Source organism: Coptis chinensis, chromosome 1, assembly GCF_015680905.1.
Source record: "Coptis chinensis isolate HL-2020 chromosome 1, ASM1568090v1, whole genome shotgun sequence".
NCBI lineage: Eukaryota > Viridiplantae > Streptophyta > Magnoliopsida > Ranunculales > Ranunculaceae > Coptis > Coptis chinensis.
Genome location: NC_141456.1, coordinates 2,718,970 through 2,857,503, shown reverse-complemented (window position 1 = coordinate 2,857,503; position 138,534 = coordinate 2,718,970). Strand labels below are relative to the sequence as shown.

At 35.6% G+C, this 138,534-nt stretch overlaps 21 protein-coding genes and 1 non-coding gene across 44 annotated transcripts in view; 10 read left to right on the top strand and 12 right to left on the bottom strand.

The window, feature by feature from the left end:
* Positions 1 to 967, bottom strand: part of ARF8 (auxin response factor 8) — a 7,159-nt gene extending 6,192 nt beyond the window's left edge. For both annotated transcript variants that reach the window (XM_086606560.1, XM_086606627.1), the window contains exons 1-3: positions 661 to 967; positions 280 to 495; positions 55 to 167 (exon numbers count right to left, since the gene is read on the bottom strand). In XM_086606560.1, the coding sequence (XP_086462686.1) occupies positions 55 to 167; positions 280 to 325 (159 nt within the window). In that variant the 5' untranslated portion in view covers positions 326 to 495; positions 661 to 967. The remainder of the gene's footprint in view (positions 1 to 54; positions 168 to 279; positions 496 to 660) is intronic.
* Positions 968 to 3,375: 2,408 nt separating this feature from the next.
* On the bottom strand, positions 3,376 to 7,618 carry LOC147521304 (Remorin family protein). 2 transcript variants are annotated; one of them, XM_086605842.1, is made up of 6 exons: positions 7,423 to 7,618; positions 7,099 to 7,228; positions 6,411 to 7,019; positions 4,803 to 5,298; positions 4,533 to 4,614; positions 3,376 to 3,757 (listed from the first exon to the last, which is right to left on the bottom strand). In XM_086605842.1, exons 1-6 carry the CDS (start codon positions 7,471 to 7,473, stop codon positions 3,557 to 3,559), a joined length of 1,569 nt encoding a protein of 522 aa, XP_086461968.1. In that variant the 5' UTR covers positions 7,474 to 7,618; the 3' UTR covers positions 3,376 to 3,556. The 2 variants fall into 2 exon arrangements, with proteins under 2 accessions (XP_086461968.1, XP_086462026.1); XM_086605900.1 differs by having other exon boundaries at positions 7,512 to 7,609.
* A 2,206-nt stretch (positions 7,619 to 9,824) lies between these two features.
* LOC147521303 (U12 minor spliceosomal RNA) lies at positions 9,825 to 9,977 on the bottom strand. The gene has a single exon (XR_015206559.1). It is a non-coding gene; the product is annotated as a U12 minor spliceosomal RNA (small nuclear RNA).
* A 329-nt stretch (positions 9,978 to 10,306) lies between these two features.
* Positions 10,307 to 13,811, bottom strand: LOC147521302 (tobamovirus multiplication protein 3-like). The gene is made up of 11 exons (XM_086606128.1): positions 13,390 to 13,811; positions 13,212 to 13,302; positions 13,069 to 13,121; positions 12,894 to 12,986; positions 12,749 to 12,820; positions 12,144 to 12,216; positions 11,999 to 12,044; positions 11,604 to 11,667; positions 11,422 to 11,475; positions 11,063 to 11,140; positions 10,307 to 10,819 (listed from the first exon to the last, which is right to left on the bottom strand). The coding sequence occupies exons 1-11, from the start codon at positions 13,537 to 13,539 to the stop codon at positions 10,727 to 10,729; spliced, it is 867 nt and encodes a 288-aa protein (XP_086462254.1). The 5' UTR covers positions 13,540 to 13,811; the 3' UTR covers positions 10,307 to 10,726.
* A 7,619-nt stretch (positions 13,812 to 21,430) lies between these two features.
* Positions 21,431 to 22,569, top strand: LOC147521301 (UMP-CMP kinase 1-like). Of its 5 annotated transcripts, none has more exons than XM_086606236.1 (3): positions 21,431 to 21,719; positions 22,037 to 22,107; positions 22,294 to 22,569. In XM_086606236.1, exons 1-3 carry the CDS (start codon positions 21,564 to 21,566, stop codon positions 22,379 to 22,381), a joined length of 315 nt encoding a protein of 104 aa, XP_086462362.1. In that variant the 5' UTR covers positions 21,431 to 21,563; the 3' UTR covers positions 22,382 to 22,569. The 5 variants fall into 5 exon arrangements, 3 of the variants coding, with proteins under 3 accessions (XP_086462362.1, XP_086462494.1, XP_086462432.1); XM_086606368.1 differs by having other exon boundaries at positions 22,278 to 22,412; XR_015221376.1 differs by having other exon boundaries at positions 21,594 to 21,726; positions 22,278 to 22,412.
* Positions 22,570 to 25,924: 3,355 nt separating this feature from the next.
* LOC147521300 (phytosulfokine receptor 1-like) lies at positions 25,925 to 29,480 on the top strand. The gene is given in 3 exon segments (XM_086605786.1): positions 25,925 to 26,762; positions 26,764 to 27,858; positions 27,861 to 29,480. Coding segments are annotated over 3 exon segments (3,099 nt in total). The 5' UTR covers positions 25,925 to 26,063; the 3' UTR covers positions 29,166 to 29,480.
* Positions 29,481 to 31,476: 1,996 nt separating this feature from the next.
* LOC147521299 (zinc knuckle (CCHC-type) family protein) lies at positions 31,477 to 33,340 on the bottom strand. The gene is made up of 5 exons (XM_086606013.1): positions 32,919 to 33,340; positions 32,708 to 32,830; positions 32,419 to 32,518; positions 31,951 to 32,075; positions 31,477 to 31,850 (listed from the first exon to the last, which is right to left on the bottom strand). Exons 1-5 carry the CDS (start codon positions 33,234 to 33,236, stop codon positions 31,635 to 31,637), a joined length of 882 nt encoding a protein of 293 aa, XP_086462139.1. The 5' UTR covers positions 33,237 to 33,340; the 3' UTR covers positions 31,477 to 31,634.
* Positions 33,341 to 34,988: 1,648 nt separating this feature from the next.
* Positions 34,989 to 39,409, bottom strand: LOC147521298 (glutaredoxin-like protein). The gene is made up of 6 exons (XM_086605729.1): positions 38,353 to 39,409; positions 37,527 to 37,582; positions 37,169 to 37,399; positions 36,264 to 36,555; positions 35,946 to 36,142; positions 34,989 to 35,465 (listed from the first exon to the last, which is right to left on the bottom strand). The coding sequence occupies exons 1-6, from the start codon at positions 39,043 to 39,045 to the stop codon at positions 35,312 to 35,314; spliced, it is 1,623 nt and encodes a 540-aa protein (XP_086461855.1). The 5' UTR covers positions 39,046 to 39,409; the 3' UTR covers positions 34,989 to 35,311.
* A 4,426-nt stretch (positions 39,410 to 43,835) lies between these two features.
* LOC147521297 (nascent polypeptide-associated complex subunit beta-like) lies at positions 43,836 to 46,498 on the top strand. 2 transcript variants are annotated; one of them, XM_086605620.1, is made up of 6 exons: positions 43,836 to 43,975; positions 45,176 to 45,243; positions 45,419 to 45,567; positions 45,658 to 45,714; positions 45,869 to 45,907; positions 46,167 to 46,498. In XM_086605620.1, exons 2-6 carry the CDS (start codon positions 45,176 to 45,178, stop codon positions 46,328 to 46,330), a joined length of 477 nt encoding a protein of 158 aa, XP_086461746.1. In that variant the 5' UTR covers positions 43,836 to 43,975; the 3' UTR covers positions 46,331 to 46,498. The 2 variants fall into 2 exon arrangements, with proteins under 2 accessions (XP_086461746.1, XP_086461719.1); XM_086605593.1 differs by lacking the exon at positions 43,836 to 43,975 and having other exon boundaries at positions 45,170 to 45,243.
* A 1,075-nt stretch (positions 46,499 to 47,573) lies between these two features.
* LOC147521296 (nascent polypeptide-associated complex subunit beta-like) lies at positions 47,574 to 49,849 on the bottom strand. The gene is made up of 6 exons (XM_086605676.1): positions 49,732 to 49,849; positions 49,241 to 49,308; positions 48,975 to 49,123; positions 48,835 to 48,891; positions 48,302 to 48,340; positions 47,574 to 47,896 (listed from the first exon to the last, which is right to left on the bottom strand). Exons 2-6 carry the CDS (start codon positions 49,306 to 49,308, stop codon positions 47,727 to 47,729), a joined length of 483 nt encoding a protein of 160 aa, XP_086461802.1. The 5' UTR covers positions 49,732 to 49,849; the 3' UTR covers positions 47,574 to 47,726.
* Positions 49,850 to 52,448: 2,599 nt separating this feature from the next.
* On the top strand, positions 52,449 to 54,683 carry LOC147521295 (gibberellin 2-beta-dioxygenase 6-like). The gene is given in 4 exon segments (XM_086605543.1): positions 52,449 to 52,975; positions 53,246 to 53,331; positions 53,334 to 53,566; positions 54,350 to 54,683. Coding segments are annotated over 4 exon segments (1,029 nt in total). The 5' UTR covers positions 52,449 to 52,496; the 3' UTR covers positions 54,581 to 54,683.
* Positions 54,684 to 57,354: 2,671 nt separating this feature from the next.
* On the bottom strand, positions 57,355 to 58,802 carry LOC147521294 (protein SLOW GREEN 1, chloroplastic-like). The gene has a single exon (XM_086605500.1). The coding sequence runs from the start codon at positions 58,544 to 58,546 to the stop codon at positions 57,587 to 57,589; it is 960 nt and encodes a 319-aa protein (XP_086461626.1). The 5' UTR covers positions 58,547 to 58,802; the 3' UTR covers positions 57,355 to 57,586.
* Positions 58,803 to 60,001: 1,199 nt separating this feature from the next.
* On the top strand, positions 60,002 to 63,539 carry LOC147521293 (nucleoporin protein Ndc1-Nup protein). The gene is given in 5 exon segments (XM_086605449.1): positions 60,002 to 60,332; positions 60,334 to 60,552; positions 60,878 to 61,102; positions 61,673 to 62,056; positions 62,754 to 63,539. Coding segments are annotated over 5 exon segments (1,590 nt in total). The 5' UTR covers positions 60,002 to 60,044; the 3' UTR covers positions 63,228 to 63,539.
* Positions 63,540 to 64,425: 886 nt separating this feature from the next.
* On the bottom strand, positions 64,426 to 68,398 carry LOC147521292 (ARM repeat superfamily protein). The gene is made up of 8 exons (XM_086605388.1): positions 67,169 to 68,398; positions 66,986 to 67,070; positions 66,558 to 66,654; positions 66,291 to 66,354; positions 66,131 to 66,187; positions 65,370 to 65,407; positions 65,189 to 65,270; positions 64,426 to 64,804 (listed from the first exon to the last, which is right to left on the bottom strand). Exons 1-8 carry the CDS (start codon positions 68,210 to 68,212, stop codon positions 64,715 to 64,717), a joined length of 1,557 nt encoding a protein of 518 aa, XP_086461514.1. The 5' UTR covers positions 68,213 to 68,398; the 3' UTR covers positions 64,426 to 64,714.
* Positions 68,399 to 68,864: 466 nt separating this feature from the next.
* Positions 68,865 to 75,060, bottom strand: LOC147521291 (Spc97 / Spc98 family of spindle pole body (SBP) component). Its single transcript, XM_086605324.1, has 21 exons — positions 74,721 to 75,060; positions 74,589 to 74,647; positions 74,472 to 74,517; positions 74,259 to 74,393; positions 73,752 to 73,883; positions 73,284 to 73,367; positions 73,108 to 73,206; positions 72,852 to 72,943; positions 72,607 to 72,679; positions 72,378 to 72,530; positions 72,139 to 72,258; positions 71,974 to 72,027; positions 71,077 to 71,160; positions 70,890 to 70,964; positions 70,681 to 70,812; positions 70,355 to 70,480; positions 70,168 to 70,275; positions 69,836 to 69,898; positions 69,614 to 69,688; positions 69,164 to 69,279; positions 68,865 to 69,080 (listed from the first exon to the last, which is right to left on the bottom strand). The coding sequence occupies exons 1-21, from the start codon at positions 74,796 to 74,798 to the stop codon at positions 68,954 to 68,956; spliced, it is 2,031 nt and encodes a 676-aa protein (XP_086461450.1). The 5' UTR covers positions 74,799 to 75,060; the 3' UTR covers positions 68,865 to 68,953.
* A 1,070-nt stretch (positions 75,061 to 76,130) lies between these two features.
* On the top strand, positions 76,131 to 86,877 carry LOC147521290 (DAR GTPase 2, mitochondrial-like). Of its 16 annotated transcripts, none has more exons than XM_086604858.1 (8): positions 76,160 to 76,445; positions 76,481 to 76,582; positions 79,732 to 79,824; positions 80,131 to 80,326; positions 80,449 to 80,675; positions 82,625 to 83,066; positions 84,147 to 84,559; positions 84,698 to 86,877. In XM_086604858.1, exons 1-4 carry the CDS (start codon positions 76,302 to 76,304, stop codon positions 80,275 to 80,277), a joined length of 486 nt encoding a protein of 161 aa, XP_086460984.1. In that variant the 5' UTR covers positions 76,160 to 76,301; the 3' UTR covers positions 80,278 to 80,326; positions 80,449 to 80,675; positions 82,625 to 83,066; positions 84,147 to 84,559; positions 84,698 to 86,877. The 16 variants fall into 16 exon arrangements, 10 of the variants coding, with proteins under 10 accessions (XP_086461277.1, XP_086460984.1, XP_086461019.1 ...); XM_086604893.1 differs by adding an exon at positions 81,544 to 81,603 and having other exon boundaries at positions 82,625 to 84,559; XM_086605151.1 differs by having other exon boundaries at positions 76,131 to 76,445; positions 80,038 to 80,326; positions 82,625 to 84,559.
* Positions 86,878 to 92,527: 5,650 nt separating this feature from the next.
* Positions 92,528 to 95,295, top strand: DJ1D (Class I glutamine amidotransferase-like superfamily protein). The gene is given in 6 exon segments (XM_086604752.1): positions 92,528 to 92,685; positions 92,760 to 92,826; positions 92,829 to 92,875; positions 92,947 to 93,387; positions 94,431 to 94,793; positions 95,023 to 95,295. Coding segments are annotated over 6 exon segments (1,161 nt in total). The 5' UTR covers positions 92,528 to 92,631; the 3' UTR covers positions 95,212 to 95,295.
* A 1,537-nt stretch (positions 95,296 to 96,832) lies between these two features.
* On the top strand, positions 96,833 to 98,926 carry LOC147521288 (Pentatricopeptide repeat (PPR-like) superfamily protein). The gene has a single exon (XM_086604697.1). The coding sequence runs from the start codon at positions 96,963 to 96,965 to the stop codon at positions 98,829 to 98,831; it is 1,869 nt and encodes a 622-aa protein (XP_086460823.1). The 5' UTR covers positions 96,833 to 96,962; the 3' UTR covers positions 98,832 to 98,926.
* Positions 98,927 to 100,781: 1,855 nt separating this feature from the next.
* On the top strand, positions 100,782 to 103,366 carry LOC147521287 (uncharacterized). The gene is made up of 6 exons (XM_086604583.1): positions 100,782 to 100,929; positions 101,025 to 101,146; positions 101,226 to 101,346; positions 101,438 to 101,496; positions 101,572 to 101,770; positions 103,033 to 103,366. Exons 1-6 carry the CDS (start codon positions 100,869 to 100,871, stop codon positions 103,125 to 103,127), a joined length of 657 nt encoding a protein of 218 aa, XP_086460709.1. The 5' UTR covers positions 100,782 to 100,868; the 3' UTR covers positions 103,128 to 103,366.
* Positions 103,367 to 105,673: 2,307 nt separating this feature from the next.
* On the bottom strand, positions 105,674 to 106,887 carry LOC147521286 (uncharacterized). Its single transcript, XM_086604644.1, has 2 exons — positions 106,235 to 106,887; positions 105,674 to 106,109 (listed from the first exon to the last, which is right to left on the bottom strand). Exons 1-2 carry the CDS (start codon positions 106,486 to 106,488, stop codon positions 105,779 to 105,781), a joined length of 585 nt encoding a protein of 194 aa, XP_086460770.1. The 5' UTR covers positions 106,489 to 106,887; the 3' UTR covers positions 105,674 to 105,778.
* Positions 106,888 to 115,806: 8,919 nt separating this feature from the next.
* LOC147521285 (polyamine oxidase 5-like) lies at positions 115,807 to 119,981 on the top strand. The gene is made up of 10 exons (XM_086604522.1): positions 115,807 to 116,219; positions 116,932 to 117,047; positions 117,149 to 117,237; positions 117,442 to 117,555; positions 117,691 to 117,778; positions 117,853 to 117,938; positions 118,055 to 118,157; positions 118,269 to 118,366; positions 118,745 to 119,174; positions 119,536 to 119,981. Exons 1-10 carry the CDS (start codon positions 116,195 to 116,197, stop codon positions 119,848 to 119,850), a joined length of 1,464 nt encoding a protein of 487 aa, XP_086460648.1. The 5' UTR covers positions 115,807 to 116,194; the 3' UTR covers positions 119,851 to 119,981.
* A 440-nt stretch (positions 119,982 to 120,421) lies between these two features.
* Positions 120,422 to 123,231, bottom strand: OCT1 (organic cation/carnitine transporter1). The gene is made up of 2 exons (XM_086604463.1): positions 122,752 to 123,231; positions 120,422 to 121,873 (listed from the first exon to the last, which is right to left on the bottom strand). Exons 1-2 carry the CDS (start codon positions 123,173 to 123,175, stop codon positions 120,681 to 120,683), a joined length of 1,617 nt encoding a protein of 538 aa, XP_086460589.1. The 5' UTR covers positions 123,176 to 123,231; the 3' UTR covers positions 120,422 to 120,680.
* Between the last annotated feature and the right edge of the window lie 15,303 nt (positions 123,232 to 138,534).

Genomic DNA, 138,534 nt, shown 5'->3' with positions numbered 1-138,534 from the left:
AATCTACAATAGATTGAAAAAGAACAAGTAGACAAATGCAATGCCCCATCATACTTGCTCACTATGTCCCTGAGGAAAGTAGACAACACGGGTACCAACTGTCGGAAGGGACACGAGAGGACCAGCACAAGCGTGCCATAGCTCCGAATTCAAACATCTCTTCTCCCCTATTAGAAATTTCCACAGTACATAATCACCATTTAGCGGAATAATTCAATTAAACAACGATGTTTCATACACCAAACTAATCGGAAACACGAACCAAATACAATTGTTTACCTTCTTGACCTTGCTGCCCCAACCCTGAAGAAGTTGCAAGTTTCATCCTTTACAGAAACCCTAACTTCAAGAACCAAAATTTACTCAAAAAAGTTATAATAAGCTTCTTTCCCACTCTCCTCCACTCTCCCATTTCTCTCCCTCTTCACATCCAACAACCCTTTCCCATAGTTTGAACTACACATACTCCTCTCTAGTCTCTACACTTCCCTCCTTCTGCAAAAAAATTACCATAAATAGCAAATAAAAAACCTTCAACTTCACTTCCATGGCATTTCAGTATATCACAAACACAACCCAAATCTATAATTATCAAACCAAAACTTATCAAATTCAGCTCAAATTAACACTATTACTATAAAAGGAAACAAATTAACTTACAGTGAAGATCTCCACCAGCTCAATATCAATCCATCACACTCCAAAGATCACAAAAACCAAAACTTAAAAACTTCCCCGAACCAAAAACACAAACGTTTCAAAAAAGATCCTGCATTTCTACTACTACTCCATATACCAAACACTAAAACCCCCTCAAAACTTCATCATCCATCCTAAATCAAACCTTCAGGATCACCATGCCCACACACCATAGCTTTTTTACAATAGAGAAAAAAATGTTAAAAAAGAGTAAAGGTCTGCTTTTTGAACTCTATCTATTCTCTTCTCTTTCACTTACGGGTAATGTGAAGTGTGGTTAATGAGTTAACGCTTTTAAGACCCCGACACGAAACGAGGTGTTATTTTAATCTTAACCGTTGAATAATCCGTACTTGTTTTGAATCTTGACCGTTCGTGTGTTTTCTGACTGACAAGACGTGTAGCATGTGCACTGCATCCATTAGTGGTCGTTGTCAGGGTACGGAAGGTGAGAGAAATTAATTGAATATATTATGTAACTTAGGATCTTGTGGTCCTAAAACCACACTTTCAATATCTCTACACTTGCTGCCAAATTTGCCAAACATCTGAGATATCGATTGATGTCGAGAAAAATACCGACATAACATGTACGGGATTTTTATTTTATGAAGAATATTTTCGACTATGTACCAACAACTTGTAAACAATGTCCATCAATAATTCATGTAATCTCCTATTATTATCATTATCGCCTTCGTCCATGTGTACTTACCGATTTGTAATTTTTTTTTATGGGAAAAATTCTAGAGATATATTTTATCTTGACACGTAAACAAATTTAAAATCGTTTGGATATTAGGTTAATATTTTGTAGATATGATTTTCTAACTATTCTAAATATTGTTACAAATAATTTAAAAAAAAATTAAACTTGCCAAATATAGTATAAAAATGGTGAAAATGAACTGTCTACAATTAGCTAAATTTTGTAAATTGTTAACTATATTTGACAAGTTTGAAATTTTTTGATTTTTTTATTATTTGTGACAATATTTAGAATAGTTACGAAATTATATCTACAAAATATTAGACTAATCCGAAACTTATAAACGTCCTAACGTTTTTGAGTTTGTTTACGTGTCAAGATAAAATATTTTCCTAAAACCCCTATTTTTTTTTATTTGCAAATCGTTTTAAATGAGATCAACAACTCTTTGATGATGGCAGAATTTGAGTCTCGTCACCTAAAAGTTTTACTAACTTTGCTAATTTGTACACTTTTCTTTCAAATGTCGATGATTTATTGAAATTTCAATATAATGGGAAAATCGATATTTTGGAGGTTTGAAGTGAACAGAGAATGTAATTTTGGATTCGGTGGTGGTTATAGATTCACAGAAGCGTGTGCAACTGTGTGTGGAGTGTGGACATCAACCTGCTTTAAGGGAGTGTGCCAGTGAGATGTTTTCGCACGTCAGCTTTGACCCATAAAGACCAATAATTTAAAAAGATGGAAAACGACCATTCGGCCCATCAATGCTAGTACGATAGGGAGGAGTTTGTTCTAAAAGAAGCAAAGGTAGATCAACATTTTTCTTGGTCTATTGACTAAATTTCGCTTTTAATTTCACTTCTTCTAAAAAAAACACTTCGAGTGAGGGAGTTTCCCATTGTATTTACATTTTGGGCTAATTTTTTTTTTCCTTAATGCTTGTTTGATCATCTTTTTTTTTTTTTTTTTTTTTTTTTTTAGCTAGATACGTTCCAATTTAATTAAAAATAAAAAAATTACACGGGTTTTGGAAATAATCAGTGATGGCCCTAAGTTTGAACGCTCATATGTTCACTCCTATAAATCATCTTTACAATACAATTTCTAGCACCATCAACAGAGTTAACCAAGATTCAATGTCTAGAGTGCAAGAGTATATGCAATCCAGTAATTGAACTAGAGAGTGCGGTAATAGAATTTTTATATAAAATTTGGGAGGTGTAAATCTTTATAGCCTAACAAATTACTAATACATTATGGGACTTTTTGTGGGGTGCAACCACCCCACACGCACCTCCTAGATCTATCTATGCCCATCAAATTCTTTACACGTTTGAGGTTTCATAAACGGTTGGTTTTCGCCCATTCACAGTAAGACATTTGTTACTGATCTTCTAATCCTATTCCAATATGGTAATTCATAGTGGAGATAACTTCTATGATGTGCAGTTCTTGTCCACACAAATACACGCACAAATGGGGGAAACAAAAGATACTCCATCCATCCCAACGTGCTTATCTATGTATGCCAAACAAGTGGGAGTGCTTTTCGTCAAAAAGTCTATGCGTAGTATTTTTCTTAAGCAAATGTAAACAGCAACTCCTAAATTCCTAATTCATAAATCTCGCTTTTATATCATCATTCTAAATCAATCAAATAAGGTTGTTAGGTTACACACTGAGTTTGTTAGTGTGTTAGAGCCAAAACTAGTACACTACACACTGAGTCGTACGCCCACGTATATTTTTCACACTGATAATTTTCATCCACAAGTCAGTATGTGTAAAGAAAACAAGAGAAATGCGTATACAAGTCCAACTTTTTGTTTTTTTCCTAGAAAAACCAAGCAGGCTATATCAAATAAATTTAACCAGAATACTTTGGCCAACATCTATATATTATACATACGGAGAAATAGGTGGGACTCTGGGAGGAGAGAGAGAGGAGATGGACCATGAAATTATACAACAATATTCTGGCATTGATGCACTGTTTTGCCTCATTTTGGTAAAAATCTTGTGCAGAAAGTAACAAACAATGCTCACGGTTTAGGACAACAATTTCAACCAAGAAGATTGTGTTACATACACAACTCTGACCAAAACAATATATCATACATCAATGTAGAATACATCAATACTTCAGAAACACCAATTACAACAAGAAAATGATGGAAGGCGTCCAGTTCTTCGGATATATTCTGCTTGCTGCTCAGTTTTAGCAGCTTGACGATTTCTCTTGACTTCTGCTGCGGCCCGCTTCTCTTCAGCTTTGTGCCTTGCAGCTGCAAGTTTCTCCATCAACTTGTCGTGAGCCTTTCCCCTCATCCTCTCCACCTCCACCTGTAGTTCAACAATTAGATGGAAAGTTCACTTTCAAGAAGTCAATTTGGACAATTGCCTTGTGTTCATGGAGCACCCACATGAGCTGCTTATGCTCTATGACTGTGAAGCCACCATAAACACATATACTAGAGTCAAATGAAGATAGTTAACAAAACAAAACACATAGTGTGTAAGCAAAATAATCAAATAATAAAAATAGCAGTTTGTATGTTATCTACTTATCTGGAATAATATTTGATGTAATCATGTCGAGGTGAAAGTACGACTTGCACTAATTTACTTACAACAGACTACAATGTTTTCCCTAATTGCTTTAAACACAAAGCACAACGAGAAAGAATACTAGTATACTTCCAATTGTTTGAAAAACAAGACATTTCTATATCTTATTGAGTTGTTGATGTTAGACTGTAAAAGAAGCAGACCAGTTATAAGAGAAAAAAGGATATTTGTTAGCTGTAAAACAAATTATTGAACTCACATGTTAATACTTAGACAGATAATGTCCCGACATAAAAGGTGATATATGGACAGCTTCAATAGAAAAGCTGACGTTTTTGAAAGGTTGAGTTTCGAAAAGGGGCACCTTGTGGTCATTACAAACATGAAGTTTTTGATAAATGCATTAAAAGGTGAATTCACAATTATTGAAGATCTCCATATGATGAAAATGTGACGGATCCTTATCATGCAACTAAACTTTCGCAGTAAGATTGCAGATGTCAGGTAGTTAAGCAACAAGTTCCTAGAAACCATATCTTCAATGAAGTACCTCAGCTTTCCTCATCTCAGCTTCCATCTTCGCTTTTTGATGATTTTCCCAAGCCATTATTCTGATCTCTTCACGTTTATACCTATAAATAATAATCATCAATCTCCATATGCAACCACACAAAAACTACGATGTATAGATTTCAAACTTTTGAGTGCAGCAACAGAAGAAATATAGTTAAAGCAATTCAACAGTTTGGATGAGTAAAAAACAATAAAACTAGGGCATTAGCAGAAAGTACGTAACAAAATCAGCTTAGCCTGTATTAACCTGGCTGTATACTTTGCTTTCTCTGCCTCTTCCCATGCTGCTGCGCGAGACTCGATGACACTTTTAGTTGTTTGATCCACATCAACAGAGTTGAACGAAGTAGATGCGTCTTTGTCCTCGTCTTCCTTGCTTGCCCAGGCAGCAATGTTCATCTTACCAAGCTGTGTGCCAAGAGCCATTATTTCTCTCCTAGTTCTTTTTTGTATTTCTTTCTCAGACAACTCCTTTTTGTTAGGGGCCACCTGGTAATCAACTGTGTCCACAGGGGTTGAAGTAGGTGCAGCCTTTCCAGGAGTTGACGGCCTAGACGAAGTAGGACTACGTATTGGTGTGGTTGCTCTCACGGGAGTTCCAGTCCTAGAAGGCTCTTGGCTAGCAATCGGAGTCATTTCTGTACCCATATCTCTCATAGACACAGATCTGACCGTTGAAGGAGGTGGAACATACGTCGTAGCACTATGGACGGATATGGATGAGTCATGCTGACTAAGACTAACTGTGCAACAGTAAACATGCATACTTTCAGGTTGCAATATACTTAATTTCTTTTTATTGTTTTATCTTAATCAATTTCTCACCCCCCAAAACCCTTGATATTCACATTTTTATAGCTAAAGTAAAGAGCCCACTATATGACACTCAACAAAAGAAATATTGTCACTGAGCATACAAATTTGGATTTGACATTTCAACCGCAAGCAAATCACTGTACAAGACTTAAAGACTGATTAGAGTATAAATGTATCATGATTTCATCAGTATAGTCACATAGTTTATTATAATCCAATTGACATGATGCAGATCTTAAACTTGAAGTAACAACATTGACTAATGAGATTCAACCAGTCACGGAAGAAGAGAAAACCACTATGCTATAACAAATTCACTTTAGAAAATCTATTTTTTGCAAAGCAACAGAGAAAAGCAGCATGAAAACAAGGAAAAAGAAGATGTCGGAAGAAATAACTTCACTGTACCCCCGAGGTTGAAAGATTGTGGGAAAAGATTGGGAGGGTTTTAACTATCTAGTCATTCCTAATCTTTAGGACCAATCATTTCATTAAACGAGTCGGTATATATATACGCACTACTTGGGTTGTTCCTCCGCAAATAAGCCACACAAAGTTTCCAAGAATTCTTAACTCCCCATCCACAAATGTTGGATGCAATTGACTATTAAAAAGTTGAAAACATATTTACTTGAATGCCTACAACTATCATACCATTTAATATTCACATGGATCAGGATGAGTGCAATGCACGAATTAGCAATCTTTAGAACCGAATGTTCCTAACAATTATTCAACAGGATGGAGTAATAGGGGTATAAGAATTAACTTTACTCTTCTTTGGTTACTACATCAGACACCATTGATAATTGCTTCCTACATAAGACCCCAAAACTGTACTTAACTTCCAGTCTGAACCACTCACTAGTATTAAACAGATTTAACTTAATTTTAGAGGACAATTGTATACGAAAAGATCTACAATTCTACACTACAGGAATTTTGAGATGCAATCGTGTCGTCGTTTTTAATATTCCTTCTACCATTGAATACCAGATCAACTAATTAGATAAGTAATTGAGATAACATAAAAGCTTACTTGCGGTATCAGCAATGGAACTTTCGAAAATAACAGGCTTAGCATATGACTCTGGAATTGGGTATTCATCCGGCAACCAACTAACAAACTTCTGTCCGCCACCTTCTTTCTTAGCCACTTGACTTGAATCAATCCGTTTAGTATCAGGTTCTTCAAAAGCAACTGATTTTTGTTCTGGAACTTCAACCACAATCTTAGTCGATGACTGCCTTGTAAAGCCAGGGTTAGGAGGTTTCCTGGACGCAATGGGCTGTGCACCGTGCGCTTGAGATTGTCCAACCTTATTTCTAGTTGAAGTAGGACTTGCAATCCACTTCTGTGCATCATCCCACTTTGAAGGTGCATGTTTAGAGAATTGCTTGAACGGCGCTCTAGGTGGAGCACGATCATTCTTATGGAACTCAAAAACAGATGAAGACATACTAGCACTATCATAACCACTATCATAATCAAGAGAACCATCTTCCTGAGCTCTAATTCTCGAATTAACCACTCTACGATCACCAGACATATTGGACGTCATATTATCCACAACATTTGAAGAAGTCGAGCAATCGGGTAGTTCACTAACAATGTCTAAATCTTTGCAATTCTCTGACGTACTAACACCTAATCATATTTTCATCTTAATCATTTAACCTTAAATTTCAAATGCTAACCCAAATAAAGTAAAATAACACTCTTTTACCTTGATCATCAGTGGCAGGTACTTGAGACCTTAAAGAATCAGTTGATTCAAGCTGCTGTTCTTCTGCTCTTCTCTTCTTATCAATCCCTAAAAGCATATTCCTCAACTTCACTGGTGAAAATCCTCCTCCCTACAAACCAAAAAAAGACCCAAACAAACTCAAAAACCAAATTTCATGAAACATTATCCAAATCTCAACAAATTTGAACATACAATAGTAAACAAAAATCATGGAAACAATCTAAAGAACAGATCTTTAACATTTCACAGAAAATTAAACTAACAGATCGAAGGTAAAATGCAGGGGCCAGAAAGAAAGAAAACCTGACTGTTTTTTTCAATTCTTTCGTAATCCATTTCAACTGTTTCTTTCATCACAAGTTATATAAAATTGTTGCTTCTTCTTCACTCACTCTGTTTTCTTCTCGAGCTTCGTGCACAAACACTGGACACTGGAACTGGAAATGGATTTTTTTTTTTTACTTTCACTATTCAAAAATCATTTGGCACTACTTTTTATGACTTTATTGATTGAATATATTATTTTATTTCCCAACGATGTTCTTGACTTTGACTAGTCACTTACTAAATGTTTACCAACTTACATGCGTTTGTCTTTTGTGAATTTTTTCTTCTTATTCTTGTATGTATGTTCACGTTTGATCTGCAAAATGAGTCCACCTCAAATTGAGTAAGGCTGGCTGCAATGGAGGGAGTTGCTGTGGTAGTAATATTGAGAAATAGAGAATGTATTCCAAGCGAATTGAAATGGGTGTTATTTGTAAAAATCCAAACAACGTCACTTAAAATGGCGTGGAATGTATTTTTCAATTTCATACTGCGTCATTTGACGTGGTGTGGTTTGTAAAATTTCAAACGGCGCCATTTGAAGTGGTGTAGAATGTATTTTTTTTAATTCCGTGCCGGTCGAAGTGGCGTAGAATGGTCCGAACAATTGGACACTAAAATTGACTCCTTATCTTCAAAACACTATTTTTTGATAGAATATAAATGGGTTAACTAGTATTATTCCCCCACTAGATGAGCCAATTAGGATTCCCATTTAGATGGAAAAATTAGGGGTCTCTAAATAAACACAAAAAAAAAAAGTCAAAGTGGGTTAACGAAATTTTTTTGTGTGTATTTAAGGAAAAGACTCTAATTTCCCATCTAATAGGAGAGAAATCTAATTGGCTCATCTAGTGGGGGTAATACTAGTTCACCCGAATATAAATAGAGAATGATGCACCATTGGACTCAGGCTAAAAAATAACACCAACTGAAAGTTAGACTAGGCTCTAGATGGACAAAGAATTAGGTTTGAAAGGAAATTTTCAGTTATTAGTAATTGAAACTTGAATGTCTGCAAAGTTTTCAACACCAGTTAGTTATGTAGTTTAAAACAAAATTTAATTTGTTATTTAGTAATAAATAACCATAGACGGAATTTTATGAATTTTGCAAGAGTCAACATAGGTGAGGGATGGAATATGATTGGTAACATCATGTGGTGAATATAACACTAATAATTCTTTCTGCTCAACGACAGACTTGTCATTCTATGATCTTAAAGTTGTGAGACTTGAGGGAATATGAGGCGGACGTGTCAACCGGCAAAACCCACTTTTATTTTTTATTTCTTTTGTACATTTGGGCCCCCGTGTCAAGTAAAGATGGCAGTACCTCCATGTTGGTTTATGACACACATTTGGTAATTTAAGATCACAGAACTTAGACTCACGAGAGTACGAGACACCTGGTTTAAGAAGTGAGATATGATTGATTATCTAACGTTCAACCCTGTAAGTGACTGTTAGGCAGAAAGCCTCGTTCGCATCAAAGTATCAAACTAATAGGAACACCACCACATCCAAGCTCTCAACTCAATAGCTCATGGAGGTATGTCTTTAGAGCACTTGGTTTGAAAGAGCAGTCAGCATGCACCTGGTGTCAGGTATGTTTCTGAAAGAGCAGTCATGGAGGTATATAGTGTACTCTACAGTCTACACTATATAGTTTATATGCTCATGCACTTGTATGTAATTCAATGAAGTGGCATTTTCAATCTAGGAAAGGGTATACTTCTTCTACAACTTTATGGCACAAAATAATGCTAGGTTAATCACGCACGCACCTACGAACTTCGCATTTTTTTGGGTACCAAATTTACTTACTTGTGATGGTATACAATTAACTCTGTTAGAGCATTCCCAATGCAAGTCACACTGAGGAGACGAAAAAAAAGGGAAAATAGACACGAGACGAAATAAAAAAGTCCCGTCCGAAGTTCATAACTCAGCAGCTATCTCTGTAGCAAGTGCTACTCTCAGTGTAACTGAATTATAAACTACCGGCTTTGTCACTAAAAAATAGTTGGACGGAATGAAGCATCCCCGAAAAAAAAAATGAAAAAGTCCAAAGTTTTAAAGTCACCATTGGGCAACCCCTTGTAAATTTTCACCATAAAAATAGCACAGAGAGTCACCTACCTCTACATTGGACAACCCCTCTAAATTTTCACCATAAAGATAGCAGGGAAATTGGAGGTGGAAGTGAAAACTTGATGCTTGCACTAGGAGTGCTCTTACAATTAAGAAATACAGTGCTAACGTAAGTATTATTATGGTCAAAATTTTGAAAAAAAAACAATTTAAAGTGTCCGATGCTGTTTGAAAAAGAAACAGTTTTAAGTGTCCGATGCTTTGTTCTCTTGATTTGGTTGGTTAGGGAGGCCCGCACAAGAGAGTTCTGCAAAGTAAGCAGCGTCAACACTTGGCCAGCCTATAACCCCTCCAAAAATAATTGCGCAGAATTGCGTTTAGCGCGGCGAATGGCTCTCACCACTCGCTTTGTTTTCCTTACTCATTAGTTTAAGGCAACTTGCAATCTAGCTCTAGTACAACTTAAGTATAAGGTGAAGGCAAGCAACATTTGGTTTCATGACTGATGTGGGATTAATATATCTTAGAATGAGTAACATTTTGTGCAATGTTTGGTACTTGGAGGAGTAGTTGGAGGATATATTTTCAGTATCGTTGTGCTTGGTAATGCTTTGTAGAATGTCCCACCACCAAGTTCACTCCCACATCACTCAAAGATAATAGTCGGAACGTTTGTATCATTACCAAAATGGAATGGTATGATCACATTAATTGGCGTTTATATGATGCCATGGATTTTGATACAAGGACACTGGCCACCCCTTAAAGATTATAATATTCAGTCATTTTATAAAATAGATGTAATATTCCGGGAGTAACCCAAGTAACTTACATTGTGTTGAAAGTTGTACACCAATGAGAAACACAGAGGAGCATTATAATTTATGTACTGTAATCACACCCTAAACACAGACTAAAGTGAAGGGTCATCACACCCTAAACAAACTACTGAAAGCAAAACACAATCTTTAACAGGAGACTTTTTTTTTTTCCTTTTTTCTTTTACCCTAATAAATCTACAACACTTACAGGAACAAACACAACCTTTTCCAAACTCATTCACCAAGCTTTGCAGTTCGGATGATTGCCATTTCTTTCTTCTTATGATTGTGTAGTCACTAAGGTGAATGAGCTTCTAAAATACAAGATAGTCCACAATTGATTTCTCTGGCACATACATATTCCATTCAACGGATAGGATGATACTGTGTGATCCCGCGCTTGGGAGGCAACTTCCTCAAAATGAAAAGGACCAGACAAGAAGGAAGAATCTCCACCAACTGTACCACCAGGTAAAAGAACAAATTAACAATATTGCGACAGAAAGTTGTTTGTGTTATTCAATTATCCAAACCTATACACATTGGTAATATCTGATAGCACCAAATCTTCAAGATCAACTCGTAATATATACACATATAACAATCAACTAAAATTTTCTACAAGATAGTTGTATGGCTTCAAGAGCGTGGACTAGATACATATAAGTATATAACAGGTGTTCAAAGACAAAGTAATCTTACCAGATAGTATAGGAAGTTCAGAACAGGATGATTTAGAACATCAAGGTCAGCGGCTTTATCAAACGCATTGAAGAACATCTGTAGCATAGAATGCACAATAAATGCAAAGCTCAAATGGAATGATTTCTTAGTACAAAAGATAGTTATGAAGCTAAAACAATAACGATTCACTTTCACTAATCACTGATTCAAAACAGTCAACAAAACGTCTACAATCAGCACTGGCAGAAGCAGAGCAGAAAATTCAAGTTTTAAAGTACAGGTACAGACATACAGTTACATTTTACATTTGAGAAAGAAGGACTGTGATAATGTATATAAAAATATAGGCATTCTTGGAAACAGTAGTCATAACTTACCATGACACATCTCAAAAGAAAACAAGTGAAACATATAGTCGTCACATAGCCAACCTGCACAACCAAAAAGATGCATTATGTGGTATCATAAATCACAATCCCCCTCCCTTTTCTTCCCTCTACATGGAGAAATCTGAGGTATTATGAACTTTATATTGTATATTATTATTGGTTTAGTTTACCTCTTGTAACTTTTTGCGTCGTCCTTTTGACTCTACAGGGAAGCGTTGCAGCATCAGGAAGAGTCTGGAAAGGATACAGCAATCAACATTTAAGAATTGGAAAGGATATCAAGCACATTGCAGAATATGTAAGTATCTATCGGTGCAACATATGCAAAGCCAAAACATGCATGTCTTGTAGCAATCACATTGACAGTCCACTTAGAGTCTAAAAATAAATGGCCAAAAAAGTTTCACAGCGGATTCAAGAGGCGACATTAGAAACTAGGTTAAAACCAGGTAAAAATTATACGAACTGTACGTTTTTATAGCAAGTGGATGTGCAGAGGCAAGCTTACAATCAATGAAAAGTGAAAACTACTTCTTTCATAGAGGAAAATTGAAAAGTTACATACCTTCCTCCGTAGAGAAGAAACCCAAGTGCAGCAAACAATGAGACAGCTGTCGGGCATACATATAGTTGGGTTACAAAAGGTTTTTCATTTCAGTGTATAGTCAAAGAATTAAAAAAATATCTTCTTTATAAAGGCAATGTCAAACCTGCAAAGAATATCTTGGATAGGGTGAGAACAGCCGGGGTAGGCTTCCACCATAGAAACAACCACAAAGCTATCTGTGTACATTTAAAAACTGGATAAGTTAAACGACATATTATAAGGGTTCAGCTTAGAACGCTATGTTTATTATAGTCCATGCAACAAAAAAATCTGAACTTAATTCATTGTTTCCTATAAGGCATATTATGTGCATACACAACTCTAACATACCATATCATCCACTGATACACATCATAAGGACACAAACTCAATCTGACATAGTTTATTGCCGCCTATAGGACAAATCATGTCTTTACTTCTATATTCTTTATTCTTCCGTAGGCCATGTAGTCATACTTGTCCTCTTATTTCATCAAATGACTTGTCATTCTTAGATGAAATTCACACTATAGAACATAGATGAAATCATATGCAGTATTGATAATCAAACAAGACACATTCAACCCTTACTATCATAACGATATACCATTGTCGATGTCTGAGATTGTAATCTCATCATGTTGTACGTACCATTGAACCATTAAGCATTTCATTTGAAATTTTATTCTAGGAAATAACACATAAAGACATTTGAAACTACAAACTTACCTGTATTGCATACACCACTGCATTGATTGTAAAGAAACCTGGCCTCAGCCCATCAGTAGAAACAGCACGTGCCTGTTAAGGCAATATTTATGTTACATTCTACGAAATACCAAAAAAACATCAACAAAAGAATCCTAATTTGTACCTGATAGTATATTTCAGCCCAGAACAAAACCAAAAGTGCATACGTTGTGAAGAACACAAGACTAGGCATATCAAGCAATATATGTCGAACAATCTGAAAATATACCAATAAAAAGTTACAAATCATTTAAACCACAAAAAACTTACCTTTAATTTTGAGTAAAACCGATACAAACCTCGGGTTCAAGCCCTTGCACATTCCTACGAAACACGAAAACTAACGATCGAACTGACAGGCCCAAAGCAAAAACATTAATCATAATACTGTTCACATTTAATTGAATTTTGATAATTAAATCAAATACTTATACACACATACCAGCATTTACTACGAAATTCAGGAAATGGAAAACCTTCTGTGTCGTCCAACCATATTCAGGCACTCTAATTTCGATTCTAACAAGTTGTATCTACAAAAATAAAAACACAATCATTCAAACCCTAACCCTAATCATCATATTCTCAAAAAAAAATAAAAAAAAAAAAAAAAAAATTACCAGAGCAACGAGGGCAACGAAGCCGTAAAGAGCTGCAAGAGAATGGAAAATATGATTTTGCCAAATAGGAGAATTATTGACTTCGTTCCACCAATCAGAAGCGTTTGTTAATCCGTACGCCATCACTGATGACGACGACGGTGAATCCATTTATAAAAAAAAAACAAAAAAACTAAATTTTGAGATGAAGGAAAAGTTTTTTTAAATGGAATTAAAAGGGAAGGAGAAATTGGTAATGTTTTATTATTACCGAATTTGATTAAAAAGAGAAGAAGAAGAAGAAGAAGAGATAAATTGAGGGAATTGCCAGCTCGACCTTTTACCAGATTGGTTTGTCGCTGTGGATGACACGTTTACTACGTGAGTCGTCATTATGGACCCTTTATTATTATTTTTATGTTGCGTTCGAACTTGGGCCTAATACGAATACAATTTTTTTTTGTATCTATTTGATACCTAAGAGTATCTTTTAGGAGAGCTACTAAAAAAAAAAACACTAAAATTTTGAACCAAAAAACATCAAATTCAAAAAACACCAAACAATTTTAAGAGCAACATCAAATTTTTGAGATAAACTACGTGATTTTGGATAAACCGCGCCATATAGTCCACACGGTTTTGAGAAAACTTTTTTATTTTTTTTCTTTCCCAATCTCTGTCGCGGTTTTGTGAAAACCACATCATATAAGCCCAATTATAAGCCAAGCCCACGCGGCGTTGGTAAAACGCTCGTGAGTGATATGATACAACACCAAACCTGGAACCAAATATTGTCCGATTTTGTATTTGGTTTGGTGTTTTTTGGTGTTTTCATCAACATGTGACTCTTCTGAAGTTGAAAAAATACCAAATTTATTTGGTGTTAGATTGATATCACTCATAAAAATGCTATTAGGTGAGATACTATCCTAACATCAAATATTAAATTTTCATTTTCAGGAAAGACACATGTTGATAAAAACACTAAAAAAATATCAAACCAAACACTAAATTGGCCAAAATTTGGTTTCAGCTTTGGTGTTGTATCAAATCTCTCTCGCGATTTTGAAAACTCGCGGCGATTTTTGAACACCGCATGGGTTTGGGCTAGAGTGTATGCTTCAATCATGCGGTTTTGCAAAAACCGCACGAGAGATTTGGAAAGAGAAAAAAGAAAAAAGTTGATGTGTGATACATCGCGCGGTTTCTGGAAAACCGCGTAGGCTTGGGCTTTTAAGATGGGTTTCAATTACACGGTTTTGAGAAAGCCGCATGGACTATATGACGCGGTTTATCGAATGATGTCGAATATTTTATGTTTCTCTTGAAGTTGGTTGGTGTTTTTAGTTTGGTGTTTGATTTGGGTTCAAAATTTTAGTGTTTTTTTAGTTTCTCTCCTAAAGATGCTCTAAGAGAATGAAACACAACATCATTAGTGATCATGGATTCATGGCTAATACGGAGAACAACATACATCATTGTGTAATTTATAAGAAGTCATAGAATTATAAGTTTACGACAACATGAGTGACTTTAGGACACATGAAATTGGGCAAACACTTCTTTACATACATCACATATATCAGATTTGAGGAAAATAGTTGTAGGATCAGGATGATTTATCCACTTATACTACAATGTGTTGGAATCTCTTGTGTATTTCTAAATACTAGTGTGTGTGTGTGCAAAGTGGAGGAGATGAACAACTGGTGTTCTCTCCACTTTAGTGCATAGTAGATAGTCCCACATTGGTTATCCACCACATCGGGTAGGGTTCGGGCCTGGGCTTGGGCTTTCTTGTTGTGGGTAGTGGTTTGACCAATAGCCTAAACTTGTTTTGCCTTTTTCTTGAGCAGCAAGTTTCAGTGTTCTATTAGGAGTTGGTCTCTCTTCCTCCTAACCTCTATAAATAGGATTGTGAGTCCATAGAGAGATAGACTGGATCGAACTCAACTCGGAGAAAACGTAAAACTCAAACCAGTTTTTTTCTTCTTCTCTTATTCCCGCCCACCGTGAGAGAGTTATATTGTCGTTCTAGAGGGTAGTACGTTTTCTAAAGTGCAAAGTCAGTTTCTTTGTTAACCATTGAATCCTGTGAGGAAGACGTCATTATTGCCTTTTCGCACCATTGGAAGGGGCTTAAATCTTTCCTTAAGAACCCTTAATCCAGCGCCTTGGTTATTCCCGATTCACCGTGTCCTTGTCTCTTCATTGCTCATTTGTTCATCGTTTTTCTTCGTTTCTACTTTAGTTGCTATGTTCATACAACTATTCTAACAATCTTAAGGAAAGATTTTTGTAGTAGAACAAAGGAGAGTGTTTTAATACGACAATCAAAAGATAAGTCTTTTACTTTGAGTTATTGTTTGTGTTATTGGGTTATGACTTTAGAAATTTTATAATAATTTCGTTTTTGGTAGGGAAACCAATTAAATATTGAATATTTATTGATCTTTTGTGGTTTATCAAACCCTATATGGTTGTAGACCTTTCTCCTACGTTTGTGGGAGTCAAATATGAGATTTCTATCAAGAAAAACGTCAAAGTTTGTCTTTTTGACAGCTGCGTCACTCGTTACGGAAACTGCTATAACTTTCAGCTCAGAGCTCGGTTTTGTAATCCGCTTCTTGTGTTGGATAGCTGATTCAAAGAGCTTTCCAGTGGTATAAGGCTTGATACCCAATTCGTCTTGATCTGGTTCAGAATTACAGTTCTTTTGAACTATTTTTTCTAGAAGGAAGAAAATATGGTAATCCGGTTTTTCAATCGGTTAGGTATCGTATTCTTTCACTCTTTGCAATTCTTTTGGTTTAATTATATGGTGATATTCTTGCCTTGAGTTGCATGCTAGTTTTCTTAGGAGGGAAATCCCTAAGCTTAAACTTCTTTAATAACCTAGACAACAAATTATATGTGTTTATCACTGAGGAATTAATTGGTTTGACTAGAAGTAGTTTGATATTAATTTTCTTTGTACATATGTAGATGTATGTAGATGGTCTAAGAGAGACCTTAAGATAGTTAATGTCAACCACACTCAAATCTTGGATAGTAATTATAATGTATTCAATGCATAATTGCTTACATTTATTGAGTGAACGTATTGTTAGACGATGGTTATAATTGTACTGTTGTAAAAATACATGTTAGATGAAGTAACTTGTAGCGTATATCCAATATAACATATGTTAAAGTTGTGTAGCATGCTAGTTTTGGATATTAATCACCGTGGATTTACTTTAAACTTGATAATAGTTTATTGGTAATTTTTTCTAGTTGAAGACATTAATGGGTTGAGCCATTAGATGTTGTGGTAGTACTTGAAGTCTTGTTGATAGGGTATTCTATCTTACTTGAGCTCATGTAAAAAGAGGAGGTGGAGTCCTCAGTTGTTTTGCATATTCAGTGGCTAGATTTGCTTAAATATCGTATACTTTTTGTTGTGAGGGATACAGTTAAAGTTTACTTTTTCTGAACCTATGATATGATATTAACCATGTTTGGCATGAATGCATTATTTAATATAGGCATGAAGTTTAACCATGTCATATATTATTAAGTAATGAGCATCGTTGTCTATGAGAGAAAACAATATGAGAAACAATCATATCCTTCTAAACCTAATTTAGTCAAGGAGATGTAAGGTTATGGATTGTCTTCTTAGACAATATCCTCCAGTGACTATTTTAGACAAGGAGATGTAACACTTATAGATTGTCTTATTAGGCATTATCCTCCTATGACTATGGATAAATAGCCAAGGTGATGTACAAGTGCGTGGATTGTCTCCCTATGACAGTTGGAATGTTGAATGATGAAAAGAATGATGATAATGATATTATCTCGGGTAAAACCTTTTTCATCTAATTCTTCTATTCTTTAAAATTCATTTGAATCACTTGTGGATTTCCTTTCATATAGATAGCATGAACATAATATGACTATGTTTAATATGATCCGAAATCATAGACTTGAGTAAAGTATATTCTTGTCATAAGAGTGCATTTTATTGTTGTTGTTTCTTTTTAGTGTTTGTAGCGGTATAATGTGTTTTGCATGTAAGTTTGATTAGGTTGAGTAACCATTGAACTGTGGGAGGTGGTGACCCATATGCATAACATTTGTTTTTACCATAGTTCATCTCACAAGATAATTGGAAAGATTTGAACTACAAAGTATGAAAAGGTCTTGGGCCTATCCAAAATGCTTCAAAATGTGGGGGTGTCTTGCCAAGGCTATTGTGAATGAATCTAAAAGAAGTCTTTTTGAGACCTAGAATTATCTAGTAGATGTTCATTGGTGAAACTCATAATAGTGATGTTTGTTTTTAGTTGTCATGAGTGATAACAATTTTATAGATACTACACTATTATTGAATGTCTTATATGCTAATTTTATTTGAGGTTGTGCTTTCTGAGAAATTGTCATAGAGTGGTTGAATGTTCATAATGAACTACATAAGATAATCCCATTATTTCTGCACAAGAAATTTGGAAGACTATTAATGAGTATTTTCACCATTCACGGTGATGATGTTTATATGTTTCTTGAGGAATATTCATTAACCTATAAGGAAGTTGTCTGTTTATGAGAAGTGTCCTTTTTTTAAGGATACAACTCTTCTAAACTGGACTCTTGATTTATTGGGGGATCTATAGGTTGAATTGGATTTTCAAGAGAAAACTAAAACGTGATAGTTGTTTTGCAAAATACAATGCTAATAATAATAGCCAAGGGGTTTCAATCAGAGACAAGATTTATACTATTTTGAAACCTTGCTCATATAACTAGAATTTATTCTACAGAATTCTAAAGACTCTAGCTGAGTAGTTGTGCGGAACTACAATACCAAGTAGTACCAGGTGATGAGTTGAAGGTATACAATTTAGTTAAATCTTTGTATGAGTTGATTCAAGCGCCTATAAATGGCATGAGCAATTCAACAACATATTAGTGTCATATGGATGTCAAAGTACCGTTGTTGATAAAAAATGTGTACTTTCTTTAGAGCAAAACAAGACACATATGTTAATCTCTCTTTGTTTAGATGATTTAATATCATGAGTGCTAGCATTGAGAATGTGTATGAGACAGAGAAATTCCTATTTGAAACACATCATAAACCGTCATTGAAAATGATAGTTTATTATGTTGTTAAACTCATTTCAGAATCGCTATATTAGGTTGTCAAGATGTTGACGTTTGAATATGGTTGAGAGCCAATGGCGGCATACCTTAAACCAGACCGCCGGATGGTATAGGGAATTTCGGGCACTAGAGAATTGAATGACTGGTGAATATAGGAATTAAAACTCATGTTGGTCTCATTATATTGTTATATAACACTTAGTAGAAATATTTTTCATTGAAAAGTATGGGTATTATGATAGTAAGCATGTGTTAACACCTTTTGTGGCAAATATCCATCTTATGAAAAATAATCTCCTTGTGTTTTCTCATACTAAATATGTCAATATCAATGGTAGCCAATTGTACTTGATGGATAATGTATGTGAGACATGACATTGCCTACATTAATGGCATACTGAGTTGATAACCCATTGTGTCCTTATAAGAAACTTTGATGTATATTGTCAGATTATCCAAGTACTATAGCAGAGCCATTGATTATGGACTGATATTTAGTAGATTTCCATCATTGTTAGAAGGGTAATATGTTATAAACCTGGATCCAAAGAATGTTTATGTGTTTACCTTTGGTGGAAATTGAGTGTCTTGGATATCATCAAGCTAATCGCCTTTAGAAAAGGCATGTGATGATGCCGAGTGGGTTAGCAACCTCTTGGAAAATCTTCCCGTTGGCTCTAAAACACCTCGATGTGTATATGATTTGCAACTGTCTCATTGCAATAGCTAAGACATGTTATCTTATGCAATGGGAAAAGAATACATGTAAGTTGAGATATAACTTAATCAAGCGGTTGCTAGAGATTATGTTAGGTTGGACTTAGTTTGGCCACATGTCTAACCGCACCATTCTTTTTGGAGGCAAGTGGTTATCGTCGAGGGGATGGGACTTTTGCCTTAGATAGAGGGCTTACACGACGGCAACCCCACCTATGTGATTGGAGATCCCATTAATTAGGTTCAAAGGGAAAATCAAGTCACCTCGCCGCTCACGGTATGCTATTGTCTTTCTTTTGAGGCGCCCCACCCTATGACTAGATAGCATTTTTGTATACTTAGTATAACTTGAATTACAATGAGAAAGGATGAGTTATTTTACTCTTATTGGAATCCATAGTCCATTTTTTTTATAATGAGATAGTGTATTTTAACCGCAATGTACACTTGATGGATATCCACGCACGTGAATGTAGAACTGGGTCGGTTCTTATGAGTATTCATGCAAGTACTCTCTAGAGCATTCATGGAACACGTGCAGCCGAAGGGCCAAAAGCTTAAACACGAGAACATGCATATAATGAAAGAGCAATGTGGGTGCATGTCCTCTATTTTACTACAAGGGAATGTTGGTTCAAATTTTTTTTTAATCCACCACTTTCACGTATTATAAGATATGTTACCCTATGGTGGTTCAAGCCCGTAAAGCACCAAGATCTTATGCATTGTTTTTTCGATTCTCTCGGCATTTCGTTAACCAATTTCTTTTTGTAATATCCTATTCCAAAATAGTGGAGGACTATTAGTATTTTGAAATAGTGGGGATTGTTGGAATCTCTTGTGTATTTCTAAATCACGAGTGTGTGTGTGTGTGCAAAGTGGAGGAGATGAACAACGGGTGTTCTCTCCACTTTAGTGCATAGTAGATAGTCCCACATTGGTTATCCACCACATCGGGTAGGGTTCGGCCTGGGCTTGGGCTTCTTGTTGTGGGTAGTGGTTTGACCAATAGCTTTAAACTTGTTTTGCCTTTTTCTTGCAAAGAAGTTTCAAGTGTTCTATTAGGAGTTGGTCTCTCTTCCTCCTAACCTCTATAAATAGGATTTGTGAGTCCATAGAGATAGATTGGATCGAAACTCAACTCGAGAAAACGTAAAACTCAAACCAGGTCCTTTTCTTATTCTCTTCTTTCTGTCGGCCACCGAGGAGAGTTATATTGCCGTTCTAGAGGGTAGTCATTGCTCTAGTGCAAAGTCAGTCAGCTGTTAACCATTGAATCATGTGAGGAAGACGCTTTGTTGCTTTTCTCGCACCATTGGAAGGGGCTTAAATCTTTCCTTAAGCGATGACTAATCCAGCGCACTTGGTTATTCCCGCCATCATTGTCCTTGTCTCTTCATTGCTATCTTTGCCATCGCTTCCTTCATCATTTCTACTTTAGTTGCTATGTTCATACAACTATTCTAACACAATGCATACAATTAGGTAAATCTAATCATCTTCTAATGCAGGACAATAGTGAAGACTTTGCAAATAAGAAAGTCACCGTTATCTTTCTGTTGGGTGAGCTCATTGATTCCCTTTTCAGTTTGTAGGTATTTGATTTTGGATATATGTAAATATGTAATAGCCTTATGGAAGATTCTTGGGCAAATTCAGGTGCTTTGAGTAAATATTTTGACAGGTGGTCTAAGCACTAGAAAGGGCACCCAATCTGAACTATAGTACAAAATATCTCAATATATCGTGATATTTGGGGATATCTATCTAGATTTTAGAAAAAGATATATAAATATCACGATATGTTCGATATGTTCAGAGATATATACGATTACAAATATCAGTGATATTTCGGCAATATTTATGATATTTTGCGATATTTTGTGTATATAACAATTTTATTTAATATTTATCATTATATTTCAAATAAATATAAATAATGTATCATGATATATCAAGAAATATCCACAATATTTGCATGTGAAACAATGTCAAATATCTCCAAAAAGGAGGATATATCCACGATATATATCGATAAATGGGTATATCTTGATATTTTATACTACGATCTTAACTACTCGCCCAAACCTTTGGGTTTGATCATAATCATCATATAAGTACTGGCGAACTTTGCCGAACGCAGGTATTATTTGTTTGTCATTGGTATTTCAAAAAATATATATTACTATATAGACGAGCAAAACAATAGATCAGGTGGCCCCTGGATGTTGTGGCAATGCAGGGCAATGTTGCATATGGCTTGAGTAATGTACATTGGTATCTGTAAGGAATGTTTTACTTTTGAACATTATGAGTTCATTGGATTCTAAATGAAGTCGAGCAGTGCCATGATTAAGGAGTACATGGATAAGGGCGATTTTATGACAAGGCTTTTGAAACAAGCGATGCAAGAAAGTGGTAAGAAAAGGTTTCTACTTGACAGGTTTCCCCGTAGCTTGGACAATCTTGCTGCATACCAGAGTTTGGTAAGTGGTAAGTTTTCTGTGTAAATTTAACAACTTCAATTCAAACTTTCTGAGTCATGCAATGATAGGAATTGAGCCGGAACTTGTAATATATTTGGAATGTCTGGAGGAAGTGATGATTGAACGTGGTTTGAAGAGGAATCAGGTTGGATAGTGCAGCTTTTGGACTGTTAATGTTCTGATGTTCTAGTTTCTTGTTGTTTTCTATGCTGATGGTCATTTGTTTCTCTTATTCCTAATGATGGTTAATTTGTTGTTTTGCTTATTTTCTTGTTCACAAAGTTTGGTGAATTTACACAGTTTCGCTCTCTTCTCAGATTGATGCTAACAAATCTGTGGAAGAGACTTTCAAGGAAATTGAGCCTATTTTTCTCAAGGGGGACAGAAGGTGAGTTGCTTTCTATCAACTCCACATATCTAGTGCTACCTATGTTGAAATTACCGCTGGTAGGCATTCATATCCACAGATCCACTACACATTTGGATATCCATTAGGGGTACAGAGATCTATATACCATCTTTTAACTAGTTTAATTACATGGTTCTGACTTCTCACAGTTGAAACTCCATGAAGCTATCAGAACTCCGTGATCTGGATTACATATTATATATCTGTTTGGAGAGCTGCTAAGGATGCTGACATACAATTCATGCTGGCATGATGAAGAATTCAGTTTGATGATGAGAAATTACTTCTCAACATTTGTATCAGATAGTTAATTGCATTATGATTATACGAGGAACACTTACCACATGTCTGTTTTTAGTGCAAGTGTGCAACTAAGTTGGGATTTAGAAGTTAGAACTAGTGCTAACTGCTAAAGTTGAAATTGATTTTTTATTATGGGTCGATGGTCACTGACTTACAGTTTTGTACGTTAGTTAGTTCAATTTCCCCGCAGTCGGGCATAAACAGGGAGAATAGCATTCAAAGCCTTCAGCCTTGTGAGTTAATAAAAGAGAAACAATTCAAAAAAATAAAGGGTCCAAGTGTTGAACAATCACTTGGACAATTGGACAACAGGTATTGATTAAATTTGTTAATTTTGGTGAAGGATCGGGACTCTGCAAAGCTACAACTATGAACTAACCCTCAAAGAACATCCATACCAGATGACCAGTATACAACTTGGTAAATATGTTTCATGACCCAGTTTCCAAATAGAACTAGATCAGGGGTAATTTCAAGGGTACTCTTCTAGAAAGAAATGAGTCAAGGTTACTCTCTCTAGCTTATTGGATTGTCTGATTGACAAAATAATAAAAACGAAGATTATGTAGAGATGATAATTTTCAGACGTGACATCTCTAGCCATATGCTGCACGCCTGCACTTAAAAATGAAATATCAATCAGAATATGCCAAATAGAACATCACTAGTGAAATCAAATATAAAATGAGCATTATATATGAATCCTCCAATGGTACTTCTTATGTTCTAGTTATGAGCTGAAAAGCTATTGTGCACGTCATGCACTCATGCACATACCTATCTAGATGAGCTGAAGCACTGATATACATCTGCTTAAATTGGCATTACGATGAGGATTTGATAGCTACAACAAAACTTAATAATTTGTTGCTGTCAAACTTGTCATAGTTTTTCCAATTTCCCTTCTTCTAAAATCTAAAAATGGTTTCTACCAGTTGAATATTGAAGTTTGTTCAACCTTATTGATCAGTTACCAAAAAAAAACCATATTGATCAAATTAATGTGGAAAATAAATTACTTTTAATATTGTTTGTAAACTCCGAAAGGAATGTGCCGCATAAGGTCAATGATCGTTGTGAGTACTCACATTTCTCGAAGGTCGCCACTAGTCAATGAATGCTAAATCGGTGTACTACAAATTGAGAAGTCTTAAAAATCAATTAAAGGGTTGCAACTTTCAACAATGTCAACTTAGCTATATTGCTATTTAGTAACCAACTACCCAAACTAATCCCATAGTAGATTCTACCTTGTTGAACCCATAGTTCAAGATTTCAAATTTTTTGGAATTCAGACAAATCCGAAATGTTAAGTTTTATTTTGTTATATTTCAAGTGCCATTTGAAAATTTATCTTTTTTCAACTTTTGATCAGGAATTTCAAATTTCTTAAAAACCAAAATATTCTGACGGAGAATTCCGTCAGAATTATGAATTATAATTGAACCAACACATCAAATCTCTTTTATTTTTAATAACAAGTATAAAATAGTTAAATTCCTATACGTTGTATTCCACGAGGCTATGTTATTTGATTTATAGGCTATGTTAAGCTCCACTTTGTGAAAAAGGGTCCAAGAGAGCAAGTAGCAGTGTGGCGACTCCTACATAAATTGCTTACCAGCATTGGAAAGTCACTAGTAAGACTTTCGAAAGTGATTGCTCATTACTTCATTTGTAAAATTTATATTTCACTATCACAGCCACAGATGTGTCTGCAATGTCCACAGAGATTCCAAGGTCATATTTCGACCAATATTTTGTATTTTATTGTATGACTTTATACAATTTTATTAGAGAGTTCTAAGGTAACCCTTGTTAGCAATTCACATAATTATTCGCGAATAATTTGCAAATCGAATTTTTGAAGGACAAAATGTATAATATTTCCAAGAAAGCAAGTAGCAGTGTGGCGACTCTTACATAAATTGCTTACCAGCATTGGAAAGTCACTAGTAAGACTTTCGAAAGAGATTACTCATTACTTCATTTGTCAAATTTATATTTCACTATCACAGCCAGAGATGTGTCCGCAATGTCCACAGAGATTCCAAGGTCATATTTCGACCAATATTTTGTATTTTATTGTATGAATTTATACAAATTTATTAGAGAGTTCTAAGGTAACCCTTGTTAGCAATTCACATAATTATTCGCGAATAATTTGCGAATCTCATTTTGAAAGGCAAAATGTATAATATTTCCGAATGTTTGAAAGATTCGCAATAATTAATGATTTTTTTGCCTTGAAACGAATAATACAGATTTTGTCGAATTTTTCAAAAATCCTCGACTCAAAAATCCGGTTAAAAAATAAAATAAAAAAATGAATAAAAAAAAATTCAGTTGCGTTTTTTTATTTTTTATGTAATTTATGTCTTCACTTTTACTTTAAGTCCCTTGCTCTTATATTTTTAGTGATAAATTAATCCAAAAGTTTTGTTTTTATATTTTTTAGGCAATATTTAAATTGTCATGTCATGGTGTGTGTGTATTTTGAAATTTGAAATTTAATTTCAATCCAATAACAAATAAATGAAAGTACCTATGTTGACCATTCAATTAGTTTCAATTTTTTTGTAGCTAAATTGTTCATATATGTTTATTATGTTATAAAAACTATTTTGGCTAGAGTGACATCCTTATAATGACATCTTTATTGTACATCCTATTAAAAGTGCATTTCAATAATGAATTAGTGGCTGATTTTTTGTAGATATATTCTACCCACCATGGATTATATCTCTACAAAAAATTAGCTCAATTCGATATTTCTAGCATTGTCAAACTTAAAATTATTTTTAGACCGTTAGATAAAATTGCAAACTTAAAACACTATTTTTGACAAAGTTCAACATATTGGATTGAGCTAATTTTTAGTAGGGATATAATCCATGGTGGGTAGAATATATCAACAAAAAATCAGCCATTAATTCATTGTTGAAATGCATTTTTTGATAGGATGTACAATAAGTATGTCATTATAAGGATGTCACTCTAGCCAAGGCGTATAAAAAATAATAACTATTATTAATATTTACTAACATAATATCACGAATTTGAATTTTTGACTTCCAAATTTTTATAACCAAACATTTAAAACACGTATTAATTAAACACCACGTAATTATCGTATTGACCGTTCCGTTTTTTTAAATCACCAAATAATTCTCAAATTTTTCCCGTATCCCGAATTGCTAAGAAGATAATTTGCGCTTAAGTGTAAGTGTGTAAAATTTGTAACCTGTTATCTAGAAGACAGTCCATTTTTCTAGACTAAAACTTAAACAAGTTTCTTAAATTTTTTCTATTTGGCAAGTTTTGACTGACTTTAATGTAATACAATAAGCGTGTGTTACTCTATACAAAGGTATACTATTGCGTAGATTTGACAAGTTGCACGAGGTGAGACTCAGGATTCTGAGTTACCTGCTACAACCAGTCCAACGGTCACATTTGTACACCCCCAACACTCTTCTTTGCTTTCGCTCTCTTTACTGAACATCCCATAACAGCAGGTCAAAAAAGTCAAAAATCTGACAGTTTTTGTCCTTGCTTTATTTCTTAGCAATCAACTTTCACTTCTTCTTTACTTGTCATATGCTTGTTTAAGGAGAAACATCATATATTATATGGGTTTTGGTACAAGTAGAAAGATAAAGATCCATTCTTTTGATTTTTTTTTTGGTGAGTTTGGAGAGATGGGGTGGTTTGGAGATATTCTTGTTGTGATCATTCTCTTGGTGTTTAGTCAAGTACTGAATTCTCAAAACCAAACTTGCAATCCAAATGATTTGATTGCATTGGAAGGTTTTATCAACAGTTTGGAATCTAGTATTAATTCTTCTTCTTCAGACTGTTGTAATTGGTTTGGGGTAGTTTGTGAAAATTCGAGGGTTACTGGTATAAAGATTGTGAGGCAAAGATTAAGAGGGAACATATCTGAATCTTTAGCTGGTTTGGATCAGTTGAAAATATTGAATCTTTCTCAAAATTTTCTTAAGGGCCCTCTTCCATTGAAACTGTTTCAAATGCAGAAGTTAGAGGTTCTTGACTTGAGTTACAATGAATTTACTGGCATGATCCCGGGGGAGACTAGTCTACCATCTTTAAGGAGTTTCGATGCTTCTGAAAATTTGCTTGTGGGTAACATCAGTGCAGGTATATGTAAAAACTCAACCCGAATCCAAGTTCTAAATTTGTCCTTGAACTATTTTGTTGGAAATTTTCCTAGTGGTTTTGGGAATTGTACAAGTTTACAGTATTTAGAAGTCCATTCAAATGATCTCTCTGGGGGTTTGCCGGAGGATTTGTTCTTGTTAAAACAGTTAAAAGGTTTTGCATATTCAGGATAACATATTTTCAGGGATGTTAAGTGTTGGAATTGGCAACCTCTCTGAGCTTGTTGAATTGGATGTATCACAGAATAGTTTTTCAGGATTTCTCCCAGATGTTTTTGGTAGTCTTGGAAAGCTAGAGCATCTCACTGCCCATTCAAATAACTTCGGTGGCCGTATACCTGCTTCTTTATCAAACTCCCCTTCAATCCGGTTGCTTTCTCTCAGAAACAATTCTTTGAGTGGTTCCATATATTTTAACTGCACAGCAATGGTTAATATTAGTTCCATTGATCTTGGTTCGAATAAACTCAATGGTCCCCTTCCTGATAGTCTCTCCTCTTGTCGAGCACTGAGAGCTATTAATTTTGCTAGGAATAATCTCAACGGCCAAATTCCCGAAAGCTTCAAGAATTTGCAGTCCCTCTCTTACCTCTCGCTTTCTAACACCAGCATTCACAATATTTCAGCTGCTCTTGCTGTTTTGCAGCAATGCGGGAGCCTAAAAACCCTTGTGCTCACCCTGAACTTCCAATCTGAAGTGATGCCAGCGGTTGCAGATATAAAGTTTGAGAACCTTACAGCTCTTGTAATTGCATATTGTGGCCTGACCGGATCTATTCCACAGTGGCTGAGAAATTCTACCAAATTGCAGTTGTTGGATCTATCGTTGAATCACTTGAGTGGAACCATTCCAAATTGGCTAGGCGGGATGCAATCCCTATTTTACTTGGATTTGTCGAACAATTCTCTTTCTGGAGATATCCCAAGTAGCTTGACCAAATTGGAAAGCCTCATTGACCGTAACATCTCGTTGGAAGAACCGTCTCCTGACATCCCATTTTTCCTTAAACAAAACCAGAGCAGTGCTAGGGTGCTGCAGTATAATCAGATTTTGAGCTTCCCACCATCTTTGGATCTTAGCTATAACAACCTCACTGGACCTGTTTGGCCAGAGTTTGGGAATCTGAAGAAGCTTATTGTGTTCGACCTGAAGTCAAATGATCTCTCAGGGTCAATTCCTTCTGAGCTATCACGTATGAAGAGCTTAGAGAGTTTGGATTTGTCCCATAATAGTTTGTCTGGAACCATATACCCCCTTCACTGTCCAACCTCAGCTTTCTATCGAAGTTCTCTGTTGCCTTCAATAAGTTGGTTGGGAGGATCCCTTTGGAAGGCCAGTTTTCGACTTTTCCAGTGTCAAGCTATGAAGGAAATGCTGGTCTCTGTTACGAACACTCTAACGCTTGCCCACCACAGCAGGATTCTCCAAATCTTGAAGTGCCTGCATCATCCGGCAAGGCAAAGAGAAATATAGGGATCATCATTGGTGTGGCAGTTGGAATTGGATCAGGGACGCTATTTCTTCTTGCCATAATATTCTTCATTGTGACAAGAACCGACAGTTGGAAACAAAATGATACCGAGACGTTTAATAATGATTCCTTTGATAAAGATTTAGATGTCACTGGATCGAGATCAGTAGTTATATTTGAAGACGAGGAGAACAATAAAGAGCTCTATATTGAAGACTTGCTGAAATCTACTGGCAACTTTGATCAAGCAAACATCATTGGATGCGGTGGATTTGGCCTGGTGTATAAAGCAACTCTTCCAGATGGGACAAAAGTCGCTATTAAACGACTCTCTGGTGATTGTGGACAGATGGACAGAGAATTCCGAGCTGAAGTTGAAGCTCTCTCACGAGCTCAGCATGAAAACCTTGTCCTCCTTCAAGGGTACTGCAGCTTCAAAAACGATAGACTCTTAATTTACTCGTATATGGAAAATGGGAGCTTGGACTACTGGCTACACGAAAAGTTTGATGGTACTTGCTCACTAGATTGGGAAACAAGATTGCAGATAGCACAAGGGGCTGCTAGGGGATTGGCTTACTTGCACCAGTCTTGTGAGCCTCATATTCTACACCGGGATGTCAAGTCAAGCAATATACTCCTTGATGAGAAGTTCGAAGCTCATTTGGCAGACTTTGGGCTTGCAAGGCTCATACGGCCTTACGACACTCATGTCACCACAGACCTAGTTGGAACTTTGGGCTATATCCCTCCTGAGTATGGCCAGTCCTCTGTGGCCACTTTTAAGGGGGATGTGTACAGTTTTGGTGTTGTTTTATTGGAGCTTCTCACAGGAAGAAGGCCTATGGATATGTGCAAGCCAAAAGGTTTCCGGAATTTGATCTCATGGGTGTTCCAAATGAAGGAGGAGAAAAGGGAAGCTGAAGTCATTGATCCTTTCATATATGACAAGCAGCATGATAAAGAAATACTACGAATGCTTGAAGTTGCTTGCCTTTGCTTGAGTGAATCGCCCAAGGTAAGACCGTCCACACAACAGCTACTCTCATGGCTTGAAAATCTTGATAGTTATGGCAAGTGAGGCAGGGACAGAATGGAATAAAAAAGGATCAGAGACACTGACATCTGCAGTGAATTTCTTATTTAATTTGAATCAGCTGTAAATATGTATTTGTATTTCATATTCTCGGAGTTTTGTGTTCCGAATCAGTATAGACTATAGAGGATCTAACCAACAAACCCACATATCAAACTCTTTTAAGTACATTTTTTTCTTTTTCACTTTCGAGATCAGGGTTTCATTTATGGATTACGCGACATCATCAGAGTGACACCTTCCTTGTAATTTGTCAATAGAGTTCTTCCCTGCGTACATTTCGATGGAGCTTAATACTGATTTCTTAGTTTGTTTATGAAGTAGTTGGCTAAATGGAGCTCAGAGGAGCCTACACTGTGAGCATAAAGAGGTCTATTTCAAGTCAAGTTTTCTATATGATGCATTGTTGTTGTGAGAATATCTAGTATTCTAGTTCTTTGAGATGGCAGTCCGAACTCCCAAGAGTCCCTTACATCTTTCTCATCTCTGTAGCACAAATGGTAACAACACACTAAATAAGTCATAGATGAAACTTGATATTTTTCTCCTTTTTCTGCCTTTGTCTTACTGAAACTAAACCAGTCTTAACCAATGACTTCAAACGTTCCTCCAAGTTATTTAATGAGCATTTGAAAACAAGTTCGGAAAGCCAAACGTGAACCAAAAAGTCAATGTTCAACTATTGGTGGTGAATGTCAACAATCTAATTCCAAGTAGTTGGTCAAGGAGTCTACATTAGCTGACAGTCGAAAGAGCAACTGTCCAAGGAAAAATTGCGCCTAAAGAACAACGCCTTGTTCAACTTCAGGATGACTAAGTTTGCTAAGCTGGGAAAATAAATGGTGCCCGTATGTGGTTAGAATAATTGAAGCTAACATGAATAATGAATTGATCATGCTTCTGCCTCTTGAGATGAAACTGTAAAGTGCAATCAATCAACAAGTGCTTCACTGGATTGCCTTAGATAATCAAGGCTCGGTCTAGGTAGAGTTTTGATCCCAGAATAGTTCCAAATAGCTCTTCTATCCACCCAAATTGCTCCTAAAAGGTGAGGTCTCTCCCGAGGACTCCAAGTTCAACAGAAGCTCCGTGCAACTAGTGCATGCAACTATGCGAGCTTCAACCTGCTCAAGAAGACGACCCAATGGCACAGAGCAAAGAAACATATTTTTACAAGGAGAAAGAGTATCACATATAGAGGTCAGAGCTCTGACACATTGATTAAAATGCACCAAGCCTCCCAATCTACGCCCCGAGTTTCGAAATGTTTCCAGTGGTACATATATGTGACCAGGCACTTAGCCAATACAACTGAAAATTGTGCAATGCTTGCACTAGAACTGCCTCTGGAGACTAAACACTAAAACCAGTCCAGGTAAACCGTACTATCTACCTTTGTTGCATAGAACAGCACTGGGTAAAAGACGCTGATAGGGATCCTGAGCTGCGTAGCAGGCCAACTAGAAAGGAAATGCTTCAAAGATGTTCATTGAACCATATGAATAGTTTTTTTTTGAAATATTTTGAGGGTTAAGGCAAACCCACACCGGTTACATTGAAAGACACTAGCCCAAAGGGAACCTAACCCGAAGGCTCTCGCCGATGCGCCCCCACACCGGTTACATTGAAAGACTCTAGCCAGAAGGCTTACATTGCCCGAAGGGAACCTAGCCCGAAGGTTCTCGCCGATGCGCTAGTTTTTAGTAGACCCAACCGCCTCCACCTTGTCCATGAAGACTTGCTTTCACTCTTTGGTCCACCCATCGTAGCAACATCTTGTCTCTAGCCCGAAGGCTCACTTGGCCCAAAGGCCCATCACATAATTACACAAGAAAGAAATTTCAACCAATACTGGGTGGGATTCGAACTTGCAACCTCTCCCATGAGGAGAGGGGTACACAACCAATAGTTGATTTCATATCTACAATGACTTCCCTAAGGCTCTTTCCTTTCTCCAAAGTGCCCTGCATATCTTTTAAATTGCAAAGAAGAGAGGACTCCATAAATAATTACCTCTAGTAGAGAAAACTGGAAAATCCATTAACCGGAAAGGTCCAGAAGAAATCTCCATCACCCAACGCAAGGTCACAATGGACAAAGACATGACACTGTCCGCATATTATCCAGTCTTCTTATAAATGTCAGTATGCCACAGTAGATAATAATCAGTTGTCTCATGTTTCATGTTATCTAATGAGGAAATGCCAACAAGATCAACTAATGGAAGAGAGCTGAGAAGGCGCAATGGAACCCCAGACTTTAGAAGAAAATTCTGATATCGATAAGACAAGCAAGAGACAGAGAATTGTAGAGCAGGTGTATACTAAAACAACCACAGATAAACATTATAGCTAACCTATTTGTCTTTTTCAGTTCCAGGATGATAATGGCATGAAAAAGTTGCACAACAAGCAAGATATAATAGCACTCACAATGTACATGAAAAAAAAAATTTCAATCTGCATGGGAAGAAAGGGCACGAGCCGCTCTTTTTTCCAATGCCTTGAGGCGGCTAGCTTCCATCCGAGCTCTCTGTTCCTCTGTGATCTGGATTTCACTCGGAAGGCTTGCTGCATTATCTGGCATTGGTTTTGGTGATCCGCTCAATATACTATTATCAGCAAGTGCTTGAACATTCGTCATTTCGGTTTGTGAGGATTGACTAGGTTCCTGCAATTAAGATGATGAGGTTCAGTACAGTAAAAATAGAAACAAATATAAAACATTCAGTACGAGCTAACAAATGAAGCTACAGAAGGAAGAGTCATACTTGAGTGGCTTTTGTATAAATTTCATCAGGCATTTCTTCATCCAAAACATCAACATAATCATGTCTCTCTGGAAGGGGATTTTCTTCATCAGAACAATGATCCTCCTTTCTTGCTTCTTCTACAGCTGTAAGGATTCTATTAGAAATCAATACACTTTATCAACAATTTATAAGGGCACTAACTCATTAAGCATATGGAACCAATGACTAGTTTATAAACACATATTTTTTATCAGATTATTTTACTGCCTCAAGCCGAGAAAAGGGTGCCGCAAGCAGTTCTGATCTCTTCAGCCAACATAACAAGGTGACTTGCATGAAACACTATCCTATGTAGCATGTAAACTTAGAATTAGATAGCACACCCTTGTTGAACAAATTCGTTAACTGAAAATTTCATGTCTCAACTGCTGCCAAAACATTTCCAAACATTTCAAATACTAAACACACAAACTACCATGAAAGTACCTGGTTCAGAATCTTGAACATTGTATTCAACTGGTGTCTCATGTAACTTTGAGGGGTCCCCTCCATTGGCAACTCTCTCCCTCAGTTCTCTAATACATGTCTGGTTCAAAACAACATACAAAAATCGGTTGTAACAAGCAAAATCGGTAAAACCTTTGGGTGATGATACCAGAGGTATGGGGCTCAAACCCCGCCAGCATCAAAGAGTTATTGATCTCATTTAAAACAGGCTTACCGATAAAAAAATAAATAAAAAAAAATGCACGAACTAGAAAGAATTAACAATTACCCTAACACGCCTAGTCCCACCAAGTTGCTCCACTTTCTGAACAAATTGCTCGAACGAGAAATAAGGCCTTAAATGTGAATGCCACTGTGTATATAACTCAATCAAATTCCCCAAATCGGTTACCTATCAAAACAAAAACCAATTAATCACAAGACATAAAAAATAAAAAAAAATAAAAAAAAACATAGACCCAAGGGCAATGTTATATTACCTCGTGACCGCGACCGTGAAACTTAAATGACTGGGGAAAGTGACGAAGAACATAGCCCAAACCATCTTCAGAGAGAAGAATCTCTGGTGTTAGTTTGGGTACTCTTCTGGGTAATTTTTTCGGCTTTTCGATGGTTTTGGAAGGGAATGGAAATTTGGTGGTGTTGTTGAAAGATGATTTTGGAGCAATACTAGAATTAGAGTTGGGAAGTTGATCAGAATCAGGTTTTGAGTATGGGCAATCACGTGACCAATGACCCGGCCGCCCACATTTGTAACATCCGGTTGCTGCTGGTGGTGCTCCGCTATTTTTCTCCATTTTTCGTTTGTATTGTAGACCTTGTCAATTTTATTGTGGTTTTTTCGTTTCAAATAGTTTTTTTTTGCGGGAAAATTTTCAACTTGGCGCCAATCTGGTGATTTCGGTTTTTAATTCATTTTATCTTCTAGTTTGGGTTGCTGAAATACAATATTATCCTTATTTAAGTTTTTATCAGTTAAATTAAAATCTCACGTGATTTTTTTATTTTGTTTTTTGACTCTCACTACACTCACATTTTATGTTGTATACATGTATAATGGTGTTTGCATGTTTGTTGAACATATGCATAATGGTGTGCATATATGTGTGGTAGTACTGTAGTATTAGTGTTTACATGATTGTTGCGCACATATATAATAGTATGTGCATGTGTGGTATGTACATACATAATAGTGTTTAAATGTGTGTTATGCACATATATATACATACATAATGATATTTGCATGTGTGTTATACACATGTATAATGGTGTGTGCATATTGGTATACACATGTAGTGCATATCATACATGTATAATGGTGTTTGCATGTATATCAGATAATGTCATAATTTGTATTAATAAAAAATAACTTGCTGTCAGCTCGAAAATATCCTTATAGCAAAATTATTAATGATAGATATTTATGTCAGCCCGTTTTTGTCAACTCGAAAATGTCATTATAGCGAAATTATTAATAATAGATGTTGATGTCAGCTTGTTTTTATCTTCAAACTGTAATTATTGGTCCACTAAGTCTAAAATCGATATTATAGTCAATTTATGTGTTTGGGCCTAAATCTCTTACACAATTACATTTTGAACCGAAAGAGGTGAACCAACCCGACGTCACACAAGAAAACACGTGCTGTAGGCTCGTCTGTTTACACCGACCAAATCTAGCTTAGAATTCCAGCATAGCTTGCTTCGTTTGTCAAGCGAGACTTCAGGCTTCGGTTCATGTAACTGATGTAAGGCAAAACACAAGCTGAGCGAGAGCAGCTCTGCTCATTTTCTAGCCATACTCAATTTGATATTGAAGGCAACTCAATACATTATAGCATTTTTAGGAGATAAACCAAAAAAACATCAAATATTTATATTTGAACCAAACCAAATACCAGATCAAAAAAACACCAACCAACTTCAAGAGCGATATTAAATAGTTGACATCATACGGTTTTGGATAAACTGCACCATATAGCCCACGCAATTTTTCCAAAACCGCGTTATAGATGCCTACTACAAAAGCCCAAGCACACGTGGTTTTTCAGAAATCGCGCAATGTGTTGCACATTAATTTTCATTTTTATTCTCTTTTCAAATCTCTTGTGCGGCGTGATTGAAATCTACACTCTAGCCCCAAACCATGCGGTTTTAGAAACACCGCCGCGGTTTTTCCAAAATTGCAAGAGAGATTTGATACAACACCAAAGCAAACACTAAATTTTACCTGATTTAGTGTCTACTTTGGTGTTTTTTTTGATATTTTCATCAACATGTGTCTTTCCATAAAAATGAAAAAACACTAAATTATTGAAAATTTGGTGTTTGATGCTAGAATAATATCTCACCTAAAGATACTCTAAGCTAAGCTAAAAAATTCACCAATTTTATGTCGACTGGAGAGTGGTGAATGCTCACTTTTCCATTTGGATACAGAATCTAGTAATAGTAAAAAAACATCCATTTATTTGTTATGTAGAAATAGTAATGACAGTCTAGCTTGTTTATTTTGTTATTGTAAACATCCTGCAACACTGGGTAGGACAAGCACATGAACTGATTAACTTCAGAATTTATAGATTCATCAATAAGTCCAGTACTGTTTGTATCATACATATTTTACATCTCTACTCTCTCGTGTGGTGCGGGAAATTGTTCGTGTCAAAAAAATATGCCTGTATAAGAAAAAAGGATAAACAACCATCACATTAGGTTATCCGCAACCTCTCCCTTTTCATTAAGAATGGCCTTCTAATGAACACCCGTCATCTCTTTGTTTAAGCCTTCAACATCTTATTATCAGACCATCTCCATACATTTTGTCGCGTGCATCTGTATAGGTTGTTGTATGAACTCTAAAGTATGATAATCAAGTATTCAGGGACCAATTGTAATTCTGGTACACAATATGAACAGCACCTCCGTCACTCACAAGATGAGTCAGAAGACCAGAGTTTGTTGCGTCCAAGTAATTCAAAATCCACTTTAGGATCTCTTTCTCTTGACCAAAATCTGCATCAAACCTGCAAGGGGAAACAAATGAGCGTCTTGCTCTTTGGTCTTACTAGAACTTTTTCTTTGAATGAAAAGCTTATAACATACTATCTGTCATGTGAAACACTCTATTAAAGCCATAAGACACAGCAAAAACTATTCAGGGAAATGTCGAATTATTTATGAAATGCCAAACTCCACGTCCACGGATCAGGTTTAGTATTAAAACTCCTCTACTTTTCTAAGCAATGTTTTGACTCTCTAGAGAGTCGGAGACAATAAGCTCAGGCTACTGATTTCTAATGGTACCAGTGCAGAGAAACTATGAACATAAATGAGAAGAAATTCCTTGACTGCACATGAGAAAACGATCTGGGTCTGCTAGCATTACCACACTCTGGGCATATTCAATCCAGTATCAAGTCCACCCGACTACTTCAGTCAAGAGATGTTAACTATATCTTTTTAAGCTATAAATGAATATTAATGGTCTCAACTGATGTTCATACCATTTGATGATCCTCGTAAGATATACAGTCCTCTTCTCCAGATCAACCTCCATCCCATCTCCACTTAAGAATTCCCTCGCAGCATGTCTCAATTCAGCTTCGACCCCTTGGGATGAGAAAAATTGTACCTTTGGACTTGATCGTGTGCCATTGCATAATCCAAAATGGATGAGCGGATTAACCTTAGGAAGAGCCACCTGTTTTTTACAACAGTAGAAGGTTAGAGAGAGAGAGAGAGAGATCAAATGCCCAATGTAGTGAATATGTGTATGATTTTGATCTCATTACGTATTCTAAACAAAAATTTTAATTGTTCACCTCTAAGCGCCTGTCACCATTGCCAAAGGGTTTGATCAATGAGTAAGGTTGCCTTCTGTTTGATCGGAGGATTCCATTCTTAATGGTGGCAAGCGAGTAGGGACGACCACCGACAATATACTGGAAGTCTCCAAAGAAATTTCTCCGATCAATCACTCCTTCAGGACACCCTACCCTTATTACGGCATGGATGACCATGGCATTGAACAAGTTCAAGAAGAAGGCCAACTTCTCGTCAGGCGAGAGTTTTAAAATGTCACAACGTTGCAGATCTTGAGTCAGATTTACATATCTGCATAGTCAAATGGAAAATGGTGCTTGTTAATTCACAGAAAGATATAGCAGTCTAGAGTTGTAGTTAGACGTAACAATAAGTGATACTCCATAAGAATTGTCCTGTCTGTACACATAAAGGATTTTGGTGGACCAGCAATGTCATAATTGCTTCACCATACCCTACCTGAATTGCTAACGTGAAGGCAAGATATAACTGGAACTTGCAACTCTAAAGAATTCAGACCACTCCCATGAAAGAATGATACTTATAGGAATGAGAATCAACTGGTGAGGTTCTGATTCTTTCTAACCCATATCTACATGGGTCGGGTGACATGAATAAGACAGTATCAATGGCCCCAGTTACTCATTCTAACAGTTTCAAGAGAGGTAAAAGAAATATACCATAAGATCATTTGAATTCCAATTACAAGTTCACACCCCTTAAACATGGACTCAAATGCTAGTGATAAGAATGCCAGTCCTAACTAACTCTGTCTCGAAACCAAGGGTGGGCAGAACGCCAGAACTAAAGCTAACTCGCTCAAAAAATAATAATTAAAATTAGATATGCCACTAGATTCTACACTTGTCCTAGGCTAATTCTTTTAAGCCAAGTTGGAGATTACCTTCGAAACTCCTCGCTGTTGCTGATTCCCATATAATCAACATGGTGCCTGTCCTCAGAGGCATAAGACTCCAGTGCTGCAGACATTATTTTGGTGAGCTTTTGACCAACAATAGCTGCAGCCTTTGGTTCACAATCGTTGGTGGATCCCCAGAAATTGAAACATTTAGGGATGAAAGGTTCATGCTCGAGAAATCGATAGAAATGGTTACCATCCTCAAACTCATTTTCCCTAAAGAAAACAAACAATTAAAGGAGGGTAAACATAAATTCTAGGAAAATATACAATCATATCTCTATCTCTATTCTGTGTGTATATGCATATGTATGTAGCCACAAAATGTTTTGATAGAGTTTACCCAAACACATGATGTATGAAGTGCTTCCTTGCAATTTCCTTACCAATCTCAATTGCCTGCAAAAACAGTAACGATATCGTACAAATCAGTCATGAATATGGTGCTCCCTTCCAAATCATCACCAACATTTCGGGCAAAACTAATTGTCACTTGCTACATAGAATAGCAACTGATGGCGCTCCCCGCTATGCCCATACTTTCCAGAATCATCTTGTGTGTTCATACTTATGTTTTCCTACTAGTACCAACATCCCATTGAAGTAACACCCTATTTCATAATGGACACCACTCCACTCCACTCCCTAGTTTGTGCCTATCAACACTTGAAATTAACACTATCCAAAAGACACAAAAATAAAAGAGAAAAACCAGTCACATAATGTGCATCACTCTACTTCAGTTCACCAATAATGGGAAGAGAAGATCGTCTCGCAGGACAAAGTGCAAAATTTATTTTCTGTATGTATGCCTTAAGAGGCCATGGACGTGTGGGCTTTTGTCATGTTATGACAATTTCCATCACAAATTCTACAACAAGTAACATCTCATGATAAAATTCCAGTTCCACTTCTAGAAAGCAGTGTATCAAATGGTGCCATAAGGGGAGGCATAAAAGAGAGTGACACGGAAACACAACTCCGCGCATATTTTTCATTTAACATTATATTCCAACTCGTATTGCAAGCCAAAAGTATATAACACACTAGTGTACTTACTGTGTATATGAGCTGTGGCCTCTAAACAAGGCTAATAGCTCAAGAGTATTTTAATCACAGTGAATTTAGTTAAACAAAAAATAACTTTTACTACGAAAACGTGCACATACCTTCTTTCTCCCGCAATTGAGATGCTGAATCATTATATCAACCATTTCACTACCTGCAAAGCAATTCTTAACAATCTTCAACTTACTTAACTTATCTTGTATCGGCAACTTATGTCTCAAAATCCTAACGATCCCAATCAAATCATCCGTCCGTTCATTTCCATCTTCGGGATCATCAAATCCATAAACCGGGGGACATGGTGCCTTTTCAGGACATTTCTTCACCAACATTTCTTTCAACCTCTTATCAAACTCTCCACTATTTCTAAGTGAATTCAAAACCACTAAACCACCAAAAAGCTTGTCGTTAAAGAATATTTGAGGAACTGAACAAGAACCAGTTCTCTCAACCAACTCTTTCTCTCTTAATGGATACACATCAATATTAATCTCCACAAATTTAAATCCTTTATCTTTAAAAAATGATCTCACAGCACTGCAATCTCTACAATTCGATTTCGAAAAGAAACTTATCCTACCTTTAAACCTCATCTCCTTTCCAAACTCATTTTCCTCTTCCTCTTTATCATCCTTTACTTGAACAATAACTTTAACCCCAGACAAATTAATTTCAGTTACTTCATTTTCTTTCAAAGATGATATCTTTTTCACAATGGCTGTAGAGAAACTATTGCTTCTATCACGAATAAATTTTCCTAAATTCATTTCAGTTAAAGAAACTGACCTGTCCATTTTTTCTATTTTTTCTTCACCATTTGATGATGCTAATCCAGGTGGCGCTTCTGGCTTAGGGAGCAGTGAATGTGGTCTGATCAGCTGATCATCATCATCAACAACAAAAAACTTTCTCTTGGGCAATTTTTTTTATCTCCATTTCTGTTTCTGAAATGCCAAGTTTTATTTCTTCTTCATTTATAGAAGAATCGAGGAGAATATTCATTTTGAAAACTTCAAAAACGTGTTGTTTAAATGACAAGTGGAAAAACGAGGTTTTGGAAAAAAATAGAGCGAAGAAATCAAAGGTAGGTTGTAGCGGATATATTTGGGAGGGAGAGTTAGAAGAATCTAGTATAGCAGTTAATGAGGAGAAAAGGTCAAGGAGATCGTTAGGGTGGACCTGTTTTTTGTTAAGTTTGGTAGAGATTATTATTATTAGTTAGTTTTTAAGTGCGTAGTCAACACTGCGGCATCACATTAATAAACGCATTTCTTGCCGGCCTTAGTCCAGATTGTACTGTACGTTGGATATTTTTATGCTCGATGAACAATTACATGGTGAGAATGTGACTTTATTCACAATTTCACATATGGTTCAAAACTTTTGCCCAATGCAAAATGAAAAAGAAACTTTTAACTAAAATAGTAGTTGAGTTGTGAATTTCGGACGGATTGTTGGATTTAGTCTCGTGTGTTTTTAAAAAAAAAAACAGTTTTTTTTTTCAAAAATAATTTCACATTTTATTTTTTTTTTTTTTTTTGGATATTTTATTTTGTTTTTTTTTTTCCATTGGATCGGAATCCAACATCTCGTTTGAAATTATTTTTCACTTTTGTATTGGCCAACCTCACCTTATTTTTCCCTAAAACAGTGAAAAATATAGAAAATATATATGGTGAGAATGGGACTCCATATTCAGTTGAAAATTTTTTAAAATATTTTGCCCAATGCAAAGGTAGGTAAATAGTGTAATATTAAAGAGAGGGTGAAGAATGATTTTTGGTTAATAAAAACTTTCAACTTAAAATAATGGTTGAGTTTAACTTAAAAACTTCGGACGCGGATTCAACACACGTTTGAAGTTTTTAAAAAAAAAATGTTTTTTTTTTTAAGTCCGAGATATTGATGATTTAAAACTGGTAAAAAACACGGACGTTTTTTTGAATTTTAGATTGGACCACTATTTTTTTCCGCTTTTCGCGACGGACCAAACTGTTATTTTTTTATTTTGAATGGGAGTTTGAGTCCCGAATCAACATTTTACACATTGAAGATTATTTTTGGACCTTCAAATAGTAAATATACCTTTGTATATTTATTTTTCTAAAACTGTATAAAAAAAAAAATGTGGAGGAAACTCTCCATTGGAGATGCCCTTAGGTGGAAGTAAATATTTGTGATTTGCATTGAGAATGCTATTAGGTAAAAATTCAAAAATATCCGAAGCAGGAAACTCTGGCCTTGAATTATTTGCAATCAGTTATTTTTTTGGCGTGGACCACGGGACACGGGAAATTTCATTTGTAAAATTCATGTTGTCGACCTTGTCAATCATTGAGCTTTTTCGTGCGGATGACTTCACTGGGAGTCTGGGACACTCAACAACTCAACGGGCTTTTATGTTTGAGGAGTTGGATCAACGTTTCGTGCGGATTTAAGTACTGCACATTACAGGACATTTTGTGAGAAAACTGAGAATGTTACATTGGTTTCAAGTTTTTATATGGGTTTCTCTATGCCTACCCGCGCCTTCAGCCAATTTCTAGGCCCTGTCCTGGCTACGGGTCAAAAGACATGGGCTCACATTTCGTATAGCATAAAGGGATTGAAGGGTATGTGCGTCACTGTATTGTACAACTTAAAACAGGTAAATATTCTAGGTTGCAAACCTAGTTCATCAATATTGTAGACCCATAAGATTCTAAATGTAGTCATTTTGCAGACCACAATGAAATTATTTACGTTAAATCCTCCAAAACACATACACCTTTAAAATTCCATTGTGTTAGTGTCGGATGCGGATACGGATGCAATTTGGGCATGTGTCTGACTCGACACGTGCATATCCTACGCAGCACTAGAGTAATTTGGACACGGACAAGACTCATATAGTTGTATGAGATATTTTTAGGGGGAGACTACAACACATGCCCAATACAAAAAAACACTTGCGAAGTCAGTTGTGATTGGCTGGTGAGAAAAGAAGAGAGGTGAGAGAGAGTTTAACTCTTTATTTTATTATAATACACCAATTAGAATTAGAGTTGATTTCGGACGTTTTTTTTTGTGCTGGGCCATGTGGGTTAGTTCTATCATATTTTTATGAAAATTTTAATTGTTCCTATCATCCTCTATTTATGAATCTTGAATTGCTATGATATGACTTAAAATTTAATGTCACGTCAATATAAATTTAAAAAAATTGTATATATTTAAAGGGATAGTTAAACTTTGGTACTATTTTTTTAACCGGTATTATAAAATATTACCACTTTTCAAAAAAACTTTGGAAATTGTATCACTTTTTTTCTTGACCGATGATATTACCCCTCAACGTGCCCCTCTCACGTGTTTTACATCAAATATATCATCGGCATAATACATATATCAAAACATTAATAACCATCTAACTAATATTTCAGCAAATCACATGATAAAAAAACGAGGTAACCACTGAAAACACCAATTGTAAACATATATATATAAAATTAGGGGTTTGAATTTCTCTCTAAAAAAAATGGCGATGAGAAAGTTCTACAATTAAATCAAATGACTGAAAGTGAGGGAATTACCATCATATCTGAAATCATAATTATCAATTGATAAAAAAAGAAAGAAATTAACAAACAAATGGGATGGATAATTATCATAAATAATATATTCTTACCGGTTCGCCTGATCCTATTTTCCATGTTTGTTTTGGTGGGATGATTTTCTCTTACTTGGTTGCACTTGAGATTTTGGTGAGAACATCGAAAGGGGAACAAAGATCACACTCTATCTAAAAGAAGACCAGCTAGAGTACTTGGAGGAGCGCATGCTCAAGGATCTGGTCAAGAAGCTAGCACTCTGAATTCATTAGCTATCCAATTTCTACAAGAGTTTGACTAATGACTAGGAGGAGCACCTTGCTATGAAGCATTTCTTTGTTGAGGGCCAGCTTGAATTCAATGCTATTATGTTTGTCCTTTGATCTCTCACACCAAGAAGACCCAACAACATCGAGTTATATGTTTTTGTTATAAACTTTAATGAAATTGTGTCCTTATAGGTTTGAACTCATGACCTTATGTCTCTACTACTTTCTAATGTGGAGACTTTAGTCCCACATTGATGAATAAACTTAAGTCTTTTAAGTTTATATTTTGTTGTGTCCTTATGGGGAGATAGTGTAGAAAGATATATAGAGGTGCTTACGTGCACACAAGGCCGCCTTGGATTGGGGGCTCTCGAGAAGTGGGAGCTCCAAAAAATCTTAGGGTGTGTTTGTTAAATTTTAATGTGGAAAGGAAATTTAGTCCTATGGAATGGAATAGAAAGGAAATAATTTAAAATGGTATGTGTTTGTGTACTGGGGAAAGGAAAAGGAAATGAATAATCATGTTTGTTTTTAAATGAATAATTTATTGTTGAGTGGAGTGTATTAGTAGTAAGTCCCTATTTTTTTTTTTTTTTTTCGGATTGAAGATCGATTATATTAATCAAAAGATGGATTACATACAACAACACAAGAAAAATAGATGAAAACAATACAAGAGAACCACAACAAGTCTTGAACATCCATAAAATCTTGAACCCGAACTCCACTGAATCGAACGCCCAACACCGCCAAAGAACTCCACATTGGAAACCCCATTACCACTTTTCCAAATGTCGGCCTACAACCATACTCAACCAAAACCATGTTGGATCTCCCAAAGCAAAGACTCAAGAGCCTTCAAATCGCGACAAGATTACACTCCACGACACAAGCGGCAGATTAGCAATCTCAAAGAGGGGCGGTGGCACGACCAAATCACTACCCAAACCAAAGAATCCGGAGAGGGAATAGATAAAGGGGAGAGAGCCTTGGTCTCACCAAGTAAGATATAGAGCCAAACCAGAGAAACAGCATGCAGAGAGGGTTGAACCCAAATTTTAATCTTGAAGTGAGCTATAAGATCCAAAGGAACCAAATGAGGAAAGTAGAACTCCTAAAAAAATATAACCCGAGGCCTAGATTTTATCTAAGGTCTTCAAAGTAGAAACAATCGCAAAATTGGGAAAGAAGGCTTCTCCAAAGGAGAGAACCAAAACCTTTCAATCACGCAAGAACTTTGAATGGGTTGGGAAGAGAAACGCTTTTCCCCCACTTATTGCAAAGAGAAACTTTATTTATCTATTTAATTTTTTTCAAAAAAAGACACAAAACCTTTTCATTTTCAAACCAAAAGTTATTTCACATGTTCCCACTCAAAATGTTAAATGTTCCCATTTCATTATATATGTTATTATTTTTTTTTTTTTAAGAAAGGAAGAAAGAGACATTTTGAAAAATATGAGAAATTATATCTTTTTCAAAACTAGTATTGATTTTATTCATTTAAATGTTTTCTATATGTTCTATTTGTAGTATTTTTTAAGAAAGGAAGAAAGAGAAGCAAATGTAAAAAAAAGATGAGAATATGAGCACGTTCAACTAGTTCGGTGTTTGGTGTGTGTTTTGGACCGTTGGATTAAATCTCATATTTGGGACACGTGTATTTGTGTTTAAGTTGAAAAGACACGTTGAGGGTATTATAGACAATATGAAAATACTGTGGAAGGGTATAATAGGACAAGTAAATTCCCAGTATAAAATATCGTTTCGCAATCCACTCCGCTCCCCCGTCTCCCTCTTTCTCTCTCCCAGTCTCATTTTTAGGCTGCGACTCGTTTCCTTCTCCCCACTTTTATCCAGACAAGGTAATATTACTTACTTCTTTACTATCTTATCTGAAATTGGTTTATATTTGGACTTTGGGTTTAGGGTTTTAGGCACTATACTTCTGTTTTGTTTGAAGTTGAATACTGTTTCTAGGCCCAGATTAGATTAAGATCTATATGTTCCAGATGCTGAATTGGTCACACTGATTAGTATTTTTTAGCCGATTAAGTTTGAGTGACAGTAAAATGTGTTTTAAATTTCACTCATTTAGAGATTTTTCCAAACGACATCAATAAAAAAACAATTTTGAAAGAAAATCTTTGTCCAAAAGAATGAAAGTGGCATGTGCAATATGGGGAGACACATTATTGTTCTTGGTTATCCCATGTCGGGGGCTCTGTTTAATGGAAAACTCCCTTTCAGTCATTTGTTGTCTTTTGGCGATTACACTTATGGAACATAAACAACTGCAGTTTCTCTATGTGTTGCACGCCTTGTTAGCAATTCGGGATACGACAATGATTCAAAAAAACGGTACGGTCAAATATTCGGTCAAAAATTTGCAATATGGCAATTATGCGGTGTTTAATTAATACGTGTTTTAAACGGTTGGTTGCAAAAATTCGGAAGTCAAAAATTCGTGATATTATGGTAATAAATATTAATAATAGTTGTCATTCTTTACAACATAACAAACATATCTAAACAATTTAGCTACAAAAATATTGAAACCAATTGAATGGTCCACATATGTACTTTTATTTATTTATTTTTGGATTAAAATTACCATTCAAATTTCAAAATACACACACATCATGACATGACAATTTAAATATTGCCCAAAAATATATAAACAAAGCTTTTGGATTAATTTATCACTAAAAATGTAAGAGTGAGGGACTTAAAGTAAGAGTGAGGACATAAAGTATATAAAAAATAACAAAAACGCAACCGAATTTTCATTATTTTATTATTATTATTATTATTTTTTTAACCGAATTAAAAATTCGGCTAAAATTCGTATTATTGGTTTCAAGGCAAAAAATCGCGAATTATTGCGAATCTTTCAAACATTCGGAAGTATTATACGTTTTGCCTTTCAAAAATTCGATTCGCGAATTATTCGGCAAATTGCTAACAAGGGACGCTAGTGCATGTTACAAGTGTAATGAATGCGGGAAAGAAATTCTATTTGGTGTTAAAAATCTTACTAGCTTCTCCACTTTGTTTTGATGCAGATGAATGTGGAGAAGCTGATGAAAATGGCCGGTGCAGTTCGCACTGGCGGAAAGGGCAGTGTGAGAAGGTCAGTTGTCTTTTTTTGATAAGTTCAGTACCGTGTTATAGATTGGTAGAGTTAACTCTTCTTTTCCTTAACTTTTCGATTAATTTTATGCAATCCAAGCATATTTTTCTTTTGATTACATATATTTTTTTTGAGTTAATCAGTTGTTTGATACTGTGTTATATTGTACCCATAGGAAGAAGAAGGCAGTTCACAAAACCACAACCACAGATGATAAAAGGCTTCAGAGCACTTTAAAGAGATTGGGTGTGAATGCCATTCCGGCCATAGAAGAAGTCAACATTTTCAAGGATGACATAGTCATTCAGTTTCCAAACCCAAAAGGTCAAAATAAATTCATTGAAGTTGAACGATGTACAACACTTTTTTCCCCCATTTGTTGTTATTAATAAACATATTTTTAACCTGTTTCAGTTCAAGCCTCAATTACTGCCAATACCTGGGTTGTTAGCGGCACTCCTACTACAAAAAGTAATTTCTCCTGCATTTTTTATTTAATTTTTCTTCTCATTTTATTAGAATTCATGGACAAATAACAGAGCTTGGTGATTTAAAATCAATTATTGTGTTATTTGTTATATTATTATCAAGTAATGGAACTGACATGTAAATGTGCTTATTCCAGAATTGCAAGATCTGCTTCCTGGTATCATCAACCAATTAGGTATGTTCTCTTTCATTTTCCAAACTATGTATTTGTGTTGATATCACCCCAAACCACATAATATGTAGCTCTGCATGCCAAGTTGTGTGGCTTACTTGTTTTGCTGTTGTCGGAAAAAGTGAAGGACTAATTGTTTCCTCTTCGGAGTAGAGTTTAATATGATTGGAGCTACTTTCTTTTCGTGCTGTTACAATGTCATATCACTGGTCAAAGTAAAAGTAACCTTGTAATGATTTGCTTGAGCTTGTTTGTACTCCAGGACCAGATAACTTGGACAACCTAAGGCGACTTGCAGAACAGTTCCAGAAGCAGGCTCCAGGTGCAGGGGCAGCACCAGAGGATGATGATGAGGAAGTCCCAGACCTTGTACCGGGAGAGACATTTGAAGCTGCGGCTGAGGATGGCCAAGCCCAGGCTTCATAAAATTTTGAAGGAAGCTTTCGTTATATTGTAGTTTGAGTCTCCTGCTTTTGTTTTTTATTTCACTCCTGTCTGGTTCTTGATTTTGTTATTTAACAATTCCATTTTATGAGATACTAAAAGGTAGTGATGTTAAAAATCTGGTTGGGTATTATTGAGTTTGCTTTTGCACTTGGTTTTCAACAAGCTCATAAGGTGAAACCTTCATTAAGTTCTGATCTCATCGAAGGCATCTGACAGTTTATTTATGTTGGATATTTGCCTTCCAGTGGGCACTTGGTAGATATGGTGAAATCTGGCCTCTTGGGATCATATTAGAGGAAGAACTAGAAAACTTTCACCTGGTGTCTAGACTCTTCTTGTTTCAGGGAATCCTGATTCCATTCTACTTTTCGTTCCAGAAATTTTTTGGTCATTTCTCTTAATAGGAAATTGCAAAATTGATTTCTATATGGCTGGTAATAATTGGTATCTATTGGCCGTGAATAGTGAGCTGCTGTTGTACCCGCGAAAGGTAAATACGTAAATGAGACTAGAGTTTTCTATGAAAACGATTATTAATATGGAACCGCGAGTTAATTATGGGATACTGACTATACTGTGCCAATCCTCTCACTAGCGATGTTTCCAACCAGTTTATGAACTGTTTGCTAGTACACCAATGAAAGTGCTGTTCGTGCATATACAAACTCAAAATGCGTTATTTTTAGAGTATTTTGATTGGGGTTTTAATAACTTTCCACTTTCTCAAGAGGGTTTAGCAAATTATTCAAAATCACAAATAATTAGTAGTTAGTCCTTGATCTTACCCTCAGGGCCTCGGGAAATAATATTGAAGTTTCAACTAATCTTTAGAGTGGATCTTTCACAATACCAGAAGAATGCCCGCACTAACTAGTTACTAGCCAAAAACATCGTTGATGCTTTTACACGAACCTTTTACTGTGTAAAATTACCAAAACAAAACCACTTAAAATAAATAAAACAATCTTCCCTGGCTATCTTGTAGACTTGTACTCTTCAAGGAGAAAATGCCGGGGGAATAAAAGGCAGAAACAGTATTGCAACAAAAATGGTGATGAACTGCCATGCAGACATTCAATGACGAACTCCTAACAAGGAATTTATGTTTGGCACTTTAGGAATAGTACCCCATTCTTAAGCAGTTCATTCCATTGGTCGTACTACCAACCGATCCAGCCATGAGAATTATCTAGCTAAACGAGCACATGTGAAATCCAAAATATTCTTGCGAAAATACAAAGTTTATAATTACTTGGCAGTGTGGGAAGGCAAAAATCTAAAAAACAAAACCAAGGAAAAAGTGACCGAGAGAAACTACAAGAACAGAGACGCAAATAAGGAAAGAGCAATATTCAGAAATTTCCCTTGAGAATTTCTACGAAGTTTGTTTCTCCTCAGCAGCAGCTTCGAATGTTTCCCCTGGTACAAGATCTGGGACGTCATCATCGTCATCCTCCTCTTGTGGTGCTGCACCTGCAGCTGCACCAGGTGCCTTCTTCTGAAATTGTTCAGCAAGCCTCCTCAGGTTGTCCAAGTTATCCGGTCCTGGAAATAACAGAGAATATAAAGTATCACTACAACCAGACTGAAAAATATTCAGTAGAAGCACTGGTCATTCCATCATTTATCTACTTCAATTCTGCAATTCTGCAATTAGGCCGGCCTTGATGCAAAGGTGAACAACTTATAAGATGAATACCCTGATACTAGGGCCAATCTAGACCAAGCTGAATGTGAATTTTTCTTCTTCCTTTCTGTTTGGGCTTGTTTTAGTTGTTATTTACAGTTAGTAAGCTTGGGAAAATCCTCCAAAACAAATATACTGGATATAATGAGAGCTGGAACCATTTTCTAATAACTATCTCTAACGTCATTCAATTTTGGATTACTGGTGCACAAAGCTACATAAGGGTTTCCAACATAAAAGATAATAAAGAGGCAGATACATACCCAATTGGTTGATGATCCCAGGGAGAATATCCTGCAGTTCTGGAACATAATGAGCTCAAATGTTAACCAACACTCTAAAAATAAAAGTAAATACAGTACAAAAGCTGTCTCAAGAAATTCCATTCAATCAGGGAATATGCCTAATAATTATTGCTTATGCTGCTCTCATATTGCATGCACTCAAACAAAGTCAGATGTCAGGTTACCCTTTTCTAGGTGCGATCAATTTACCCATTTCTATATTGGTTATGCAATTACTAAGAACTAACTCGTCTATTTCAGAAAAATCTCCCAATGGTGCAGTGTATAACTTCGTGTGATGTTATCTATCATGTACTGATGTAAATAAGAGGAGGAGCAACAACGGTATAACTTGTATGTGGTTAACCTATGTGTTATTTTTTTTTCCTTGCTAAATCAGCTCTAACCCAATAAAGATGCTAGTGGTGAACTGAACTTGAAAATAGAATGATCAACCTCACATGCATTAATCAAATGTGCATAATAGGGAGATAAAAAGTAGGAAAGAATACTCTTTGTCTGAGGAGTTCCACTAACAACCCAAGTGTTTGCAACAATAGAAGCTTGAACTGAAACAGAAGAAATATATGTATTAGTATAAAAACAAAAGATCAAGCAAGTTTTAATGATCATAAGCTGTTCCAATTGATACCTTTTGGATTCTGAAACTGGATGACTGTGTCATCCTTAAAAATGTTGACTTCCTCAATGGCTGGGATGGCATTGACACCTAGTCTTTTAAGAGTGCTCTGGAGCCTTTTATCATCAGTGGTTGTCGTCTTGTGGACAGCCTTCTTCTTTCTGTAGTTAAAAACACAAAGCGATCCAACTTGAGAAAATTACAACGCTACTCAAATAAACGAATACAAAGCAAAGAAAAAGAACCAAAACTCCTACAAGGGTACAAAAACTCTTCACCTTCTCATGCTACCCTTGCCACCGGTGCGGACTGCACCAGCCATTTTCATAAGCTTTTCCACATTCATCTGCCATCAGAAGCAGTACAAATAAGTTAGAAAACTTAAAGCCAAATTATGTCACAAAATGTGCTAAAAACATATCAAAACAGAAGCTAAACACCTAGGATCCAACCTAGGACCGAGGCGCTACTAGCGCTTTTGACAACATACTGTTCATCCTTACTATTAAATTCAATTCACATTGTACAATAAGTAGATCTATTAATCCTATAAACCCTATACTATTATTCAAAAGTGTGCAGAGACGTTAACATATATTTACACTTAACTGTAAACACAAGCTATGTGAGCTAAACAATCTATCAGAAGATATATACTAAAATCAAATTGATAATATCGGTAAATATATAAACTTTAAAGACATAAACTGATAGTTAAAAATTACAGATGAAAAATGAAACATTGCATGAGAAATTTGAGGATAAGTACCTTGAAAAGATAGGGTTTTAGGTTTTGGGGATGCGGCAAAGCACACTTTTTTTTTCTGTAGCTTTAAAATGACTTCAAATGAATGGATTGCTTTGCGACCATGTAACACACTAACCCTTTTTATATTTCCAATATTACCCCGCTTCAATCTGGGCCCCCGAATAGTAAACTTGGGCTGGTTTCTTTCAAGCCCAACGGGTTCGCCCTTTCGTATTTTCGATCTGGCTATTTTTTTCGTTCAAGATATCTTAATCTATCAAGCAAGTGGGGGTGAGCAAAGGGGGAGGAAGATGGAGGAGTGGAGATGGAGAAGGAGGAGTGGAGATTTAGAGAGTGGAGAGGGAGAGGGAGAGGAGAGAGAGGCGAAGAGAAAAAGGAAAGGGAAGAGATGAAGAGGTGTCCACATAACCCCCTTCTTCCCAAAAAATGTTCTCCCGGCCACGGATTAGAAAGTTAGTCTGTCTAATGAATCTGGTAAAGTTCTGTTGAATGCAATGTAATGGTGTGTAAGTGGTGTCTCTTTTTTCGGAAAACCCAATTTTTTATAATTCCGATACTTTTTCTCCCAAATTTTTGTTTTGATATCTGATTTTTCCGAAAAATAATTGGATCGTAATTGGATGTGTTCAAAATCCGATCTGATTTTCGATTAATTTCTTAATTTTTAACATATAGCGATCTATTTCATATAGTTACTAAATTAAAACTATAGATAATTTACAAACCAAATAAAAACTCTAAAGAAGTAGAACATTGTCTCTCTCACAATTTCAAAAAATCAATATTGTTATTCTAATACATGTCTAAATTTCTCCCATCTACCTATTTACTGAATTTAACATGAAGAAAAAACTTATTGAATGAACGAGTTAAAAGGTCTAACTTATTTACTGAATTAATATACTTCAAAATAATTGCTAAATGAATATATTAATTAGATAAAAAAAAAATGGTTATCCTTAAGAGAATCCGATTATATAATTCAAATTTTCGATTTACTTTCGTATTTTGCAGATTCTGAAATTTCCAAAAAATTTCCAATTTTCCAGACTTTCCGAATTCGGAAGAAAAATTGTCATCCGATCCGAAAAAAAAATAGAATTTTTTCGGAATACCTTTTATCCGATCCGATCCAAAGTCACCCCTAATTGTAACCAACATAATTGAAGCATTGAGTATTAGTCTGGCCATTTAAGCTGAGTCCAAAACTTCCAGCTCGATCTACTTAATATGGATCTTAATAATTAAGGTGTCTGTAGTTCACTGGTCATAGTGGCATATATTGCGGGTTTAGGCTCCAACTCTAGGATCAATTTCCACATTGGGGAAGGGACACTGGGAGTTTTAGCTAGGATTAGTTCTACATGACTATACCAACAGTAACCTAACAGTGATAATGACTGGGAAAGTGCAAAACATAAACAAAACATGTTATATTCCGTTTTTGTAAATGAACATATAGTTATGCTTTAAGTCTTTAACATCGAGACTGTGTCCTGGCCTTATTATAACTGAAACTTTCTTCAGAGAGAGAGGATACCACACATGAAAAGTCATCAAGTACTCCTCTTTCGTTCAAAGGAAACATTTTTTTCCTTCTTAATAAACCTCACATGCCTTTCAAAATAGATATGGTTCAAATAATGTAGAGTACATTATTGTAAAAGCTGATTGCCTGAAACAAAATGTTCAATTATATAAAATCATTGTTTAGTTGAGACTTGAGAGTCAAACACAATGTATTAATAATACTAGAATAAACTCTGGGCTCTCCAAAAAACACTACGTGTGAATGGTTGACAGTATCTTATTCCCATTCCTTGTCCAAAAGTGTTTTATGTGTTGGTCACACTACTGTAATAGAACAACCAATGTGCCGCCCGACATCGTGAATTAGAATAAGAACTCTGTTGAACATCTTCACATGTACTGGCCGGAAGTTGAAGTATCCCAGTCTTCTAAATAAACAGGATTTGATTGTTTATGCTTAATTTCGGGCGGCATAAAACCAGCCACATTTACAGATACTCAACTTATAACCGCATTTGTTCTATGGTTCTACCACAACTGTTGATGATTGTGCTGTACCTTGCAGAATTAACTTGATCGACTATGCTACCAGCCTACCACGCTCGTTATCAGCAGTGACGTTATTGAATTAGATTATATATTTTGCTAACTAGTATGTTAGTGAGTGGTGAAAGAACCGTAATGTAAATTCGATTTGCAACCAGCATTTGGCTCTTTGCTTTGTGATTCTTGTATAAGTACAAACCTTCTCTCTGAATGAATTCTTAAAACGTGATTATTATAGTTGTAAAATAGATTGGCAACAAGGTTTAGACTAATCAAATCCGTTTTAGCGTTTTAACTTTGGTTTGGCACTTTTCATGCTCAAACTAGAAGTCAAGAAAAAAAGAGAGCCATCAGGAATGCAAGCAGCAAGTTTGCATCACAACTTTTAACATTTCCTAGCTATGTTGAAATTAATATCTCAGACTCTCAGTGCATGAATGTTGACTTAGTTAATTATCCTAGTGGACAGTTTTGAGTCGCTCCCATTGTGACAATTGTCGCAATTTGGGAGCTGTAGCCTTTGTCCATTCTCCTTGTGCTCTTTGTCCACCCTCCCATTGCCGTTCCTTGATTGGATTTCCTCTGGCGCCCACACCTTTTCTTGCTTCACACTTCTATATAAAACATACAATGCATCTCTAAATGAGGAGAACCATAAATCAGTTTGAATTTTCATAGTGACATCTCTGATGTACCTGAGACCCATAACTGAAAAAATGACCGATACCACTTCACACCCACCACTAGTTGATCAGTATGGAAGTTTGTCACATAATGCATCTCAGATTCAATGTGACGGAAACCGTAGTCAAGTTATAGAGGAGTGTGAACTTCCACTGATAGACCTTAGTTATCTAAGAAGCCAAGATGAAAAGAAGAGACAGGCTTGTGCAGCAGCAATTGCCAGTGCATCGTCAGAATGGGGATTCTTTCAAGTAGTGAACCATGGTATTAGTCCAAATCTACTTGGAGAGATGAGGAAGGAGCAAATGAAGTTGTTTGAGTTGCCCTTCAAAAATAAGGCTAGTTGTGGTCTTTTAAACGACTCGTATAGATGGGGGAATCCAAGGGCTACTTCTGCTAAACAGTTCTCATGGTCTGAGGCTTTTCACATTCCTCTAACTATGATTTCAGAAGAGGCTTGTTATGGAGAACTCAGCTCTCTAAGGTATGTTTATTGAGTATCAAGTAGTTCATCTGGTGTGCCACATTTTTGCTTAAAAGCATGAGCTCCATAGGTCTTTAGGCCATACCATTACTTTTGTGGCATTACTAGCTCACATGAGCTCAATTCCACATTTATCTGATCTAATTCTAACATAATTCTGCAGATCATTTCAATCTCAAAGCAAACATTTGTTTAAAGGATCTAAACATCTAATTAGTCTCCTTTGTCCTAACTCCTAACTCGATCATAATCATCAAAATGTTGTTGTAGGGAAGTGATGGAGAAATTCGCAACAGCAATGTCCAAACTTGCTCGAACTCTTGCAGGCGTTTTAGCAGAGAATCTGGGACATCCAGACGGGTTTTCGGGGAAGTTTGCAACGAGAGTACATGCTTTCTTCGATTGAATCGATACCCTCAGTGCTCCATTCAACCAGAAATGTTTGGTTTAGTACCACATACCGACAGCGACTTCCTAACCATTCTCTATCAAGATCAAGTTGGTGGATTACAATTGATGAAAGATTCCAAATGGGTCGCTGTAAAACCCAACCCGCAGGCGCTTATTGTCAACATTGGGGATCTTTTTCAGGTAATTCATGTCAAAAAGTGCCTTCTTTGAATATTAAAAGTCTGAAACTAGTTTTAGAACAAAATGAACTATTGAACTCCACATAAACTATTCCAATGACCCCACTTAACCTAATGAAATAAGAACTAATATACCTAAACGAATCAGAACCAGAAAAAAAAAAATGCATGTTGAGTAGTCAACGGTTTTCCATCCAACAATATAATTTTATTGGTTCTATTTCTGAATATTTATCTATCCAATTCGGCCTTAACAATTTTAATATATTGTCATTCAGTCATACATTAGTACATTACTACGTTAACAGATTGAATCACCTGATAAACAATGCACCTGACAATTTGTATTTAAATATAGTTCATCTACCCCGAGGATATCTTCATAGGGACGAGATCCGAGACCGTTAGATGTGTGATCCAATGGTCTGAAAATAAAATCCAACGGTCTCAGAACCCTCATCCCTATAAGGATATTCTCGTGGTAGCCCAGGCCATTTAAATAACATCCAAATGGTGAATCTTTTTGAGAAGAACCCAACAAAAGCTTTCTAAGTTTAGTATGTGAGATTATATAATAAAAGAGGATCACTACTCACTAGCTATCCTGTTTCCTGGTAAGATATATGTATATATAGAAGAATTATAGATGAAACTATGAAAGTACCCTTCGGCCAGTAAATGAAACACCATTAACATATAATTTTGCGTATAGGAATTTAGCAAGAAAAAGAACATAATCTAATGGGACCCTAATCTAATTACCTCTTGATTTGTTAAAATGTAGGCATGGAGCAATGACATATATAAAAGTGTGGAGCACAAGGTGATGGCAAATGAGAAGGTGGAGAGATACTCAATTGCTTACTTCCTGTGTCCTTCTTATGATTCTCTAGTAGGAAGTTGCATGGAGCCTTCAGTTTATAAGAAGTTCACTTTTGGAGAGTTCAGGAAACAAGTTCAAGAAGATGTGAAGAAAACAGGTCACAAGGTTGGCCTCCCAAGGTTTCTGCTATAGTTTACAATTTTAACACACTGCTTCAAGACTCTAACCAGCTTGAGTTTTGATGGTTTTGATGGAGTACGAGCAACAACTTATGATAAATTAATTTTGAAATTTATTAATTTTTTTATAAATATTAAACATGACAATTTGAATACAAAATTGTCAAAGATCTGACATCTTCAAATGGAAAAACTCGGTTGCGGTTTGTAAATTTCTCTTATCAATCAGCAGTTGGCCTTATCAACTCTGAAGTCGGAAGTCTGAAGTCTGAACCAAGAAACGGCAATTTTTTGAAGAGGAATCACATGTAAGGAAGTTATATTCTATGAATAAATAGTGACAGTGGAGCATGGCATTTTATATTTCTTCGGACTCCATCCTATAGTCTATTCTCGTTTTATTTCTGTGAATTGTAATATACATATCCTGTAAGAAGTGAGGAATTTGAGATAAGGCTATTTTTCTGGTTTATAGCAAACATGAGACAGAATCCAATGACCAATACTAGCAGTAGCAGATGCCTCAAACACTTGCATCAAAAGTTGAATGTATCTTGTGACTTTAGCGGCTTTTCAGAAGCAGTATCAATTGTTCACGAAGAATTATAGCACAAGATTGGCATCAACATTCTATGGAGACACGGACTGAAAGAATGAGACTTCCTACATTGTTGGACTCCTATTAATAATTTAACTAGCAATCCCCTGACCCCTACGACCACTATATGACCTTGACAGTGAAACTGATTTCAGGCTGAGCCATAAGAAGTTTCATAGAAAAACAGAAATGAGGGATAATGGTAGGGAACTTATAAGCATAAACAAACCACATCAGAACTATCAAATAGGCTTTGATTTTCAATAAATCGATTGACAATACTATGGAATCTCCAAATCTCAACAGTACTTGCATTAGTCATGGAATTGAGACACTCATTGATAGAGAGTTCCCAATGAAAATTAATCTAGCCAAGGCCATCAGCAACCGTAGTGTCAATTGTTGTCAGATGTCACCCCTTTACCTAGATTTAAACAAAAAGTGCATATAAAAGATGATGGTGAAATTATCCTAACGATAGATTTACAGGTCTGTTTACCCACGCATTCCCTGTGCAAATAAGAGGTTCGGAGAGGTTGCAATCCAACTTTTGGCTGACAAGATATCTATACCCAGTGTCAACCAAACACATCAGGTAGTATATTTCGGTAAATAAGTAGATACAATTGTTTCAAAGTTTTATTATTTTATTTTTTTTACTTAATTCACATTTTCAACCATTGCAATCATAGCAGGTGTTTAACTAGTATTGACCCTTTCATGTTTAGATGAGCCAATTAGGATTTCCGGTAAATAAGAAGATACAATAGCTCAAAAAAAGTTCAACGTGGTTTTACCGAATTTTTTTTTATTTTTTCACTTAATTCATACATTTTCATGATTATTTCGGAACGATTAAAAGCAGAAAAACATTTCCTTCAACTTCAATGTCCATTCTAAGAATAATAGAAACTACTATTTCATTCATCAACCAAGCTTCATAGAATTCTTGTCTAAGAAGAATGACAAAACTATCAGGGCATAAAAACTTTACAGAGAAGGGATGAAATTCCTTTAAAGTGAGAGGGTAGGCAGAGGAGAGGGTCTTCTGTTGGTAGGCAGGAATGTTGTTCTCTCCTTCCTAGATTAGATGCAGATCTCTTCAATCCAGAGCAACTAGAAGGTATCCAATAGCCTCAGAACAATGGAAATAATCCAAGTACTGATTATTGACAAATATTCCGCAACTGCAAAGAAGGGTTATAGAACTTGGAAATACTTAAACTGCATTATTTTCTACTTTTTGTTCAACGAGTTATTGTACAAATTCTTCATTGACACCATCTGATTGTATTCAGCTGTCCATTATTTGTTTCCCTCCTCACACGCTCATATGATTTATCTAGATAATCACAATTATCAAGTTAAAAGAAAAAATTGTCGCTAAAACTCTACTTCAGGAACGATTGTTGCTATGGGTTCAGTATCTCTTCCTTTTGAAGTCCCCAAGCATCCCAAGGGCTATGCAGCAGGGTGATACTATCTCGCCTAACTGTACATTATCATACAAATGCAGTTGATTGATTCTCAACTAGAGCATTTGTAACCGAAATTCCTACATATCTTACCAAGTTTGGAATGTTGGAGTTCCATTACTGTACTACAATTTGGAGATAATACTAGTATTTACGCAGGTATTCTCCTTTCACATCCATGTCCCTGTATGGATCCTTTTCCACTTTGAGGTTGCTTCAGAAAAAGGTACATCCAATGAGTACAGTTCCGAGGATCTCAATGTTGTAGTTAAGATTGAGGCAGGGAGCTACATACTCATCTAGTACAAAGGGTTTGTTTCCAACTGTTCACTTCAATATTCATCCGCGTTCACTAAATGTGCAAGTCTCATGAGCATGAAAGTTGTAGCAACTCACGAACAAGATCTTCATAGTTTTTTGTTACATTCGGAAGTTAAACACATGCCTAAATCCTAATGAAGTGCACTCTGTCTCGAGAGGGGGAGGCGGCCATACACCAACGAGCTAATCCTCTATCTATACTATTGCTTGTAAAACAAAATCTTCTTGGGCAATAAACAACTTCGGTCAACTCTATCTCAATATAGTTTACATCACACATATTTCCTAGCCAAAAATGTAACGTATTCACTTGAGACTAGTGATGCATTGCAAGAGTAAAGGAAAAACTTGTTGAAGTGCTAAGAAGCGCATGGAGATTTCAAAAGCTTCAAATTACATCAACAAAGCAACATATTATTAGAAAACAAGAAGTATCCTGAAAAACAAGCTCCATTCTACAACTCTCCAATTATGCTATCATTGAGTTTTGAGGGCATGCCATTATTTCTAAATTAACACGAAAAAGTACATAATAACAAAATTTAACAAAGGCAGAACATGTATAAAAATGCCTCAGGTAGTACTCACCTCCAATTATTATCAATACCGAAACAATGCTCTAAAATCAATTATCCAAGCCTGACCCAAAGAGCTTCGCTCTTGATAATGGGGTTTGCACAAATCCTTCCACCTTAAAATCCTTTGGACAAACTTCACGACACTTTGCAAACTGCGCCTTCGCCTCTTCATTCCGATCAAGCAAGCTATAAATCACAAACTGATAAAAATAAGGCCGGTAGTCGTTGGGATCCTCTTTCGCAAGCTCTTCATAACTACTCAACGCCTCATCAACATTCTTCTGAAGATACTTAATTTGCGCCATAATCAAACGAACATTTCTCGCATCATTCTCCTTCTGCTCTTCCTGAGCAAGTACCAATTTCTCTTCAAGCAATCGCAATGCAGCTTGTCCTTCTCCACATTGGTCCATCAACAATGCATTTTGAAACAAGGCGTCGAAACACAAAGGGTCTTGAACTAATATCTCTTCATAAACCTTCCTCGCTCCGTCCTTTTCGCCCATTTCATTATACAACCTCGCCATTAAAAATTTCCATTCTAACTCCAACGGTTGGGCTGAAATCAAACGTTTCAAAATCTTCAACGCTTCTTCGTCTTCTCCGTCTTCTAGTTTACGTTCTAGTAAAGACTTCAATGCATCAATTGCCTCTGAATGTGATTCAATAAACTCAGTAAGTGGGGATTCCTCATTTTTCACTTCTTTTTCTTCATCAGTTACTGTACTAGTAAGTGGTGACTCTGCTTTGGCAGGGAGTTGAGAAAATTTACCAAGCATTAAAGCTGTTGCTGCGGTAAAGATTAAAACTTTAGAAGTTGTTTGTAACTTTTGGACTAGCCCATTTTTTTCAAACTCAGGGTTGAAACTAGATGAGACCTTAAAGTTAAGTCTGCCCCTAGATTTGAAATTTGATGAAAGAAGGAAAGTTGATGTTGTTGTTGTTTTTGGATTGAATGGGGCGCATGGAAGAGTGTGGATAAGAGAAAATCTGGTTATTGAATCCATTTTAGATAATTTGAGGTTGGGCTAGAATGAGGGTTTTGAGATGGGGTTTTGTTATTGTAGTTGGTGGAACAAGGGTTTTAAAGTCAATGTTATTGTTGTAGTTCCTCAGCTGGATGAGAGAGACAGCTTACCTAGAATTTCTCACTGTTACTTGAATTATATGTATAGAACACTAGTGTAATTAAAACATGAGTATAATTGTCAATTGTCTTCACAATGTTCACATACAATGAGGTATAATCCTCACACTCTTCCATTGCTCATACACATCTAGTATGTTTCTAAACTTTCCATTATGACTAACAAAAAACGTCTAAAAAAGGTATCAAACTTTACACCTTTTGATAATATGGGGACCAAACTTTTTTGTAATGTTTGATTTTTAAATTTCTCTAACAGAAACATTATATATAATATATATATATATATATATATATATATAAATATATATATATATATTATATATATATATATTTTTAACATTGCAAATTATAAAATTTATATTAATTTTTTTCAATATTACAATTTAATTTATATTTTTTTTTTCAACATTACAAATTAATTTTCATTTGTATTAATTTATAAAATGAAAATTAATACAAATTATAAACGGTGTTATAGAAATTTGACGGAAGTTCCTACATTACAAAAATCAAACAGTTTGGTCCTCAAACTGTCAAGAAAATAAGTTTGGTCTCTATATTGTCAAAACGTATAAAGTTTGATACCCTTTTTAGTCGTTTTTTCTAGAACGAAGTACTAGAACCAAACAGATTTAATCGGCTCTATTATTAGTACTATTTGTTTTAACCTACATGATAAAACTATTTTACAAAATTTTGCCACTACTATGTTATATATAGAGCTGCAACTTTCATTACTAACAATGAAAAATCCTTTTCAAAAAACAACCATTTACACCCACAAATAAATAACAATTGCCATTACCTCACCACATACATATGACTCTTGGGATTGTAACACAAAACAAGTATAAACATGTTTTGCCTTATGGAATAACTTTGATTATTGTATTGTATTGATGCAGAGGCACGAACTATCCGAGGAGGACTAGACATGACTCACTCAGTGTTTGCAAATCTGATGTCTCGCCATTTTGACGGACTACAAAAATTTAGCTAAAATGTAAGACTACATAAGAACAAGCTTATCGGGGAACTATCTCAATAGCGCATTATATTTAAGTGAGCGGAGTGAACGTTTTTGGGAGAAGTGGGAGTATATAGACCAAAAAGTAGTTTTGGTAGGTTTCTGTCTGTCTGTCCTCACCTCTCCCTCTCCCTCTCTCTTCTCCACCCTCTGCTCACGCATTCACTGCTTAGCAATTATCTAATAATTTTGTAGAGACTCTAATAATTTTGTTGCTCATCCAAGCCCAGTGAGGGCCCAAATAAAGCCCATCTTCAATGGGTCTAATAGAATAAACCAACAACCAAAGCTTATATTCCCGCCTCCTCCAAAAAACCAAAAAAAAAAAATGGCTTCACCAGAAATAATAGAAAACAGATTTCTAGGGTTTCTAATATGGCAATCAATCCACTCAACCCTAATTTACATTTTCACCAAAACCCTATTTTCACCCTTCACTTTCATCTCTTTCCTCATTTTCCACTTCTCTTTTCTCCTCTTCTCTTACTCTCTCTCCACTATCTCTTCCCCTTCACCAACCCGCCCAGCTTCTTTTTACCAAATTGCCCTTTCACTCCTCAGATTTCTCATCAACTCAGTAATTGGAACTAACTCACCTGATTTCAATTCACCCAGCTTTTAGACGCCGGGTTAAGACTTCATTAGGGTTTGTTTTGTTTGTGGTGTGTTCGGGTGTTTCAGGGGCTTTTTCGCTTGTTTCGGTTTCTAGGAATGCTGATTTGTTTGATGAGTTTCAGTTGTTTGGGTTAGGTTTTAGGGGTTTTGTGCTTGGATTGATTTATGGTGTTCATTATGTTTATTTTAAACGCTGGGTGTTATCGTTTCCGATTATTCAGGTCAGTTTTCATTCTTAGTTGACATATATACATTTAAATTTATGATTTTTATTATTGGAACTTTGAAGGGCGTAGCATTGCTAATAGTAGTAATGTAGGGTAAATCGCACTACACACATCATAGTTAGCTTTTTCTTGTACCGCTTTACATTGTCAGCCTACCTGTTTTATATTGGAGCTTGAGCTGATCAAGTAGTGAATCGAGAAACAATTATATGTTAGTTTTATGGATTTGATCATGGTCGGGTAGGGGTTATATTTTATGGAAACAGACAGCCTTAGCCCTTAGGTCTCATTACCTTATAAAAAATTGGTTTATTTGCAGCGTCCTCCTTTCTTCAGCTTTAAGATGGGGATCCCTTCAGCTATTACAAAAGCAGTCAAGCTATCCAGTGTGAGTTTTTTATGCTCAGCTGTGATGGTGGTGTTTCTTCCAGATCAATTTAAGAGCCGGGGTACAATTTGGAAATTTATCATGGAGCAACTAATTTTTTATGTCGGAAGCATTGCAGTCTCTCTCTGTTGGGAACTGAGCCATCATTTACATCAGGTATTTTTCTCTATATTTTCTCATTATTATACTACTTTCTTAAAAAAAAAGTTTGTATCTATGGAAAACATAATTCCAGTCCCTCGTGAAAACAGTGTTGCACACCTTAGTAGGTAGTTGAGTTCACCAATTGTTATCAAGGTGTCATTGCGGGATGATATTCCTTGGGAGCGCAGAGCGTGATGGCCCAGAACAATAGGAAGTTTGATTAATATTCGTAGCTCAACTTGAGGGGACATTGTTTTTAGTGTAGATTATGAGATGTGATATGTAATCCAGTTCTTATAGATATAGTCTCAGTCACATGGGAGAAACTTATTTCATTTATTTATTGTATCTTAGATTTGTAACTTTATGCAATCCTCACTGATGTAATTGTAAATTGCATGTGGGCTTCGGTGTGCCAACCTTGTTGAGATGTCTTAGTTCGTAGATGCATTTCCCATTCAAATGAAACATCCTCATTCACAAGGGAAATGAAGCTTTGGATTCTCCTTGTGCAAGCATTCCTTTTCTTTAACAAGGTTTTATTTTGTTTTGACTGACAATGTGTCTGGTGAGTGTATGTAGGTGTTACATACAAAGAGGTGCAGTTTTGCACCACCAAAGGGATCTGCAGCAGCTGAAACAAATCCAAGTGAACCTCTCCTTGCAGCGTTGGAGGAGAGCACTCCCAAATCTCTCCTACAATATCTTGCATATCTTGATCTATGTATGGTTTGTGAGAGCAATGTTGACAGCTGGCGCCGAGCTGCCTTCTTTGAAGAAACCGGCGAGACTTACAGAAGAGTTATAGCAGTGTGCTTGAGGCCTCTTGAGCAGATGACGTCACTGCTAGTTGAAGGTTTGGAAGGTAGCTCCACAGAAAAGGCAGATCAATTATCTCATCAGTTACGTTCACCAACTGAAACAGTCAACGAGTTAAAGCTATATGAATCTTTCAATGATTTCCAGGTATTAATGTTGACTAAACCGACATTCACTCTTGTGATGATGTTTTTTATTTTTCTTATTTGAAGTTTAAAGATCATATATATAGAGGATCAGATTATTATGCCACATATATGACACAAGCTCATGGGGCGCACACGGGAAAGCGTCAAGTGTCGGCTTATACTATAGAAATCATATTCACATAAAATCTTCTCTTAAAAAATTTATGACCTTGATTGATTTCAGCTTTCAAAGATAATGAGTTATCCACTTTTGAGGAAGTTTGAATTGTCTGAACAATCCAATTGTTAGTGATGGTGATCTCCATGCTGGAGAGATCATCTCCATCAAAAGTCATCTCTTCAACCCCTCTGTGTGAGCGGCTCTTCGTACATAGATATATACATCAGTTAACGATTTGTCATTCAGTTCCCAAACATTTGAATCCCTGTGTCACCAGATTTCATCTTTGTTTCTACTTGAATTATTATACTTTTCGGTTGTTGGAGAGTTCGGTTATACTATTCTGTTAATTAATATATTTGGTTATTTGGCGATTGATTAACACATCGACGTCAATGTGTTTGGCGTAGTGAGTATACTATCCTATTCATAGGAAATAGTAAATACAGTTTAGCTAAAGCTCATCTTGTTTTGCCTTTTGAATTGCTATATGAAAGTGTAGAAGCTAATAGTTAGTTGTTATGATACTACACAGCTGTGTGTATGGTGTGCGAGGACTGTTTCAGCTCTGACTGCACGTTCTCGTAAAGATGATCGGTTTGGAGTTGCTCAACTTGCGGGCTGCAATGCTGCAGTAGTTTCAACCCTGCTGTCTTCCCTGGTTGCCGTTGAGGTGTGCATGGGGAAGAAGACGCACCTGCAAGCCCCACAACTGGTTGGCCCAACTAGTATTAAATGGGCTACACTGAATGCAGGTAAAAGAGTTGGAACCACGAGCTTCAATGGTAAAAGAAGGGGTGGTCCTTTGCATGCCAAAGCTTATGCAACGGCTGATGTTCTTAGGACGTCAATCTATTTGATTGTGTCCGTTTTCCACGATGAGATGTTGGGAAGCACAAAAGCTGGGATTCTGCCGAAGGACTGGATCATTGATAACAAGCCACTGTATGGCACACGTGAAATGCTTCTACAGAAACTGAGTCTTTTTATGGACTTCCGTGCCAGCTAATTGCAACTTTATGAGATCTGGATTACCTTTTGTTTTTGGAAATATAACATTTCAAAAGATGGCAAGATGCTGCCTGGAGTTTTGGATAGCGGCAGATGGGTGAGAATTGGGGCTTGCATTGATTTCTTTTTTGGTGGAACTGAAGGTTCTCCCTGTTCGGTGGTGAAGTCAGTAAAAAATGTTATACAAACTGTAGACCGTAATGCGTGGTTACTAAGGGAACTTATTTTTCAGTCAATGTGAAGAGGCAATCTGAGCTTTGTTTTGAGTTGTACAATTTTGTGATGCCTATCAGATGGTTCCGTTCATACAGGGTTTCTCTTTGATGCTGTGTTGTGGACTTGTGGTCATTAACAATTGACGGGTTCTGGAATTCAGTAGTTGCCCCCCACCCCCACCCCCAAAAAAAACAGAAAAAAGAAAAAGTGCAATAGTAAAAACAAAACATTGGCCCACGAACTTAATTATGTAAGGGAGGGGGTAGAGGGACATATATTAGAAAAACATATAAACAAACTCAAAATTATTAGGACATTTATAAGTTTTAAATTAGGCTAATTTTTTTTGTGGACTATTTTAAATATTGTCGCAAATAATTAAAAAAATTAATTTTTTTAAACTTGTCAAATATAGTATAAAAAATGGTGAACATTAAAATCCCTGTGTCACCAGATTTCATCTTTCTACTTTGTTTCTACTTGAATTATTATACTTTTCGGTTGTTGGAGAGTTAGGTTATACTATTCTGTTAATTAATATAAATGAATGGTCCACAATTTTAGCCAATTTTTTTAATTTGTTGACGACACATTAGATAGGGAAGTTTTGAATTTGAATAATTTTTTGTGATAATATTTTAAGTAGTTGGAAGATCATATATGCTAAAAAATTAGCTAAATCTAAAACTTAGAAATATCTTAAAAATCATGAATTTGTTTATGTGTTTTTCTAATATATGTCCATATAAGGCTAGACCCCTCCCATTATGTAAACTCTCTCTGCGTGTGTTCCCACTTTTTGGGAGATTTGATGAAGTGATGAACAACATATTCTTTTATATTGACCAAATATAATGAGACTTTTCTATTAGAAATAAAAAATGAATATACTTAGCAGATGCATAAGACCTGATTTGGTTTCCAGAAGAAAAAACAACAGTACAATACACTGGAATAGAAAATTAGACGGGGAAGGGGAATGTTCAAAAAGCTCACAACACAGTTAACTGAACTCATATATCCTTCAAAACAAGAGGAGTTTAGCAGTTTGTGTAGAGTGACATAATGTACAAACAAACAATTGCACTGGCTTCTACAAATGGGAAATTATGTGGGCCAGATATATCTTCATAACTGTCACTGCCCAAAAGCCACCAACTGAGGAGCATTAACTGGCTCAACCTTTAAAGACAAAATAGGCTCAGGTAATCACATAATAACTCATATGTGCACTTCTCGTTCAGAAATCATTTCAAGATCCTTCAACATTCAAAATGCTGCAATGAACTTTTGGATCTTAGCCTGTTCACGTTCCTTCTCTTCTGGTCCATCAAGGTCCCCAATGTTATCATGATATTCCTGCAGCAAACATTGATAAGTTAAATTTTAGCCGAAAGACTTCAAGTCAGTTAATCTCTTTATTTCAGAATGTAGCAACTTTAACTATATTTACTCCTCTTCCAAAAGTATATTAGCATAGACAACAAAGAAAGAAAAACCACAGATCAACTACAAAGAAGCGTAAGTTAAAACAAATTACTCGTGTCTAACAGTTTATCAAAGCCTATTCCCCTATCTCAGAAATAGATATGACTACAACTTAATTGTAAACCATTGAAGTGATTGAACATGGTTTAGGCTTTAGACAGGGTAAAGATTAACAATAAGAAAATGTTGTTCTGAAGATGAACAGTCAATATGCTAAACATTGGTATACAGCAGACAAGTTACGCAAAACATTACCTGGAGTATATCTTTGACATTTTTAGTAGTCAGTTTTAACTGTCTCAATAGTAGTTCAATTCTCCCTTTTATTAGAGTGTGACTGCAATGTGCAATAGGTTCAAACAATTAAAGCCAGAGAAGCAACGATCCTCAAATACAGCTCTTTCCCTAAACAAAACTCGAAAATGATGACACTTACTCAGATGACCAAAGGTAACCAAGAATGACAGCGATCAACTGCAGGTATCAAAGTTCAGGACGATTTAAAATCAGAAAGCAAAACAAATTAAAGAACAGTAAAAATATTGAACAATAGAGAAGAGGGAATCAAACTCAACATCACTCCCGTTCTCTACATAAGAAGGAAGTAATTCTCTCTAAGACTTTTACCAAGTCAAAATAAGGCGATGGCACAAGTCAAAAGACGTGTTAACACATCACCACTTGTAATTTTATTATTAAATTATGATCAATCATACCCTCTAATTTTTTTTCCACATATTTCCAGAAATTATTTGTTCTAGAACACATACAATACATAGAAGTTCATCATTGTTCATTCTTTCTCTTTTTTCCATTTGTAATTTGGGTAGAGCATTCATACATTTATTTGCGACTCTGCTGGCAGTAATAAATCTTTTGTATCTTAAGAAAAATGTCTGTACAACACAGACGCTTAAAAAGAAATAAAGAAAACCCAACACACGATATGATAAAGGCATAACAGCCTCCTTTATAACTATGACTCTGACAGACTATACAAACAGCTATTAAGGTTAAGAAAACAATAAATACACACACATCAGTAGCTAACTTTTGGGTGGACCAAAGATACGCCCTACTTATCTTCTACATTAGAATAATTTCTCATTTCTAGCAGAGCAACTCAATACATCAATTCAAACTATTGGCCCATAGTTTACACTGAAGACGATAATATCAACAGAATATAAAGACTACCTGAAGAGTGTACAGACCAGATTCTAGTTTTCGGTTGTAGAGCTCCTCTTCATCCATCTACCAATCACACAATATAACAAAATCATTAAACTGTTAACGAAAATTTTGGATCCAATAATGATACTGATTTTAGGAAAAATGATTAATGGACAGGACTAACCTCTAGATCATCATATTCAAGATGATTCATTCGTTCAGTTGCTGCTTTAACTCGATCCGAGTATCTTACACAATAAAAACAATGACATTGATTAGTAGTCTTTATGATTGCCAAAACAGATAGTAATATTTATATATTTTTTCAAAATCAAATGGATGACATATGATCTGTGAAATACTGCTAACAATGATGAAGTATGAGACATTCAAGAATGCAGTTTCAGTTTGGTAAGCAAAAAAAAAATAATGAAATGGTCTGAATTATTACCTTGTATAAAGTTCCATGAGCCTGTCTATCTTTTCACATTCATTTTCAACAAACTTACTTAACAATCTATCTCTTCTTGATTGCCTCAAAACACCACCTGCGTTGGGTTAATTACCAAAGATACCAATTTATAACCTCATTTTAAGATACCAATCACTCTATAGCACTATGGTGAGAGTGATGATGGATATAGACAGAAACTCAACTAGTCTGACTAATTATGCAACTACAAGGGGCCATCCATAAAACACATATTTTTAACTTGAAACTATGCAAAAGTGATCATTATATTAATTTGGATAGTGACCACACTAGAGATTTGTAGTTAAATATCCATGGTACAATAAAAGAGCATGAACTGAAACACAAGGCCCAACGAAAGACACAGTTAGTAGTACACAAACACTGAGGATAGTTTGCCTTCTTACCAAATAATGATCCAACAAGAGATATGAGGCGCTCTTCTAGTTCCTCTTGGTAGCTTTCCTTTTTATTCTTCTTGCTCATAGGAATCTGAACAAAAGAGTTACATTTTAGTAATTTTACCCAATCAAACATAATTAAGGATGATGAAACCAAGAGGTGAGGAGGTGAAAAGGAAAGGAACTTGCCTTACCCATGAAAGCGGCAAACGCAGTCTTCAACCCCATAACATCAACGAAGCGCTCACAAGCAGGCGGATACTTGGTCATAGCAAAATCAAGAGCTCTAATTGCGGACCCATAAGCCAACTTCTTCTGCTTCATAATAATAATCATCAACTCAACACCTTCCGCTTTCAAAAACCTCTCCTTATTCTCCACCGGCATTAACAAACAACACAAACAATCAAACAAATTCTCCACCATTTCCTCCTCATCCGTACTCTTGGGATCCCTACTCTTATACGGCGCAACCGCTTGTAACAAACTATCCACCCCATTCATCCCACCTAACTTCTTCTGATTCCCAACACTATTCTGCAACAATATGGCCAATATCTCCGACGCATACTGCTTATTACTATCAAACTCCCTAACCTTAATCTTCTTCAACAACCACTTTAACAAATTAGTCCTCTCGCAAACCAACTCCGCCACACCCGGTTTCACCTCAATAACATTTTCAATAGTCGAAAGTATATTATAAATCGCAGACATTTCATCAGGATCAGTGTCAGATAATTTACCAAGTAACGAAACGAGTAATTCCAAAACATTATTTTCAATTAACGATTCAACCAAAATCCTAGCTGGCTCATCATTATCTTCTAAAACATCTTCATCAGTTAAATCTTGCAACAATGCAACTACATCTATACCAATGTCAGTATTCTTATGGTTTAGTAATTCTACAATGGATGAAACAGTGTTTAAATTAACTAGTTCTGGGTAAAGTTCAGGTGCACCTGCAAGTAGTTTAAGCTTTTCGATTTCTTCGTGGAGTTCGATTTCGGAATCAGCAAATTTTTCTGGTTGGTCGTTGTATTTAAGTCGAGCTTCTATGTTGTCACGAATGCGTCGTTCCAAGGATAAGACTAGTTTCTTTAGGGTACGGAGATCGACTACTTCGACTGCTTCCAGGAGTGAGAAATCGATTTCGATTTCGTTTTTGGTCGTCCCGTTTGTTAAGTGTTGGTCTTGTTCTTCTCTTTTTCGTTTATTTTCTGGCTCCATTTTTTCAGGTCTGTGAATTTTTTTTTTGGAGATGTGGAAAATGGTTCAACCCTAGAGTGACAGTGAAGAGGATTCAGTTTTTATATACGAGTTAATGGGCCTGGGCCTGGGGCCTTGATAAATTTGCAGTGAATTTGATGATTCAATTTGAAAAATATATTTCACCCATAGTATTTTTACTGTATAGAAAAAAATGGGGGTTGATGAATAGTATTTTCAGGCAAAGCCAAAGTCGTAATTTTGAAGTTTTTTTTGTTGAGGCCGGTTCCTCTATAACCGGGTACAGAGATTGATCTCTATACCACACACACATTTCGTATCTCAGCGCATACACACACATCTCGGATTTGGATCAATGGCAAGATAACACAGTTACAGAGATAATCTCTGTACCCGGTTGTAGAGAGTCCTTTTTTGTTATTTGTTATTTTGAGAGGCAAAATGGTAATTGTGCTCTTTTAAATATAGTTTTTATCAATTGTGACATCATAGGTAAAGGTCTACATACAGGGATAGTTTGGTAATTTTGCATTTATTTATTATTATTTTTTAGGGGAAAATTTGTAATTTCAATTTGATTGTAAATTTTGAAAAAAAAAAAAAAAAAAAAAAAAAAAAGATTAATGGGCTCACCTGCGTTAGGATTCTTCCATGGCATGATGCTAGTATATATAATACACTAATTGCACAAAAAACAAAAATCATCACAGAACAAACTTGAAACGGAAACGGAAAGACTTGTTAGTGATCATCTTTAACGCCAAGAATCCACTGGGCAAGATGCTTCAGATAAGGCTCAGCTTGAGAATAGCTGTTCAAGATGGGTTCCAGGGTCTGAAGCTCAAAATTGAATTCTCTCTCGAATTTCCTGCAAAGACATGGGTCAGGGTAGAAAAAGATTAAATAATCTAACTGGAAACGTAAGTGTACTAGTTCATTTGACTGGCTTACAAGACAGAATCACTATCAGTTGTTGCAGTCCCAGAACTCATTTCTATGGATGATGAAATCAGCCACTGCGTGGCTGCTGCATATTGAAGGCATATTGACTTCAGCTTCTCCACCTTCTGCATTGAAAACCTTTGTGTGAGAACTACAACAATGTCAAAATACCTGCTATGTGAAATTTACTACAGAATTATAGTATTGCCCTGGAGTTGATTACATAGGCATTCGTAGAGATCCATTAGCACTAGCGAATGCATCTACTTTTCCTTTGGTTTCTGTTAGAACCAGGTGGATTTGATATTAAAAAAATTACAGGTAAACGTGTAAAGCTGAAACAGTTGGGAGGGAACTAGTTCATTTCTTACAAGAAGCACAAATACACAAAGGACTCGAATATATTTGTCTGAACGAATTTGATTATATACACAGCAGGGTACATATCACATGACTGACCTTGAGAACTTCAGGCAAAAGAAGCAGACATTCTTTCAGACACTTTTCAAGGAAGAAATCATGGCATCGGATAACCTGCCACAAAAAATATCATTACTAGATGACAGACATTGGTTTGGAACGACAAGTATACAATCCTAAGCTATTAGCAGACACAAGTTTAACAAGGTAACGAGAGGGGGGTGGGGTTATGACCGGCACTTGATAGGAACAAAATCAAACCTCATCTATGCTCTTTGCAGTTTGTAGTTTACAATGCATCACATGCCAATTCGGTTCAAGAACCTGAAAACAAGAGAAAGTTAAAGTAAATGCGCAAAAACATTGAAAACTCACTTTGATCGCCCAATTTCTCTATATAAAAACAGACATTTGTTTCAGGACCAGAGCCATGAAGTATGGCTTCACCATAATAGCAAAAAGCACAGCGGATAAAAACCAATCATTGCTTTACCAAATCCAATGAACAACGTGACAGTACTTTTCGACCAACTATAGGTTCTCCTGGTGTAATCACTCAAAAACAGCATACGAAAGAGAGAAATAAATCTCACCTCAAAGGTCAAATAGTGGAGAAGACTATTAATAAATTTAAGCATGCTGCGACAAAGCAGTGATGACCGGGTAATACCAGTTCCCCGTGTTTTAAGGGCACGAACTCCCTGCAAAATTATACTTATATTAAATACAAACAGATATTAGGTCTTCTGACTGAGCTGAGTGATTATGCCAGAGCCATACCTGATGATTTTGCCACGCCCCACATAGCTGGCGGTTCACATGTTCACAATGGAACAAGAAGCGGAAAATCAACTGATATTTTGTGAGGGCCTTTCTTGAGATAATGAGGGACAGGGGCCATTGAACCTGCATCATCATCCAAGAACCATATACAGTTATACACAAAGAAAAATAAATAAGTTAAAATTAAGATCATAAAAACCAGAAATTCCAAGTATCTGTCACATAGATTTTAAAGAGGGGTTATGAGACACTATGGTTTACCAAAGGGATAACAGGTTTCACGTTGAAAAAAGACAAGAGAGACCGAAAGATTAATTAAAAACCTTGTAAATTAAAGAAAACGTTTCCAGGCCAGTAACGCTTATTGGCTCTTCTAAACCATTACTATCTGAAACAGGTCTATTGACATCAAGATCTTTGAGGGTGCTCAACCTTTTAAGCAGTGAGGATCTTTCCTGCAAAATTAGACAGAAATCAATGAAACTGGATGCCATACCAAACACGCAAAAAATGTTATAGGGTAGTCTTTTACCACACAACACGTGAGGTCCTCGTGACAAGGATCTGCTGCAGCAGCTGTGGTCCGCAAAGCAAGTTCCAGGAGAGACTAATTTACCATTTAAAAGAAAAATTAGAACTAAGTTGTCCATTCGATATACAACTGTATTAACAAGAATTGCCTATGAAAACATAATTAGCAAAAATGAAGTAAGCCGAACCTGTAACTTCTCGACAGAAATCTCATCAAGCCTTTTAGCAAGCTCTTCTCGAGCTATATCCATAAAATGAACCAGAAAATCACCCTGTGAAATAGATGAAAATAACAGTCAAAGGTAGGATATGGTAACAACTGAAAAGATATGATAAGGTAATTGGTCATGTAAGAGTGGAGCTGGGGGATTCCGATTTAACTTTAAGAATTCATTCTGGTATTCTTATGCTACCCTTTCTAATGCCTTATATGTGGCCCATAGTAGGGGATCTAGATCCGTTAAGTCTCTCACTAAATCCGTCATTTCTATGGAATGGTGGTTGGCAAAAACAGGCAAAAAAACATAACATTTGATGGTTAGAGTAACCAAAGTCAAAGTCAGAGGGTACCGCAACCCGACTCTGGCACTCTTCAAAAGTCTATCCAAGGTTTACTGTAACTCGCTTGGGTGTATCATACAAGCAAGACAACCCCACACATTTTTTCATCGGCGAGACCCTTCGGGGTTGATGAGCCTTCGGGCTAGGGTCCTTCAATGTAACCGGTGTGGGTCTGCCTTAACCCTCTAAAAGAGTTACTGATCTCATTTAAAACAGGCTTGCCAATCAAAAAAAAAAAGACAACCCCATAGTGGTTTTTCGTATTTATTTTATATGTAGAGATGTGTTAGGACTAGATAGGGTGGACAACCTTTACAAAAATCTAAGATAATCTGATGAATAAGAATTGAAAAAATTTATGGACAGATACTAAAATGATTTTCATTAATTAAAGAACAAATCCACGATAAAAAAATAATGTGGCTAGCAGAAATATTCTAAAAATAACTGAAGTATATATAACAAATGGAACAAACAAATATCACTTTTCAATCCCATATTTAAATATTTTGATTCATACATACCTGATCAAGAAGCAAATAGCGCTTTAATGATCGCAGCTTTCCCATGAGATCATACTGCACCAATATAACAACCAGACCGATCATCATTTGGATTGACACTAATAAAGAGAGAGGTCATGTAAACAATAACCTAACAAAGGTTGAAGTAACAGAAACTGGATATACCTTTTCCTTTATTAGATTCAAGAGTTCACCACTAGCAAAGTCATAAGCAACTTTTATGCACTCAAGATAATGATGATTTGTTCCAAAATTGGTCAGCTTTGAATTGTCTGACACAGGAACCTATCAAAAGTGATCCTGTCAGTAACATGTACTTAAACACTTGTATAATGATTGAGAAAGGTCATCTGAAAATTTAGTACTACATAATGAGAAGGACAGAAAAAGGAAAACGTATATACCTGTGCATTATGTCCACATTCCCTCATGACATTTAAATATTTGCCTGTGATTAATATTGACTCTGCAGCATTTGAAAGGAAGCTAGGAATATCCTCTTTGAGGCTATATCTCTGTTGCCAATACTTGGCATCATAATCTTGAACAAGAGCCTCCTAGTAAAATGTAAACCATATAAGCATCTAATATGCATGCTCCAGGGGATCACAACAATAGGGAAACTTTGAATACCTTCTGGAGTGATTTGTTTTCAGCAATGAAGAATTCGTCATAAGGATCATCAATCACACCTTCGTAGACCCATCTACACATTAACTTCATTTGTTTAAGTCATGCACCATTCAGTCAAACAATATTGAAGAAGCACTCAAAACCACAACTCAACATGTTTGTGCCACATCAAAAACCAAAAGCAGCCATAACAATTATGATGATGTATGGCCTTGCGGGAGTATCAGTTTCTCATAAACAACTACCTTTCTAGAATGCTAAGATATGCGGAACTCGCAGATTCCGTCATCTTCTCCAACAATGATCTCACCACATGATCACCAGACATGGCCTTAGCCTGAAATTGGCGAAAGCCACAATGATAAATTCAAAATTTGAAAGAGTGGGAAAGATCAGAGGACTCCATGTTTAAATGAAAGAATAAATAAAACAATATGGGTGATATTTCAGCCTAATCTTCTTCCTCAGATCAAATTAGTTACCAAGAACAAAATGTTTCACCTGACTTTGCAATAGATTAAGCACTGCAGAGCCAGCAAAGTTTTCCCCTGAAGACTTCTGTATTACAGACGACAAAGCTTGCATAGACCCCATCAAGGGCTGTAAAAATGGTAAAGGGGCATCAGCTGCTAGCTGGGAAACAAATGCACATGGTGTAAATTTCGAACCAACTTAACCTGACAGAAAAACCAGAGTCCTTGTATAGAAAGTCTTCCAAGTCGGAATTGATGTTCGAGTTGCGCCACCATGGCCTGGTAATCCTGATAAAGAAATTTCTCCAAGGTTAATATTATTTATGAATAATATATCAAGAAGTGTTGGAAACTGAAGTTCAAAAGAAACCAATTTGACTTGCATCAGTTGCACGGGACAGTAATCATCAACAAGAGGTTTGTGGGCCTGATATCAAGCAAATAGAAAAGAAGATGACTACCAAATTTTTAGACCTAGGGTTTGTGGCAGACCAACAGGACTTGGAAAAAATGTGAGGAAAACCTACTGAGAAACTTAATGGAAATAAAACAAAATAAACACAATCAAGTAGTTAATGAGACTAATCAATAATATCAATCATTCAGTAAAAGTATAGAGAAAATATAGTGTTCCAAGTAATAATAAATGACTTCAAACACAATCAAACCTACTAAAAGAAGTGCCCTCAGTGCAGCAGCAAAGGCATGATTGACCAGGCCGTTCTTAAATTGCGACCTTGATTCAACAAACTGATTCATCAACAAAAAGTTCTCACACAAAGGAAATATCCTCTTTGCCAACTCCTGCAAGGGTACGTTATAATCAGTTCAAAACAAGGAATGACTTTTAGGAACCCAAATCAAATGAAACTTGATGCATATTGATGGTCACTATTTTAATGAATTGAAGATAACGACCAATATGACGAAGCAATCACCAATGTATCCAACACATGTCAATTAACATTCAAGCAATCTATTTTGTATTAATTTTTTCAACTTTTGACATATCAGCTTTCCAGTTATATGAGTACCACAAACCAACACACCCATCTTTCACTATGCTTTTTACTACACCAAGTCAGCCTTACTAAGACCACAGCTGGTTTTACAAGTATCAGACCAATCTTAACTAAATCATTTGTTATATATTAGATGCACAAGAAAGAGTCTTCTTACCTGTAATGCTAGGTCCATAGACGCGTCAACCTGGAACTTAAAACGACCATCCTTCCCACTAACTCTTTTAATTGAAGTGTATCTCCCCTCGATTCCAACCAATGCAGAAAGGAGATCATCAATCATTAAGAGCTCCTACATAAAATTTCATTCTGAATGTACAAAATCGTAGTAGTACAATCGACATTATGAAAATGAGGATTAACAACTTACTTGAACAGAAGCATGGTAACATCCAATGGGACTTTTCGAACCAGGACTGTTATAATAAATGAAAAATGTATAAGTAAAGATAACTTTTTTTTACATAAACTGAGTTAAACTGTATACCTGAATGTTTCGCTAGAATAGCCTTTATAGTGTGTGTGTTGAGAAGAATGTTTTATTTCCTGAAACAAATTCTTGTGAGCATAAAGATGATTTTTTTTATTTAATTTTTTGATGGCAAGATAAAATTCAAACCTGGTGAAAATGACCAGTGAGAAATGGTCGTTCAATGTTCCATCGAGGAGTTGAAGGGCACGAAGTAGAATTTTCCATGTTAAATTGAGTACTGCAACCGTGTTAAATTGAGTTTTAACCTCCGACAATACTCCAGTTTTAATTCAACCACCTGCAAATTAAATGCCGGCAGCGAACACTCAACATTCACTGAAAGAGCTCTTAAACGCTACAGGTCGGCAGATCTTTGTTTTTGAAAAAGGAATGAAAATGCAAATAAAAAGGCTTAATTGTTGGGCCCTTGGGTTCTCTTTTGACTACATAAATTTATGCCCAAACATGATTAATAATTTCGGTTTTAGGCCTGTTTCTGGTTGACCAATAATTACGGTTTTTGACAAAAACGGACTGACATCAGCATTTATCACTAGTATACTGCTAAGTAGTGGGGGCGTGAGCAGAGAGGGAGAGGGAGGAGTGGAGATTGAGAATGCGTGGAGAGGGACGAAGAGAAGAGAAGAGAAAAAACGAGGATAGACAGACAAAACCAACCAAACACATTTTTATCCGCATACCCCCCCTATGCCCATATCATTCGCTCTGCTCACTTGATTAATAATTTAACTGTAAGGACATTTTTGGGTTGACGTTATCAAATTATTTTTTATTAATACCAGCTTATATAGTGCATAGTAGTGGGGGCGTGGTCAGAGAGGAATAGGGAGAAAGGCGTGGAGAGTGGATAGTGGAAAATGAGAGGAGACGAAGAAAAAAAAAAAAAAAAAAATGAGGATAGATAGACGGACAAAAACCAACCAAATCACATATTTGCCATATACCCCCCCCCCGTCCCATAACTTTCACTCTGCTCATTTGATTATGATTTTTATCGATATACATACAAACATCATTATGCATGTGTATACCACATATATGCGCACACTATTATGCATGTGTGCAGCAAACATGCAAACACTACTACCACACATGCACACACCAGTATATATGTGTCCAACAAACATACAAATATCAGATAAAAGCTTCGGTCCTCAGCGCTTAGGATCGAAGTGCGTCTAATGCGACTAAGGACCACACATTTGGTATCCACATCAACATTTTCACACAAAAAGTCTTCAAAAAAATAAAAAAAAAAAAAAACCAAAAAATACCAAATGTGTGGTCTTCATCCGCTTTGGACACACTTCGGTCCTAAGCGCTGAGGACCGAAGTATTTTTCCAAATATCACTATACATGTATACAATATGAACTAAATGGATATTCTTATATTAGTCATAACATAAAATGTGAGTGTATTGAGGTGGTAAAAAACAAATTTGAGAAGTCGAATGAGATTTTAATTTAACTGATAAAAACTTAAATGAGAGTAATATTCAGCATTGGTCAACCTAATTAGTCCTTTAAGGCATAAGTATCTGCAAACCCAAACTAGAAACTAAATTAATCCCTATTCTGTCCTATCGGCCTAATATATGTTTTGACTAATGGCCCGTGGCGTATGCTCTGTTCGGCCCATTAAAGTTTGAAAGTTTGAAGATGTTCATATTATTTGAGTTTTCCCGGGAAAATGGCAATGAATAGATATGCAAGGAGTGGGGGCGGCAGTGATGAAAGCAGGTGCAGAAAAAAAATTAACTTGGTTCACTCCTCATATGGCCGCAGCTTCTCGTGCTATATTTGAAAGAATTCCTTTGGTCGACATTACCTTCGAAGTTAGAGACGCACGAGTAACTACTACACCTCTTTCTCTTATTGTTTTCAGATACCAATTTCTTCAGCATATGAACACATGAGAAAATTTCCATTGTCTCATCGTATCGTAGTCTTAAACAAGATGGACCTTGCAGGCCGGTCTCAAACAAAGGTAATTAAATTCCTTTATCAATTTCTGTAAAGGCATTGTGTATATATAAGGATAATCTACATGTTTTTTTGTTCTAAGTATTCTTATTCATTTTCAGGAGTGGATAAGGCATTTTCCTCTTTTGACTCTCTTTGTTCTCCACCATTCTCTTCATTTTCCTCTTCCTCTCATTTCCTATCCTTGCTACGCTCACTTTCCCACTGCTATTCAGTAATTATAGTTTTATTTATTGCTATTAATTTGTGTAATGTTTGGATGAATTGTGGTGAAGAGCACAATCTCAATTCTCACACTAAATTATGCACCTTGTGGAGTAGAGAAAGAGAAAGTGATTCAATACAAAGCCGCAGAGGCTAGGTCCCTTAGACAAATAAATATAAATTCGTTGAAGCCCAACCCAAATCTAAAGCCCACACTCAAATCCATACCGGCGGATAACAACACTATTGGTTTATGGTAGATTGGTAGTACAGAAAGCGTGCACCTATTTTTTTTGGGTCCTGTATTTAGCACTCATCAAATTGGATTGGCCAACCCAAAAAAATATATATTATAGGTTTGCCATCAAAGCCCAGGCCCAATAACCAATCCAACCGGTTTCGCTATAATGAAACTTTTGGGTTGTTTGAGTGTACACTCAAATGGTCTTACTATGTCGTTTGAGTGTACACTCAAGCGATTCTGGCGTGTCGTTTAAAACAAAATTATCGGGTTTTTAGTTATACGATTTGGCGGGGTCATTTGAGTAGTCTCAGGACAACATGACAGAGTCGTTTAGGGACTCTCTCTTGGGCGACATGGCTGGGTCGTTTAGACTTAAAAAATTTGGTTTGTTTGTCACAATGTTCATTTTAAAAATTAACTTCCACTTAATTAATCCAAACTCAAACTCGAAACGACTTCATTAAGTTTGGGCAAACTTGAACTCAAGTTTAATTAACCCAATATTTTACCCCAATCAAGTTTAAAAACCTAATCTTCAACCTAATCAAATTTAATCAATCCAATCAAGTTTAATCAGTCCAACCAAATTTAAGTATATATTCAAACGGGACACTAAAAAGTTTGGAAAAAAATATGTGTGTGAAGTGTTATTGGAATTGGGTTGACTTAGCCAACTTGGAAAAAAATTCCCATTGTTGATTCCCAATTAAATTACCTTTTGTTTTTCTTAAAACACGGGCAAATCAATATATTATTTTTTATCCGGTTTTGATTGGGCCCAGCCCATAGACAGCACCGCTTAAAAATAAGGCTGATCCTCCTCTATATATAGATACACCCCTCACTTGTTCCCTCCAATAACAAATCACACCGCCAAGTGAAAGTGAGATACGTTTCTCATTATTTGTTCTCTTTACTATTTTCGGTTCTAAATTTAATCGCAAACCAAGTTTTACAAGGGTTAGATGTAAGATATCATTTTTTTTTTTTAAGTTTTGTATTTCTTTCTTTTCTAAATTTAAAAAAAATGTTGAATGATTTATTAAATGTGCAATTTTTTTGATCGATAGTTAATGATCAGTTTTGCAAAATATGTATTTTATGGTATGGTCCATATTTCAAAAAAAATATATAATCATATGTTGATGATTAACTAAGACAATATTTTGTGAAACGGATATGAAGTGTTAGTGCATGATCTTACACCTTATTGGGATCATAGTATTTTAAAAAATATAAAGATATGGGTATTTATCGATACTCAATTTCTGGATATATTTTAGATATATTTGGATATATCCCCTCTTTGGATATATTTGACATTGTTTCACATGTAAATATTCATGATATTTTGGATATATCAAAATATTGACATTTGAATATAAACTTTTGGTTATTATTTAATCGTTTACAGGATATTTTTTTTTTGATATATCAAATGATACGTTGGATTATTTATATTTAATTTGAAATATAACATCTACAAATATTAAATAAAATCGTTTCTAAGGCATATATACCGAAAATATCAAAAGCCAAAATATAACAAAATTTCATTAAATATCACAAATAGATGTGAGCAAAATATTATCTTTCTAAACTTGAATATAAATGTGCTTTGATCGATTTAATGGTCAGTTTTGCTGTATTATAAGGAGTTTTCGTAAACATGGCAAACAAGAAGATATTTAAATATCGTTTTATGGTAAATATGGATAGATATCCCCAAATAACTAAGACAATATTTTGTGAAACGGATATGAAGTGTTAGTGCATGATCTTACACCTTATTGGGATTATTATAGCAGGAGGTTGAAATGAAGAACGTATTGGCAGATCCACTTGCCGTTTTTGAATGTACATTAATTATAATCCAGTTTTGTTGCATTAAGCTTATTTAGCACTTTTGGCGTCCTTCATACAAATTCTTCATATCCAAATTACTACTTAATGCATATTTGACTAGCTTTATGTGACCTTAGATTGAAACTATATAGAGCCAATGTCTGAATTGTGCATTATAATAGTTCTTGTTTGTGCAAAACAATTGTCATTGGCAATGATTTGAAAAAGAGAGGGCTTGAGTGGGGGTGAAGGTGCCGCCTCTTTGTTTCACAGGGAAGGCTCAGGTATCTTTAGATCCCTTCCTTTAGTGTTGAAGGGTTCTCCACAATGACAGATTACCCAAAAAACTACACTTGATATGAGCCATCATCCGTGTGCCTTATTCAGAAGCACTCTAGCCTCATCATACTCACGTAATTGATTCTAGTTCTATTTTAATACTCAGCATATTTGGTTCTAGTTCTATATTCCGTGATATCAGACTGAACATAAAATGTAACACATTTTACAATCTTCAAAATCATTTTTCATTTTATCTAGGTCTATCTGTGCAAATTGTAATCACAGTGCACGATCCCCACTTGTAACTGGAACGTGGTAAGGGGGTCCTGATGAACAAGCAATATTCTTTATTGAGGCAGTAACAGTTTTAAAAACTCCTGCTGACATAGGACGCACAATTGGGTTTGTTATAAGTCACTTTACTTTTTGCTGTATTGTGAGATATGTTGCAGTGTGTGTTGTAGTGAAAGTGTGTAAAAGAGTGAGTTTTATACTAGAAACTATCAAATGAGACTAAACTTGATTGACACTTCACATAAAGCAGCCTGAGGTAGATTACTTACTCCTATGTTTTGCAGAGGAGTTCTGGCTATGTCCCGCCAAACTATTTGGAGCAGCAATTTGATATTAATGAGAAGATGAAGGCTATCCTATTTGACTGGCTAGTTGAGGTACACGGAATGCTTTACCTATTTTTACACTGCTCAGCGTAGTATTTATTGGTTTAAGCATTGGAGTAAGACCAATGAATGGTATACTAATTACTCAGTAGATGAGCTATTGTAAGTTTTTGGATATGGCCCTATTTCCTTTTTCAGCATTCTCCTTTTTACTATGTACGTGCTAGACCGAGAAATTTACTGATTAGTTGCTGTTAAATATAGGGAATGCTCAATGGCGATGGCTACTTTCCATCAGAATGCAGAGACTAGGAAACTCACAGGAGTGCATAAGAAATACAGTTTGTCTAAGTTTAGGTATGCGGCAAGATTAGAAGCGGCTCTATTTTTACTAGAGACCAGACTAATACTCAAAGAGGAGGACAAAAAGAAGAAGCTACTGCTGTTGTTTCTGATGAAAGAAGAGTAAAAAGGAGAAAAGGAAATGGGTGTTTTAGCGATTAAGGAGAGAGAGAGGGTGAAGAAGCCATTTCAGGAAACAGATTTCATTTTGGTATTTCTCTCACAATTTTGGGACGTCCCCTTTTTTAATAAAAAATTGTGTCCCCATGTTATTACATGTTTTTAAAACACCTTATTTACTTAAAATAAAACTTTACCTATACCTAACTGCAGGCATCACCTGCCCTTGCACGTACTCTAGCTCACCTGCTGTGGCACGTGCGTGTCTCTTGTACAGTGGCCCATCACAATGACAATTGCACGAACTGCTCGAAAGTAAGGGACGGAGGCCAACAAAATTATTGTTATGTCAAACTTGAAGACTCAGCGAGACACAAGAAAGATGATCATCTCTGATACAATATCCATTTTGAACCCATAACAAGGACAATATCAAGGAGGTATGTACTTTTTTAATTACTAATACAACCATTGAGATAATTTGCTTCATTAATAAATTAAAAATTCATAACTGTATGTAATTGCATCCAGTCAGAACGTTTTGACACCTTATTGTTTTTTGACATCATTGAGAACTGAAGGTATTACACAGTGTAATGGTTTCATTTAGATATGAGAACGTTAGGGAGAAGTTTGAGTAGTCACAATAGATAAACTTGAAATGTGTATATTGGATGCATACAACGAAAAAATGCACGCATGTATAAGTTTGTTTTTGTTGGTGCATGTGTGTGATATGTCTGTGATTCTTATCAACTAATTGAGAATATACCAAAAGGTATATTGTATATTTCATACATAAAACATTGTGTGATATGTCCTTTGATTGATGCGGCATTTTTGGTTACACATCTATTTTGTTTTTAAGTACTTTTGTGTTGATGAAATGTTGCTTATTGCTTACTACTTGCATCCTGTTATTATATATGTAACTACCACAGCTAGATATGATTTAGTCATTTTAAGTGTAACTACCATACCTTGATATTTCATATCTTAACCCCTGGGGTCTTTAAGTGACGAAGAATTTTTATACGTAGTGCCGAGTGGTTAAGTGTAGATAGTTTCGCCTAGCTTGAGAGTGACAACAGTTTCACTAGGTTTTGTAAGTTGTAACCAGAAAGTAGTTTCACTAGGTTTTGTAAGTTGTAACCAGAAAGTAAAAAAAACATCGTGATTAGTGATTAATTGTTCAAGATCTGGGAGTGTTATTTCATATATTCGTTTTGACGATTTAAGTTGCGTGACTTATTCCAAAAACCATTACCTCTTGCTTCGATTATTCCTTATTTGTTGTGTGATTTTCAGGCTCCATCTTGTCAGGGTGCTGGTGCTTTCTTCTTTTCTGTCTATTTAATTCATACGAAGGTACATTAGCATAGTGGTTGTTTGCGTTGTTTCATGCACTGCTGAAGTTAGTGTTAGAATAATCATGCTGGGTCCTTAATATATATAAACAAAAACTCTAAGAAACCATAACCACCCGAGTTTGAATTGCCATCTGTTTCTTTTTAGTTTTCCTTTTTGTTTTGTTTAATTTTCAAACAACCCTATTAATCAGATAAACTTCAACTTTTGTACCAATCACTTCTGTTGATGATAATTTTCTACGTAATAATCATTAATTTTCTCTATGCAATTTTAACAAATATTACTACACATTATTAAGATATATCAAACTACATGCTCTCTATTCTCCCAAAAGATTTTTCTACTTTCAGGCATTTATTTTCCATCACTAAAACTTTTTACAAATTTTGTGTTTTCCTGTTAATGTTGATTCTCCTTTTGTTTTTCAAAATCAGTAAACCTTTGCTTTTTTTTAATGTTTGCTAATGTTTTTTAAGTGATAAATGTCTATGGGAACGCTGGATTATGACATTTAGCTTGATTTTACAGTTTTCTTTTTCGAGTTTAACAAATTATTTTTCTATATAAAACATATAAAACCTTTGCAATGTTTTTATTCATGTAACAAGTGTTTGGGAACTGGTAATGACATTTGCTCTAGAACATTTTGTTATGATTGAAAATTAGAAAGCTTATGTATAATTATTTATTCCTACTACTCTTTTAAATGGTTACAAAACTTTTTTTATTCACTCTTATTGAAACCATTTATTTTTCTTTCTGTATTGGTTTTAAAAAAAATTGCCCATGCTAAACTAGCTAGTAACATGGCTTTCCTTATTTTACCATCCAACAGTCACTATTCACTAGCCGTTAGTTTTTAAAACTCAACTCTGTGCACACACTATAATTGGAAGAAAGAGGGTGAAGCGTGTTTTGAATGTGTTAACAACCTTCTTCAACTAGATTCTTGCCATATTTTTTTTTTTTAAATTTTATATTGGCTGGATTATTTTGATGGGATCGTCTTGTATTACAGGAAGCTAAAAAAACCAAAATTATCAATACTATGGGAGACTATACTATCATGGATGTGGATGAGTACAAGGCAGCCAGTGCCGACGTTCACAAAACTCACAGAAGTGGAGATTCGAAGTATAATCTTATGTTGATGATTAATAAAACAATTCTGTGAAACGAATTTAAAGAGTTTTAATGGATGATCTTACAAGTTCGTACGATTATTGTAGGGGAGGTTGAATGGAGGACGTATTGCCAGATCCCATTATTAGTATAGGCGGCTGTGACTTGATTGATCCACTTGGTTTTGTTGAAGACATATACTCCTATTTTACGAGAGTGAGAGAGATGAGAGATGTGCACAAAGGGATGAGAGATGCATGCGAACAAAGGGATGCTTGCAGCCATCGTTGGAGGTTTCAACATTCACAGAATCACGGTTGACAGAGAAGGAAAGAGAAGTATCTAAATATTTTCTTCTGAGTATTTTCTATTTCTCTCTAACAAATATCAACTATATTATTTCATACAAACATTTTCTTTTCCTCTATCGACCAAAAAATCTGCCCACCTTATCTATATTTCCCAAAAGTTATTTTGACTTTTAAGCATTTATTTTCATCATTGTTTCGTTGCAAAATCACTAAAGCCATTTATAAAATATTTGTTCTCCTATCAATATTGATTCCCTTGGTCTTTTTCAAAATCAGTAAGGTTTTTTAGTGATAAATGTGTATGGGAACGCAAGTATGACATTTGGTTTATAACCTTTAATTGAAGTGACAAAATGTCTTTGTGGGAACGCTGGTATGACATTTGGTTTATAATTTTTCATTGAAGTAACAAAATGTCTTTATGGGAACGCTGGTATGACATGTGGGTTATAACTTTTTACTAAAGTGACAAATGTCTTTATGGGAACGCTGGTATGACATTTCGTTTATAAATTTTTATTGAAGTGACAATTGTCTTTATGGGAACGCTGGTATGAACATTTGGTTTGTTACTTTTTGTTATGATTCAAAATTAGAAGCCTTACTTGTATGTGTTTTCTTTACTATTATTTTTTATGAAACCGTTGATATATTCTTTTTAAATTAAAAAATGACAAATGTCATTTGTGGGAACGCTGGATTATGACATTTGGTTTATGTTTGTAAATTTTGTTATTATTACTCTTATCTGTAATATCTACAAATGTACCTTGACTTTAGAACTAGTTTTTCGTCATCTTGAAACCGTTTTTTGAAACCATTGATATATTACTTGCTTCAAAGCCATATGCTGTCTGGAAACAGCGTTTGAGGATCATACCACTAATCAACTATTTGCTATAGTTTTTTAAGTCAGACACTACTGATAATAGCTTTTGAATGTCAAACGAAAAACTTAGTATATAAGCTACTTAATGACTTCAGATTGTCTAACGAATGCCCAAAGTATTGGCAATAAAAGTTTACAGAAACTTTCATAATTCTGTTCCAAAAAAGTGAAGAACACAATTTTGTAATTTCATAGCTTAATGACAAAATTATTTGCAGCTGTTGTTAGTCATTTGTATTTTTCCGGGGAAATGGCAATGACTAGACATGCAAGGCGTTAGGGGGCTGCAGTGCTGAAAGCAGGAGCAGAGAAAACATCAACGTGGTTCACTCTTCATATGGCCACAGCTTCTCGTTCTATCTTGGACATTGGGTTGACTTTACCCTCAAAATTGGAGACACTCGTGTTAATAACAAACCCCCATCACCATTTTCTACTCGTTCTCTTATTGGTGAAGTCTTTGTGTATTTGGTATATTTCAGCGAAATTTCCCTCTGATTCTAAAGCGATGTGCACTTTATTTTGTTGTTGATGTTTTCAGATACAGCATATGAACGCATGAGAATCTTTCCGTCATGTTGTTGTATTAGTCTTGAACAAGCTGGACCTTGTGTGCTGCTCTCAAACACAGGTAATTTCATTCCTTCAAATCAATTATGTAAAGGAATAATGGTCTAATACTCTAATAGTCATGTAAATGGATAATGTTAGTTTTAAAAAATTTACTATTGAATTATTGTCATAATAAGGTTCCTATTCATTTTTATAGGAATGGATAAGGCTTTTTCAGGAACAGAATTGCATTTGTTATGAACTTAATTGCCATAACAAGGAGGTTATATAATTTTTTCATTATTCATTTAACCATTGTGAAAATTTGTTTTATTAATAGTGAAAATTTTATGACTATTTATTTGCATCCAGTTGAAACTGACACCTTAATAGATTTTTAAAGCTTTTGCAAGCTCAAGTTAGAGAACTGAATTTTGACCAGTTCAAGTTACTATCACAGTAGTGCTTGTTGAAATTCTTATTGTTGGTAAGGTAGCCCTTGCCAACTTTTTGCATCAGATTGGGCAAATAGGTGCTGCAGGTATTACACAGTATAAATATTTCATTTAGAGATGAGAACATTATGGATCAAGTTTGAGTAAGTCGCAATAGATAAGTTTCTAATTTTTTTAACTGAACTAATTTCAATCTGAAGAGAAAGGAAAGCTGAAGCATGCCTCGACCTTCACCTGGATAAGCTGCTTCTTCCTCTCTATTCTACCCTGGCTCCCTTCTTTCTCTTGTTCACAAGTTCCTTAGTTGTATCCTAATGAATTTAGGGTTAACGAATATTACCCCCCCACTAGATGAGCCAATTAGGATTTCCCTCCCCCCCCACTAGATGGGAAATTAGGGTCTCCCCCCCCCACTAGATGCCTGGCTGATGGCGCAAAGTATTGAGAGCGTCCAGAATTCCAACGTTTTTTTCTGCTTCCCATCTCTATTCCTTTTCTTCTTCTTTTTTAATATTTCCTTTTCACCTTCTTAGGTTTTTGATTGGAAGTATTAACTACCAACCAACCCCAAATTCTTTTAGAACAGTAGATGCTCACAGTAGTTATAAGCTCTCTTATTTAGCATCACTAGCCCTGTTTCTAAGTTCTCTAAGTCATGTGGAGTTGTGTGCAGGCCTAGAATTTTTCATAACATTTCTTTAAGGAGTTATTTTATTTCATCATTATTTTGTCACAAATCAGTAATACCTTCCTAAAATATGTTTTTTCTTATTATTTTTTTCTATCATTTTCTATTTTGTTTCAGTTTTCTCAAGTTTTTGTTTTCAAGAACCTTTAGTATGTTTAAAATTTTAATAGTCCTTTAAGTGATACGTATCTAAGGGACACTGGATTGACATTTGGTATGCAACTTTTTGTTGTGATTTCACTGATTTAATGTCGTTTTTTTACTACTTTTGTACAGCCAGATATATTTTTGCTGTATATAAAACCACTTTTCAAACTTGTTTTTATTCGTACAGTTGTTTTATTATCTTTTCTTACTTTCTGTGAGGTTGTGTTTGTACGGTTGTTTTATTATCATTTCTTACATTCTGTGAGGTTGTGTTTCGCCCAGGAGTTAATTATGTACGACTTGGTTCAATTTGAATGTAAAGGAAAAAGAAGGGAAACTGTAATTTTACTCTCCTTCTGGTGCCTTGATTGTTCAAGGCATGTTAACTTTCAATGCACTTAATTTTGGACTTTTGTACATGTTATTTGTATATTTACTTTGTCAGAATTCTTGTGTCCTAATTCCTAAATGCTAATTTTTTGCCCCTTCATGTGAGTCAGGTCGGTACTGGGGAATGTGTAACGGGCATACGGCTCAACGTCGGGAAATCATTGCTAAGAATATGTACACTGACAGAAGATGTCCACTAGGAGTCTAGGACTTGACTTCTTCACTGAAGTTTTGTTCTTTTCATAATGGTTTAGAAAGTCTAAATACTGCTTGATCTGCTTAATCCCTATATATCGTTAGTTCATTACCAATAAGAAAAAAGTCAGATTGGTCTGATACTCTGATATATTCTAAACTCAAATTTCAGTAACGTCAAACTACTGTTCTTTGCTTCCAGCTGCTTGGATCCTCCCTGGGTGGAATCGTTGCTTTGACGACCAAATGGCGGTTCCTATTTCTATGGTATAAGCAAATACCAAATGGCAGTTCCTTTTTCTATGAGATATCAGCACATATTGCACATACTGCAGTATTTAAGGATGGCATCAGCGACTGAAAATATTGCATATATTGTACTGCAAATGTTTGCCCGTATCCCATATAAAGAGCCAGGAGCAAATTTATGGAATATTATCCTTACAAGTTTTAAGTTCTATTAATCTTTTCTATAATAGAAGGAAGAATCTCCACAAAAGTGTGGCCCCTGAGAATACGAAATTTATGAGCCTCAGCCATATCATTTACCTATCTGCACTTAGCACTAGCCCGTTCAGGGCCGTCCCTGAGTTTTCAAATGGCCATGTGCAAACTGCGAAATGTGGCCCACTTCTAGTCTTCCATCAACACAAATTGGATCATCGAAATATTTTCCTTATCACATTTTTGGCTGCAAAATCATCAATGAAGCTTTCAAAGTTAATTTTATTTAAAAATTTATTTTCAATAGATATTAACGCTATCCCATTTAGACTTTCTTGTGACATAGTCGATCTAAGGTATGATTTCAATAATTTTAATTTTAAAAAACTTTTTTTTGCATACGTGACAGTAATGGGAACAATCAACAAAATTCTATAAGTTATGAATGCATTAGGAAAACAATCATGTCGTTTCAAGAAATCAAGTTAGGTGAATAATATTAAACTAGATTACTTTGGAATTAAATTGAGTTATTGAAATAATATTTAAGAAAAGGAAAAATTGATTTTAATCTCTAACTTACTTGAAAAATAATCAAAATTTAGGTGAATAAGTAATTGAGATTGATCAAAGTGAAAATTAATACGGATCTACAATTGTAAATAAAGAAATTATTGAAATGAAAGGATACTAGATGGTTATAAGGTGAATGAGGGGTTTTTTTTTTTACTAATTCTTTTTGTATTTGAGTAATTGAGGACAACTCAATCAATTAATTGGAGTGATTTTCCAAAAGAAAACGTTATTAATTAGGAAGAGAGAGATCTAGTCATTGAGAAGATCTCCTCATCTATTACATCTATTGTTATTTTTTTTTTATTAACATAATTAATGAGGAAAGAGAATATGAGAGAATGACTGTTTACTGTGAAATTTTTGGCTTTTTGGGTTTTTCATCGGGTTGGGCTTTTGATTTGCGAAATAAGAGCATCTCTAGGTGGACGTATCCGTGGTCGCATTCTTCAAATTTGAAGAAATGCGTCGGAATTCCCGAATTCCAACTCTAGGTGGTCGCGATTATTGGTCGCATCACGCTTGTTCGCGATTCTTGTTCGCAAATTTGGCAATTTGGATGCGGATCGCGAGGCGACAATAGTAATGTCGTAGCGCCCACTACCTCTTGGCGCGCCACTTTTTTGACTTTGACCCGGCTCCACAGCGCCCGGTAATGCATGTCGTAGCGCCACTCTAATGTGCAAGCGTGGGATTTTTTTTTTCGGAATGGTTCGCGCCACTCTTAATGTCGCGTGGGTTTGTTTTGGAATTGTACATGACACGACGCAGCGCCATTAAATCTTGTAGCGGCGATCACCAATGGCGTAGCGACAATCTTGGATCGGGCGCCGATACTAATGGGCCAGCGGGGTGGGGTCTACTATGAATTTCGCGATCGAAATTTACGACCGCCTAGAGTTGGTGAAATTTGCGACCGATTTACGGTCGCGCATTCTTCAAATATGAAGAGTATCTTCACCTTTAGAGATGCTCTAAGCTTTTTCCACTAAAACTATTTTTTTGGGCCTTATATATTGGGCCTGTGCGGTCGCCCATGGCACATGCTCAAGGCCGGGCCTGGTGATATTCTTAATAGACTTATTTTGTATTATATTAACACATTGGTTCTGAAATATGCAAACCCGTCCCAACTTTGAGTGTCTTTTAGCTCTGAACTAACTTTGGCTACAAATGCTCCACATGATTTTACAGGAAAGGGAAAGAAGCTATTCTAACTTCTAAGAGCATCTCTAGGTGTCTAGGTGGTGGTAGCATTTCTTTCAAATTTGAAAACGAGATTTAGAGAAATTAGACGCAAATTTTGACTAACTCTAAGTGGTCGCAAATATCATTCGCAAATTTGGAATAGGATACCTCGTGTGATATTACCACTGTTGCCAAATTAAAAAAAAAAAAAACTCAATGCGACATTTCTATTGTCGCACCAAATTAAAAAAGTAAAAAAAAAAAATAACTTGCGTGGTGTATCGTGGAAACAACGTTACCCACAACAAACGGATCAATCCTACACAACGATCGATCATTCACACTAGACAAGACTTCAACACCTTCCAAGCAATATCCCAACGCTTCTCATTAACAATTTAACAAGCATATAAAGTAAATATAATAATGCAAAAGAGAACCAACCACAAGACAAAGGATATATCGTGGTTGACGAATTTGCCTACATCCACTTTGGCGAGATCAAGCTTTCTAGAAGTCAGGAGTAGCAGTTACAAGAGCTCTCAATTCACTCACAAAGAATGAACACTCAACTCACTAAGAATTTCTCTCTTACAATCTCTCTCTTTCTTTCTTTTTGGAAAAGTTAGGTTTTCCTGATTTTGTTTTTATACTAAAACAAAAATCGCGATTCTTGGCGAGGCCCATAAACAAAAGACGCTGGCGCTCCTTTGAATTGGCGCCAAAAATCATCGGAGCACTAGCGCGCCGCTTTCTTTGGCTGGTCCAAACATCTTTTAAATGAGTCTTTGGCGGGTCGGCTAAATTATCGGAGTGAAGCGAAGTCGCGCTTTCAGCCTGGCGCTGGGCGCTCTGGCGTGAAAAGCAGAAAAATCCCTTTTTCTCTACATTCTCCACCTCGGTGAGGTTTTAACACATAAAACCGGGCGAACACATCCAAAGAAGAACACATCCATCCGAACTTCGCTGATCAACCGCCTCGAAGGAGCCATGCTCACAAAGAGCTACCCACAAAGAGTCATGCCCACGAAGAGCCGTCATGCCCACAAAGGGCCACCTACAAAGAGTGTCATGCCCACAAAGAGCCACCCACAAAGAGTGTCATGCTCACAAAGAGCCACCCACAAAGAGTGTCATGCTCGCGAAAAGAGCTCACAAAGAGCCACCCAAAGAGTGTCATGCTCACAAAGAGCCACTCACTAAGAGTGTCATGCTCACAAAGAGCCACCCACAAAGAGTGTCATGCTCACAAAGAGCCACCCACAAAGAGTGTCATGCTCCACAAAGAGCCACCCACAAAAGTGTCATGCTCACAAAAGAGCAATCACGCCCAAAAAAGGGCCATGCCTACGAAGGCATCAATCAACAATGCATGAGCCTCCACCATTTGTGGAGTACCTCCAACCAATGTTGGAACTCAACTCCATAGAGAACCTTCTACAACCCAAAACCCTTTTGCCGCTAGAGGCAATGAAACAAATTCCCAAGTACAAAACTTGTCACGAGCCTCCACCATTTTCTGCATATCCACCGACCAATCTCTGTAATGAGCATCTCTAACAGCTTCCTTGAAGCTATCTGGCCCATCATCTTCAATATTTAGTGCGTAGGCAACCGAGTCCAGTTGACCATAATGCTTCACTAGCTTATCATGCCCGTACTTCATAACTTGTTTCACACTTCTCTTTGGCTTTGATCTAGTCAAAGCTTGCTGCTCAGGTTGTTGTAACTCTTCTTCTTGTTGAATTGTTCTCTTAAATGTCTCGAAAATTTCATCTTTGAACTTCAAGATATATACCCACACATAGCGTGTATAATCATCGATGAAAGAGACATAATACCGGTTACCTCCCTTAGAAGCCACTCTAGAAGGTCCCCAAACATCCGTATGCACATAATCTAGGATGCCTGCCGTCTTGTGCTTGCTTGTACCGAACTTGACTCTGCCTTTGCTTGCCATAGACCACAATGCTCGCGAGAATCCCATACTTGGTTTCTCCAAGTCTTTTCGGTAGCTCTCGCTTGCCAACTTCGGACAATCCCTTTTGGCTCATATGCAAGGCGTATATGCCACAATTTTGTGCTTTCGGAATCATCACTACATGTACCCATTTGCTACATCACTTATCAGCGTACTACCCAACAAAGTATACAAGTTTCCATGTCTTTGACCCTTCATAATGACTAAAGAGCCACTAAGGATCTTTAGGACTCCACCATTCCCACAAAATTGTGGCCTTTGGAATCAAGGTACCAAGAGAAATAAGGTTCTTCTTTAACTTCGGGGAACATGCCTCACATCGGTTAAAGTCCTCACTACACCATCATGCATCTTGACCCGTATAGTTCAATCCCAACCGTCTTACAAGCAAGCGTCATTGCCCATCAAAGCGGAACCTCCACTCAAGTTCTCATAGGTAGCAAACCACTTCCTATTTGGACACATGTGGTAGGAACACGGAATCAAGAATCCGCGTGATCGATTATGTGGTGCGTCTTGTGTAGACACGAAAGACTTACATCATCCCCATCGGCGGGAAGCAAGACTTGCTTCACTAACATCCTCATTCTCAAACTTACCACTCATCTTGTTACTCTTTTTTGGGCTAGAGCAATCACATAGATAATGCCCCTTTTTTCTTTGCAATCAGAAGCCGCGTACATGTTTTAAAGGCTTCTTGAACTACCCTTCCACTTGCTTGTGGAAGTCATCTCATTCGACATCACCCTCGCCATCTTTTCTTTTTGCTTCTTTATCAAACTTCTCTACTTTAAATCTAGCATTTGACATCTTGGGAGCCCTTTTTCAAGTCACACACTGATAACCCAAAAATTATCTCACTCGGGGAATTTTATCGAACACCTTGTCTACATAAATTTTAAAAGCACTATGGTTCTTTACCAAAACTCAAAATCCTAGGTCGTATATACCGGCCTCGATACCAATTGGTGTATCGTGGAAACAACGTTACCTCCACAACAAAGCGGATCAATCCTACACAACGATCGATCATTCACACTAGACAAGACTTCAACACCTCCAAGCAATATCCCAACGCTTTCATTAACAATTTAACAAGCATATAAAGTAAATATAATAATGCAAAAGAGAACCAACCACAAGACAAGGGATATATCGTGGTTCGACGAATTTGCCTACATCCACATTTGGCGAGATCAAGCTTTACTAGAAGTCGGAGTAGCAGTTACAAAGAGCTCTCAATTCACTCACAAAGAATGAACACTCAACTCACTTAAGAATTTCTCTCTTTACAATCTCTCTCTTTCTTTCTTTTGGAAAAGTTAGGTTTTCCAAAAAGCGATTTTGTTTTTATACTAAAACAAAAATTTGATTCGAATTTCGAAGCGGCGCTCCCTCTTTGATCGGCGCTTTAAAATCATCGGTTGGAGATATGCTGGTCGCCTTCAAACATATCTTGGAGCTGGCTGGTCGCGCGCTTTGAGCTGGTCGCTTAAATTATCGGAGTCATGAGCTGAAGTTAGGCGGCGCCGAGGAAGCGAAAAGCGAAAAAATCCCTTTTTCTCTACATTGCGCGACATTAGTAATGAAGCGCGACAATACCATTAGCGCGTAGTGCTGGTCAAAGTAAAAAAATATATATATATGGCGATATCTGCAATGGCGCGCGACATCTGTCGCTCCGCATCCGAAATGCCAAATTTACAAACAAAAATGCAGCTGGACAGATAATGCAACCGAATTTGCTTCTATCTAGAGTTAGAATTCTAGAAAATTCTGAGTTTTAAAAGTAAATTTGAAGAATTTGAGAGCTGATCCTACCACTTAGAGATGCTCTAATTAGTAGTATTATCTCATAGATGAGGTAAGAACTCGATACAAAACAGTCCAAGCTATTCTTTGTTTGAATTTGGTAGATGCAAATAGCGTGGTGGTCAATGCGTGACACGAGAAGCTGAGATGAGATGTGCTACGTGTCTCGAAATCAGTTTATCGGTTTGGGTGAATAAAATAGGCACAGTGGTCACCAATTCCAACCTCAAAATACTCACAGTCAACACTCTCTCTCTCTCTCTCTGTGTTCTGAGAAGATGGGTAAAAAAAATGTTCTGTTACTATGCGGAGATTACATGGAAGACTATGAAGTAAATTTCCCATCTTTGTTTTCTCATTTATCTACAAATTTGATATCATTCATGGGAGCCATTTTGGTTTTCAGGTAATGGTTCCTTTTCAAGCATTGCAAGCTTATGGAATATCCGTTGACGCAGTTTGTCCTGGGAAAAAGTTGGGGATATATGTCGCACTGCTGTTCATCAACTTTCTGGCCATCAGGTGAAACTTTTTTTTCAGCTCCTTGGTATCGGAAAAAAGCTTACTTTACTTTACTTTGTTTGTGGTTTTAGACGTATTCTGAATCACGAGGTCACAATTTCACACTCAATGCGACTTTTGATGATATTGAAGCAAGCAAATATGATGGGCTGGTTATACCTGGTGGACGTGCCCCTGAATATCTTTCCATGAATGAATCTGTTATACATTTAGTTTCCAAGTTCAGTGATTCTGTAAAGCCAATTGCTTCTATTTGCCATGGCCAATTAATCTTGGCGGCTGCGGGCGTGGTGAAAGCTCGAAGGTGTACAGCATACCCTGCAGTGAAGCCTGCACTTGTAGCTGCAGGTGCTCATTGGGTTGAACCAGAGACCATGTCAGCTTGTGTAACAGATGGTAATCTTGTTACTGCAGCAACATATGAAGGCCATCCTGAGTTTATCCGACTTTTTGTGAAGGTGCTAGGGGGCACCATAACTGGCTCCGATAGGAAGATTTTGTTCATTTGTGGGGTGAGATGTGGTTAACTCTCTTTTTATTTTGTCTTACGATAAATTTTTTCAAATAGAATAAGCTTTGGTTGTCACTGATTTTTAAGCTTTGAACTGCCATAGCATTATAGGCCTATAACAGAAAATTTCTCTTCATCTCCGGTCTTGCATGAACCAACTTTTTTATCTCGTATTATATTAGAGATTAGTGTGAATGATTTGTGTTTCTGTACGTAGTTATATTCACATAAATAAGTAGCTAGATCTCTAGGTTCCTTGAAGGCCTTATACCCTATCAATGGTTTGTTAAGTTACATTTCAATCGGCTTATTCCATATTACTGCAAAATGACCTTAATAGCTTCATGTTGGTCACCTTAGTTATTGACTTATTGTAACTTGTCTGTTGAACTGGATTATGGTAAATAATGACACATTAATGTTGAGGGATTATAAAACTTATTTTCTAGACAGAAAGATTGTGTTTTTCTAAAACTCGTAAGATGGATGATATTGGAGACATGAGTTGGAACCTCAAGCGTAAAACCTCTGAAAATGAGCTAGGCCTATCCTAGGAAATCTTATATGGATATAAGAAAGGTCGGGCCAATTAGTAGAAAAACCACTTGATAAGATAAGGTGGGTTTCTTCAAGTGATAAAAAATAAAACTTGACCTTGGATCCCTGGTTAGGAGAGCATTTGTGAGTTGCAAGACTTTCAATTTGCAAAAGAAAAATCGATAGCAACGATGAGATGGCAAGCAAGATAGAAGCATCCCTTGAGTGGAAATATGACTCAATATATAGTTGAATTGTCAAAAGATTCATGTTCCTAGCCCAAGTATTTGAGTCAAGGATTAGATAGTTTCGTGGTTTGGAAATCATTCATTGGTTGGTTGGATGACTTTGGATTGTCTATTCCCCAAACAATTCATTGCCGGTAATTGTTTTCACTACATCAGTTGACTTGTTTATTGTTACTGTTTATTGTTACTTATTTATAAAATTACAGTGCCTCTTTACATTATTCTAATCTATTTTATTAACTTCAATTACATTTTACAGGACTATATGGAAGATTATGAAGTAATGGTTCCGTTTCAATCTCTTCAAGCTCTTGAATGTCAAGTTGATGCGGTCTGTCCAAAAAAGGTTCCTGGAGATACCTGTCCAACTGCTATTCACGATTTTGAAGGTGACCAAACTTATAGTGAGAAGCCGGGCCATGATTTCACAGTGACAGCAAATTTTGAAGAGGTAGACCCTTTGACTTATGACGCCCTGGTGATCCCTGGGGGCCGAGCTCCAGAGTACCTTGCATTAGATGAGAAAGTACTTGCATTAGTAAAGCACTTCATGGAGGAAGGAAAGCCAGTTGCATCCATCTGCCACGGGCAACAGATTTTGTCTGCGGCTGGTGTTCTTAAGGTATAAGATATCCATTGATTTCTTGTTTCTATATATGTAGTCATGTAGAGTAGCGGTGGTGCCAATATGAAATATCAAATGGGGTTTTGAAATCTTTATGGACTACAGATATTAGTGTAAGCCAGCGGTTGTTGCCTATTGGTATGTGGTTTTAAAAAAAAAACTGGTCATACAAATAACTAATTTAGGGTTGTGTAACAATATTTTAATCTTGTTTGAATTTTTCCAGGGAAGGCAATGCACTGCATACCCTGCTGTGAAACTCAATGTGGTATTGGCTGGGGCAACATGGTTGGAGCCAGATCCAATACATCGTTGTTTTACTGATGGAAATTTGGTGACTGGGGCGGCTTGGCCAGGGCATCCTGAGTTTATATCTCAGTTGATGTCATTGCTTGGCATACAGGTATCATTTTGAATGTAAGGCAAAGAGTTGCACTATGTTGTTTGTATGCAGAACCAGAACTTTTTAAATGAATTTCTTCCAAACTTTTGTACTGTACTTCGTATCATGGTGTATCCGGGTTCGATCGACCATTATGGTTGTCTGTCTGTCTAAGTGGGTATGTAATACTGTAATAGTACGCTCATTGATTGTTAACCACAAATGACAAATCTAGTCCTGCTTCCATCTCATTTTAAAAAGTAAAGTGACACATAATGCATGATAAGTGTGCTGTAGATGTTGAGTACAGATTGTTGACTTTGAATATATTCGATGAGATCCTCAGGCAGTGGAGATCTGCATCTTACTGATTAAATTACGAGTTTTCTTTCCTGTTATTCAATTTTCCTAAGCGCTTTCTATGGATCTTTTACTTCCAAGTTCCGACTGCCTTATTATTCTATTTTTACCCTTCATCAACTTTGCTGCCTGTTTATTTGTATGGACCATAGTACAAAATATTCGATAATAGCGATATTTGGGGATATTTATCCAGTGGATATATAAATACCGATATAATTAGAGATAGCGAAATCAAACCCAATGATATTTTGATGATTTTCACCAGCCAGTGATATTTGGGATATTTGCAATAATATCCAATTTTATTTATTTAAAAGGATAGGATACAATGGTAATTGCTTTGGATAAATTAAATTGCAATTAAAAAAAAAAAAAAGATGAAATCACCATACACTGCTATTGGGATTTAGGTGGAAATATTTTAAATAAATATAAATAATGTATCATAATATATCAATAAATATCCACAATATTTGTCGATATTTTGGATATATTTACAATATTTACATGTGAAACAATGTCAAATATCCCCAAAGAGAAAGATATATCTACGATATATATCCAAAAATTGAATATCGATAAATACCTATATCTTGATATTTTGTACTATGGTATGGACAACACTTGAAGGCACTGGTTAATGAGCAGTAGTTGGCTTACTGCCAACGTTGCTTTTGAACTAAGAGTCAACTCTGTGGTCTCTTGTGTAATCTAAAATACTTTAAAGAATGCGGTTGTTATCTACAGTCCCGCAACAGTACTTTAATATTTTTTTAGATAACTCTTGGTCTCTTCAACCATTTTATTTGGACGGAACTGCCCATATCCATTTGATTAAATTGCAAAATATCCCATCAAAATATTAAAGTAAATTTGTAATAATAATAAAGACAATTATGTCATTTAGACTCAACACACTTTTTCCACACCACATATCAACTACTAAACATCATGTGCAGAGCACATGCATCATGCTAGTAATCGTAATGCGATGTTCATGTTGCTTTTATCCATTAGTTTCTATTTCACCTAGTCCATAAACGTGTTTCTTCTTCCTAATTCATGTGTTTGTATAGTGAAAGAACAAAAGAGATAAGTTGACAATACTGTTCCAACAAGGCAACAAGTGGCAAAAAAATATAGATGGAAGGCTTGGTTTGCCCGTGGGCCAAAGGTGTGATGGTTGAAACTTGAAAGTCTTGAAGCTGAGAAGTGTCTTCGTGGACTACTTACCCATCTCCCTTGTATATGTGGTATGGAATTATGGAGTGTAAGCATCGAATTTCCAAACAAAATCTGCAACACTACTTCTTCCACGTGTTTTTCATTGAATGGCGCACATCATACTCCACAAACTAGGAAATCCAGTAGGGATAAGGTATATATAAACTTGTTTTCCACCTTTCTGCCTAGTCACTCTAATGGTGATGATTTCTAACACCAAGGAGTGGTCTTTTACTTCAATTTCACCATGTAAGGAAATCCTACCAAAGTCCTCAAATGGGTCCTCAAAGATCCTTTCTTTCCCCAGTGTTTCCCGCTCAAACTTTGGATCATTTTATGTAAATGTGGCCGGCAGTCAGTTGCCATCATTGCTAGAACAAGGTGCAACAAAAGAACTCCAGACAACTGAAATCGATAAGAGTTTTGCTGATGCTCAACAAAATGTAGTGAGCAAGGATAATTTGAATGATTTCATCTGTGGTCTAAGTAAAGATCGTCGTACTGAAGCACTTGCTTTCGAATACTATCAGAAGGCAAAAGCTCAACCTGAATTTGTACCAAATAAGTTGACGATAAAGCTACTGGTCAGGTATTTGCTCAGATGCAGAAAATGGAGCTTAATTTCATTGCTTTCAAAAGATTTAAAGTATTATGGAGTGTTCCCTGATAATTCTCTGTGTTCTAGATTGATAACCAGTTGCCTTAAAGCCAGAAAATTCAGTACGACAGAGGTTTTGCTTGGGAGTTTTGAAACTGAGGATGGTTTAGCGGTTTTTGCCTTTGAATCGGCAATGAAAGGCTATAACAAGCTTCATATGTATAGCAGCACAATTATGGTGTTCAACAGAATGAAACGTGCTGGAGTTCTTCTTGATGCTGGTTGTTACTGCCAGATAATGGAGGCTTATGGCAAAATTGGTGACACGGATAAAGTTCTTTCTCTCTTTAAAGAATTTGCAAGCAAAGACTTACAATTATCTTCCACTTCTACTCAAATCTTCAGCATCTTATGTGATTCTCTGGGTAAATCTAGTCGAGGTTTCGAAGCTTTGGAACTCTTCAGAGAATTGACAGGCAAGGGAATTGTAGAGAATTCATCTATTTACTCTTCTCTGATATGCTCTTTCTCAAGCATTGGAGAAGTTAAAGTGGCGGAACAACTTTTCGCGGAAGCAAAAGAGAAAAATATGGTGAAAGATCCAGCTTTATTTCTGAAACTCGTATTGATGTATGTCAAAGAAGGTCCAATCCAAACGTCCTTGGAAATTGTTCAGGCGATGAAGGGGCTGAACATTAAGGTTTCAGATTGCATATTATGTGCAGTCATCAATGGTTACTCTAAGAAAAGAGGGCTTAAAGAAAGTGCCGAAGTTTATGAAAAGCTGGTATCATCTTCTTGTGAACCAGGCCAAGTGACCTATGCTTCTATCATAAGCGTCTATTGTCGTCTGGGACTATATGAGAAAGCTGAGATGGTGTTCTCTGAGATGGAAGAGAAGGGTTTTTCTAAATGTGTTGTAGCCTATTCAAGCATGGTTGCCATGTATGGGAAGACTGGGAGGTTAAAGGATGCTATGAAGCTTGTGGCTAAGATGAAGGAGAGAGGGTGTGAGCCTAATGTTTGGGTTTATAATTCTCTCATAGAGATGCATGGGAAGGCCAATAACTTGAGGCAGGTGGAGAAGCTATGGAAGGAAATGAATCGAAGAAAAATTATACCAGACAAAGTTAGCTACACTAGCATGATAAAAGCGTTTAACAAGGCTCGAGAGCTTGATACATGTATTAGATATTACCAGGAATTTAGGATCAATGGGGGGAAAATAGATAGAGCTATGGCTGGGATCATGGTTGGAGTTTTCGCAAAGAGCAGTAGGATTGATGAGTTGGTTAGACTTCTGCAGGATATGAAGTCTGAGAGAATGGTTCTGGATGTGAGATTGTATAAGTCAGCTATGAATGCTCTTAGGGATGCTGGACTTGAATCTCAAGCTAAATTGTTCAAGGAGGGCTATAATTCAACCAATGTACCGCAGCATTGTAGCCAGACGGGGATCGAGCATTAGTCTAATTATTTTCTGATTCTTCCAATTATTATTTTTTGTTATCTCTTTAGTTTTTATGTGATCATTAACCCAATTTCATGGATTATCATTTACCTCTTCTTGGTGCTCAAGTGAAAAATAACTAGGATTGGTTGTGTTCTGTTTTAAATGAGATCAGTAACTTCTTTGTTTTAAATGAGATCAGTAACTCTTTGATGCTGGTGGGACTTTTGGTATCATCACCCAAAGGTTTTACCGACTTTGCTAGTCAACACCTGTTTTAAATGAGATCAGTAACTTGAGTTGATACGTGAAGTGATCGTGGATTCATGGTGATTATCGGAAATTTTACTCTAAGGATCTATCTAGGATCTATTGAATGAACTGCACGATTAATAAAAAAGCCAAAACAGACCCAAACTCAAAACAAAAGCACAATCAAGTAAAGACGTAAAGTAGTAGACAATGGCTAACTGACAAGTTCGAGTTTGTTGCACACTTAAATAGTTAAATCAGTTACGTTTTTCTCTCCTTCGTCCACCTAATCCATAGTTCGAGTAGTAGAAGTTACGTAAATTAAAAAGGATTGAACCCATTTTTGCAACAACTTTTGTTTGTTTGTGTTTTTTTTCCCGATAATTGCTACAAATTTTGTTATGCTGCTCTATTATATGATTCCATATTTTCCATCAAGTAGAGTCAAGTTAATCTTATTATTGTGTACTATTTTGGTTGGCCACTTGGGTGTAGTTGGTGTGTGGAAGTATGGAACTAGGCAGGTATATGAAACGACGCCTTGGTTTCAACTTTCAACTAAACCGAATCTCTACCAAATTGACAACCTCTGGGTTTGAATACAAGCTAACTGAAAGTCTGAAATTAGGTCCAATGGTTAGAAACATAACTAAAACCAAAGAGTTTATAACTATTTAGTATCACATACTTTCATTTTTTTTTCTAAATGATATCTGTATTTTTTTCTCCCGAACTTTTAATTTGTTTCAATTTAGTACCTCATTTTTTTTCCATCTCAATCCATCTAAAAGCCCACACGTTTGTAATGTGTCCACGTACCTAATTGGGTTATTTAGCCGACTATTGACATGAGCTCGCCATTAGTGAAATTAGACGGATTCAAACGGAAAAAAGAAACAAATTGAGAATTCGAGTACTAATATGCAAATATGCAAAAAAAAAAAATATATATATATATATATATATATATATATATATATATATATATATATATATATATTCTTCGGCATGATCAAAAATCTCATGATTTTGGTGGTTTATGCTTTTGCAAAAAAAAAAGTAAACTAGATGCTTTCGGGGGGACCAATGCGCATATCATTGTAGAGACATTTTAGGGTTTCAAATACCCGGGCATGATCACGCCGAGATATTTTATGTGATGCATTTTGGAATTTTGGGTACAAGTGAAGAAGGAGGCTCCGTGAATTTTCTCACCGGATCCGAATGAGGGAAGATCTACACCGACCGGATGTATTGATATCTAGTTGGTCCGAGGGGAGACATGTATGTGTTAATGTAAGCTGGAGCCTCTCCGTTGGTAGGGCTTGGGAATAAAGTCTTTGAGGTGGGATAAGCGGTAAGAGAGCGTGACGAGAGAAGATGGAGAAGCATGAAGAAACTTGCGACGCTAACCAAAGATTGTTTCATTCCGTTTAGTTTCAACACTTTTTCAACGATCTGTTGAAACTACCGAGAAGACTTCATAAAGTTATGGATAGTAACGTTATGACAGTTGGTTCTAACGAGTTTGTTTTTAGAAAAATAGGATTTGCTATTCATAAAGGACTTACGGCGCAGTTTGTTGCAGGTTTGTTAATTACTTGTAAAATTCCTTATCACTAATTTATACTTTAAAAAAAATAAAAAAAAAAAAATGTATACGGGATTACTGTATTTCTAAGGGGGAAAAAAATGAAAATATTTGATACTAAATAGTCATAAACTCAAAACCATTCTGCGCCTATTTGAGGGCGTACAATAGAAACCCAAACAGTGCCCCGCGTCTTCTTCTTCCAACTTGTAATGCTTGGGATTTCATATGGAGAACTTTTCCTGGTATTGGGAGCAACTGCAGCTCTCATTGGTTAAAAAAAAAACTCTTTCCTCTTTCCTCTCTCCAATTTTCTATTGTTCTAAGAAATATTATTTTCTAAAGAAGACATTTTTCAATTAAAACAGGTCCCAAAGATCTCCCACGCATCGCTAGAACTGCTGGTAGATTAGCTGGCAGAGCTATTGGTTACGTTCAATTAGCTCGTGGCCAATTTGAGAATGTCATGCAACAGTCTCAAGCTACCCAGGTAATTTTTTTTTTTTTTTTTATCAAGCTGTTTTTATCATTGGCACTTTTAGGCTGATGTTAAATTTTATACTGTTTAGGTGCATAAAGAACTTCAAGATACAATGGCACAACTTGAAGCTATTCGATATGAAATTCGAGGCATATCTATTATGAATCCTGGTCCATTGACGAGGAGGTTAGTGGACAATCCGAATATTGGTAATTTCCATCTTTACACTTTTTTACTTTTATTTATTTATTTATTTAATTATTACGGGCGTTAAGGATATATAGTTTTCTTGATTGCTAGGTAACAATGTAGCTCCAAAGGTGGATGAAGAACAGATACCTCCACAAACTATATTTAAGGTTTTCTCTGTTTGTTTTGATTTCGTTTTCCGCCCATTAGACTATTTATTTCATTACTTATTTGTCTGTCTTTAGGAAAATGGTTCAATACCGTCAAATGCAGCTAATTTAGAAAGTCAAGCAACTGCTTTTGCGAGATTGGCTGAAGCTCAGGCTTTAAAGAATGATTCTTTGAATGATTGTGAAGATTTAGCTAAGTCTGATGGTGAAACAGATCTTTTTACCGTTCTGCCTGTATCTGCTGAAAGTGCTAATTTACTACCGAAACTTAAAGGTATTGTATTACATCCTTAATATTTCCATGTTGGTTCTTCTTTCAATAGTTTGTATATGCTCGTGATATTGGCATCAACAAATGTGTCAAACTAATTAACAAACCACATTGTCATGTCCTGAAGGATTCCTTAAGAAATTTATGTTAAATGATAACTTTTGTGGATTCATTAGCAATTAGTACATCACCAAGAATCTGGTTTTTCTTTTCCAACCACATGTGGAAACGATTTGTTGTACCACTTCCCTAGTGTAAAACTTAGAACTATAACCTTCTTGATCTTCTTGTTGGATGGACTGTCTAAATTCAATAAAAAAAACTGTTTGATTAGGAGTTTGGCGATAAATGCACTTATATAGCCATCCATAAAGACCATGAATCCTCCTCAGAACATCTTATACCGATTACCAACATCTTCTGGAAAGAAATTATTTGAGGAAAACATCCCGACTCATGGCCCTATCTATGTTCAAGTTTCTTAGAGCACTTAACACCTTCGTCCTCTGAGCTAGATCCTTCAACTCGCTATTGTGGATCTTGTCTTGGTATTTCAAAAACTAAGCTCAATTTAGTGTTATAGATTAATGTACCCATGTATGTCTTTTGTAGGCATCCAAAATGGCTTATTTACTCAAATCTTCGTCCTCATGTTTTAGGCCAGATAAATTAGATTCTAAGAAATTTGTAGAGGTGAAAAGGCCTCTTTGAAAGATTTATCGACTCCCACATATCCTCTGGACACCCGAAATCTAACATACTGCGGCTAATATTCTGCTCCCGCCACTACTCTTGTGGAACAAATAACGTCAGCTTTTGTATAGATATTTTTCCCCAGTGCAGTGTCGGGAATCCCAAATTGGTCTTGGCAGGATTAGCCCTCAATTATCTTACCTTCAGCGCATACGTCCTTCACTCCACCTCTTGACATTTGAATATCTTAAAATGCTTTGTCTTTGGTTGACTACAGCTGAAGTAGAGTATCTCCTTTTTCCACCATCTTAGCATATACAATCTATATAGGTGTACTGTTTGGAGTATTTAAGTATGCATATCCATAAAATATATGACATATCCGTCATCTTCTTCTGTGTGCATTCAGTCGACTCTCTTGCATCCATGACCCTGCTGCACCGTCAGTTCCTGTTTACTTCTGTTTAAATTTTAAACCTGGATATTACATGTTTGTTCATTTGATGCTTTTGCTTCTTTACATTTCTTAGTTTCAATATGTTACAAGATTTCATGGCTTTATGTAATGATAGATGATGCAAAAGGATCAGATATCATGTTGGAAGCAGTACTAGAAGCAGAGGTAGCACAAAATGCGAAACAGTTTTTTGAGAATCTTCTTAATTAGTTCTTATTTTCCTGCATATCTTTAAGCCTCTTCATTGTTGAACTGGTCGTAGTCTCATTGAAAATGTGGATCCAGTCACCGTAACTGCAGGTATAAGGATTTGTTCCTGATCAGTAAACATTGGATTTGTATTATAATTTCTGGATTCTCCAGAACGCTGATTGCCATAACTGGGTAAACATTCTAAAGGTAGAATCATGGACTGTAAGGAAACCAGTTCAACTATTTATGTTTGTCCACTTTAAACTATATTATTTTCAACTGCCTGGCCTGGACATAGACATGGCCGACTCATATTGTTTGCAAGATAAGGAACAAATTCTGAGAATATAGCCATGGTCTGTAGTTGGTGCGATAGGCTGTAATGAGGTTCAGTTTCAATGCACAAGATCACCTTGGAGAGTGGAGATTATGTGCTTTCAGGTGAGAATAACACCATTTTAATAATTATTGAGAGACTAGACTTGGTGAGAACTGTCCATTACAATTCATTAAGAAAAAAAAACTTGGTTATGGTAACCAGCACCATTATCTGGTTGTTGGAACAACATTCAAGCCTTATTCTTTACCTTGTTCCACGTATTTCGTGATCTTCATTTTGTTTCATGTGTTTCAGTTCTCTTTTCTGGTGAAGTTCAAACCTTTTATTTTGTGTGTTACACTTAATATTGATAATCTAATTTCCATTTCTTGTGTGCTACTTGTGCAGATGATTTGTTCTTCCTCATCCCCCAACCTATATATAATGGGCACGCTCCATTTTTAGGAACTGTCATGTCGAGTTAACACACAAGCACAGTGATTTTCCAGACGTGCAAGTACACATTCATCTTGATGTGCATTCCAGGTCAGGCTGACCAGATTTGCAGATGATTTAATTTTTGTCTAGTGATGTGGAATGTGGAGTGGGATGTAAATTTATTGTAGCTGTTATATATTATTTTGATCGTATTTTAAGAACCAACGAAATGACGGTGCAACAGTTCAGGAACGGACCAAGCTCTTAAACGATGATCCTTATTAGGAAATGATCCAAGATACCTACTCCTTTTTGGATCGATTGAAGCAAGTACCCTAAAATGGGCTGCCCAATAAATTTTTTAGAGGCACAATATCCTCCCAAAGAGCAAGATATATCGGCGAAGTACCATCTTTTTTCAGATTCCCAGAAGTGGCACGAGAAACTTGTCTTACTGTGCTGTTATAATGTCGGGCCTTGGCCTCTTTGGGGACTAGGAAGTTTGGCGTTTGCGTGCGGTATAGTAAAAATTCCAAATGCATATTCCACTTTTTTAGAGAACAAAGCGTGCAAGGATCCCAGGGGACAAAACATGAGCAAAGTAGTCTGCAAACTCGAAACCAATACCCATAAGGAAGCTAATTTTTGGCACGGTGGAATGTCGGCAAATCAGTGTTGCATGCGAGCAGCGAATGCTTGCATTTCTCATCTAAAGAACCCTAAATAGTAAATACTGCTTTCTCACCCACTATTTACATTGAAAAAGGAATCCGGTTTTGATACCCATCGATGTTATTGCTTTTTTCTATGACAGATTTGTTTTGGCTTGAAACTAACTTCTTTCACAATACCGGATCTAAAATCTCCAAATTGTGTGTAAGGGTTGATTGGTATAAACATTTCTCTTTGGGTCATCCTCTTATCTCATTTAAGCTAGGACAGTTAAAATTGGTTTTTTAAACTAATGAGGAGCGATATGCGAATCAGCAATTTAATCGGTTATATTGGATGTATATATTTGGCACTTTCAAAATATACAATAATATAATTAATACAAAATATTTCTAAATAGTTATACGAGATGTAACAAAAAATATCAAATTTTCATGATCATATCTAATCAACTCAATTTTAGAGTATTACAAATTCGCCAAACACAATAATTATGTTAAATATTTAAAGAAATAAGGAGAGAGAGGAGATAATATATATTATAGAGATAATACAATAATTTGTATATTTAATATTCGTTAAGAGAAAAAAATAAATAAACTCTTAGTTTTGTATGTTTATTAGGTTCCATTATTATTAATACTGTTTAAAAATCCAATTTGTTAATTTTACATATTTTTTCGGGTGGGAACTGATATTTTCAATAAAACAATTTCTCAATTCATCTTGGTCAATTAATAGGTCAATTCGGTGATTAAATCGATTTAATGAGAAAAGTTTAAAAATCGATAAAAACTAATCGGGTCGCCATTAACCGCCGATATAACGGATATTGATAGCATAGCATTTAAGATCTAAAGATAAGATCATGTAGGAAGTAAAATTTGGACAATATAACCGATATTGATAGCATACCATTTAAGATCTAAACATAAGATCATGTAGGAAGTAAAATTTGGACAAGCTTAGCTTGAGTTAACATAATCTGATCAGAAATCTGATGGATCGAGGAGTTTGCTAGTGTTGTAGAAATAATCAAATGAAAAAGATTAATTGTTCCTATAAAGAGCTATAACAGAGAGGTAGCTATATCCTTCCATCACAATTTACAAACCTTACAGAAATATAGATAATGTGTTCAAGAAACTCCTTTTTATCTTCTTTCGAATTTGATTGCAGCTACAAACATGCTTGAATATCATACATCATATATTAGATGTTAGATCTACATCCTGATCTTTCAAGCAAATAAAGAGGTTTGATTGAAAAGAGTACTACAAGTTCTTTGTGGTGGAACTGGTGGCCTGTTTCCCAAAAAGCTATTATTCCTCTTTGCAGCGAGTGAAGACCATGATCCCCTCGCTGCAGTTTTCTTTGAGATGATTTTTGAACATGTTTTTGGATGAGAAACTTTGTTACTTGTCTCAGATAATCCTCCTCCATAACTCTTGCATGATTTCATTTTTTTCTTGCATGGATTATCAAGCTTTGCAAGGTCTTCTAAGGATCTCACGTTGGATAAAGATGTGAAGGATTGCGACTTTCCTTGGTAATGCTTTGACAACCCTCTCCTACAAGCAGCAAATTAAACAATAAATCACATTAACATTAACTTAACTCCAAAGAACGATACTGATTCAGTGATTCAGCCTATAAGGTTTCTAAATTAAAAGGATAATAGAAAATAAAGACTTACTTGAACGGAAGTTGTTGCATGAGAGAGGCCATTTCATACAAAGGGCCACCTTTGGTATTATTAGTATCGATATGATCAGATGTTGGAGATGATGATAAAGAAGACATGGAAGGTGATGAAGAGGTTGCATCTTCCAAAAAGTCTGATGAAGATGACAAGTTGGAACCATTTGATGATGAAGAAGATATGGAATCAAAATCATCTTCTTCATCCATGATCCCATGGTTGCTTTGTTGGATGAAAGAAATATCCATTCAGCTCACTTTGACAATAATTCTTCAAGTTTCTTGATGATAGTCTATGATGCCTCAACCTTTCCCACCAACTAACCATGCGTTTTTATATACTTCTCTCTCAAGTCTCAACAACAAAGAAGTATTGCAAGCAATTTGTAGTTGGAACTCAAACTAGCTCTAAAGATCTATAACTGTACCACCTTTCTCACATACACAATATCAGCTTTTCTGCCTTATCTCTTCATGAAAACATTACACAATGACACAGAACATTTATGGTGAGACCAATATTTATATTTCTAAGTGGATAGAATACTATCATATTGTGTTGTGGTCATTATGTGATTGTATGATACGTGTGTGTCAACAAGTATTCCTGATAAATAAAAAAACAGTTATTCATTAATTATTTATGTCAATTGTTAAAAACCAGCAGCATGTAGAGATAAGTATACGGTATTTTAATGAAATAATATAATTATAGATTCGGCATTATCTGCTTTCATCTTTATTTGTCTCCCTTTAGCCCCACCCACCCAAAGTACTATGGGAAAGAAAAGGAATTGTGGATAAGGCTCCACGCTTAAATTTATCATCACATCTTCATATCTTCAAGACATCGACCGGCCACACTACTAGTCTATGGTCGACCTAGACATAAATCCTACTTCTACCTTTTGAGTGGGGCTGAGTTTGGGTCGGATTTTGAAAAATTCAAACCTGAATCGAAAAAAAAATTATGAACTTAAAACCAAACCAAACCGATAATATTATATTTCATCTAAAACCGAATTGAATCTATAAAATATATTACAAACCAAAACCGAACTAATCTAAACTGAAAACTATAAATTAATTAAATTCTAAATTAAATCAATTAATTTCAACTACACAATTAATAAACATATACAAAATTTATCATAAATATTATTAAAATATCATTTTATTGGTTCAAGTTCATATCGGTTCAGTAGAGGGCAAAACCCGAAACCAAACCAAACCAATATCTTATAAGTTCGGTTTAGGGACGATGGGAGCAAACCAAAGTACCAAAACCCACACTATTTTTTATCGGCTTGGTTCAGGTCGGTTATCGAGTTATCGAAACCCATTGACAACTCTACTTTTGAAAGCAAGTCCAATGAGGTAGTATATGAGCGGCTAAATGCTATATAACACCCCAAAAACCAAATAACCATTCCAATGGGACTACTAAAAGGGTTCTAAATTTGGCTAGTGTGATATATCCAGCTAGATTTGTGGTCTTGTCTAGCAGTTGCTAAAAAGAAGTTATGAGACTGTGCGTTTAATTATAACGGATGACAGAGTTTCTGCCGTCTGTACTGTTCATTTTTACTATCCCTACTCACAATACTATTCATTTGTATTGTTTATTTTTTAAGTGCATAGTGATAAACAGCAGACTTTCTACCGTCCGTCCACCAATTTCATAAAATGCTAAAAAAAAAATCATTAGACTGGGTTTTCATGTTTTGGCATGCCAAATTTGGTTGGTAAGTTAAAAAGTCTAAAAATCCTATGTGGCACCCTTTTAGTACATTTCCATTGGACTTGCTCTGAAGATTAAACTAGTATAGCAACGTCTATAATTGTTCTTTTAGATTGTATCTTTTGTTGTACTAGTTCAATACTTCAATGTAGAAGGTAAGATACTAATCTCTCGCCCAGTATTAAACTACTCTCTGGCAGTAGTTTAATGGAATCACGATATCAGAGACTGTAATGAATTAGTGGTGAAGTTAGAGGTTAAGGGGGAATTTAGGAAAAAATATTATAAAAATTGGTGGACAACTAGACATATATAGCGAATTAGCAAGATCTAGTACATGATTTTATGATTATATAAAAGTATTTCTACCATAGTGCCATACATATATCAATTATCATAGATATAAAGTTGGAAATAAATATTAAATGTATTTTCTTCAAATCTTATCCTAAAATTTTCACGTAAATTAAAAGAAGACAGACAAGTATATGTTGGTAGGTTGGTACAATTAGCAGTCCTTGTGGACTATAAGGGACTATTGATTAGGCTATACCTTCCCTTTATCACTTCGACACATGCTAGGGTTGTTAAAAAAAGGGGGAACCAAAAAACCGAACCGAAATGGGTAAAATTAATGGATTTTTATTTTTTTGGTTCGATTGTCGGTTCTCAAAAGACAAAACCGATTAGTTAGGTCTGGTTTTTTGTTTGGGGATTCAGTTAACCGATATAAACTGAACCAAACTGGGGTGTTATATATGGAGAGAGAGAGAGAGATTATTTATTTTTTTTGTCGAGCTAAATAGTTCATATTACTGAACACTTGAATACTTGATTCTTATAATTTACGTTATAACTTGTCAACATGCCTAAATTTGCATAAATACTATTCAACATATTTATTAAAATTCACTTGGCTAGTAATTAGTAGTCTCATTACTCCTATATAGGCTTTGATTTGAAGCTTGATAGAAGGCCCAAATTGACAACTGAACCAAAACTGAAACCGAACATTCAATTTGGTTTTATTGCCATTTTCGTTCAAGTTTGGTTAAGGGGTTGTTTGTTTTTCTGAGCCTATGAATGCTGAATGTTGAATGCTGAATGGCTCATTCTCTGAATGCTAAATCTTTGATTCTTTGAAGTTCTAAAAACATGTTTGTTTTTACGTTATAATAACACGGCTCTCAAAGGTGAATATAAATCATTAGGACAATTTTACTCATGCTATCTATTTTAAACACTAACTTGATTTCTTGTTAAACAAAATATATATTATATTTGAGGAGAAGAGATGGATTATCGAAAAAAATAAATGATAAATAAATTTATTTAAAATATATTTTCACAAATATATTTTAACGGTTTATTTTCATATTTTGTTTATTTTCGAATATATATATGTAAATATATATATGTAATTCTATTTTTAACAAAGTGGATATCATTCACCCAAAAATGAAAAACCCGTAAGAAACGCCAACTCAACATCAAATTTTGAAGAACTTATTTTGAAGCCATAAAAGTAAACTACTTAAAAGGAAAGTAGATGGGTTCTTAAGATTGGGTTCTTAAGAAAGGGCAAGAAGGGACTTCTTGTTTCAAGTATTAAATTCAAATTCGGAAGAAATTTTGGTCTTTGAACAACACGTCGTGTGGGAATCTTGAAAAGTTACCTTGAATGAATGCTTAAACAAACAAAGGACAAAAAAAAACAAAACAAGTTTTGAGCCTCTGAATGCTTAAAACTTAAGTTTAAGAGGTTCTGAATGCTGAATTCAAAAAAAACAAACAACCCCTAAGTTTCTGTTTAGATTTTTAGAAAACCGAATATATTGGTTCGGTTTACGGTTTCTATAAGAATTGGTAGAAACCGCCAAACCGGACCGAGAACAGCCCTAACGCATGCTAACCAATCAAGACTAGTCCTTTGCACGTGCCATGCACAACCTACTAAGACACTTAATTTGTGGGTCCTTGGTGCACACGTCGTGTAGAGAAAAAGGGATTAAGTGTTGAATGGTTAGTTTGCTGAATGGAGGAGACAAACAAAGCAGGAGACAAACAAAAGGACAAAAAATGTGACGAACGACACGAACATCCACGTCATCGACTTGATGGCTGGCTCCCCACGCCGCATTAATAAGTAGAAAGAATAGATATATCTTCATTTACTTCGGCCTTGGTGACCACATTTTGCTTCTACAGCAACACACACCGGGGTTGGTTCTTGTTCTTGGAGAGTTTTAAAACACAATGACGTTATTAGATGCGGTCGAAAGGTAAGAAACTTTGATTTGTTTGTTGGAAGATAAATAGATAATAAATGAAAATATAGTTGTTGGGAATTTTTACGTGAAATACACACGCATTTTACCCTATATAAGCGGGTTTTGGGTTCTTTGAAATTCGGATATGGTTTCGGGCTTTTAACCCTCACATGGGTTTTTCGGCCAAATTATTTTTAGGGTTCGGTGTTTAAATAGTGTGACCAAAAAACCCTATTTTGATATCTTCACAGTTCACTGTTCACACAATATAAATCTCTGAACAGTCTACGTCATCATACAACATGCCGGTTTTCAAACAAAACAATGTTGAAATATGGCGAAACATTCCATGTGTATGGGTAGGGATGTCAATGGGTTTTGATAATCCGATAACCGATCCGAACCAAATCGATAAAAAGTGGTTTAGGTTTTGATATTTTGGTTTCGGTTCGGTAATGGGTTTAGACTGAAATTAATCGATTTAATTTAGGACTTAATTGATTTTATAGTTTTCTGTTCAGGTTGGTTTGGTTTCAGTTTGCAATATATCTTATCGGTTTGGTTCGGTTTCGAATGAAAATCATGAAATACCATGCTATCGTTCGGTTCGGTTTCGGATATATACCCAATTATCTTATTGGTTGGAATTCAAATTTTCTCGAATCGACACAAACTAATCCCTTAATAGCCTTAGGTATAGGTATGGGAATTGAGCTTACCGAGAGTATATCGTGAAAAAATCATGATATTTTATCAAATACATCACAATTTTTCTGACAAATTTATCAAATAAAAACTTTGCTAATTTATTGTACAGAATCCTTGAAAGAAAATTGGGATAAGAGATGTAGCACAATGCTGCTGATAATTAAAAACCTAAAATCTCTCATAACTTGAGGTTCTTAATATTTGAAATCCACTTCTGCTTCAAAAATCTGATTTGCGGCTGAAAGTGGAAAAGAGAGGGTATGTATGATTGTATGCTCTATAGTTCATCTAAAAAATAAATAAATAAAAAATATATATAATAATAATAGAAAGTGGAACATTGGATACTTCTGGGTGAAATTCAAGTCAAATTAAAGTGACGTGGGTTTAAATCAGTGTGAATTTTGGTTTATTTAATAGAACAAAGTTTGGAAAGAGATGGGAGTCCGTTTCATTTGTCTATACTAGTCCTAACTGACTAACTCCTAACACCTAAACTTCAGATTTCTACAGCTCTCTAATGAAGCACAACAAATAACAGGTGCCAATCCTTATATAATGCCATTGGCCATCATTCTGTTTCAGCCTTTTAGCCTCCCGATCTTCTTCATTTTCCTTAGATATGATGCACGTAATGCCAACATTACTTTATCCCACCCCCTATCGTCCCCAAGTCCCTCCCCCTATAGCCCTACTCTAAGTTGGTAAAATGGAAGAAGACATTGATAGGCCCAACATTTTTATGTTGATGAAGTGGCATTTTTCCTTTACGATTTTTTGGGCTCTTAAATAGTTTGAAGTTCGTTAAATGTCAACTATTTTTTTATTATTATTATTTTGATTGATAAGTTTGTTTTAAATGAGATTAGTAATTCGTTGGAGCCGTTTGGCAACGATTATGAGAATCCATTTTATAGCATATCTATATCTTGATATTAAAGCTCCCACAAATGTATTTTTCGAGCTCTATTAAAATTTCATATCATCTCCTATTAAAACGGAAATTTTTCTTTTATTTGAAAAACGGTAATTTCTCTTCTATTATAAAGAGAATTTCTCTCCTATTAAAACAAATTCTAGCACTTCTAATTAAAGCAGAAATCATTCTCCTATTAAAATGATAATTCCCCCCTATTGAAAATGGAAAATCTAACATATCTAATTAAAACGGGAATTATTCTCCTATTAAAATAGGATTTTTTTCTCAATTAAAAAAACTGGTTTTTAAAACTTAATTAAAACTTCATTTAAAACAATTTGTTAGAAAATTAAAATTGGTTAGCGACTAAAACGGTAGTCCCAATTTTTTTTAAAAAATCTAAATGTTTTCAAAAGAACTGGTGCGTATGCACGAGCCTAGCTATAAGCTAGTAATATATTATGAGTCCCATAATTGTTTTTAGACTTTAAAAAAAATAAAAATAAAAATAAAAATTGTTTGGTAAAATTTTGTAAAAACCATTATCTCATTCTCAAAATTGAGATAATTCATTAAAATATATATAAAAAAAATAGTTTAAAGAATGAGAAATAATATTTATAGGGTTTTCCCTATAAAACAAGTTACCATATTTTATTTTATTTTTTGTTTTTGGCAATTTTTGTTTCCATTTTTGGTTTAGTCATAAAATAAAAAATTTGATTTTGTATTTGATTGTTTGGTATCATTTATTCCATAAAAGATTATCTCAAAAATATTTACATTAGAATTGATTTTAAAAATATAATTATTTCTCTTAATAATGGTTGCCAAACAACCCATTTGATGCTAACGGGGTTCAAACCCCTAGTATCATAACCCAAAGATTTTACCAACTTTACTATTGTTTGTTTGTTTTTTTTTTTTTTTTAAATAACACCTTTAGTTATAATTATATCTTTATAAAAACCCAATGAAATTTAAAATTGACATATAGATTCAGAAATTTGAAAGAAAACACTTGTAGGTGCAATACTTTAGCAGTTCAATACCAAATAGCACCTCCTAACAAACTACAAAAAACTTCATTTCCCAACAAAGTGCGCAGCAGCAACAATGTGAGCAGGGACAGAGCCATGAATTTGGGTTAGGGTGGGCAAGGTATATGAAGGGGCAATAGTACACTACCCTCAAATTTTTTGGAAGGGAATCCTTATATATCTTATATATTTATATATTGATGAATTTTTGTACTAATTATAATTGTAATTGTAGTGTAATTTTTTGGGTTTTTTAAAAATTGGGGGCCCCCACGTGTCTTCGTCTTTAAATGTGAGTAATGGCCCATTAAAAGGTCCAGCAACAATCGTGAGACTGACAATGCATGCCACTTACAATAACAAACCAAGACCCAACATTTTTCGGATGTGGCAAACAGGCTAACGTCAATGTCGCACCCAATTACCGCGACCTTTAACTTTTTTTGTATTAAAGCTCTATTTTTTATTGACAGCACCAATTAGTTTGTCTATGTATCAATTTTGGGATTAAGCCACCGTAGTTCACTCCGGTCTCCTCACCCCTCCCTCTCTCTGCTTCTCTTATGAACTCTCTCTTCTATTCTCCCTCCTCCTTTTTATATCCCTTTTCTCATCTCATCTACTCACTTTCTCTCTTTAGGTTTATTTCATGGGACATAATATAGTCTTAGGCCTATTTTCTGGGCCCAATACATATAATGGTGTTGATCTTATCTTTTAACCCAATACACACCTGATCCATCTGTGAATATGGCTAATACATTCAATATTTTGCACAGCTGCTAGAATATATGAGTTAATGACAGAGCAATCAAATAATGACCTAATCAGTCCTCACAATTTCCCAAACAATTTTTCTTTGTTCCTCTTACACAGTTTACAGTTATATACTCTTATTATTTTGTTGTTTCTCCGTGACCACTTTGACCACCAACCATTATCAACTGGTTTATTTACAATATCAACAACATCCAACAATTTATTAATTACAACTTTACACGGTACTTAGGTGCTTCCCCTCTGCCTAAGTTTTACAATTAAGAATAATTTAAAACTGGAAACTTGTGGCGGTATATTATTGTTTCATCAATTCTTCAATTCATCATTCATCAACCACCTTATGAGTCATGACAATCTGTCCTCGCTGCCACACCCAAAAGATGCACCCGTGACCCCTCCAAAGATATTTTATCAAGTCTTTCTATCATCCAATTTAAAAAGGCACAAATATGGGTGTGAACGGCCTGGTTCTGGTCCGGTTCTCAATGTTGTAAAAACTAAAAACTATTTAATTTTACGTTTCCGATTATGGTTCCGATTCTTTATAGTTTTTAAAATTGTAGAACCATATCCAAAATCATCAGTTCCTTCCGGGTATTTCCAGTTACAGTTCTTCATTTCAGTTCTTAAGATATTTACTATTTACACTATTTTTTATTGATTTTATTAAAAAATATATACTAAAAACACATAAATAACGCACAAACGAGTTATTTTTTTAATATTCATATAAGTAATTAAATCATTCAATAATAAGTTAAATAAAACTATATTTTTATATTATTTATAACATTAAATATTATAAAACTGCATATATATATTACACTAATAAATAAAATTTAATAATATATAAATGAACAATGAGTTTTTATATTTTTTATGTTAAAAGTACGATTACGTTTGGTTCCTGTTCGATTCCGATTCTATATGATCTGGTTTTTTTAGTACTCATTTTTAAATGATTTCTAAAAATAAGAACTAGAACTATGATTTTTTCTAGTTCCAGTTCCGGTTAAACGGTACACAAATGCGATAAATATTTGTGAAAATACTAAGAGCATTCCCAATGCAAATCAATATTTTTCTCCTCTTATCACCTCCACGTAGGCAGTATTTCCCCATTTTATCACCGTTTTGATGAAAAACAAGGTGAAGCTGCCCAATGCAAAGGTGAATATTAATTTCGGATGGGATATTAGATTCTGTTTGAATGTAAAAATTGAAAAAACACGGAATGACACATCCCGTCTGAAATTTTAAAAAAAAAATCGAAAAATCATGCGAGACGAAATCCAACATTCCGTCTGAAAAAAAAAATCCCCCATTTAAAAAAAAAACACACCAGACGAAATCCAATATCCTATATGAAATTTACAAATCAGCCACTATCTCGGTGGAAGGCTTCACTCTGAAATAACTTAGAAAAATAGTCACTATCTTTTTCACCTCTGTATTGAGCACTAATTTTGAACAAAAAAAAGGTAAAAATTTTCATATCCCCCTCTTTTTCAGCTGCATTCCCCCTCTTTTTCAGTTGCATTAAGAATGCTCTAAACTATGTTTGTTTCAAGAGTCCGGTTCCTCTATAACCGGGTACAGAAATTGATCTCTGTACCACACACACACATCTCGTATCTCGACGCACCCACACACATCTTGGAGCACACACACAGGTATCGAGGCACACACACATCTCGGATTCGGATCAACGGCGAGATAACATGGTTACAAAAATGATCTCTGTACCCGGTTGTAGGGATCTCGAGTTCTTGTTTCAAAGTTCCTAGCACTTCTTCTCAATATAACCAAAACAGCCACTTGTTTCTATTCGCCAATACCATGTTTCGTCATATACGACAATCCTACCCCAGCCACTTGTCTGCTTTTTTAAGCATGGTCAAATTATCATTCTAAACCTCTAGACTCTTCAACCGCCACATCCACGAACCATCCATCAACCATGCTATTATTTTCCGGGTAAGAACATGCGATAAACGTGTAAATAATTAGAAGATTCTAGCTGGCACCCTAATGATTAAAATCACCTGTTCAGATTCTAATTTGATACCGTATATATTAAACCATATGTACCCCTCCCGATACCTTCTTATAATAAGTCTTCAAAGGGTATATTTGTACTAACACATACACAAATGAATCTCTACTACTACGTGTGAGTTTTATATACAGAAGTTAAAACGAGGTGAAGGAAAAAAAAACAAAAAAAAAAAATCAATCATTCTCCCTGGCTTCGTTTGTGATTGCATCTTTTTCATGTCCTTACTTATTATGAGGAAGAGTTGGTTTGCAACGAATTTAACAAGCCGCTTTATTGCCGGCCTTTTAATTTTCATTCTTTATCATTATTTTTTCTTGATTTCTAATTTCTTGATTCCTATAAAACCGTAAACCAATTTTCATAATACTCATTTTTTTCTTTTTCATTTTCTTCAATTCATCTTCTTTTACGGTTTTACCCCCTCTTTGCTTCAATTCCATGGAGACTAAAGACTTGCTTGATGGTTAGTAATTTATTTATTCATTTTGTTTTTGTGGTGATTGCATGTGGAATGTATGTCTTTTTTATTGGTCAATTTTTTATTGGAATGCTCACAAGTTTGTATAAGTGCACAGTGTGATTATAATTATAATGTTATGATGTTTCTCTAGCATTTTATGATAACTTGAATGAATTGTAAGATATAGGAATAATGTGACCCAAGATCATTGGAATGCCTTGTAGAAAGTTTAAATAGTGGGCGTAGTCTAGCGCGGGTAGAGAATATAAATTCATGAAAAATGAGGAGAAATGTGTAGTATTTATTTTGATTTAATTGTAAAACATGTTTAGAATAAACTTCATCTAGGAGCATTCAACCAAATAACTGTCTCCTTACCTCAGTCAATCGACCTTTAGCAGTGATGCGTACACGGGGTTATGTTCCAAACATTTTCTTTTTCATTTGGGAGACGTCCTTGGTGATAGCGTTTCTTTTTTCGTTTACTTACAGTCTCTTATTGTCACGGCAGTAGGTCACTTGTCCTACATCGTACCTGCTTTATCATTATATGATATTCTTGTGGTTTATAATTCCCATTCTGTTCGTATGGGGGGGATAAGGCAATTTTTTTTTTGGTTATCCATATATTGAAGGACAATCTCCTTTCTTTCTTTTCAACATGATTCAAATCTTATGTAATTGGAAATTCCTAATGAATTTTCCCCATGATTAGGCACTTTCTTCTCACACTTTGAGAGGCAACAACCTTCCCCTCCTTCGGTCATTGTGATAGGTGGAGGTATTTCAGGAATTGCAGCTGCCCGTGCGCTATGTAATGCTTCTTTTAAGGTAATGCATTATAATATATCTGAGTTATGTAAGTAGTGCTTGTTATGCTTCTTATGACTGTTCTTACATTTTTTTTTTTAAAATGTTTTATTCATGTCCAGGTGATCTTGTTAGAATCAAGGGATAGACTTGGTGGGCGTATTCATACTGACTATTCATTTGGTTGTCCGGTTGATATGGGTGCATCATGGTGAGTTATTCGATCGGTCGTATATGTGAATGCATGATTTGTATCTGGACTAATACATGTGTAAGCATGCTATTTGTTACTTTTATCTCTTAAAAAACTAGTAGTAGTTCTTAATTCTTATATGTGCATCTATATTAACTGAATTTTGCTGAGGTACTATTTGAATTCTGTGATGTTTAATTTTCGGTTATGTTGTTAATTCAGGTTACATGGTGCGTGCAATGAGAACTCCTTGGCTCCTCTTATCCGTTGCTTAGGGCTACCATTATACCGTACTAGTGGTGACAACTCTGTGCTATATGATCACGATTTAGAAAGGTAATGACTCTTGCCCTTTAAATGTGTAATATGGATTCTCTGTGCATACGGCGTATAGATGCGTTAGGCCCATTTTTTGTTTCCCAACAGTGTATTTTAGATTTTATCTCTTGACTGTCTGGATTGTATCTCCAGCTACGTGCTTTTTGATATGGATGGCTATCAAGTCCCTCAACGGCTGGTCATTGAAGTTGGTGATACATTTAAGAAAATCCTCGAAGAGGTACCTGTTTTTCTTTGAACTTTTGATGGTTTGTTTAATTAGTAGTGAATTTATTTATTTTTTGATTGGTCCAGACAGAGAAAGTTAGAGATGAACATAATGAAGACATGTCTGTTCTTGAAGCCATTTCAATTGTTTTGGAACAGAATCCAGATTTGAGGTATGCAGTGTTATGATGATGAATTGATGATGTTATTGCAAATGAGTTTGTATTTAGTGTCCTTTTCTGTATTGTGAAATAAATTGATCTTAAATATCCAGTTACTGCTTTTGTAGACAACACGGGCTTGCCCATGAAGTATTGCAATGGTACATATGTAGAATGGAGGCTTGGTTTGCTGCTGATGCAGATATGATATCGTTGAAAAACTGGGACCAAGTAAGTTTCACCCTCAAAATTTTGCTATCCCAATTTTTATTGCCAATTCAGTGTTAGCTCACTTGATCTTGGTTATCAAAGCTTATCTGGTTTGTGTTTTCTGGAGTACAGGAACAAGTTCTTTCCGGCGGTCATGGACTTATGGTGCAAGGATATTACCCTGTTATACAGGCTCTTTCCAAAGATATCGATATACGGTTGAATCATAGGTATGCTCGCCTATTTCCTTACCCTCCTCATTCTTTTTCCTTATCAGGAGAAATTGCATCTTCAGAGTAAATAGCTAGTACGAACTTCCTCTTCAAAGCATGTTGAGTATAGTAAATAACACATACCTATATATAATAATCTCAATAGAAACCAAAATAGATTTCTATTTTGGCATTGGGTGTTGACATTATTAACATCTCATGTCCATTCATTCTTTCAGTTGGAACGTCTTGTTTGATGTTGCTTTTGTTCAGAATTTGATAATGTAACTGGATATCAGAGTTCTGTAGTTTGTGATGTTTAATAATTTTATCTCACGGAGTGGTTTGGTTATTTCCTTTGACTGCTGTACACTTTTTGTGAATTCTGATATCTAGGGTAAAGCAAATTTCCAACTGGGGTAACGGAGTGATGCTGACTGTGGAAGATGGAAGATCTTTTGTTGCTGATGCTGCTATTATAACAGTACCACTTGGTGTTCTAAAAGCCAATCTGATTGAGTTCAAGCCTAAGCTACCTGGGTGGAAGATTGATGCAATTTCTGATCTGGGGGTTGGTAATGAGAACAAGATCGCCTTGCGCTTTGACACAGCTTTTTGGCCAAATGTCGAGTTTTTAGGCATTGTTGCACCCACATCATACGCGTGTGGCTATTTCCTTAATCTTCACAAAGCAACAGGACAACCTGTCCTAGTTTATATGGCAGCTGGACGGTTTGCTTATGACATAGAGAAGTTGTCTGATAAAGCCGCAGCTGATTTTGTGATGTTGCAGCTTAGGAAAATGTTTGCTGATGCAACTGAACCGGTAAGATTTCTGGTTTTTAAAATAGCCCTAAGTTTTGTGAAATTTTTTGTTTGGTCATTAAATTATGACACACTATGGAAACTTGAAAACTTGTTAGCAATTAACTATATTTGGTGTAGAAATGGATATCTAGTTGCTACTATAAAGGACCCCATGTCTTTGGCCCTTGTAACATCTCCTCCATTGCTTGGTTGATTTGCGACATTTAGGAAAATGGTTAATTGCTTTGTTTTTGGTTGCTTCTTATGTTCTTACTGTGGCCTGAAAGTTGCTACATCTTTTGCTCCGTCCCCCCCTTTCTATTTTTCGTAATTTCAATGGTGACATGATTTCAATGGTGAATTACTTGGTTTCTCAACAGATTCAGTATCTTGTTTCGAGGTGGGGCACAGATCCAGATTCTCTTGGTTCCTATTCCAACGATTTAGTTGGCAAGTCCCCTGATTTGTATGAGAAGCTTCAGGCTCCGGTTGGTAACCTCTTCTTCGGAGGAGAGGCTGCGAGTATGGACCATGCTGGTTCAGTTCATGGAGCATATTCAGCAGGAGTGCTGGCGGCAGAAGATTGTCGAAAGCACCTATTGGAACAATTTGGTAACTTTGAACTGTTACAGCTCGCATCCTCAAGGGATGAAACTATTGAAACAATGGTGCCACTTCAGATCTCAAGGATGTGAGCCATTTATTTTTGTTGATGTATTATTCAAACTTTTGATTCATGAATTCATTGGAAAAGTCAAGTTTTCCTTTCATTTTTAAATCTTGAATATTTTATTCAATCAATACTAGCCAAAAATTTGTTCAGAGAGATGAAATTGTTGCCAACAGTGTTCAGACGGCAAACTGCTGTATAATTGACTGAATTCTGTATCTCCCAAGCCCCTTGTATCTCCAGTATCTCAGGAGTGGCTTTATGCTCATTCCACAGCTTTCTCGAGCGAAACCATGTGATACAAATGTCTCCATCATTGATAAGCTGAAAGGGAAACTAGTAAGACAAACACAGCATGAGTCGCATAAGGTTATTATTATGTCAGAAAGCCGGATCAGCTAAGTCCCCTCCGATTTTGTAAGGTTATTAGAAAGTTTTGGAATTTTATTTGAATTCTTTGATGTGAAGATCTTCTTGCTTTGTTGTAGATGGTTTGAACTTCAATTTGAATTGTCAGTTTGTCACAACACTTGCCTTTTATGTTAATCTCTACGCGAACTTTGGAAGTCAACCAATATATGAAGAATCTTCTTACAAGTTACAATGTCTTCTTTTTTAATTGGATCCATATGAATTTGTACAGTTGGATATTCACAAGGGAATCTAGTATTATTCCCCTGAGCAAACGACACTGCCAAGCCCTTCCCTTCCCCAATGTCTTCTTCTGGTCGTCACTCTTATCATTTCAAATTCCAAAAGGTACAAAGGTTCTGTTCAAGAGATCTCTTAAGCAATTACAGGACTGATACAAGCAGCGAAATCTTAGGACTAGCGCAAACCTACAAAAGATAATCCTTATTGCTTACCAAGTTCCAAACAATTATCAGGACCTACCCTTAGTTTTTCCTCCTCTTCCTCTTGCTGTTCTAATGTTTCATAGAGTGAAGAATTTCTAGTCTCAGGCAACATTAATGTCAAAATGCCGCTAAATATTGCGAAAATCCCAAATATAAGGAATGAAACCGATGAGCTCAAGCGCCCAAGTACGACTAGAAGAGGGGCGATTGAAGCTCCCAACATCAATGCTTGCCTCAACAATGACACTGCAAAGTTACGAACATTTGTTGGGAACAACTCGACACAGTAAACATATAGCACGTCAAATGTTGTTGATGCTGCCATGAATCCCACCGCTTCTGCTGATAATTGAAGCCAACTTCCTTTTGATCCATTGTGCTCACTCACCCCTTCATTGTCCTTTCTAGAGAAGAAGATGCATAAAATGCATGAAACTCCAGCGAGAAAAGCTGATGAAGAAAGAAGCAAACGACGGTCAATGAAGCTTAAGAGAACACTGCCGACAAAAACTGCTGGAATTTCCATTAAAGCATTTAGTGCAACTGTGAAGTATAAGTTGAAGTCCAAGTTTTCAACATTCAACTGAAATCCGTAATAAACAAATCCTACTCCAAAACCAGCAAGCATAAGAGTGATCATTCTCTTTGCGGCCCACTTTGTAGACCATATGCTCTTAGTAGTGGTATTTGGTTCAACAAAAGGAACTGAGATAACTAAGTTCTTCGGTAATTTCTTTCCGTTAAGCCGTGCTAACTTGTTCAAAACTTCCATTGCTTCTTTTGTTCTTCCCTTAACTATAAGCCAACGCGGTGATTCAGACACGAAGGGGAGTACTGTGATGGAGTATATCAGTGGGAGCAGTGAGATCACAATGTATATACTTCTCCAGTTTGCTCTTGCAGGGTAAGCGATCAATGGTAGGGAAAAGAAGCCTAATGTGAAGAAGAAGAAACCATATTGACCAACTTGGCCGCGCCACTTTCGTCCTACAGCTTCAGTTGACAGCACAAGGCAACAGATTCCAATGCCTGATCGGGCAAAGCCGTTGGAGAATCTGAGGAGGGCATAGATCCACACATTTGGCGACATGGATGTAAGGAAAGAAGTTAAGGATGAAAGTAGGCATGAAACAAGCACAGCCTTCTTTCTTCCTAAATATTGATCAGCAACGTGTCCATAAAACACACAGCCTGCAAACAAAACAACACACTTAAGAAGATCAAAACATTTTGAAGAATTAAAACAGAATTTTTACTGTATTTGATGTTCATAGTCTTATTACAACTTAAGTACCACTATCTCATGATTTATATGTGTGAATTTTTAGTCCCAGTAAGTCGTGGCTTTTTCAATTGGGTTTGAGTTGTGTTTTTTGCTCAGGAATTCAATGTACTCTGATATATTATCATATAACAATGATATTTATCCAAAATCAGGGGTCTGATATGATAAATCAACAGCTATTTTGGCCGGTAGAAAAGAGAGAGGGCAAGTTTGTGCGCCACGTAGTTATTGCAACATGCAAGCTAGAAGATATTTGGCCTGCGTATCTCATCTTAAAACCATCAAAACGTGCACGGGACACACGATATGTCATGACTTCATCGTGGAAACATTGCCACACTCATGCTTTACCACTGAAGAAGCACATCACTTGCACATTTTTTGAGTTTTAACATACGGAAGGTTTTATTCAAGTGAATCAGACCATTTCTGCATTTCTAACAGAGATTCAGATCAAGAGGGTAGAGGTATTGTATCATATTAATATAAATTTGTATTTTTCGCAAACAAACATAATGGCCCTACATGAAATTAATTTAGGATTTGTTCTATATAGAATTTTGTTGTTAGACAGGATGTTCTTGGATACAGACTGTAGTGTAGACGTTTTCGGCCAACTTGTTCTTGCATTGGCCGGGGTAAATAATTATACTGAAAAAACAGACAATTTTTTTATGCGAAGAGATTAGGTTATGCGACTAGCTAGCTGTTTTACCTATGCTAATAAATCAAAACAAGCAGAATAATTGGCCAACAAGGCAACAAATTCTTATGGAAAACATACCCAGAAGAGAGCCAAGGAAGAACAAAGAAGCAGGTATCCCAGCACGAAATTTATGTTCGCAAACAAGTCCCCACTCAGCTATAGTGGAACTACTACTTCCCATGGTCCATTCCCAAGTCCCTGGCTCGAGCCCACACATTGAATTGGCTGGACCCTTATTGCACCAGTCACCACCACCTTTGCATGTCCATGATGGCTGAGCATCACTGAAAATGGTGACCATAGTGTTCTGCGAGTCGAAAATCCAAGCTAAAGAAACAAAGAAGACGTGAAGGAGTTGTGAAAAGCCGAAAGACCCGACATATTCTTCTATCACCTCATCAACTGTTAGCTCTAATTTTGTTATTTGATTGCAGCATTTGATTGCACTTAATTTTGTTTCTCCTTCAACATCATGGAAAACTAGACCTTGTTGTTCCTCCATTAGAGTTTTCTTTCTTTAGTTTGTGTGCAGTACGTAGTTGCAGTAGTGTAATTGAAATTGTCTGTGGTCTCTCTCTATATATAGGCGCGGCCACACTGACAGGATTTCTTTGTCTTTTCAATTTTTTTTGGCTTATGAGTTGTGAACTTGGGGCATGGGAGTAGGTGTCCACCAGCTACTTTATGACTTTATGTTGCATGACTACATGAGTATACGTCTGAAATGCACAGTACCTGTCGTTCGATAGTAGGAGGCTTTTGTCAATGAAAAAGTTGTTACAGATGGCTGAGATTTAACTATATCAATGTAAACTAGGGGATATTCACCTAGATAAGAGATATCGTACAATATCGTAGAGAGAATATAATTTATAATAAAGTTTATGACACAGTGTTATATTAGACAAAATGATATACTAGCTAGCACTTCTGGTCAAGGACAATAATCAAGGAAAATGGGGCAGGTCTGAGTTCATTCTAAACTTATATAAAAACATTTTGAAGGATTAATGGAGGAGTGTTAAAGAAAATGGATGGGGAAGAAGCTTAATTAAGTAAAATTTTAACTTGCTATCTACTCTCTTTTCTTTTCTTGAACAGTTTAACGTATTGCCCTTATTAATTTATTATATTTGGAAACTAATAAATATTTTGCTGGTTAATTATTGGTGTAAATTGATAAATGCATATATCTTTCTCTTCTCTACAGCTCTACTACAAATTGAAGTGAATAAGATGACTGACTAAGAGAGAAAGAAGAGAATGGATGTAGAGGTGAGAATATTTGAGTGAATTATTTTTCGGATTCTTAGATTTGAAAAAGAATAAGGTTGTTAGTTGTTACCGGGAAAATAAATAAATAAATAAATATATATGATGGTGGTATTTGCCTTGTATGCAAAAAGAATAGATTAGATGCTTATGGGGACTATGCATCACATTGTAGACATTTTTCGGGTTTTAAATACCGATATGATAATGTTAGAGACATTTTGTGTAATGCATTTTGGAAGCTTAGAGTACAAGTAAAGAAATAAACTCCTATTAATTTTCTCACTGATCTGAATGAGGGCAGATCGACATTTCAATTCGGCCTGTGGATGGTCTAAATTAGGGCATATCGATATTTCGGCCTGCGGATAGTCTTGATTTACAGTTGGTATGAAGAAAAACATGCATGTGTTGATAATATGTTACTGAAGTCTCTCTGTTGGTGGGGTTGGGGAATAGTGACTTTGAGGTGGGAGAAGCAGCTAAGAGAGCAGTGACAAGAAAAATAGAGACACATGAAAAAGTTTGCAAGGCTAACCAACATTGTTTAATTCTATTTAGTTTCGACACTTTCAGTTTCTTTGAATAATAGTCGGTTGAGCTCCTCAAGAGACTTCAGAAAATTATGGACAGTAACGTTATGACAGCTGGTTATAATAAGTTTGTTTTTAGAAGCTAGGATAGGATTTGATATTCATAGAGGACTTGCAGTGCAGCTTGTTGCACGCTTGTCCTAATTATTTATAAAATTCGTTATCAGTATAAAAAAATAAATAAAAATAAAAATAAAATAAAAATTAGAGAAGGATATTTTTGGAAAAAAATATATTAATTTACACTATTTGAGTTAGTCTTATCCGGCTCCCTGTAATTAGTTTGGTTTTGTAACAAAAATTATAGATTATCATTTGATTGGTCCTAAAAGTTACACCACCTAATTTTTGGTCATACAAATTCAAAAGTTCTACCCATAGGTAACTTTTTTTTTTTAAAAAAAAAAAAAAACACAAAATATTTTATATAGACTAGTCTGATGCAGGTGCTACGCACCTCTAGTCCCATTCTATAAAATAATCTACAAAAATTGAATTACTTATTTAACCTGTTTGTATGCAGTATTTATTTTTTTGATTTTGTTTTCGGTTTAGGAATAAATTTGTAGTTATCACATAATTATAAGGGCAAAACATTTTTTTAATCACTATTACAGCACTGTAGATGGGGCTCCCGATTTTTAAAATAGTAAAAGATTTCTGCTCCGATAGCTGACCACTATTTTCGATGGTCTTTGAGATCTACTTGATGCGCATTGAATAGTTCTATATCTTGGTGCTTGCTTTGTCATACCTCGAAAGTGAATTAGTTAATTAATAAAAATGATGTAATTAAACAATTGCTCTGAGCCTCTGAGACAATTCTTGTGGCTCTCAAATTCCGACAATTAGTGTTGACTAGGATATCCAACATGCATGTACGTATGCGTGAGCTTAATTACCCCTGTTCTTGCTTAATTATTGTTGTTACACTGTGTTCAGTGGTTGCTTACGATTAACAACCCACATTCTGTTCATTCAAATGCGATTTCTTTTTTAGTATATTCGATTAAATTGCAACTGATGAACCAGAGCCATGGAATCTTAGTGGAGAAGAAGATTCTGAAAAGACTCTTTTTAAGCTTAATTAGTGATGAAACTGTACAGTATGTACATGACATTGCTATAACTTTGTGTCCAAGAATCTTTATGCTTCTACAAGGGCAGAAAGCTAAAGCTAAAGCTAATTATAATTACTTAACTAGCTAGGATCATAACATTAATTCTACGTGCAGCATACAAAGCTGTCGTCCTCGGTGATGGCATGGTATGCCGAGAAATATCAATGTATTTTAATCTAACTTGTGAGGCACTCTCCCGATGTTTGATCGTGTATTCTTGTATATCGAAATTGTCATTATTTATTTGTTTGTTTATTTATTTATTTTTAATAGTTTGAAGTTTTATTGCTTGGCATAAGTGGCTGAACTAGGAATCTCCTCCAGGGGTCGTTTGCGGCGCGTTTTTTTTTTTCCTTTGTTAAAAGTTAATTGATTAATAAAATAATGGAAATGTTACAAAAGTCAAGTTTCTATATCACTGTAAGGGAGCGATATCCCCCTTTAGGAATATCAAGCGCGTACTCAGCACGGTGGAAATATCACACCGATTTGGGGAACCAGATCGCACCTGTAAGCTAAGAGAACGTTCTAGCACAGTTCGCCCCAGTACGCGAACCAGGCTATAACGTGACTCAGCTTGCCTTCTAGAAGCAATCATGAACAAAGAGGCACATGCACGGATCACTGCCACCAGCTACTGACCACTGCCGCAAGCTACTTGCCCAGACTACTAATTTCCATCATCACAGCAGGCCTATAAAGACAAGTCTCGCACGCCTCCTTGATCTAGACCCCACGTTGGTGATGCACTTTACACGTAGTGAGCGAGGATTCATTCTGAACATCTATAAATACCCCTCCCATGAACTACGCCAGACCTGATTCTTCTCTCTCTCACAAATCGAGAGCAAGATACGTAGGTAGTTCGCTCCTAAGCCGAACTCGGTCCCAATAATAACCCTTTTTAGTTCCCCTCCGACTGTATTTGTAAAGGAAAGCTGAATCACGCCTTTACAGTCACAAATCTGAAATACGTGGTGTTTGGATTTTCAATCCTATGCAAGAGATCAGGTTTCTCATTCCACCATGTTTCATTGTTCTTTGCTAAAGTTGCTCCAAACTTAGATAGGCAATCTGCTCCAAAGTTAACCTCACGCCAGGTGGAAGTGATGTTAATCCATATTGCTCGCTTCTTGAGATCGTCCGATTTGTCCTTGAGCTTCCAGTGTACCCTGTCAGATTGGAATGCAAGAGCAACTGAAGATGAATCGGTTTCCACCCATATGCTTGCCCAACCTAGTGCAATACCTTTCTTGATCCCTTCAACTATTGCATGATTTTCTGCCATAAAGTTTGTGGTTATGCCCATCCCACCAGCTGCAGCACCAACCAACTCCTCGTCATAGTTCTTGTGAATGTTACCCCAACCAGATCTACCCGGATTGCCAAGAAAACACCCGTCTGTGTTAACCTTCAGTATGCCCACAGGAGGGAGTAACAAGAAGCATTCTAGAATTTGTGGGGCACCTGAGCTTGTGGGCTACTATCAGAGAATGAAGAGTGTTTAGATCCTGCAAAGTATTGTTCATATAACCCTTAGATTTTCCATGAGCTCGAACTGCTACACTTCTAATCTGGTAGCATATGCCTTTAAGATCTGAGCCTTTTTCGTTATATAGAACTTTGTTCCTGTTCTTCCATAGACTGGCCAAACAAGTAATGATGGTTGCTTTCCACATGTCAAGTATTAAGGAGCTAAAATGCTTTGAATTTTGAAGTATGTCATTGATCTCTTATGGCAAATGTTGCATCTCGAAAAGGTGGGTTGTGAATCGCCAAGCTCTTCTTGTTACAGTGCAGTGAAAGAGAATATGAAGGTGAATAAGGGAAAGTGATATAAAAACTACAACCAACCTGACATTTTCTGCACAATCTGCATGAGCATCATAAACATATACCGGTAGAACTCTTGGAGAGTAAACGACAATGGGGGTGATGAAGCACACTGAAAATGAAATGTCCATTGTCATTAAAATATTTTCTTTTCATGAAATGAAACCAAACACACGTAACTGAATTACACAACCATTTGAACAATGAATGACTAAAAACAGCATAAAAGTATAAAACTCATAGTTAGAGCCCTTCCAAAGAAGAAGAAAGAGAAATGAGAAGTACCCAATTGATGCACCAAGAAAGGGTTTACTGCGAACAAATAATGAGATTTGCCAAAGGAGATTAAGTCAATACGGACAGGTTAAAACCCAGAAGTGGCCTCCATGAGTAAAAGTTAAAGATTGTGTTGCTACCTTCAACTAGTCCACAACCATAAAAACAGCCAAAGCCAAAAGAAAAGCTAGGAAGCATACAAACATCATTTGCGTCCGGGTCAAATAAAAATTGTTTGAAGCCTAGTAGTGCATAACACCAATAACTGGGACAACAACAAGAAGTACTAAAAGGAAAGCAAACCCTATCTGTTGCCATAGAAACAACATGGAGAAATTGAAAACAAAAGATTCAGTAAGCACGGTACAAGTTATATAGATGCAAGCCAAAATTTAAGATGCATCGTGACTTCAAGATATGCTCCAGATAACTCACCGTCCATGGTTTAACTATAACAGTAACAACTGCAATTGCACAGAGTAAAAGTATAAGACTGATGCCAACAAAAATATAAACACCTCGAGAAAGTTTCCAGTCGTCATCTTTCCTGGGGAGAGAACAAGTATTATAAGTTTGAAAATATACTAACTGCAACACGTAATTCAGTTTGAAGTCAAATTACATCACATATACCTACCATTTGTACAGACCGGAACATAGAGTCAACACCTTTGCGGAATACAAATCAAGGGAAGCAAAGCAGCAAGAAAATCACCGTCTGTTGGAACTTGATCCTCTCGAAAAGTCACCACCTCCAAATAAGATGCGCCACAAAATGACACAAGAACAACTGCAGCAAAGAAGAGAGCAAGGATGATTGGTGGAATACTAACTACGTCTAAAGCATTATTGTTTTTTCGGGGGAACTATATGGGACAATTCCCGCTTTAATTAAAAGTGTTAGAATTTGTTTTAATAGGAGAATAATTCTCGTTATAATAGAAAAGAAATTCCCGTTTTTCAAATAGGAGAAAAATTCTCGTTTTAATAGGAGATGTCGTGAAATTTTAATAGAGCTCGAAAAATACCCCTTGTGGGAGCTTTAATATTAAGATATAGATATCTCATAACTTTGCATAGTAGCAAATATTTTTCAGAATAATTTATATAAACAATTAATATAGTATTCATATCTCATAGTTTTGTATAGTATCAAATATTTTTTAAAATAATTTATATAACTGTACTGTTTATAGGACGGGTTCAAAATCTAGTTGATGTGATTAGAGTATTAGACGATTAGATTAGATAGCTAGAATCCCCAACAGAGGAAATCTCGGGATTTGGGACCAAGTTGACCTAAAGTCCTAAACTATACTTTGAATTTTGAAATTGACCAAAATATAGAAAGTTGGAAACAATCAAAGTACAAAGATTTCATAACATCATGATCAAAACAACCGAAATTGGCATGATTGCCACGTGCTGCTAATTAAAAACGTTTGATAAACCCTATTTTCAAAATAATCTGCGTTTAATGATGGTTAGTTTTAAAATTAGCACTCCTCTCTCTAACGTCCACAACTAATATACATCAGCATTAATTAAATAGAGTTCCCACCTCGAAAGGTGTTTTTTTTCACACAATGGAAGACAACTAAGCCAGGGTTTTGAAATACCCCAAATAGCTTTAAGATTGCTCCGAATGGTATACTCTGAAAGCTGAGCAAGTTCATATAACTTCTTTTTTTTTTTTGAAGTATATACTCTTCGAATAAAAGAAAATGTTGGTTTTTTTTTTTTTTTGGTTGTATATACTCTTCAAATAAAAAAAAATATTGGTTTTTTTTTTGGTAGTATATAATTTTCGAATAAAAAAAAATGTTTTTTTTTGTAGTACTCTTCGAATAAAAGAAAATGTAGGTTTTTTTTTATTATTAATTTTTTTTGTAGTATATACTCTTCGAATAAAAGAAAATATTGTTTTTTTTTTTTTTTTTTTTTATATACTCTTCGAATAAAAGAAGATGTTGGTTTTGTATTTATATTTATTTATTTATTTATTTTTTTTTTTTGTAATATATACTCTTCGAATAAAAGATTTTTTTTTCCAGAACATATAAAAGAAATAAAATACCTGTGAAGCTTGAGAAAAAATTCAGCCAACACTGCGGCGAAAAGTGTGTTAGCACAATATGCAACATGTCAAAAGAAAGTTAAAAATATCACACCAATCAATGAAAACAAACAAATATCACACAATAGGAAAAAGATAGCACACCAAATGAGACATGTGATTTTGTCTGGACACTCTTACGTGGTATGTAAGTGAAAAGTTAATTTTTTCAAGAAGGGTTTTTTAACTTCAGATTTCCTTGACGAAGATCGTGGCTTTGTAATGAGGTAGAACATATGGAAGAATGTTTCACAAAGTAGTTAGACCAATACGTATATTCTGAATTGATGGCGCAAACTTCAATAATGGAAGCTGTTCGGAGCTAATAGAGTAGTGCACGCGACTGTATTTGAGCAGAATAAGTTCAGTTAGCTTTGCTTTTGTGAGATTTTGATTTGTTTTATTTTTTAAAGGTTTTTTTTTTTTTTTTTTTACGAAAAAAAGTGGATAATATATATAAAAAGAAAATATATATATATATATATATATATATTTTTTTTTTGTAGTATATACTCTTCCAATAAAAAGAAAATGTTATTGTTTTTGTTGTTGTTGCTGATTTTTTTTTTTTTTTTTTTTTTTTTTTTTTTAAGTGGAAATTTTATGGATAATGATAATGAGTTTTACAAATAATTAGGACAAGCATGTAGCAAGCTGTGAAGCAAGTCCTTTCTGAACGGCAAATCCTATCCTCCTGAATTGAAACTCGTTAGAACCAGCTGTCATTAGGTTGCAGTCCATAACTTTCTGCAATCACTTAAGGAGCTTAACAGATTGTTGTGCCAAGAAACCAAAAGTGTCGAAACTGAACGGAATGAAACAATGCTAGTTAGGTTTACGTACAAGCCTCCTCGTGTTTCCAAATCTTCCCTACTGCTACTCTATTAGCTGCTTCTCCTAACTCAAATACTCCATTCACAAGCCCTACCAACGGATAGGCTCCAGTTACATCAAAACACGCATGTCCCCCTCAAACCAACTGTAGATCAATACATCCACAGGGCGAAGTGTTAATCTTCCCCCATTCGGATCAGTGAAAAAATTCACGGGAGTCTCTTTCTTTACTTGCACTCCAGCCTTCCAAAATGCATCACATAAAATATCCTTGACATGATCATGTCGGTATTTAAACCCTGGAAAATGTATACAATGTGTTGTCAATGATACTTCGTGCATGAATGTTGAAGAAAAGATGTAAAAACTATTGCGTACATATTATATTAAGTTTCTAAGAAGAAATCCTGATTCGAATACTAGTGTGAGATTTCTAGATAATTTTCATCATAGAAAAGGAAACAAGACTTTGTCACTATATACACTTATTCATAAAGAAGTTATATACAACCTAAAAACTACGTAAATTTTGCTTCAAGTTCTTACCACCCCGAAACAGAAGGATGCTTTCTCCTCAAAATGTCAAGAGATGAAGAAAGAAAATACCTGTGAAGCTTGAGAAAAAATTCAGCCAACACTGCGGCGAAAAGTGTGTCGAGCACAATATGCAACATGTCAAAAGAAAGTTAAAAATATCACACCAATCAATGAAAACAAACAAATATCACACAATAGGAAATAGATAGCACACCAAATGAGACATGTGCTTTTGTCTGGACACTCCTACATGGTATGTGTGTGAAAAGTTAATTTTTTCAAGATGAGTTTTTTAACTTCAGATTTCCTAGATGAAGATCGTGGCTTTGTAATGAGGTAGAACATATGGAAGAATGTTTCACAAGGTAGTTAGACCAACACGTATATTCTGAATTGATGGCGCAAACTTCAATAGTGGAATTTGTTTGGAGCTTATAGAGTAGTGCACGCGACTGTATTTGAGTAGAATAAGTTCAGTTAGCTTTGCTTTTGTTAAATTTTGATTTGTTTTATTTTTTTATTTTTTTTTTTTTTTTTTTTTTTTGTAGTGGATAATAACCTGCGAAAAAAAGAAAATGATGATTTTTTTTTTTTTTTTTTATAGTTTTTTTTGTAGTATATACTTTTCGAATAAAAGAAAATATTGTTGTTTTTATTGTTGTTATTTTATTTATTTATTTTTATTTATAGTATATACTCTTCGAATAAAAGAAAATGTTTTTTTTTTTTATTTTTTTTTTTTTTTGTAGTATATACTCTTCGAATAAAAGAAAATTTTATTGTTGTTGTTGTTGTTTTTTAAGTGGAAATTTTAATGATAATGATAACGAGTTTTACAAATAATTAGGACAAGCGTGCAACAAGCTGTGACTCAAGTCCTTTCTGAACGGCAAATCCTATCATCCAGAATACAAACTCGTTCGAACCAGCTGTCATTAGGTTGCAGTCCATAACTTTCTGCAATCACTTAAGGAGCTTAACAGATTGTTGTGCCAAGAAACCAAAAGTGTCAAAACTGAACGGAATGAAAGAATGATGGTTAGCTTTACAAACCTCCTCGTGTTTCCAAATCTTCCCTGCTGCTGCTCTATTAGCTGCTTCTCCCAACTCAAATACTCCATTCCCATGCCCTACCAACGGAGAGGCTCCAGTTACCTCAAAACACGCAAGTCTCCCCTCAAACCAACTATAGATCAATACATCCACAGGCCGAAGTGTTAATCTTCCCCATTCGGATCGGTGAAAAATTCACGGAGCCTCTTTTCTTCACTTGTACTCCAAAGATTCCAAAATGCATCACATAAAATATCCTTGACATGATCATGTTGGCATTTGAAACATGGAAAATGTATACAATGTGTTGTCAATGATACTCCGTGCATTAATGTTGAAGAAAAGATGTAAAACTATTGCGTACATATTATATTAAGTTTCTAAGAAGAAATCCTAATTGAATACTAGTGTGAGATTTCTAGATAATTTTCATCATAGAAAAGGAAACAAGACTTTGTCACTAAGTACACTTATTCATAAAGAAGCTATATATACAACCTAAAAACTGCGTAAATTTTGCTTCAAGTTCTTACCACCCCAAACGGAAGGATGCTTTTCTCCTCAAAATGTCAAGATATGAAAAAAAAAATACCGTGAAGCTTGAGAAAAATTCAGCCAACATCAAGGAAAAAAGTGTGTCGAGCACAATATGCAACATGTCAAAAGAAAGTTAAAAATATGACACCAATCGATGAAAACAAACAAATATCACACAATAGGAAAGAGATAGCACAGCAAATGAGACATGTGCTTTTGTCTGGACACTCCTACGTGGTATGTACGTGAAAAGTTAATTTTTTCAAGATGGGTTTTCTAACTTCAGATTTCCTAGACGAAGATCGTGGCTTTGTAATGAGGTAGAACATATGGAAGAATGTTTCACAAGGTAGTTAGACCAACACGTATATTCTGAATTGATGGCGCAAACTTCAATAGTGGAAGTTGTTTGGAGCTTATAGAGTAGTGCACGGGACTGTATTTGAGAAGAATAAGTTCAGTTAACTTTGCTTTTGTTAGATTTTGATTTATTTTATTTTTAAAGTGTTTTTTTATTTTTATTTTTATTTTTGTAATGGATAATAACCAACGAAAAAAAGAGAATGATGATGTTTATTTTTTATTTTTTATTTTATTTTTTTTTTAGTTTTTTTTGTAGTATATACTCTACGAATAAAAGAAAATATTATTGTTTTTATTGTTGTTATTTTTTTTTTTTTTATTTATAGTATATATACTCTTCGAATAAAAGAAAATTTTGTTGTTGTTGTTTTTTAAGTGGAAATTTTATTGATAATGATAACGAGTTTTACAAATAATTAGGACAAGCGAGCAACAAGCTGTGACTCAAGTCCTTTCTGAACGGCAAATCCTATCCTCCTGAATACAAACTCGTTCGAACCACCTGCCATTATGTTGCAGTCCATAACTTTCTGCAATCACTTAAGGAGTTTAACAGATTGTTGTGGCAAGAAACCAAAAGTGTCGAAACTGAACAGAATCAAACAATGCTGATTAGCTTTACAAGCCTCCTCGTGTTTCTAAATCTTACATGCTGCTACCTCATTTGTTGTTTCTTCCAACTCAAATACTCCATTCCCGCACCGTACCAGCAGAGAGGCTCTAGTTACATTAAAACACGCATGCCACCACACAAACCAACTTTAGACCAATACATCCACAGGACGAAGTGTTAATCTTCCCCCATTCGGATCAGTGAAAAAATTCACAGGAGCCTCTTTCTTCACTTGTACTCCAGGCCTCCAAAATGCATCACATAAAATATCCTTGACATGATCATATCGGTATTTGAAACCTGGAAAATGTATACAATGTGCTGTCAATGATACTCCGTGCATGAATGTTCAAGAAAATATGTAAAAACTATTGCGTACATATTATATTAAGTTTCTAATAAGAAATCCTAATTCGAATACTAGTGTGAGATATCTAGACAATTTTTTCACCATAGAAAAGAAAACAAAACTTTGTCACTAAGTACACTTATTCATAAAGAAGCTTTATACAACCTAAAAACTGCGTAAATTTTGCTTCAGGTTCTTACCACCCACAAACAGAAGGATGCTTTCTCCTCAAAATGTCAAGAGATGAAGAAAGAAAATACCTATGAAGCATGAGAAAAAATTCAGCTAACACTGCGGCAAAAAGTGTGTCGAGCACAATATGTAACATGTCAAAAGAAAGTTAAAAATATCACACTAATCAATGAAAACAAACAAATATAACACAATAGGAAAGAGATAGCACACCAAATGAGACATGTGCTTTTGTCTGGACACTCTTACGTGGTATGTACGTGAAAAGTTAATTTTTTCAAAATGGGTTTTTTAACTTCAGATTTCCTTGACGAAGATCGTGGCTTTGTAATGAGGTAGAACATATGAAAGAATGTTTCACAAGGTAGTTAGACCAACACGTATATTATGAATTGATGGCACAAACTTCAATAGTGGAAGCTGTTTGGAGCTTATAGAGTATTGCACGTGACTGTATTTGGGCAGAATATGTTCAGTTAACTTTGCTTTTGTGAGATTTTGATTTGTTTTATTTTTAAAGAGGATTTTTTTTTATTTATTTTTTGTAGTGGATAATCTACGAAAAAAAAGAAAATGATTATTTTTTTTATAGTTTTTTTTTGTAGTATATACTCTTCGAATAAAAGAAAATGTTGTTGTTTTTATTGTTGTTATTTTTTTATTTTTTTATTTATAGTATATACTCTCCGAATAAAATATATATATATTGTAGTATATACTCTTCGAATAAAAGAAAATGTTGTTGTTGTTGTTTTTTAAGTGGAAATTTTATTGATAATGATAACGAGTTTAACAAATAATTAGGACAAACGTGCAAAAGGCTGTGACGCAAGTCCTTTCTGAACGGCAAATTTTATCCTCCTGAATACAAACTCGTTAGAACCAGTTGTCATTAGGTTCCATTCCATAACTTTCTGCAATCACTTAAGGACCTTAACAGATTGTTGTGCAAAGAAACGAAATGTGTCGAAACAGAACGGAATGAAAGAATGCTGGTCAGCTTTACAAGCCTCCTCGTGTTTCCAGATCTCCCTGTTGCAGCTCTATTAGCTGCTTCTCCCAACTCAAATGCTCCATTCCCAAGCCCTGCCAACAGAGTGGCTCCAGTTACATCAAAACACGCATGCTTCCCTTCAAACCAACTGTAGACCAATACAGCCACAGGCCGAAGTGTTAATCCTCCCCCATTCGGATCAGTGAAAAAATTCACGGGAGCCTCTTTCTTCACTTGTACTCTAGCCCTCCAAAATGCATCACATAAAATATCCTTGACATGATCATGTCGGTATTTGAAACATGGAAAATGTATACACTGTGTTGTCAATGATACTCCGTGCATGAATGTTCAAGAAAAGATGTAAAAACTATTGCGCACATATTATATTAAGTTTCTAAGAAGAAATCCTAATTCGAATACTAGTGTGAGATTTTTAGACAATTTTTATCATAGAAAAGGAAACAAGACTTTGTCACTTAGTACACTTATTCATAAAGAAGCTATATACAATCTAAAAACTGTGTAAATTTTGCTTCAAGTTCTTACCACCCCCAAACAGAAGGATGCTTTCTCCTCAAAATGTCAAGAGATGAAGAAAAAAAATACCTGTGAAGCTTGAGAAAAAATTTAGCCAACACTACGGCGAAAAGTGTGTCGAGCACAATATGCAACATGTCAAAAGAAAGTTAAAAATATGACACCAATCAATGAAAACAAACAAATATCACACAATAGGAAAGAGATAGCACACCAAATGAGACATGTTCTTTTGTTTGGACACTCCTACGTGGTATGTACGTGAAAAGTTAATTTTTTCTAGATGGGTTTTTTAACTTCAGATTTCCTAGACGAAGATTTTGGCTTTGTAATGAGGTAGAAAATATGGAAGAATGTTTCACAAGGTAGTTAGACCAACACGTATATTCTGAATTGATGGTGCAAACTTCAATAGTGGAAGCTGTTTGGATCATATAGAGTATTGCACGCGACTGTATTTGAGCAGAATAAATTCAGTTAGCTTTGCTTTTGTGAGATTTTGATTTGTTTTATTTTTAAAGTGTTTTTTTTTTGTAGTGGATAATCTACGAAAAAATTAAAATGATGATATATATTTTTTTTTATATATAGTTTTTTTGTAGTATATACTCTTCGAATTAAAGATTTTTTTTTTTTTTTTTTTTGTAGTATATACTTTTCGAATAAAAGAAAATGTTGTTGTTGTTGTTGTTTTTTAAGTGAAAATTTTATGGATAATGATAACGAATTTTACAAATAATTAGGACAAACGTGTAACAAGTTGTGACGCAAGTCCTTTCTGAACGGCAAATTCTATCCTACTGAATACAAACTCGTTAGAACCAATTGTCATTAGGTTGCAGTCCATAACTTTCTGCAATCATTTAAGGAGCTTAACAGATTGTTGTGCCAAGAAACCAAAAGTGTCGAAATTGAACGGAATGAAACAATATTGGTTAGCTTTACAAGCCTCCTTGTGTTTCTAAATCTTCCCTGTTGCTGCTCTACTAGCTGCTTCTCCCAACAAAAATACTACATTCCCAAGCCCTACCAACGGAGTGGCTCCAATTACATCAAAACACGCATGCTTCCCCTCAAACCATCTGTAGACCAATACATCCACAGGCCGAAGTGTTAATCTTCCCCCATTCGAATCAGTGAAAAAATTCACTGGGGCTTCTTTCTTCACCTGTACTCCAGCATTCCAAAATGCATCACATAAAATATCATTGACATGATCATGTCGGTATTTGAAACATGAAAAATGTATACAATGTGTTGTCAATGATACTCCGTGCATGAATGTTCAAGAAAAGATGTAAAAACTATTGCGTACATATTATATTAAGTTTCTAAGAAGAAATCCTAATTCGAATACTAGTATGAGATTTCTAGATAATTTTCATAATAGAAAAGGAAACAAGACTTTGTCACTAAGTACACTTATTCACAAAGAAGCTATATACGACCTAAAAACTGCGTAAATTTTGCTTCAAGTTCTTACCACCCCCAAACAGAAGGATGCTTTCTCCTCAAAATGTCAAGAGATCAAGAAAAAAAATACCTGTGAAGCTTGAGAAAAAATTCAGCCAACACTGCGGCAAAAAGTGTGTCGAGCACAATATTCAACATGTCAAAAGAAAGTTAAAAATATGACACCAATCAATGAAAACAAACAAATATCACACAATAGGAAAGAAATAGCACAACAAATGAGACATTTGCTTTTGTCTGGACACTCCTACGTGGTATGTACGTGGAAAGTTAATTTTTTCAAGATGGGTTTTCTAACTTCAGATTTCCTAGATGAAGATCGTGGCTTTGTAATGAGGTAGAACATATGGAAGAATGTTTCACAAGGTAGTTAGACCAACACGTTATATTCTGAATTGATGGGCAAACTTCAATAGTGGAAGTTGTTCTGAGCTTATAGAGTAGTGCACGTATGTTTTTGAGAAGAATAAGTTCGGTTAGCTTTGATTTTGTTAGATTTTGATTTGTTTTATTTTAAAAAGTGGTTTTTTTGTAGTGGATAATAACCAACCAAAAAAAAAAATGATGTTTTTTTTTTTTTTTTTTTTTTTTTTTTTTTTTTAGTTTATTTTGTAGTATATTGTTGTTTCTTGAATAAAAGAAAATATTGTTGTTTTATTGTTGTTATTTTTTATTTTTTTTTTTTTAGTATATATACTCTTCGAATAAAAGAAAATTTTGTTGTTGTTGTTTTTTAAGTGGAAATTTTATTGATAATGATAACGAGTTTTACAAATAATTATGACAAGCGTGCAACAAGCTGTGACTCAAGTCCTTTCTGAATGGCAAATCCTATCCTCCTTAATACAAACTCGTTTGAACCACCTGCCATTAGGTTGCAGTCCATAACTTTCTGTAACCACTTAAGGAGCTTAACAGATTGTTGTGGCAAGAAACCAAAAGTGTCGAAACTGAACAGAATCAAACAATGCTGGTTAGCTTTACAAGCCTCTTCGTGTTTCTAAATCTTACATGCTGCTCCCTCATTAGTTGTTTCTCCCAACTCAAATACTCCATTCCCGCGCCGTACCAACGGAGAGGCTCTAGTTACATCAAAACACGCATGCCACCACACAAACCAACTTTAGACCAATACATCCACAGGCCGAAGTGTTAATCTTCCCCC

Excerpts from the sequence above, each read along its gene's own strand:
- LOC147521304 (XM_086605842.1), bottom strand. The coding sequence starts at position 7,473 with ATGAAAGAAACAGTTGAAATGGATTACGAAAGAATTGAAAAAAACAGT. Across the intron at positions 4,615-4,802 it reads AAAGCAAAGTATACAGCCAG|GTATAAACGTGAAGAGATCA; the intron begins GTTAATACAGGC and ends TATTATTTATAG. Across the intron at positions 3,758-4,532 it reads CTGAGATGAGGAAAGCTGAG|GTGGAGGTGGAGAGGATGAG; the intron begins GTACTTCATTGA and ends GTTGAACTACAG.
- LOC147521302 (XM_086606128.1), bottom strand. The coding sequence starts at position 13,539 with ATGGATTCACCGTCGTCGTCATCAGTGATGGCGTACGGATTAACAAAC. Across the intron at positions 12,217-12,748 it reads CAGTGGTGTATGCAATACAG|ATAGCTTTGTGGTTGTTTCT; the intron begins GTAAGTTTGTAG and ends AAATGTACACAG. Across the intron at positions 11,476-11,603 it reads GACGCAAAAAGTTACAAGAG|GTTGGCTATGTGACGACTAT; the intron begins GTAAACTAAACC and ends TTGGTTGTGCAG.
- LOC147521301 (XM_086606236.1), top strand. The coding sequence starts at position 21,564 with ATGAAGTCGAGCAGTGCCATGATTAAGGAGTACATGGATAAGGGCGAT. Across the intron at positions 21,720-22,036 it reads TTGCTGCATACCAGAGTTTG|ATTGATGCTAACAAATCTGT; the intron begins GTAAGTGGTAAG and ends CTCTCTTCTCAG. Across the intron at positions 22,108-22,293 it reads TTTCTCAAGGGGGACAGAAG|CTATCAGAACTCCGTGATCT; the intron begins GTGAGTTGCTTT and ends AACTCCATGAAG.
- LOC147521299 (XM_086606013.1), bottom strand. The coding sequence starts at position 33,236 with ATGGAGAAAAATAGCGGAGCACCACCAGCAGCAACCGGATGTTACAAA. Across the intron at positions 32,519-32,707 it reads GTGGGACTAGGCGTGTTAGG|ACATGTATTAGAGAACTGAG; the intron begins GTAATTGTTAAT and ends GTTTTGAACCAG. Across the intron at positions 31,851-31,950 it reads TTTATACAAAAGCCACTCAA|GAACCTAGTCAATCCTCACA; the intron begins GTATGACTCTTC and ends TCTTAATTGCAG.
- LOC147521298 (XM_086605729.1), bottom strand. The coding sequence starts at position 39,045 with ATGGACAGGTCAGTTTCTTTAACTGAAATGAATTTAGGAAAATTTATT. Across the intron at positions 37,583-38,352 it reads TCAATTGCGGGAGAAAGAAG|GCAATTGAGATTGGTAAGGA; the intron begins GTATGTGCACGT and ends CTGTTTTTGCAG. Across the intron at positions 37,400-37,526 it reads TTCATACATCATGTGTTTGG|GGAAAATGAGTTTGAGGATG; the intron begins GTAAACTCTATC and ends TGTTTTCTTTAG.
- LOC147521297 (XM_086605593.1), top strand. The coding sequence starts at position 45,170 with ATGCAGATGAATGTGGAGAAGCTGATGAAAATGGCCGGTGCAGTTCGC. Across the intron at positions 45,715-45,868 it reads CGGCACTCCTACTACAAAAA|AATTGCAAGATCTGCTTCCT; the intron begins GTAATTTCTCCT and ends TGCTTATTCCAG. Across the intron at positions 45,908-46,166 it reads TGGTATCATCAACCAATTAG|GACCAGATAACTTGGACAAC; the intron begins GTATGTTCTCTT and ends TTTGTACTCCAG.
- LOC147521296 (XM_086605676.1), bottom strand. The coding sequence starts at position 49,308 with ATGAATGTGGAAAAGCTTATGAAAATGGCTGGTGCAGTCCGCACCGGT. Across the intron at positions 49,124-49,240 it reads GGCAAGGGTAGCATGAGAAG|AAAGAAGAAGGCTGTCCACA; the intron begins GTGAAGAGTTTT and ends TTTTAACTACAG. Across the intron at positions 47,897-48,301 it reads TGGGATCATCAACCAATTGG|GACCGGATAACTTGGACAAC; the intron begins GTATGTATCTGC and ends TGTTATTTCCAG.
- LOC147521294 (XM_086605500.1), bottom strand. The coding sequence starts at position 58,546 with ATGGATTCAATAACCAGATTTTCTCTTATCCACACTCTTCCATGCGCC.
- LOC147521292 (XM_086605388.1), bottom strand. The coding sequence starts at position 68,212 with ATGGAGCCAGAAAATAAACGAAAAAGAGAAGAACAAGACCAACACTTA. Across the intron at positions 66,655-66,985 it reads TCTTGTTGGATCATTATTTG|GTGGTGTTTTGAGGCAATCA; the intron begins GTAAGAAGGCAA and ends AACCCAACGCAG. Across the intron at positions 64,805-65,188 it reads ATGTCAAAGATATACTCCAG|GAATATCATGATAACATTGG; the intron begins GTAATGTTTTGC and ends TGTTTGCTGCAG.
- LOC147521291 (XM_086605324.1), bottom strand. The coding sequence starts at position 74,798 with ATGGAAAATTCTACTTCGTGCCCTTCAACTCCTCGATGGAACATTGAA. Across the intron at positions 70,813-70,889 it reads AGGACCTCACGTGTTGTGTG|GAAAGATCCTCACTGCTTAA; the intron begins GTAAAAGACTAC and ends CTAATTTTGCAG. Across the intron at positions 69,081-69,163 it reads ACTGATAGTGATTCTGTCTT|GAAATTCGAGAGAGAATTCA; the intron begins GTAAGCCAGTCA and ends ATGTCTTTGCAG.
- LOC147521290 (XM_086605116.1), top strand. The coding sequence starts at position 76,302 with ATGCAAGGAGTGGGGGCGGCAGTGATGAAAGCAGGTGCAGAAAAAAAA. Across the intron at positions 76,446-76,480 it reads TCGAAGTTAGAGACGCACGA|ATACCAATTTCTTCAGCATA; the intron begins GTAACTACTACA and ends TATTGTTTTCAG. Across the intron at positions 76,583-79,731 it reads CAGGCCGGTCTCAAACAAAG|AGGAGTTCTGGCTATGTCCC; the intron begins GTAATTAAATTC and ends TATGTTTTGCAG.
- LOC147521288 (XM_086604697.1), top strand. The coding sequence starts at position 96,963 with ATGGTGATGATTTCTAACACCAAGGAGTGGTCTTTTACTTCAATTTCA.
- LOC147521287 (XM_086604583.1), top strand. The coding sequence starts at position 100,869 with ATGCTTGGGATTTCATATGGAGAACTTTTCCTGGTATTGGGAGCAACT. Across the intron at positions 101,347-101,437 it reads AGTGGACAATCCGAATATTG|GTAACAATGTAGCTCCAAAG; the intron begins GTAATTTCCATC and ends CTTGATTGCTAG. Across the intron at positions 101,497-101,571 it reads CTCCACAAACTATATTTAAG|GAAAATGGTTCAATACCGTC; the intron begins GTTTTCTCTGTT and ends GTCTGTCTTTAG.
- LOC147521286 (XM_086604644.1), bottom strand. The coding sequence starts at position 106,488 with ATGGATATTTCTTTCATCCAACAAAGCAACCATGGGATCATGGATGAA. Across the intron at positions 106,110-106,234 it reads ATGCAACAACTTCCGTTCAA|GAGAGGGTTGTCAAAGCATT; the intron begins GTAAGTCTTTAT and ends TGCTGCTTGTAG.
- LOC147521285 (XM_086604522.1), top strand. The coding sequence starts at position 116,195 with ATGGAGACTAAAGACTTGCTTGATG. Across the intron at positions 117,779-117,852 it reads TTAAGAAAATCCTCGAAGAG|ACAGAGAAAGTTAGAGATGA; the intron begins GTACCTGTTTTT and ends TGATTGGTCCAG. Across the intron at positions 117,939-118,054 it reads GAACAGAATCCAGATTTGAG|ACAACACGGGCTTGCCCATG; the intron begins GTATGCAGTGTT and ends CTGCTTTTGTAG.
- OCT1 (XM_086604463.1), bottom strand. The coding sequence starts at position 123,175 with ATGGAGGAACAACAAGGTCTAGTTTTCCATGATGTTGAAGGAGAAACA. Across the intron at positions 121,874-122,751 it reads CTTCCTTGGCTCTCTTCTGG|GCTGTGTGTTTTATGGACAC; the intron begins GTATGTTTTCCA and ends TTTTGTTTGCAG.